Raw genomic sequence first — 120,967 nt, 5'->3', positions numbered from 1 at the left:
GTGTGGGCAGTGCAGCAGATGGATGTAGGTGTGAGTAGCTCAGCACACTGAAAATCATATGAGATTATGCTTTAATATTTTACATTCTCCAGATTTTTCTTAAATGGTCTCTTTGAAGGTACAACAAGCCTGCAACAGGACGATATTATAGTATAAGTAGGAATCGGGCTGATTGACGACGGGCCGTTGAATTATCAGAAAGAAATAGTGCACACCTGAGGTACTAGGCTAATGCATGCAGATGCAGACACGACGCGAAGCGATTTAATGTGTTAAAAACAAAAACATGGAAATTGTTTGTCACTTTTAGCGTTGTTTACGGTATTTATTTCCTTGTGTCGTTGTGTTTTTGGTTATTATTCTGCTTTTGTAATCTGTAAAGAAATTTGAAATAACTGAAATCGTTTGGCGGAATGGAACTAAAATGCGGTCAAAACCTGCCTGGAACTACTTTAGCCGTGCGCGTGTCCCTGAAAATAGTTTCACATCTTATCGTTCTTCAAACAATTCAAGCATTCAACAGCCATCTCCGTTGCCTTTTTAATCCGCTTGTTGCGGAAATTAAATTAATATAACGTTACATCCGTTTAAAAGTAAATTAACGTTCATGCCTGTCTATAAATAACCGAATTGTGTCTAAAAATAAACAAGGTTGGTTATTTTCACATAGGAAAATGGGCCCCATTTGGAGCTATTTTTGTGGCTTAGGCTACAAGGGTAATGTTACACGAGAATCATTTTCCCGTCCACCCCCTCAAATACACATAACAACCAGGCCATTAAAACATATTGTTCTCTGATAGCCATGAATGACTGAAACAACAGATGTAGTGTTGTGAAATTTGAATTACCCCTCTCTCTCTCTCTCTCTCTCTCTCTCTCTCTCTCTCTCTCTCTCTCTCTCTCTCTCTCTCTCTCTCTCTCTCTCTCTCTCTCTCTCTCTTTGGTAATTTGAACATTTCCATCCCACACAAATCATCCTCAATTTTCAAGAAGATGAAAATGTATGCTATCTTCATAATCCAGAAAGAATCAGGCAACTTGACCTTCCAAGTTGCTCTAAAAGCGTGGGCGAGTTTCCATTCTTAGTTTTCTTCACAAAATAGTGGATAAAGAAGCTTGCCGCATTCCCAAAATGTATAAAGTCATTGAAATACACAGTGCAACCTTTTGAACATAGACCATTTCCCTTTATTTTTGGTTTTAGTATAGGCTATGTGGATACATTTGATTTGAATTTATTTCAAATCATTGGGATAGGTTAAATGTTATGACTTTTTCAAGTTGGGATCAAATTGGTGTACTTGAGAAGAACCACCATTTTTTTATCTCTTACAATGCGTAAATTTAGTTACTAAGATACTGCAGCTCCGTTGCCATGGGTGCAGAGGTACAGAGATGGTCAAGTGTCGGCTTCTTGTATAAACCCATAAACAAATAAAAAGAAAAAAGAAGAATGTCTAAAAGACATGGATGCTACAAATGAAACAGATTGGGAATTTTGTCCTGGAAAGCAAGATAATTATCCATGTGTTCTTTCGATTTTTCAAAAAAAAAAAAGGAGCAAAGTTCAATGTAAATTAAAAAAAAAAAAAAAAACATTGTACAAGTGAACAGATTATGAGCATTACACATTTTCTCCAAGAAATCCCATCCCCCATCTTTCGGATTTCAGCAGATGGCCATGCCACCCACGTAATAAACAAAAAAGTCCAGTGGGAGCTCAGAGGTTAGGGTGCCATCTCCATCTCTCTCTCCCAAGGGCCAGGTCCGCATCATCCAGCAAAACTTTTCATCAATATTGATAGCATATGTTCTGACGTCAAATGCTGTGGCTGTCTAACAGTCTGTCCTCTGCTCTTGTCATCCAGCCTACCATTTACACCCATTAGTTCAAAGGCTAAAAGATTTTGTTATTGGATCAGTAATAGCCATAATTGCACAGGTTGGACATAAAAAAGATGAAAAAGACAGTATTGATGCAGATAATGGCAGCCATAAACCTCATAGGATGTATAAGATATTACAAACCGGAACCGTGACTCAGGCTTATTTAACCCCAGGACAAAGGAAAAATCCCCTCTGGAGGAGATGGATGGAAAATATGCTAGACACAAAGCATCCATCCAATACTGCATCACGATATTCTCACTTTTTTGGGCTTTTCACACTGCGATTAACCCAGAGTTATTGTCGTTCTAAAGACCGATTTTAACCGGGTAAAGTAACATTTCACGCTTGTGAGTTAGAAGTGGGGTTAGCGCCGCATGTAAAAACCTATTGCAGTTTTAACCCCGCATTAGGGTGCTAAATGTGTTCAGTATGAAAAGGCTAGAATGTTACACTTCAGCCAGCTCCTTAATTGTTTCCTGTCTGCCATTACTGGACAAACTGATTAATCCAGGTGTGTCTGACCTTAGTCACATCAACAATAATCAGGCACACCTGAATGAACCAAGTTTGTCCAATAATGGCAGACAGGAAACAAGGAGCTATCTGAAGTTCCGCTAGAAAAGTTCAGCTAGAAGAGTGTAGACCAGACCGTTTCATTCATACCTTTTTGGTTCGAAATATCCATTCAGTACGCTATAATAGTAGACTAGTCGGCAATCAGATTAGTCGATGTTAATGATAGTTTTAATGTAAACAGGTCGCGTGCGTGTTTATCCAATCAATGACACCGACTCACCGCAAATATGCAAATAAGAAGGCTAACCCAGTGTTGTAGGCCTACAGTGTGAAACGTGAGTTTCTGAATATTCAGGATTATGCCTAATTATTAACCCCGGGTACATTTTGAGCGGTGTGAGGCAAGATAACCACGGATTTAACTTTAATTAGTTTAAGTGTGAAAACTGAAAAGCCCTAATGTGAACAACATTTACAATAGCATTCTTTAAAAGTTCCAGCAATCCACCGAACACATGAATCTGTCTGTCCTTGAACAATATGTAGAACTAGAAAACTGAAAGGGGTTTCAAACTGTTGCTGGTGTTAAAAATAGCCTGAGCGAATAAGGAAAAAGAAAAAAGCCAGCACATTTACAAGGTTGCAGTTTGAACAGGCTTCATCAACGGGAGAGGGAGGAGGGAGATGTGTAGGCGAGAACATGAGCTGTTCAGTATTTCAAACCTTTGCACACATTGCGTGCATGCAATTTCCTATGTATCTAAAATCTACATAAAGGCTCTTAATTATAGCAAAATGCAGAAGACAATATATAACATGAATCAATTCGGTTGGTCATGATGTCACAGCTGAATATAATCATTTGACCACAGAGAGCTCAGCAGTTATCACAATACAGTATATTGTTTACATGTATGAATCATTACTTGACACACAAGCAACTTTTTACTTATGATATTAGCTATTTTAACAAAGTTTGTTGAGATTGAACTTCAGAAATCATTATCTTGTCCTGATCGGATATTTTAAAAGTAGTTGCCAAGCAACAGATTATCTCTTTTCTTTAAAGTACAAGAGTGAGGACCTTGATTCTTTTGGTTTTAAAATAAACATGAACATAATGGAGAAACTAAAACCAGACAAGTGTCCTTCAAACCATTCATTCATTCTCTCTCTCTCTCTCTCTCTCTCTCTCTCTCTCTCTCTCTCTCTCTCTCTCTCTCTCTCTCTCTCTCTCTCTCTCTCTCTCTCATGAATGTTTACTATGAAAAAGGAGAAAGGAAATAAAATAAAAACACTGAACATCCGTTGTATTGAGTTTTCAAATGTGAAATGATTATCACAAGAGTCTTGAAATACATTGTAGGCTATACAACGTTTTTGATATTTTTTGGTTTGTTATTACTTTTTTGTCAGTAGGCGAAAATCCAAAAATAAACTAGGCTATATATATATATATATATATATATATATATATATATTCCAACAGATAATAAAATCGTATTAATAAATTAGCCTATAATTAGCCTAGCTAATGTTTAATGTCTTACAATAAATTGTTTACTGACAAATAGACTTTTGTATTATCGTGATCCGTTTAACTGTGGAATTGCTGTAAACATTCATTTGAATGGTCATGTTGCGTGTGTATAAAACATGTATTTTCTTTATTGTGGTTATTGTTTGTTTTCTATTTTCATGGCATGGGTGGCATGATGCATTTTTTGATGGAGTTATCTGCCTCCTAGGATAATTGCTTTCACGGAGGAGCAATCACAGTCGCATCTAGTTTTACTTCACTCAAATTTATTTACACACGATATACTAATTTCTACAGCATTTCCCTCAAACCTAAGCACCAAAATTCTGTTACAGCAGCTCGCGCCTATGCACCTGAGCGCGCAACAGGGTGGAGAGTTTGGACCACTGCCTCCGTTTAGATTTGTCCAAATCTGGCTCTGCGCGTTGAAAGGGATCCCATATTTATCCTACGTCACCATTACAGCAGCAAAATGCAGATACTTGGCGATCAGATTCAGATCCATTTATGCACGCCCCCTCCCATCATTGCTTCAGGCGCGCGCTCTATATAAGGGATCTGGAGGCAATGTTTCCATCAGAAGCTTGGAAAGCGAGCGAGCGAGAGAGATCCATAGCACACCAACAGTAAAACTTAAGAAACGATAGAGGATATATGAGGAAACAAAAAATGTTTACTTAGTAGCTTGGTTTATGCTCCAAAACTTAGAAGAAGTGGCGTCTGCCCCGAATGATGGCTGAGTAGCTGTTTTCACCCCAAATATTCGTCCATTCCAACGATTCTTTGGACGAGAGAAAATGTACCGGTCCACTAAAGGAGCGTCAAAGGCTCGGAGGGATCAAATCAACGCAGAAATTCGCAACTTAAAAGATCTTCTGCCCATCTCCGATGCCGACAAAGCTCGTCTTTCCTATCTTCACATCATGTCACTAGCATGCATTTACACAAGAAAGTCCGTCTTTTTCTCTCAAGGTAGGGTCAACTTAAAACTGTTTTTTTTTAAACTTTACAGTAAAGTTCCAGTTTTACATGTTACAATTTTAAGTCTCTTGAAAGCATCGTTAGATGGTTTTCTAAAGAACTAGGTAGCATTTAAAACCTCAATTTGTTGGAGAGAACAGATCTGAGGTTTAGCTGATAACTGAGGAATGTCTGCCCCTGTCCAGAGTTCTGAAAGTAGCTGTTCTCTGTCTGTGGTGCTGATGTTGAACTATTTGTGTCTTTTTAATTGCTTGAGATAATTTTTTTTTCACAATGCGCATATTATAGTATAGATCTTTATGTTTTATCTTCAAAGTTTGTTTTGTCTTTATCAGTGGCAGGAGTTCACGACATGAGCGGAAGCGCCCTGTCTTTGCCGGAACTTTCTGATCTTCTGCACACACTACCTGGCTTTCTCCTAGTGCTGACGAGTGAAGGAAAACTCCTGCATCTGTCGGACAACGTGGCAGAGCACCTCGGTCATTCCATGGTAAGGATTCGGTATATCAATGTACATTTTTTAATCATTATAACAATTTGTTGAACATTTGAACATTTAAAAAGAACTATTTCTGCATTCTTCAGGTGGATCTGGTGGCTCAGGGTGACAGCGTGTATGACATTATAGACCCAGCCGACCACTTCATCATGAAGGGAAACCTTGTGCCGATCACCTCAACTGACACAGGTAATTTACACGGTTGGTTTTGACATCTCATTCAAGAAACTGAAATGAATGTAATTTGTAAAATAATTATAATTTTCACTCTTCTCATGACTCTTTTTGTCCAGACCGGCTCTTTCGCTGCCGTTTCAGCACTTCGAAGTTTGTGAGGAGGCAAGGGTCAGGGAACAAACTGGCGTTGGTTCGGGCACGCTGTCTGCCACCTCCATACCACACGTCGTCCTACTGGACATCCAATCCAGTGTGGGTGTGTTTTTGCTCCCCGCTGGAGTCCAGTGTCCCTCAGGTTTCTTCAGCTAGGAATCCTCTCCCCACCCCTCCTGCTGAGCAGTCGTTCCTCCTGTCCTGTTTCCAGTCTCAGCACAGCCAGGACATGAGAATCCATGCTGCTCAGGACAGGTACAGTGAATGTCCCTGTCGGTACATGATGAATATGCATTTGAGAGTGAGGGAATGATGGCGTTGTATTTCTCTCTCTGACAGTGTAAGCGTGTACCTTGGTTATGACATAGAGACTCTGCGCTCTCGCTCATGGTACAGTCTGATTCATCCTCGTGATCTCTCTCATGCCTCTGCACAACACTGCGCCCTGTGTGAGTACTTAACTTCACCTCTCAATATTTAGAAGTTTATACCATATTTATAAAAGCTGGTCTAGTAAATGTGGTTTATTAATTGGTCGTTGTGTCCTTTTTCAGTACACGAGGGTGGAGAGAGGCAAGTGGAGATGGTGGTCCAGGTAGAGGCAGCAGACCACACTTGGGTCTGGCTTTACATTGTTCTTCAGCTGGAGACTGGAGAATATCCCATCAACAGCCACAACTATGTCATAAGGTATAAAGGCTACCAGCGTTTAAGTGTAATGTACTGTAAAATAAAAAAATAAAAAAAGATATTTATAATTTTAGTTAAGTTATATAATTATCAATAAAAATAATTAATGTTTATATTAGGGCTGTCAAACGATTAATCGCGATTAATCACATCCAAAATAAAAGTTTGTGTTTACATAATATATGTGGGTGCACTGTGTATAATTATTTTGTATATATATATAAACACACACACATGCATGTATATTCAAGAAAAAAATATTATTTATATATAAAATATTTAGAATTTTATATTATATAAATCTATACACATATTAAGAAAATATTTCTTAAATATATACAAGCATGTGTGTATTTATATATAAATAAAATAATTATACACAGTGCACCCACATATATTATGTAAACACAAACTTTTATTTTGCATGCGATTAATCATTTGACAGCCCTAATTTTTATATTATTATATGCATTTTTATGTTTTATTCATTTTAATAATTAAAAAAAAATATTTTACAATTTTTTAAAAATATTTCTTATAACTGATATTATATTAAATATATTAAAACTATAATTTATTATAATAGTAATTTTGATAAATATATAACATTTATCTTAAAACATGCTATGAACATAATAGCATACTATGAATAATCATAACAATCTGTCATTTTCTCTACCCATCCCTCAGTGAGTCTGAAGCCTGGTCAGTGCGTCAGCAGTTGTACTCGGAGCAGAACCAGCTGGCTGTCCTGTACCAGGAGCCACGGCAGATCTCTGACCCTCTGTCCAGCCCAGACCAGGTCTTCACACCCAGCAGCAGTGGCCTGTCCTCCCAGTCCTTCGACTTTAGCTTCACCACATCTGGACGGAGCTCCTCAGAAGAGCTCCCCAGTACCTCTGCCCCATCCAGCATAGCACTGGACCCCCTTCAGGGCTATTCTCAGGACGAAAAGTTGCAGACGAGCCATCTGCAACTGCATGGCGGTGACCAGATGTGGAGATCAGCCACGAGTGTGTCTGCATCCCCTGAACATCTCAGCAACATCAACATCCCAACAATCCCCCATCCCCATGTTGCCCTTCCTCCATTCAAAACTCCACCTAAGCGCCAAAGCTCGGAGGAGTATATTTGCACGCCCCCTTACACCCCAAGACTCAGAGGGGGGACTTTCATGTTTGGTGATGAGACTTTTAAATCAGACCACAACAAAGCAAGTCAAACGAGGCCGTCCATAACCTCAGCCAGCATTGGTCCCGCTCAACACTGCCGAAAACGTCTTTATGAAACGCTGCCTCCCACTCCAGACAGCCCAGGCAGTGATGAATACATTCTCATGGCGCTGCCAGAGATCAGGGGACCTCTTTACGTAGACGTCCCCCATTTCCCATTCAGTGCCCTCCCCGAAGGCCTTTTAACCCCAGAGGCCTCGCCCACCAAAAAGCCCTGTTTGAGTTTCTTCCCTCGGGAAGAGGATACCGAAAGAGAGAGAATGGAGATCTCGCAATTGGCGCAGTATATTAGCACTTTAGCTGAGGGTTTCTGTCACAGCCACTCACAAAGCGCGTCGGCTCCCCCTCATCACTCATCGTTTGAGGGCGCCAACTCCTCACTGGCTCACATTGATGTCTTTATGTTTGAGGAGAAAGCAGTAGATGGCACCCCTCTTCCAAATCTGCCATCCACCTCCCCCACACCTCCCTCACCTTACTCATCGGCGCCGTCCTACGCTCAGCACTCCCCTGTCCACGCGCAGGAGGAGGCTGCGGCTTTGAGCGGCGTACACCACTTCTGTAGCGTCCGGTCGACGCACCATAATTGCATGGACGGGGGTGGGCCGCAGGAAGCAGAGAGACCCGAAAAGGACGTGGAGATGATGTCCACCACAGGTCCAGCCCTTCCTGCCCTCACCCCTGCTCTGCCTTGTGCCCAGTCCCTCTTAGAGGAGCTGGTCGCCATGGAACCTGTGTTTGGGGCAGCCGCCCTGATGACTCCTGCCGAGAGGCAACAAGATGAGTTGTATCAACTCCCTCATCAAGGCGGACAACAGATCTTCTACCAAGGCGAGTAAATGGTGCCGTTTTTGTGATTTCAGCACGAGTGTCTCTAAATGTTGTTTCTAAATTGTTCTTTTTCTGTCTTTTCTTACAGATGGAACCAGTGATCACACGTGTTAACATAAGTCTGTGACTTATTCGATGAAGTATGGCATATTGTCATCTTTTACGAAGCTATTTTTCTGGGATAATGTGTTAGAGTTCGATCAAAATGTGTTGAAAATATTTATTATGTTTATATTTCAATATCATGAAGTCCCATGAACATGCATCCTATTCATATTGGACTGTCACTTTGGGGAAAAGTACTTAAAGTAACAAAGGCAATTGCCACTTTGTATTCACTTATAGTGAAGACTGTGTTTTACTGTTTATGAATCACAATTGTATCTTATAAGTCATCGTAGAGTTCTACGGTCAAGTAGAGGATTGATTCCTAGCTACAGTGCTCTCTTTCTAAATGCTTTTCATTGTGTCAGTGCATGAAAACCATAGAAATGCTTCATAATAAACAGTATTCCTTTATGTTTTGTCCTTTATGAGATTTCCAGACACTCTTGGAAATAAAGGTTCTGTATTGGCATCGGTGGTTCAGTGCAGTACATTGAAACTTTAAATTGCACAATAAACTCTTAGCGTAGTTCATCGGTTTCTTTGGCGAACCCAAAATGATTCAGACCTTTTGGAAGCGTTATTACTTTTAAGAATGGATTTTCTTGTTTCCACAAAGAACATCCTTGAATCCGATGCTCTCTTGTCTTCAAAATATGTATATGAGAGTCAATTAAATGCATCAAAGCGAGGTTCATCTGTGTTCATCATTGTCGCTGCCCCCTCCATTGTTCCCTCCTCTCTCACCCCTTTCATTCACTGCCTTTTTAGTGTGTCGCCATGGTTTCCTAGGACCGACTGACGCAGATGATGAGGTGCTATCTGTTTTTCCTGACGTATGCTCTTGACTCAGAGGCACAGTGGAGACAATCAGCCTCCCACACACACACACATATATGTCCACCGAACACAAGCTGTACAGTGAATAGTCAGCCTACACTTTCCCATTATACCTGGAAGCTCACGATAATACCCTATATGGCCTTTCCTGCCTCTCAATATCTGTTTCCATTTTATCTCTTGTTGCCAGGGGAAGCGATTTCTTCCTTTCACAATCTCCACCTCCGGTGCCCCTAAACCATTGTTTGCTTGTCAATTATCCAGTTATGCACCTTTTGCATTGAGTCCGGCGTCCGGTGCAGCGCTGACCCTCCCACACGGGACCATGGGCCAACTTTACCGCCCCCGTGTCCAGAAATACCCTCAAAAAGAGTTTCATCTGAATGAAATTCTCTCATGTCTTGTCTTCCTGTCCTTGTGAGAATGATGTGCTTTCAGCAAATGAAGAGGAATAAAAATAGCCCCGAACTGAAAATGGGGAGCGCTTGGAAGGTGCACAAGGACTTCTAGGTGCTTATTCACCCTGCTTTCCTCCCACTCCTACAATCAGTCAGCTGGATTTCTTTTCATCCTCCCTCTTTCACACATCTGTGCTTACTCATTCATATCGTCCCATTCATTAGGACCCTCTCTCCTTATGAGTCTCCCATAGCTCTTTAACTCATCTCTCCCTTCTTTGCTCTCCTGCTCTTCACCCGTCCTCCATGTCCACACAAACAGCCCGTGCCCACTTAAATCATAATGGAAATGCAAAAATTAAGACGCTCTCATCTTGTTTTCTGGAAAATACGATGAAAACATCCACCTACATTGTGTGGCCTATACTGTTCAAAGAGGAACAAAACACAAGCTCTAATGCTATGGTGCAACGTCAGAAAGAACAATTTTCTCAACTAAATTGGTAGACATTTAGCAAAGTAAACAAAACAAAAAGCTTTCAAATAAAAATTACATGTTCATAGCCAGCAGCCATATCACCCCCCACTGAAGCTAGTCAGTACCTGGATGAGAGACCTCTTGGGAAAACTAGTGTTACTGGTGCCAGTAGGGGTGACACTATACTGTCAAAAAGCACCGTCCTTTGGATGAGATTAAACCGAGGTCCTGACTCTCTGTGTTCATTAAAAATCCCAGGATGTCCTTCAAAAAAAGAGTAGGAGTGTAACCCCGGCATCCTTGCCAAATTAGCCCATTGGCTTCTGTCCATCATCATGGCCTTCTAATCATCTCTACATACACTTGGCTTCATGGCTCCGTCTCCGCTCCACCAACATGGCTGCTGTCACATCATTCAGGTGGATGGCACATTACATTAACATTTATTCTTTTAGCTGATGCTTTTATCCAAAGTACACACCTCTGGAGAAACTAGGGGTTAAGTGTCTTGCTCAGGGACACATTGGTGTCTCAAAGTGGATTCTAACCTGGGTCTCTCACACCAAAGGCATGTGTCTTATCCACCACGCCATCACCTCCAGGTTGAGGAGATTCATCCCTTCCAAAGCGCCTTGAGTGCCGAGAAATGTAACAAATTCTTATTATTATTTTCAGTTGTCCAACTTTCATGATGGCCTGCATTGCACAAAGAAGTTTTATTGTCTCTCTTTTTTGAATTGTCAGTTTTATCTGCTGTAAAGACTGCTCAATGCTGACGTTCAGTGGTCATTATTGGGAATAGTACAGAATGCTTTAATTATGTCCCTGTTTCTCTCTTCAGCAAATGTAACCTCTCATTAATAACAGACAAATAACCAAATTATTCTTTAAAACTATCTATTTTCTGAAAAATGCTCATTTTGACGAATAAAACAAATATATTTATATTAAACACATAATAGTATAGTTAGCATAATAGTTATGTAATAATACACACACACACAAAAAAAGATTTTAATGTTTTGGTGTCAGTGTGAAAAAGAAGTCACCAACACAGCCAGCATGCAGTTTTAGGCCATTTTCAGTCAATGATTTTATTGACAAGTGCACATTAAATAGCTACAGATAAAAATGCTTATTTTTTCAAAAACAAACATATGCTAATTACAATTGTGATTTTCAGTGATATTTCACATAATTGTGCAGCTGCAGCCAGAATGGACGACTGTCAACAACAAGGTGTTCGTTTGCGGAGGTGAACAGAAGCCTATTAAAGTTGGCTACATTTAGGCTACCTGAGTAGTAGACTACACTTTTTGAGCATCTTTACTTGAGTATTATTTTTTTTTCTGGAAACCTTTTACTTTATCTTCACTAGAATTGAAAGACAAATACTCCCCTATACCTGGAAGGTCCTTGAGTAGAAAGTAGGAACGTCAGTCAGGGGATGATTTTAGTTGCAAGGGTTGCGTTTTTGCTGGAAATGAAAGTTTGACGTTGGATTCTGACATCAACCTGCAACACCACAGACCTTTTTTTTTTTTTTACTTTGAACCCCTCAAATAGTATAAAAATATTCTATTGTTTTAATTAAGCCGTTTTTTATTTATTGCATGATTTGCATCTCTTATGTTTTCTTTTTTTTCTTTTTTTTCTCTTATGTTTTCTAAACAAAAAAAAACTAACAATCGGACATGTAAACTTGAAAACCCATCCACTAGATGGCAGTATTAAGCGGTTCAGTATAGAGCTCGTAACTGGTCTGGGATCGAGGAAGATTCCTCCGTATCGATGACGTATTTTCAACATGGCGACGTGCATGTCGCTAACATAACTGTGTTGGGGTGAAATGATTCGTCCTCTTTCCTCTTCTGACTGAAAACTAAAGTCAGCACTTAAGAAACGTCCGCTACTTTATTTGAACGCAACGTACATACAGGTAAATTAAATATAAAAATAATAATTTTACAATGTGTTTCACTATGTCCCACAGTTAAACTGAGATGATAATACTCATCGTATGATTCGATTTTGCAGTTGTTCAAACAGATGAATTAAGAATGTCTTTTCTTGGAAGTCTGAGACCAATGCTCTCGTCTGTTTTGCAGGGTGAGTCTTTGCAGCATCATTTGATTAACTTTTAAAGTAAATAATTGAAATGGTTTTAAAGTAAGTAATTAAAATGAATGATGCCACCTTCTACTATATTATTTTGTCAGCATCGCAGTCTGTACCTTTCTGGTCTGGACCCATCTTCACCAGAACCATGGCCACTCTCAACCAGATGCACCGTAAGGGCAGACCTCCGCCACCTCGTCCAAAGATCAGTGCCACTTTTGGACATCCCCAGCTCAAAGCTGTAGTTCTGAAGACCATGATCAGGAAACCCAAGAAGCCCAACTCGGCAAACCGCAAGTGTGCACGAGTACGTCTTTCCAATGGTCAAGAGGCTGTTGTGTACATCCCAGGGGAAGGACACAACCTCCAGGAACACAATGTGGTTCTGGTGAAAGGAGGGAGGACACAGGACTTACCAGGGGTCAAACTCAAAGTTGTCAGGGGCAAATATGACTGTGCACATGTCGTAAAGAAGAAACAATAATTACTATTACTGCGTATAACTCGATATATCTTCTTGACTGTAATAACAAATAAACTTGGTTTGAAATGTAAATCATGATGGTCAGGCCTAATTCGTACAGATATTCCTCCCAACAGTGAGCTGATACTACATTATGTAGATCAATACTCTGACAAAAATAAAAGTTGTTGGTCTTTGCTGGTATTTCCTGACGTAAGAAACTATTATTGAAGGATCAAGAATGATTATGAGTTGGTTTATCTACAACCAGTATTATTTTAGTTTCACCTGCAACTCGATTTGCCTGAGCTTTTCGCTATTGGAGAACCACAATCCAGTTTGGCAGGGTCAAACTGGATTGTGGTAATTTTACACTGAATTACAATTATTATAATTTTTTTTCCCCTTATGTTTTTTCCAAACCCGCGTGACTTATGTGGAACACGATAAAAGAAAACTATCTTAAAAATGTCACATTTCAAAATATCTTCATTAACCACAGAAAAAGGAAGACTGGTTTGAACCCTATGGGTTGTATGACATAAAGGTGAGTAAATTCTATTACTTTTTGTGTGTGTGTGTGCGCGAACTATCCCTAAATGTAAAACGTATAAGCATTGTGGACATTTTTAGGCTATTTTAGAGTAAGATATTGTACTATAAAATACATAGTGCCTCCTGGATAAGAATATGATTTTGATTAAAAATCAAGAGCAAGCACCTCTGTATTCCTTTTCAGAGCCATATATGAAGTAGACCTACTCAAATGATTGGATTATCCCATTTGTTGTAATAATCACAAATCCATTCTAATCTTTTATGCAGGTTTCACTTGACTTGACCAAAACCCTGAGGACTACTTTTGCCAGACGGCTCCCCAGAAAATGATCAGAAATTATCAAGCAGAGCTGTCCTTTTGAGTGAGTCCATCAAAAACAGAAACACAGTGCCTTACACGTACATGTGCCCTGATACAATCAGCAACAGTGTCACCATTTGACACATAGCAGTGTAACCCAGTACTAAAATATGATGTTCTAGTATTATGTTCTAGTATTATTTTAACACACAGTCACCTGGTTTCACAGACAAGTGTTTAAACCTAGTCCCTAGACCCATGTTTGAGGTGTTTTTTACTGGAAGCATAACTTAAAATATGTTACTGCCATTGTTTTGTCTCAAGATGCACATAGTGAAGTTTCTTTCTAGGACACAATTATAAAATCTACTTAAATGTGAAACCAGGTATTTATTTTTACTTGTGGATGTTAATATTTAACATTTAAAAGTGAATTTAAAATCATTTTAAAACCTAAATTAGGATGAATATTTGCATGTCATCATACGTAATTACTCATTTGTCTTTGATTTAAAGGGCACCTATTATGCCCCTTTTTACAAGATGTAATATTGGTCTCAGGTGTCCCCAGAATGTATTTGTGAAGTTTCAGCTCAAAATACCCCACAGTTAATTTATTATAACCATTTGAAAATGTCATTTTGGGGCCTGCTTAAAAATGAGCTGTTTCAGGGGGTATTCCACCTTAAATGCAAATGAGCTGCATATCCCCGCCCTGCCTTTGGATGAGGGCGTAACTTGATACCTATGGCAGGCAGTCGGTACTGAGAGAGTGAAGAGACGCGCCGTTTTGAATGTCATTCAGCCGTACGTTTGAATCGGAATATATAAATAGCATGAAGAGACTCCGGCAGAATAAACATATGAGAATGGACCAGTACGTCTCGGTATGGTTATTTGCTACTTTTATGTACTTTAGAGTTGTAATAGCGTCCCATTTGAAATGATGGATGTCCAACACACACACACACACAGACACTAGCGCAAGTTTTTGAAACTACATACACATTCTGTGATAAAGTTTGCTACGTACGAGCGAAATTACATTTATGCAGGGACCTGTGGCATCATGTTTAGCTTGTCATACGGGTGCTTCTGTGGCAAATGTGAGAAGATGGCTAACTTACAGAACACCAACATATGCAGTTTTTAATACAATATCTTTAAAAATATATATATTTATAAACGTGTGGTTACACACTATACAAACAAGGTTTTAAATTATATACACAGACATCCTACGACGGCAATAACTTTAGACGCATTTGTTGTTGAATTGGCTGACATTGACTGAAAAGACTATTTGCTCAAAAATCATAAAATACACTTACTGTTACTGGAGGTGACGGTGGATCGCAAACAGTAGACAAGAATCCACACTTGAGGATTAACTTTTAAGCCACAACAACAGGATTAACCCACGAGTCCACGACAGAACATTAATTTACGTTTCCAAGAGACATTACCGGCTGTCGTCGTTGAAACAATGAAGGATGGTGTGTACAGATCACCGAGGGCGGGGTCTAGGCCACAGCCACACTGTCAATCAACCCCCTGTCTCCCGTTCTACGTCACAAAGACCTGGATCTCAGAACAGCTCGTTCTGAGGCAGTGCAGATGATTTATTGAGATTGTAAAAAAACTACTGGATGGATTTTTATCATTCTAGGGTGGTTTTGCTCACACACTGCCAACACACATTTATGTTCAAACACCATGTAAAAGTGAATTTTCCATAATAGGTGCCCTTTAAAATGATGTTCTTAAACATCTAACATTTAAAATTCAACATTTAAGTTATAAAACTATTTTGATGTATATATTTTTAATTCTTAGAAATTACTTTATATATATATATATAGGCACACAGTAATAGGATGATTTCTACAGCATTTAAATTAGAGTGTGTGTGTGTGTGTGTTTGTATATACATATATACTCTCATTTGTCAATATTGACGTGATTTAAATGCTGTTGAAATCATCCTAGATAGTGTTTTAAAGATGAGAATAACAAATAATTTATTTAAAAAAAAAAAATTTATTTCTTTATCTTTAGTCTTTATTAGGTCTTTATTTTTTATTTTATGGACACATGTACCACAAATGTTTGGTTTTAATATTAAATCATTCGTAACACAATTTAATACAATCCACACTAAATCTTTAACAGCGTCATACAAATAAACAGTATTGAATACAAAAGCTGCAGTAACAATATCCAAATCCAAACTTTCCAAATGAAGTGATTGGACAATTCTTATAGTTGACACACAATTTGTCTTTTACTGATGATGAAAAAACACATCCAAATGCAAGACACTTAATGAAACAGATTATTTTGCTATCACCTCAATCTTTCGTCAAGAGACAAAGCAAAAGCATCACTCTCAGAAGTTCGTTCACACTTTCAGTGCTACAGTTGCGGGTTAAGTTCCTCAATGCACCGCTTAAGGTTTTCAGTTTTTTCCGGGAAGTGGCCTTCTTTGATTTTCTTAGTAATGTATCGTGTCGTCTCCTCGCGTGCAGTCTGGCTGGAACTGGTAGAGATCTGAAGGAGGCTCTTGAGAAGCTCCTGGTTGGCCTCCACAGACAAACCCAGCAGAAAGCGGAGAAAGATATCGAAGTTGCTATTCTTAGAGCTCAATGCTTTGTCAACTGCACTCTTGAGTAAGTCTGTCAAGGAAACCTTTAAGACCTTCAGCTTGTTCTGCTCAAGGATATTCTTCCCATGTTTCTTGAAACAGAAGAAAACATGAAGAGCAGCGAGGTATTCCTGAAAAGTCGGATGAGCAAAGCAGCTCACCTTCTCTGTGTAAATCATGTACTTCTCTCTGTAATACTCGGTGCAGAAACCGGTGCAGGCCATGGCTGGGTACGATTCCGGCAATTCGACCTCGTCCCAATACTCGTTCTCTATCTGAAACTTGTTCTTTTCAAGCATGCTGTAGGACAGCTTTGCAAGCTTAATGAGCAGCTGATCAGCCGTAAGACCATTGGTTTCTTCAGTGGGGTCATTCTGCAGTTTCTGGACGGACATTTGAGTGTGGCGATGGAGCATAATGGTGTACAGATTGGTAAGAGTTTTGGGCACCTGTACTGATGGTGGAAGAGACTGAAACTGTCGCTGCAGCACTTTCGATGCCACCCAGCAGAAATACGGCAAGTGGCACATGATAAACAGCGTCTTGGAAGACTTGATGTGAGCGATCACCCTCTCAGCAAGTTCTTGGTCTGCGATCGTCTTCCTGAAATAGGCCTCTTTCTGGTCGTCGGTAAAGCCACGAACCTCAAGAAGTTGGTGGACATGTTCTGGCGGGATCACATCCAGAGCCCCTGCCCTAGAAATGACCCACACGAAGGCGTTATAGAGCAGGTTCCCCCTGATGAGGTTACTAATCAACACTTGCACACTACTAGGCCTGCGCGCGTCGCACCAATATTGTGTTCGCCGGAAGTTAAAGGGGATTTGAGTGTCATCTAGGCCGTCGAATATGAACATTACTGGGCAGCCCTCAAATTCGAGAGTGTCTATGTCCTTCATCTCTGGGTAGAAGGTGCTGATTAGAGAGAGGAGGGTATGCTCTCCTTCCAGCATCTTGTTCAACTCCTTGAACTGCAGAGGAATGAGAAAGAAAACGCCTTGGTGGACTTTTCCATCCGCCCAGTCGAGAATGAAGCGTTGCACTGCAAATGATTTGCCAATTCCTGGGACTCCTCTGGATAACACCGACCTTATATGCCTTGGCCTCGCAGTCTCAGGGGGAAATAAGTCGTTTCCGGTTAATGGCGTCCTGTTCACTTTGCCGGTCTCTTGGAGCTCTTCTATATTTGATCTGAACTCATGCTCGCTGTTCACTGATGCATTAATGCCATCTGTAATGTAAAGGTCTGTATAGACTGATTCAAAAGGAACTGGCTGTCCTTGTGGACTAAAACCCTCATACACCATCTCATACTTCTTCTTAAGAGCCAATTTCAACTCGTAGCGCACTTCGTCTGTGAAACATCAAAATGAAGACATGAGACAACAGTTTGAAATGCACTGTAATGCTTTGGCGAGGATCAAATAATATGACTTACTTCTTTTGCATAGCCCTAGCATATATTCAGTCAGTTTCTTAAAGTCCATGACATTAAATAGCGCCAGAGTGATCTTCAGAGACACCTCAATATCACAGATCTCCAGCATCTTATCCACCAGATCCACAATATCAAGTCCATCCAGGGGATCCCGGAAGAGCTCTGGATATCGTTCCCACATGATTTTTTTGAAGTGCTTTAGTTCGTCCTGTGTAAGTTTCTTTAGGCACATTGTGAGGGCCTGAGATGTAGAAGAGAATGATATTTTTTTCAACTCATTGTATTAGGGAATGCTAATATTGTAATTGCATTTAATGGATGAAGGCCTACCTCGAAAGCAAATTTTACTGTCATCGCTGGATGCCTTTTCTCATTTGGATCTACTACCAATTCTGGTTTCACAGGAACAGGGACCTTTTGCTGTTTCAGGCCACCTTCCTTCCTGACCTTCTTCCGTGTGCTTATTTTAAAAAGAGTTAGAGAAGTTATATACTAGATATATAACTAAGACATTAGTTATTTACACCAATGCTACAGTTTAAAGATTTGGGGTCTGTAAGATTTTTTTAATGATTTAGAAAGAAACGGTAAGGCTACAGTTATTTATTTACAAGAATACAGTAAAATACAATTTAAAATAACTATTTCCTATTTGAAAATATTTTAAATGTAATTTATTCTATGTGATGGTAAAGCTGAATTTTCAGGATCATTACTCCAGTCTTCACTGACACATGACATGATCCTAGAGAAATCATTCTAATATGTTCATTTGTTGCTCAAAGAACATTTATTTATATTTACTTATTATCAATATTGAAAACAGTTGTGCTGCTTAATGTTTTTTGTGGAACCCATTATACAGTTTTCTTATATGCAGAAAATTTCAGGTTTCTTTAAATATGAAGATAATAAGAACAGTATTTCTTTGAAATCTAAATCTTTTTTTAATATTGTAAATATCTTTTCCTGTCACGTTTGGTAAATTTAATGTATTTCCTAAATAAAAGTGTGTGTGTGTATATATATATATATATATATATATATATATATAATTCGTATTATTATTATTATTTACTGATCCCAAACTTTTGAATGGTACTGTATTTTATAGTTAAAATGCTAAATGTTTATATTATACATAAAAATTACTATATTTTCAGCTAAATGTGTACTTTTCCTCCCACATTAAAATGTATTTTAAAATTAAAATAAGTGTAAATCTGTACAACAAAAATGACTTTTGAAATGTAAGCATTATATAACTAAATATGTAAATAAATTAATCATTTAAATGTATATAGGCCAGGCTGAAATTCATTTAATTCATTTTAATTTTAATTCCTTTTTTAAAAATCTCTCTATACTGACTTCTGAATTGTATACCAATATATGACCAGAATGATACAGAGATACATAATGTGACTTCTCACCTTTCTTCAGCATCACCCTCTGGATTCATGTCCTCATCGCTACTAAAGGATTCATTGCTAGAAGCAGACGAATCCCGTCTGCACAACAGAACCCTGTAGAAAGTTGAAAATCTTAATCAGGGGAACCAGAATTACAAGAATAACAACTTAAGCCACAAGCACAAAGATAGTTCAAAGTCTATTCTCAAAGTCTAAATTCTCTCTTTAAAATGCTTGTATCTTTATGATGCATATTAACTCAAAGAAAGATGACAATATATAAAAGATGGCACCAGCTTAGATCATCTAAAAAAATTGAATTTTTTTTTTTTTTAATTATTCTTCGGTCTGAATGAAAGTGAAGCAAACTTACTGTGTGCAACTTTCTTTACGCTCTTCTCTTGTCTCTGACCAGCTGTCACTTTGCATGGAGGTGTAACTGGGTGCAGGGGACTCCGCTCTCTCCACGTATTGTCTGGTGAGAATCATTGTAAATGTAAACATGATTAAGTCATTCAAATTAAAGCAAATGAGATTAAGTAGCCCTCAAACCATATTCACTTTATAGCCCTTGATCCTGTAATTTCGGACAAATGTGGGCACAGAGGACTCTGATGTGATCCTAATTTTTTATTTATTATAAAAAATTATGTTATCACTGTCTTCGATAAAGTTTTATCTATCCATTTATGGTGTTTTTTTTTTATTTTGGGGGTATTTTTGAATTTATGTACTTGAAAAAGTACCATATACCATATGTATTATTATTATTTTTTTAACTACATAAAATATCCTTATTATAGTTCTTAGAGCTAAAACCTATTCTAACCTTTCTATGGGTGTCCATTTTTGACCCAAATACAAGATTAAGGAGTTTTTTTTCATCCACTTAACATTGTAGAATTGAGTAAAAAAAATGTGTGTGTTCAGGAGGCAAACTTGTACCACTCAGATCAAGGGAAGTATTTTTTTTAACAATAAATCAGTACTATTTTTCCCCCATTTATCCAGAATACCGTTTTAGGGTTAACCAAGCTTAGCAACACTAAGTTTAGTAGGCTACACAAATATGGCGTGTTCCTGGACTTACCAGCAAGCGTCGCACTTACACAACAGACATGCGTGCAATGCACGGATATTCATTTCTGAACCCTGTATATTACATCAATATCAGATTCCCCCCCAAAAAAACATTTTACCCCAAAGGATCGGAGTATCCAAGGGTGAATGGAAGTGTCCTCTGAGGAATGAAGTCGTCCTCTTCATCCCCATTTTCACTCCCGAAGGCAGAAGCACCAATTCCTAATGGCAGACTGTTGTCTGACGCCATGTCTACTCCGTCGTCATCCATCTCGTAGCCTACTTGCAGCGTTTCCCAAGCAGCTAGGTGTTTTTACCCTGTTAAAAGCGATACACATTTTGCCATGTTCATTTGCCTTTCACGTGAATGACCCATAGCTATGTCTTCCTGTGGGAGCGCTCAAATATTGCCTTATCATTGCTAAAACATACGTCTTTGTTACAGTAGTAGCCTAACACGTTTATCCCTTTCTAAACCCTGGTTAAGTAACGTTTAACACTAACTTGCGGCGCCAGTGTGAAACAATGATGCTAGAATACAGAATACCAGCGAGTTGTGTGTTTAGCAACTGACAGCCAATCATAAACTGCCTCTGTGCTTACAATGAAATAATCATAATGTGATTTATGTAGGCTACACGCACATAAACTTTAAAATGCGCTGGTTTACTTTTGGCTTATTTTTCTACGTTTTAGAAGACTTGCCACAGCAAAATCAATTTAACACTGGGGTTTTTGTGCCAAATCTTTAACGTAACGTGGCGTTATTTCTACAGAAGGAACTGTTAGTTCATAAAACAAGTTGCAGCTCGTCCACTCAATGTTTCCGTTGACCTCAAAAATATGTTTATTAATGTAGGCTATGCTAGGCTATAATACGTTAATAATGTTGTAAAAAGAAGCCAATATTTGATCAGCCTGTTTCTGGAAGCTACAATAAAGTTTTGTAGCCTACCTTCACTGTATGAGAAATAAGAGCTTCAGATAAATGAGTTCACCTTTGTTTATTTCAATGCTTGTGGGTCCGCAATCGTCTCGATCCACGTCTCGTTCACATATAATTCCGATGATGAAACGAATAAAACCGGTTTGTTAACTTTAAATTTTATATCCATTCATAAATTATTTTCATCTGGGCACGTATGCCACACCAAGCCCGTATTAAACTTTATCAGCGACAGAGAACAAACCTCTATCAAACGCCCACCTAGTCTGACCATATCACTTTCGGTTTGAAGTTACAGGCCTAACGTTACTTCCTTATGTTCTTAAAGAGACAGAATGTTTAGTGAAGTTGATTTTGTAAGTGTTGTAGAGGCAGTAGACTAATGTTAGTCTTCTGTTAACTGCTATGTTTAGTGTCTCTGGGAACAGTTCAAGCTTTTATTCTGCTATTTTGAGCTGGTTGTGTGTTTAGGAGCATTTTGTTTTGCTTTATAGGTTATAGGCTATTTGTGTTCTTTATTCAGTATGTAGGCCTATATGGTTAGGCTATTTATTGGCTTGTAGTGTATTTACTAGTGTACCTTTTAATATTTTTTAATCTATTTTACCTTTCTATTTTGCTTCCCCATATTTTTTATTTTTTCCTTTTTTTAAATCTACCGATACCAGATGTCTTCGACAGGGGTCTGCCAATTATTTTTCGGAGTATTTTTTGTTGTGTGTATGTTAAAAAAGTTAAACAATAGATATTTTATATTATTTATTTTTAAAAACTATAAAGTTTCCGTGCACTTCCTATGCACCTTGACTTATGCCCTATTTGACACCATTGTGGTGAAGGATCCTGTGTTGCTCCATGTGTTGTTTCTGTATTTAAAAGGCCCGAATTCCCACTGTGAAAGGCACTAGATTTGTTATAGTTTCTTAATGGAGCAGCTCTTGAACCTTGATCTCTTCTCCCTCCCTTGTCCCTTAAAAGCCTCTCCTCAACACCCCTGCCGGCAGTAAGGATTCTCAACATCTGTCAGCAGTGCACACTCCCCTTATGTTCCCAAGAGATGTCAAATCAACATAAAGCACTCTGAAATACATCCCTGTTACTTTGTATTTTGAATATATTATTTAAGAATATTGGTACAAAAATGCACTGTGACATTTCTCAAAATACTTATTTTTTGTTCCACAGAAGAGAGAAAGTATTTTTGAACAACAGGGTAAGTATATCATAGAATTAAAATTTTTAGGAAAACTATGAAATTAACAGGACGTCACATTAACCAAATGGCTCATGCATGTCATGATTTCTTTTCTTTGTTTGGCATGTTTCTTAAAAAGAAAGTGGCTTAATTGGGACAGGCACTAGCATGAATGTCAGCTCATGGCGTTGCATGTTTCCCCTTGAATGATCAAGCACAAAGCCCCGACAATAGGTCCAGTTTTGAGGACAGCAGGCATTTAAAAAGAAAAAAATATTTTTTTTTATGGAATTTGCCATTTTAATCATGCATTCAATTGAATTTATATTCTACCTAAATATTACTGTTCCTTTATATTGTGTGTGTATGTGTGTGTGTGTGTGTGTGTGTGTGTGTGTTTCTTGTATGTGTACGTGTGTGTACACCTTTCCTCTTTCCTCTTTCCTCATCCAAAAATGAAAATTATTATCCATAATTTTCATAATTTAAAATTATAAATCCATAATTTATTCACCTTCGTGTTGTTCCAAACCCTTATGACATTCTCCTGGAACACAAAAGAGGGGTTGGGAGGGACGGAATGTAGGAACTGACGTCGTCACCATTTATTTATATTGCTTATTTCTTTCCTTCAGAAAATTTCTTCATAACAGTAAGAAGTTAAAAAAAAAGGATGATTGTCATTTAAAAGACATACTATTCATCTAAACATATATATATATATATATATATATATATATATATATATATATATATATGTATGTAATATATGTATGTAATATATTTATATATATATAATATATATGTTATATATATATATATATATATATATATATATAAAACTGTCATTAATGGCTTAAAAGTATTAAATGATTCACTTGAATCTGGAAACAATAAGAGTTGAGCAATAGGCCCAATCTTTATGTAAGCGTGTATTTAATCCTATGGTTGGCACACAGCTCAATTATGGAGATGTTTCCGCTGCTTGGCCCTCATGACGGCTCATTTGCCAGAGCCAACGACTGGCAAGAATGGACGAGGCGCGAGTCATACGAGTGTGCGCGAGGGGTGCGCGTGCAGACTACTGTTTACTGGGAACAGCTTGAGTCTCGAGACGAGGCAAACAGCCGCGCAAATTCACCGTTGTTTTTTCTTCTTCGGCTCGATATATGGGATGAGGAATGGAAATATTAAAGGCTTCGCATCGTGAATAAATATGATAGAAATGAGGATAAACACTCGCGCGCGACCAAGATAAAGGCTATTCTGACAGCTCTCTCACAAAGACTAGTGCGAAGGAATGCAGAGCAATGCTTTGAACTTGAAAGACCACCAACGCTTCGTTTTTCAAAAACCAAGGCAGAAATTGCAGGGTAAACATGCAGCGGATGAAAAACAGGCAGAAATCTGCGTGAGTGGATCAGGAGTGTGCTGAAGCGCCTCTTTCGCACCTTTGTTTGGCACCGTCTGCAAAAACTTCCACAATGGCTTTGGTCATGGAACCTGTAAGCAGGTGGTCAACAAGCCAGGTGGTCGACTGGATGAAAGGTATGCATTTTACAGTCGCATGTATTTTGCTGTAGAGGAAAATAGGCTACTGTATATCCAATAATGGATAAGACGCGTCTGTGCTCATTGTTTGTGCTTTATGAAAATGTAAATGTTATTTATTTGTCCATTTTTTTTGTTGCGTGCTTTCAAGATTTAATTTAACTCGTCGTTTTAAAGAAACGTCGCTGTATGTATCAAGGCGCGATTGCGCGCGCGCTCTAGCTGTCACGCAATTGAGATGCATCTTATATTGAGGTATAGCGATGGCTGTTCGTAACATATATTAATGTCTGCAATACACGTAAAAGGATTAAGATATCAGATTGTGTTTAAAGATGGTTTTAATGAATGAAATTGGCTGAAGAGTAGTCACGTCATCTCATCAAGCAGAATGTAAAGTGACGGGTCACGTGGAGGCTGAGTGATCAGCTGGGACCCCTCTGGCATTTAAAGGCTCAATGGCCCCTCCATGGTCACTGAAGTTCATGAAAATGTTTTTTTTTATTAGCAACAAGGGCTAATGAACACACACACACACACACACACACACACACACACACACACACACACACACACACACACACACACACTTTGGCGTTCTTTGTGGGGAGCTCTCCATCGGCGTAATGATTTCTATATTTTATATTCTATATTTCTATATTACTACAGACAGTACTGTATTTTTTTATCCCCTTAACACCCATACCCCTAAACCTACCAATCAAACTCTCAAAACAAAACACTTTACTATAATAATGATCTGTGTTTCTATATATATATATATGTATATATATATATATATATATATATATATATATATATTAAATAGTTTTTTTTTAGCTTTCACTAAAATAATGTGAGTATTTTTATATATACAGAATGTCATGGTAAAATTACAACCTGTTCGGTTTTTACTACTTACTACATACTACTTTTGTCACATACTGTTTTTTTTGTCCTCTATATAGGGAAGTATGTGATTTCGAATGCAACCAGTGTGTCATGGAACATTAGGCCTTGTCACGGTGTGGTGTAGGTAGAAGAAAGGCGAACAGGCAAAAAGCCCCAATATAAACATTTACTAATATCATTCACACAGGTACAGGGATGACGGGCAGAAAGTTTAACACACACACGACACAAAGTAAATATTAACGAGAACGGATCAAGACTGAGTGAACAGAAGAGAACTAAATACAAAAGGTGATGACGAGACAATGACAGACAGCTGTGAGGAACATTAGTGTCCATGGCGAATAATGACATGTAGGTGATAGGTGATCAGGTGGGGGGTGAACATGAGGGATGCTGGGATGTGTAGTCCGCTGAGGTGTGACAGTACCTCCCACAAAGCGTGACCTTGTGCTGAAGATAGACCAACGTCAGATGGAGGACAGAGAGCAGTTGAAAGGTAAACCGAAGGCAGGAGGGACAAGGGCGGAGTAGATGGTGCAGGCGGCCAGGGTGGAAACGACAGAGGGAGGAGGCGGGGCTGAGGACTCCAGGGGGCCGACTGATGGGGGCGGAGCAGATAGGAGAGGAGACCAGGGTGGAGCTGACGAACCTAGGTGATACCGAGGGTCCAGACATGGTGACGCCGCAGGCTCTGGTGACTGAAGTGCAGGCGGGGACACAGAAGGGCACGGTGAAGCCAAGAGTGGGGACCAAAGGGGAACTGAAGGGCGTGAGGAGTCCAACAGAGCTAAGGGGACGAAGGGACGAGGCGTAGCCAGAGAAGAGTAGTCCAGAGGTGAGGGAAGGTCGACAACGACGAATGACCAAAGTGGATCCGGGGGGACAAGGGAGCCTGGTGGAAACTAGGGAACTGAAGGGCCACGGTGGAACTGAGGGAGGTAAGAGCCAAGGTGGAGTAGATGGGACGAAGGGCCGAGGTAGAATCCTGGTTGCGGAGGTTGGAGGTGGAGACCGGGGGATCCTGAGGGGCTGACAGACAGTGGCGGAAGAGTAGAGATGGAAGGAGATGGGAGAGGGAGGCTAGGTGCGTATTTGGAGACAGACTCGGGGATAGAAGATTCAAGCTCGACAGGATTGACGTGAATCTCTGGCTCGGCAGGACTGACGTGCAGCTCGGGCTCGACGGCCATGGCGGGAACAGTCCCTGGCTCAGCGGGCATGACGTGATGCACTGACTCGGTAGGACTGATGTGAAGATCAGGCATGACGTAAAGATTCTCTGGCTTGGAAGACAAGACGGGCAGCTCAGGCTCGGTGTCAAAGTCATTTAAGTCCTCTTAATGACTCTGGACAAAGACAGAAGCATGGCAAAGAAGATGTTGGTGGTGTTGGTGGTTGAGTGGCGATGTCATCATCTAGATACCACTCAACCACAGCACATGATCCAGGTACTGGGCGAGCGTACTTGGGATCGCTGCTGCTGGAGCTTGCTGGTATAGATGATCGTCCAACCCACACCAAAAGACTTTTTGGACATCATCAGCCCAGCTTACCCCATCAGAGAGCTTGTGGAACTCAGCGACATATTCCTCAATGTGGCCTCCTGGAAAAAGGTCAGAAGCCGATTGGTGGAGTTGGAAGGGGTGATGAGAATGGCCATCTTGTCTTGTGGTCCGTTCTTCTGTCATGGTGTGGTGTAGGTAGAATGGTAAATGGACTGCATTTGACCAATATACATATTGCCTCACATTCACCCATTCACTCACTCACCGATGGCAGTGTTAGCCATGCAAGGCGCCATCCGGCTCAGGGTTAGGTGTCTTGCTCATGGACACCTCGACACTTGGTCAGGTGGAACCGGGGATTGAACCACTAACCTTTTGGTTTGTAGACAACCTACATGATCCACTGAGCCACTGCCGCCCCAGAAAGGTAGAAGAATGGAGAACAGGCAAAAAGCTAATAAACATACTAATATCACTTACACAGCTACAGAGATGTCAGGCAGAAGGCTAAACACACACACACAGACAGGTTTATTTGCTCAGGAGAGAAAAGAGAAGATAGTCATTTTAAATTAAAATGAGTAAAGTGTTCCACTTCGCTGAATGTTTTGCCTTAAGTTATGTTTTTGAAAAAGGTTGATCAGCATCTCCATCTCATTCTTCTCCTTGAGGATTCACAAAATAGGAATTTGGTACTCAATGTGTACGCTTGTGTGAGAATAGTTCTGCAGGTGTGCTTTTCAGCAATAACCAGCTTTGTTAAACGTACAACAATGTGCACTTGTATGTCTGCATGTGTGGATGTCTTGGCTTGAGCTTAGTTCAGATGGCGTGTAATGTGTTTGAGTGGGTAAATATGGCGATGGCTCAAATGGACGATAATAAGCTGTGTGATTTAATGTGTTATTCATTTTATTTCTGAACAAAACTGATTTTGAACATGCTTTGTGATTTAGATCACAGTCTATATGCGTGGTGAAGACAATGTAGACAAATATCTAGAGGTTGGAAACTTTTTAAGATGCAAACATCCTATTATTTTGAGCAAATCTAAACTGTTAAGAAAGGATTAGCGAGATGAAAAGGCAGTGTAGGAATCATAAAGAATTATACCGAGGCGGTGTTCCTCCCTAAGGGAATGCCAGAAAGGGTTTCTTATGCTGTTTGCACACTAAAAGCATGCTCACAAGTACACATCGCCGCTCTGTAAGTTAACCCTTCCAGAAGGGCAGAGAGAAATGTAAGAAGCTTCAGACATTGTCTTGATGTTTGCTGTTTAAAAGCTGAAGAATTGAATCGGCGTCTGTCTGTTATGTGCAGAAAAAACTTGCAAGCTGCTGTACCAGCTGCTTAGACAGAAGATAAAGTGTTTATATGCATGTGTATCAGTGTAAGACTGTGTTAAACCCCTATGGGCTGATGGTGTCTGTGAATATCTGTGTGATCATTATAGCCTTCTGATCAGCGGGATGTAATAATGCCTTCAAAGTTTCACTCACAATCACAATCCTTGCACAAAAAAATCTGTCATCATTGCTATATTGCATATAATTTTTTTTTTTGAGCTTGACTGCACTTGGTCGCCATTTGCATTCATTATATTCAAAACAAGAGCAGCGTGAACTTTCTACTAATCTTCTCCTTTTGTGTTCTACGGATGATTTTTTTAACAACATGAGGGTGATGGCAAAATGAGTGAATAAATATCCCAGCATTTATTAAGCTAAAACAGCATTATGCAGCACAAAGTAAGTCTGCGTGGCTATATGCTGCCCACACTGAGCCACACACAATAGCACCAATTTGTCAGCTAGGACTGCAATCATTTTGCTTCTTTAAGTTTTTTTTTTTTTTGGATATCATTAAAGGTGTGTGAAAGATCTGACCAGGAGAAACTGTTAGTGTGATGCACCCTTCCCTGCGCCATGCTGTAACTTTTTATATTATTATGGTAACGTCTAAAATAAATAATTAGTGAAATTAGCGTAAAGCTATGGTTGTCAAAAATGCATGATAAAAAAATACAAATCACAAATGTTTCAGCTGTAATGCCTTTTTTTATCATGGATTTTTGGAGGTAGCTGTATATTTTATGTATCAATAACTATAACGTTAACATACAGTCAGTGGTCTGTAGTACACTGACTATAGTAGTTCTGTATCAACCTACCTGAACTCCTAAAACTGCTTTGTACCTACTGAAAACAATCTTCTTATTGTATTTTAGATCAAATAAGCAGCCTTGTTGAGCTAAGAGATTAAAAAAATCGTACTGACCCGACCCAAACTTTTGCAATCTTGCTAATGTTTAGCACATTAACATATATTTCATATGATGGCACATTCACAGAGAGATTATTTATTCAAAAGACTTATTTATTCATTTTGGACTTCTTTTGGATAGTCCAGTGAGAGGGGTTAGTGGGATGAGGTCATGTTGTGGTTTGGATGCAAATCACACACCACCCTTGTGACTATGAGTGCTTTGTCCCTAATGTGTCAAGAGCAATAAGCGCTACCACTGCACCACGGCTCCGCGAAAGATTTGTTCTGTTGTCACATTTTCTTTGTGAATTCATGGTGTATGCTGTGTTTTTCTTGTTTCTTAGCACACCGATTACCATGTTTCAGCTCTTACATTAGCATACAGTTCAGTGGTGATGACCCTAGGTGATGCCTCTGAGTGCCCGACAGCAGAAGAGCCCTGTGACCTTCCCTCAATGCTCTTTTTTTTCCAACCCCCCTCAGTGCTTCCTGTGACTCACTCTGAACCCCCCCTTGGTGTCATTCTTAGTAGAATAATAGCAGTAAATCCAATAAAACTGCACACAATGGAGCTTAAATATAGCCTTGATTAAATGCATGTTTTAGTAATTTATTTAACTGAGCAGTGCAACAGGATTTCACACGACATTGACCAGACACAGACTGTTGAGCTGTTTGTTGACAGACGCTGTAAAATAACTGTGTGCTGCAGTGTGCAAATAACAAGCAGATCCCTGCATAATAGCACTGAGAAATAACATTATTGGGATAGATCCCCAAAAAAGAAAATTCTTGCATTGTCATGGCACCTTCAGGACTTTCTTTTGGAGAATATTTCAGTTGTAATGGTCAACATGAAAAAAAGAGCGATGTCTAACTTGTGAACAATTTGTTCTTTAGAGATTTATTCTTTACCAGTGAATTGGTAGATCTAGATCACAAAACCAGGCTGAATGATTCATTTAAAATCAGAGTTAGCTATACATTTACATGCAGCCAGATAATCCGTTTGTAATCTGAATGATGGCTCAATCTGAGTTAAAATCCTTCTACACCTCAATCCATTTGATTGAGCTCAATCCCAATTAATTTGGAGTCAGATTGGAAGGGGTGGTGTAAACCTGAAATAATCATTTAAAGGGCTAGTTCACCCAAAAATGAAATTTCTGTCATTAAAGGGATAGTTCAATTTGAAATAAATTTTTGATATGTTTTAGCTTACCTCAAGGGTATCCAAGATCAATTTTCAATTTTGATATTATTTAGGTCAAACCGTTCTTGTCTGTCAGTCATATAATGGAGGTCTATGGGGTCCACCTCAAAAATCATGCACAGAAGTCAAAATTAAACAAGATTTAATGACTCGTAAATGTAAGTACACGTTTTTCGCAACCGCGTGAGAGATCATTTCCGGCGCTTGCCGGCGCTTGCGCAGACTGAAAGCGTCCGTGCTCTCAGATCACTTGGATGTGGCTGTGGTTACAAGAGGTAAAACGATATAAATACTGTTCATTTTCTCACACAAACCGCTCGTTTCGTGTCTTAGGCCATCAATGTGTACTTACATTTACGAGTCATTAAATCATGCTTAACTTGGACTTCTCCGACCATGCTCTTTGAGGTGGTGACCACCATTATATGACTGACAGACAAGAACGGTTTGACCTAAAAATATCAAAATTAAAAAATACTGTGGAAACAAAGACACCTACATAAAAATAAAAATGACAACTATGCTGACAATAGCTCCGGTGACATTATGGCGAATGTGGCGACTGGCACTGCGTATGTGCTGAAGTTTTGTTTGGAATACATGTAATGTACAAGTAAACAAATATATGAATTGTATTGGTATTGATTGGAAATTCTTTCCACCTTTTTAAAGCTTGAAAGCTCCAATCTCAATTCACTGCAATTGCAAGGAAAAGTGGGACCAACACAGTTTATCCATTAGAGGAAGAAAGAAACTGGCTGAGTAAATGATTACATTTTTTTTTTTTTTTGGATGAATCTAGAAAGTGTTCATTTTATCCATCTAACTCTAATCATCCATTGCTTAGATAGTTACGAAACTCCCAATCCCTTTTTCAGTTCTGGGCCGCACTGTTTGCTAAATCATGGATTCAGGACAGTTCAGAGGTTTTCAGGTCATGATTGAATTGGACCAGCTTCTAAGCAACATACTGTAAAGCTACAATCAGATTTTCTTCTTCGGTACAACTTTCTCTCATTACTTACTCACTCCATAACCTATTTACACTCTCACCCTCTTGCTTCATCTTCTTCGGTTCTAACTGTTGGCCAACCACCCGCCTCGCTTGACAGAGATTAATGGTCCCAGATGAACATGCGGCGCTCTTCTTTGTAGTGTTTAGCCACAACGGCTGCAATTAACAGCAGATTAATGTCCTCCTAATCAATGAGTTTACTGTTTGTGTACACTGGCACTGTGTGAGCTGGCCTGTCTCACTCAGCCACAGAAAAGCAACACTCACTACTGGGAATAGGTAAACAAAGCAAAAGACTTTCATGTTGCTATTTCTAATGATTGAAAAAAAAAATGGTTTGTCTTTCCCCACTTGTTTCTGTTATGAATCTGTCATCTATGACACTGGTAGAACCATTTGGAGTCTTAATAATAATATTTCTATAGCATTACAATGCAAACGCTACACAAAAGCGAAAATCTCTGAATAAGTATTAGATGTTTCTTTATTTATTTATGTCTATTCAAACTACTCGCATATAAGCTTCTCATTTCACTTCCAGTTTTGTCTTGGTAATGAGGTCCTACTCAAGCGCTCCTTGCGTCCCTATGCCGTCTCTATAGCAACTTACAGCGACAAACGTGATGATTCCTTCATTTGGAATGGGTTTAGATCAGCCTGGCTAAGAAGCGGATTTGTTAAGCCCTCAAATCGCATGCAAAGCCGTGAAACGCTCGCTTTCAGCAGTTTTGAACCGTGCCGGTGTCTGAACTTTCTCCTCACGGTCCATTAGATGTATGCAACAGAGAGATGAATATCAGGGTTTGATGAAAGGGACATTTTACATGCTCTGCATCCTCGTCTTTTGTTGTGAAATGAGCATACAGATAATGAAACCTCGTGGCGGAGAAGTCTGTGTGGGAATTTATGGGAGGTGGAGAGGAAATGAATAGTGCTGAGGACAGAAGGAGGGAGCTGGAAGTGAACATGGTAATAAATGCTGAGGTAAAGGTGCTGTTTGTTGCAGAGCATCTATGTAAATAATCACATACATACATATGAAGGAGTTACAAAAAGTAAAAACTACACAGTGAGAATAAAAATCTGAAATTAAAGAATTTTTTTAAATGTAGGAGACAAATTACATTTTAGTTCCCAAATTATCAATAATATTTTATTTATTTATTATATGTTTTGCATTTTAAATTACAACTCGGTTCAGTAAGGAAGTCAGTGTGAATCCAGTATGGCTCTGAAGTATTCACTGAGTGAATCTGAATATATTATTGTGAATATATTTTAACTGACTCATTGCGAGTCTTTTTGTGAATCGGACATCAAGGCTCACTCTGTTTGTTTGTTTTTTCTTTAATTTACATGAAATGAAAATTTGCATTTAATTTAATTTACAAAAAAATGCATGTCGATGCTTTTTTTTTCTTTAGCATTTGACATTTTTTTTTGCAGTCCCAACTGAGCTCTGAGAATGGTTTTGTAAAATAGTGTATTTATTTTTAAAAATACCATTTATTAATTTATTATAAGTTTTATATAACAGTTCAGTGTGGAAGTTGGTTGTGAACCCAATACAACTTACTAAACTAATCTGATTTAAACCGCTAACTTGTGAGCAAATTTAAAGCTTTTTCGTGAATCTTTTTGCCAGACTCATTAAAAAAAAAACTGATTCAAAAACTTGTCTTTTGTCCGTGAATCAGACATTGTGTTTGTAATTGTTGAATTGTCAATGCACGCTGATAACAAATGCCAACTCACAAGATGATACGCAAAAATATCATTTTCACAATTATTTGATCTCATTTGAGGCCATTTTATTTGTAGTCTGGAACCCTGAGAATGGTTAGAGAGAGATTGTACAATATATTAGCACAACTACCTCCTTGTACTTGTACTTAAATAATCTCAAAACAACACAATGCTTCTGGTTCAGCTGAACATGTGAAATAATTTCTGTCTCTCTTCTATAAATATATGATGTATTTTGTGTGAATCTGTGGGAGAGGAAAACAATAGTGAAGGATCAGTATAGTTGAAGGGTAGGGGGCACGGGGGAGGCATGTGTTTCCTAGACAACAGCTAGCGCTCGCCAAACAGGTCTTCTCTTATTAGTGACAACAGTGCTTGAAGTCCGCTGACGTCTGTTCATGACAGCAAAGCATTTCAAAGTTGTGTGCCTGGATCGGTCCACAAAATAAAGTCTGTTTAAACAGCTGTGTGCCAAAATGTTCACAATCCCTCACTACTGTCCTATAGAGGATATCTATGTGTGCGGTACACATTGACGGTAACCATGTAAACACGCAATCGGCTCCCACACTCTCCTGCTGGGAGATATATTTGAGACTAGTTGCTTATAATCTCTGTTATAGTCATTTAATCAGGTTATGATTAAACTAAGCAAATTGTACTAAATAGGTCCCTGGATGAATGATGTCTTCATCTTGCTGTTTGTTCCTCTTTTCAAGGCTTGGATGACTGTCTGCAGCAGTACATCAAGAACTTTGAGCAGGAGAAGGTGGGCGGCGAACAGCTGTTGAGAATCACACATCAGGAGCTCGAAGATCTGGGTGTTTCTCGAATCGGCCACCAGGAACTTATTCTGGAGGCTGTGGACCTGCTTTGTGCGCTGGTGAGCACATACGCAAACACACAAACACAGGTGAATTGTGTTGTCAACAAACACAAATTGTGTCTGCTTTACAGAGTAAGTTAGTTTTATTGCATTATGTTTCGCTTTATGCTGGTGTTATAATAACATAACTGAAATGGCATAATAGCAATTACAAGATGTGTAGTTATGGTTTTTTGTGCAGATTGGTGAATACAGTGTTCCAGCTATGTTATATTCCATGATTTAGGGATAGTTACTAAACAGGACAGATTAGGATGAGAGCGTATTTCCAAAAAGCGTCTGGTTTAAGACATGATTTTTTTGGGCTGTAAATAATGGCACACATAAATGGTACAAATACCAGTAAATTGACCAGCGCAAACCGTAGTAAATCACCTTGCATGAATCATTTAAATACTCTCCTTCCATACATTTTGCATCTGAAAAAGAAACTCATACAAATACATATGCAATAAGATCAGCCGCAAAAAATAACCCTATCCGCGCCTTTTCAGTGCTAATTTTTCACTGCTTGTCTAAATCCTGACAGTGGTTTTTTTTAATGCCTAAGGAGGGTTTGCTCTGGCTCAAGCTGTTAGTAAATCTGTTATGTAAGCTGTATTATATACATTTATTACATCCACCCTTCTCAATAGATCAGGAGTTTTGAAAAAAGGACATTTTTTTTAATGTGAAATTTTTAAAATAGATTAAAAAGCGAAAAAAAATGAATAAAAGGTTCAAATATAGAGAATTTCATAGTATTACTTTTTCATTTGGCTTTCTAAAGACTGGTCAGAAATCATGAGAGGAATTTTATTTTCTATTCACAGCCATAGTTTAAAGTTTTTCTTCAGGTTTATACTTCTAAAAGTATCCTGATGGTGGGTAGAAAAAGTAAATATATTTTTCTAAATATTTTTAATATTTACACAGATTAATAATATTTAAATTTTTAACACTATATATTTTTGACATGTCAAAATTAAGACAAATAGCATGTGGATAAGCATAATTAAGCACTACATGTATCAAGAGATACATTTAGCAAGGCACAGAGGATCATCATATTTGGGGGTCCGTGTCATCAAAAAGCTTGAAAAACCCTATTGTAGATATTAACCATTAAAATACCCAAATCACTCAACCACTACATTATTTTTATTCCTGATGCACCTCACCCTGTTTTTCCCATGCTGCCTCTATGTTTATGTTAATTGCATCCTGTGCAATTTATAATAGCCAAGACAAACACTTTAAATCCTTGAAAATCCCTCCATTCCCCACTGTCATCCTTGCACACAATTTCCAGGCTGTTCTGATGGGGTTCAAGAGAAATAAGGACGCTTATTGCAGGAGGAGGGAAAGAGAGGAGGAGCGACTGAAAGATTGTGAGGGCTGAGTGGGTAGAAAACTCTGCAGCATTCGGGTGAGAGAAGGAAAACAAATTAAAACAGGAGAGAAAGGCTCTGGGAGAGAGCGAAGAAAAGTGTGAGAGAAGGAACACAGCAGTCCTGAGCGGATGATGGAAGAGGGCAGAAAAAGGAGGGTGAATGGGGGTATATTAGCCAAACTGGCCCCCTGTATTCTTCTTATTTGTTCCCACCATTTGTTATGTCATGTGCTTAAGCCCAGCTAGTCCCTGAAAGCTTCTTATGTAATGCTTCTCGGGGTTTGTCCAACATGGAGCCCTGCTGCATTAAATATGATTATTCATCTGTCCCTCATGCTGGTTCCATTGCATGACAGATCCCCACTGGCTTTTGTGTGCAGCAAGGCATTCTGGGAGATCCGTTCTACTGTATGTGTTGTCATGGAGTATAGGCCGTAAGGGGGTATCAGGTAGAGGGATTTGGACGCTCACCCTCCCAGTTATAGCTAGAAAAATTTAGCATTTTGATAAAAAAGATGCTCTGTACGACCTCATAACATTTGTAATTAACCTGTCCATCAGATTTCATCTGTTTCTCCACTGATGGAGAAATTCAGCGTTCCAAACAAAACTCTTGACGAGTAAATGTTGATAAAAAATAAATATAAATCAATGGAGACATGCAATGACATATAAACACTACCGTTCAAATGTTTGGGTTCTGTAAGATTTTGAAAGAAATTAGTACTTCTAATCAGTTAGGACACATTTTAATTGATCAAAAGTGACAGTAAAGACATTCATAATGTTACAAAATATTTACATTTCAAATAAATGCTGTTCTTTTGAACTTTGTATTTATAAAAAAAGGAAAAATGCATCACAGTTTCCACCAAAAAATTAAGCAGCACAAAGTTTTATTAATAATAACATTGATAATAAGAATTGTTTTCTTGAGCCGCATATTAGGATGTTTTTTGCGGGATCATGTGACACTGAAGACTGGAGGAAAGATGGTGAAAATTCAGCATTGCCATCACAGGAATAAAGTACTCAAATGCATTTTTATTTTAAATATTAACATAGAATACAGTTATTTCAAATTGTAATTATTTTTCACAATATTACTGTTTCTACTGTATTTTAGGTTGAATGAATTCAATTTTGGTGTGCATAAGAGACTTCTTTCAAAAAGATTTTAAAAAATCGTATTGATCGTATCGTAAATCGATGTATTCAAATATTTTTATATGAATATAAGTTTTATAAGTTTCACTTGAACTATGATGTTAAGTTCACGTTAATGTTGCGTGGGTTGTATACCTTTAAGGGACCCTTTTCTCCTTCTCCATTTGATTTCCTCCATTATTTAAAACCACTCAAGCTACTTTTTTTCCCAGTGAACTTGTACTGCATCACAGAGTGCCCATGACCTTGCCTTTACCTTCCCCCGTTTCATTTACATTTACATCCATATTTAATCGTTTAGCAGATGCTTTTATCCAAAGCAACTTACAAATGTGGAACATCACAAGATATTTGTCACACAAGAGCCAATAATATATACAGTACCACATTGCAGTTTCAAGAGTAAGCTACAGTACAGAAGCTGGAGCATAAGTGAAAATTAAAAAATAGTTTATTTATAGGACATGCCTTTTTTATCGTTGTAGTTTAGCCATGCTCACATAAAGTTTCTTTAGCTCTTTCTTGGAAGTTGTGATCTTATTTCTTTGCTCTTTCTTATTCAGAATTATGGACTAGAGACAGAGAACCTGAAGACTCTGACCCATAAGTTGAACGCATCAGCCAAGAACCTGCAGAACTTCATAACGGGCCGACGGAGGGGCGGTCACTATGACGGCAGAGCCACCCGAAAACTTCCCAATGACTTTCTGACCTCTGTAGTGGACCTCATCGCTGCCGCCAAGAGCCTGCTGGCTTGGTTGGATAGGTTAGTCCTGCAAAGAGGTGCAAACACAGCCCACACTCAACACAGATATGCATAACAGAATTACTAAAATTGAAAAGTGAACATATGGAAATAAAAGCTAAATCAAAATGTTATTAATTATAAATAAAGCTAAAATAACACTGTTGGACACTTTAGTTGACTTAAAAATGTATGGATGTTTTTACAATTTTAAGATGTTTTGGATTTAAAGGTATAGCACAAGCACATCTGTGTGCACATAAAAATACTTTGTTGAGGATAAAACAATAGATATACTGAAATGAAGTTAGTTGGGATAAATTGGTTTGCAATGAAGGCAAATGAATAAATTTAAAGTGTCCAAATGTGTCCAAACTCAAGCAAACTCAAATTCAATGAAAGCAGCCTCAGTAATCCTGCTCTTTCATCTACCATGCGTACGGTCACGTGACACGCTCATCTCGGGTAAAAGGCTTCATTGTTCAAACTCATCAGTGAGGTCATGCGAGAGGCCACAGATGACACGATCGTGCCGATTTCCTTATGTAACACCCATGAGCAATCAGCTGACAAACAAAAGATGAGTAAAAAGCTTACGTAAGTCTCTTCTGTTTTGGAAGAGCTGGCCCTGAAAGTGGCCAGCGTGTCTGCTAAGCACTTCTGTTTGTCTCTCAAGTGTGTGTGTGCACAAGGTCATGTTTTTGTGAGTTTGCATTTATTCCTTCATCAGCTAAAGCTCTCGTTGGCCACGCCTCCTCGTTAGTGCAGTTCGCCAAGTCTCCCGCCTAACCGCACACTCATAATTTGTGAGTGCAATTAATCTGCTGCTGCCTCTCCCTAGATTATTCCTGGCCTCCAGGTCTCCCTCATTTATTCTCCCCAGACAGGATGACAGCAGGAGTGTTGTCCTGGGTGATCATATTCGCATGTTACAGTCTTATTATTCAGTGTAAGATATGAACCCTGGAGTCAGATATGCGGCTCAGTGCACTCATTAAGATAAATGGTGCCCTTGTACTTTCTTCTATAGAGAGGATTTTCTGGGTTAAGGTTTATACCATCTAGTCGACTAGTTGATCGTGTCTTGGGTCTTTCACACTGCAATGCATTGCTGGTATCCGATATATGAAGTGTTCACGTACACGTTTCTTGTGAACGGACCTGGAACGAATAAAGTTGACTGAAACTGTAAGCAGGACATGACTGAAAATGACAAAGATGATAATGTATATGGGTTTTTATGATACAATTCATAAAATTCTCTCTGCTTCATCTTGCTAGTTTACATAGGTTTTATCAAAATGGCTAGTGATGCACGCACCAGTAAGTAGTAAAAATGCATCATGAAGTTGTGCTTTTACGAATTTATAACTAATTTTGTCAATTTAAAACCGTATTTATTTGTTTGTTTTTTTGTATTTTAAAGGCTTTTTTTCTGTAAAGAAAACCAAACATTTCCAAACAAAACCAAACATACACTGTTCACAAGTTTGGGTTTGATAAGATTTTCTTGCACTCACCAAGGCTTCATTTATTTAATCAGTAAAAACTGCAATATTGTGAAATATTTTCAGCATCATTACGCCAGCCTTCAGTCACATGATACTTCAAAAATCATTCTAATATGCTGATTTGATGCTCAAGAAAGATTTATTATTACTATTATTAATGGAAAAAAAACTAATATTTTTGTGGGAAATGTGATCCACGTTTTTCAGTATTCTTTAATGAATGGAAAGTTCAAAAGAACAACATTTATTTGATATAGAAATCCCTTTTAACATGTTCAATGTATTGTCTTTGTTCAATAAATGAATTGAAAAGGATGTAAAACAACTGACCCAAACTTTTGAACAGAAGTGTGTTATTACTAAATATTACTAAAATAGTAAAAAATTGAAAATAAAATGGGGCCCATGAAAATTTTGGCATGGCAAGTAAAAATCTGAACTACTCAGACCAGGGCAGGCCTTATTGTTTCTTACTGTTGATCCTAGTCTATTCTGTAATATAATTATATACATACTGTACCTTTCATATTTAGCAAAAATATGTATGCTGTACTAATATAATATGCTTCTAGCATATTAACAAAATCAAACCGAAATGTATTCATTATGGCCACAGTCACAGAAGAGAGCAGAATGGTCTAAATTAAAGACTCTCATAAGGATTGGAAAGACAGTGATCTTTGCAGTCTGTGTGATGGGGCTGCCTGAGCCTCTGTGAATTAGTGCATTGGAGCGAAAAATCCTCTCTCTCCTCTCGCTTTCAGCGCTGTCTATCTGTCTCTCTCTGTTTTTGTTACTCTTCATCTCCCTGCCTCTCCACATGCTACTTGGTTCACCTCCTTTTAGCTCTCATTCCTCATCATGAATGTCCACCATTGCCTGAATTAGACTCAGTTCGGCTTTGGCAGTGCAGCGACAGTGAGGAAGGTTAGACATAATAAATGGTTGTGATTAGAAGTGATCTAATGGTTAATGGCAGGTGTTATTTCTTCATCAGGTCTCCGTTCGCTGCCGTAGCAGACTACTCCATGACCAGGAATAATGTGATTCAGCTGTGTCTGGAGCTGACCACAATAGTTCAGCAGGTATGGACTGAAACACTCAATTATAACATTAACACATCACCTTCATCTTCTTTTCAGGGATAGTTTTCTCCAAAATGAACATTTTTGTAATTTATTAACTCCCTTCATTCAAAATCCAAAATATTTTTCAAGCTCCAAAAAGCATCATAAAAGCATCATCTAAATGTAGATAAAATAAACAATAGATAAGATTATATATATGTATTCTTTTATAAACAAGTTTACTTTGGCATGTATTTGTGCATTTTTATTTAAATGATGACAGGATATTCTTTTTTGAGTGAACTGTCCCTTTAAATCCTGTATACATGCAAGGTTAAGAAGTCTCTTTTGACCTAGAGTCTATCTTCTGTTTCAACCTCACCAGTGTCACGCCATACTTTAGGACTAAATCTTTTTTTTTCGAGGATGCATGAAAAGCAGGGTGAAGTTTCTAGGGCAGAAGGTTCTTTAGAAGGAGGCCATGGACATTTTTTTCTCCTTCTAAATTTTCTGTCCTGGATTGAAATAGTGCTGCTCTGGCATGGGCCACTGCGGGCGAGCACAGACTGTCCCAGATGGGAGAAAAGCGATGTGTCCCAGAACATGTATGAAGACCTGTAGAATTTACTTTTTATGATATGTCCTGTGAAGGAAAAAATACCACGCTCCAAAGGGCCTTTCATGCATTCAAACTTTATATAAAGTTGTCCTTCTCTCTTAATTATACGCTAATGTGTATTAGCTCAATCTTTATTTACTCTCCTTTGAATCAGGCTGTGATGTGTAGGTTGAGTGTTGAAGGAGATTCCCAATATGTTTAAGATTAATCATGAGTGTGGCCTGTCGAGATCCCCAAGCTCCTTCACCCACGGGCTGGAAATCAGACTACCATTAAGCAGAGCGGAGGAAATGAGCAGATGAGAGGAGGAATAGGAAAAGTGTTGCACCAGGTTCGGTGTGGGAGGATGACTCATCTCCTCCTCAGCTGTCTGCTCAAGACAGAGAACTATTTCAGATAGGTGCAGGTCTCCGTGCCAGCAAGCATCTTTTCTTATTTTGTTTTACAAGCAAAGCTCAGCTCCTCATATGAGACATCCCAAAACTCTGTTTACCCAGAGCAGAAATCAAATGTGTTCGGATCACATAACTGGGAAGCATTTTATAACTTTTGTTGATATGTGATTAGCAAATATTATGTAATACTTCTGATGATTCACCATTGAATATATATTAATCAAAGTTTCATGACATGAATGCACATGCACAACTATAAAGCATTATATAAGCATTTAGCATTATATAACACTACAGAAAAAAGTATATTAGTATCTTTGTTTTCCAGGAAAATATATAAAAAGAAGAAATACGTTAGATTAAGTTTGTTGTTGTGGTTTTTGGTTTTTTAAGCATAAATCAAACTAGATTTTGTGACAATTACGTTTAAAGCAAGTACATTTTGCAGTGGGCAGAGAAAAACAAAACCTAAACTATTATTAATTTATATTCTTAATATTAAATAGTGTAAATATAAAAATATACTATTTTAAAATATAAAATTCTAAGAAAATATAAGAACATAGTATATGCTTAAATCTTTTTTTGCTGGAAAATTAAAATACTTATTATAACATTTTTGTGTTATAAATCAAATGTACTATGCAGTTTCAATCACACACTCTGAAAAATGCTGGGTTGTTTTAACCCAATTTTGGGTAAAATATGGACAAACCCAGCCATTGGGTTACATTTTTTAAATCACATTTTTAACCCAATGGCTGGTTTTGTCCATATTTTACCCAAATTTGGGTTAAAACAACCAAGCATTTTTTAGAGTGATGTAGTACTTCAGTTATGAGGTTGTAAGTGTGATGATATTAGAAAGTAATTTGTTACAATGTATTTTTCTTTTCTTGTGTTTTAGGATGGCACAGTGTATGAGACAGAAAATAAGATACTGCATGTGGTAAGAGTGACATTTATATTCTCACACAACCTCTTGATTAATTTACATAAAGCTCCTTATCTAGCTCCTCCGTTCAAAAATAGAAATCTGTGTCGAAGTGAGAGAAAAAAAAAAGAGCGAGAGTATGTGTGAGGTGAGTGAGAGAGAAATATATTCACATTTGATTCATGCAGTCTAGCCCATGCTGTAGTGTCAGTTAGGGTACAGCTGGCTCTGCTATAAATACCAGGCCAGGCCACATTTCATCTGAGAGTGACAGTGAGAGAAAGAGAGTTTGCGTTTACAACACCAGGAACACCTTTACTGAATAGTCACTAGCAGCAAATTGAGGGAAAATCATGATTGCATGAATCAATTTAAAGAAACCAGCATGATCATGGAGAATTATACTTTTGAGAGCATCCTGGTCACATGATTACTTCATAAATCAGTGCATCTTGGTGACTCTCGATCTCAGTGCAGATGGTGTTTATGTGCAGTGAACATGCAACGAAATGATCAGCATGTTGTAGCCCAGGAGCAGCTTCAGCTAGAATACTTGTTCTGAGCCTCTCTTCGTCAATGATTCTCTCTGTCCTCAGTGTAAGACACTTTCTGGTGTGTGTGACCACATCATCTCCCTCTCTTCGGACCCCATGGTGTCCCAGGCCGCCCATCTGGAAGTGGTGCAGCTGGACAACATAAGATCCACCGAGGGACTGGTGGGTATCTGGATACCTTACTTCTTATTTCGTCTTATGCACAAAATTCAGGAGGTTTCCAACTAGGATGTTTTTTAATAACAGCATTTTCAAATCAAAAGCCCTTTAAATGGTTAATAATAACCAAATATTACAAATTTAATGCATAAATTCAGAACAGTACATTTCAAGTATTCATAACGGATGATCTTTTTACATTATGGATGGATGGACGGACAGAGACGGACGGATGGATGGATGGATGGATGGATAGAACATTAGACGTACATTAGAAAACATTAACGTTAGCTTCTAGCTGTGTTGTACATCATGTCACTTAGCTTCATTAACGTATCTGTAAATAACCGAGATAATAAATGTTAACAATGTTGTGCTGAATGATTCATGTAAATACTGTAGCGCCAAACAATGATGGCAATGATATGCGGTTTATCACATTTACACTGTGACCTGTGCATTTTTGCCTGGAGCTTTTCATCGACCTTCTCAACTGTAAAATTATTAAAGTCCCTATGAAATCAAAATTGACCATACTTACTTATGTTTGCCTAAATTGATCGTTTTGTGGTGAACAATTCATACATGCAAGTCAATCCACACAAAAAAATGTTTTGGCTTCGTAATCTTTAATCAAATTTTGAAAATGCCCCTCCCCTCTGCATTGGAGGACCTTGCCCGATGACGTAGGCTTTACGGTTTGGGTGTCTCCTTAACATCCATAACCGCGCCCCTCCAAATGACAGCTGCTGTGTGTTTGCGAGCGCCGAGCGAGCATTGATTGACAGCATGTGTAAATTTGCGTCATCCTCCATTTCAGAATGAAACACCCAATTTTCTAGATCCAATCAGGTGCTAGTTGGGAAAAAAAGCCACGCCCACTATTTTGCCTCATTTAGTATTCCGTTTTTCTCGGAAATACGTCACAACACTGGAGAAAAGTCGTTTGCAACTTCCGATTCACGGGGACTTTAATATAACCCTCCAATGCATAGTTAAGGCCCTTTAGGTGACTTCAAGATAATATGTAATCTTTCTGTCTCCAAAAATCACCAATTACCTCCTGTGAAATGTCTCCTACTGTGACAGCTGCCATAGCGCCCGTGCCCGAATGTTTGTTCGAGAGATTGGAGGGGGCGTGGCTTAGCCATAGGTCAATTGGTTTATTGCATGTTACACCCAAACCACACCTATGAGTAATATAGCTACTTCAGACCAACCCCTTTTAGATTTGCAAGATCTGCCCACAAAGTTACTTGCGTTTCATACTTGCATTTCAGATCGTTAAAATTGAGTATTTAGCAGCATTTGAAGCCACGTTCACCCCATCCTTCCTTAATGATGGTATACATGTTGGTAGTTGTGTTTGTGTGAGCTTCAGGCAGTAATATTTCACAGATACATATAGACACTTTCAGTATCCGCTCGATAAAGCCTGAATAGAGATAGATAAAAATAAACATTCACACACACCCTCTCTCTCCCACTATATCTCTCCTTTATGAGACTGTGTCAGAGTGGATTTGTGCTTGCATATCATGTCAGCAAGCTACTTTCAGTGTTTTCTCAGTGTGTGTCCGATATTTTCAGGCAATGGCTCTAAAGTGACTTTCTCCTTGCCCTAGGGCATGTACATCAAATCAACCTATGATGGCCTACATGTCATCACAGGCACTACAGAGGGAGTGAGTGGTCATTTTCAATATTTCAGTACAATATTTCATCTCAATATGACATGCTTGGACAATTTGTTGTACATATAATCTTCTAAACTTGTGTTGAATCCAATGGCTTTCGCTCTGTCCCTTTTCCTCTTCCAGTCACCAGCTGACCGCTGTAAAAAAATCCATGCTGGTGATGAGGTCATACAGGTCAATCATCAGACAGTGGTGAGCGTTTCTATTATACACAATCATTTTACCTTTTACCTGCTAACACGACTAGATCGTTCCTTTTCATTACTCTTCCTAATGAAGAATGTTTTTTCTGTAGCCTTCTGTAACTGTAGCCTTATTATTGCACAACAAGATAAAAAAAAAATATTGAATAAATGATATTAGTCATTGCTCATTTAGAACTGAATATAAAAAGTTAAAATTAATATATTTTTTATATGAAACATGCTTTGTTTGAAATGTTTTGAGAAAAATTAAGAAAAACTTAAAAAAAAAATAGTTTCATGTTAAGAAATACACTGCCGTTCAAGGGTCAGGGTCAGTATGTTTTTTTACATAAATTAATACTTTGATTCAACAAGGGCACATTAAATTGATCAAAAGTGACGGTAAAGACATTTATGTTGCAAAAAATACTATTTAAAATAAATGCCGTTTTTTCAACCGCATATTTGAATGATTTCTAAAGGGTCATGTGACACTGAAGACTGGAATAATGACTGCTGAAAATTCAGCGTTGCATCACAGAAATAAGTTACATTATAAAAAATACAATAACATAGCCGTTATTTTAAATTGTTGTAATATTTCACACAGCCTTTGTGAGCATCAGAGACTTTTGAATGGTAGTGTATAGTTTTCCATCTTTAAAAAATGTTTAATTATTTATCCAAAATGACATGAAGAATGACCCCCGTTAACAAGACTACACAAGATGCTTGTGTGCCCTGGAATGTTATCTGACTCTCTTGTGGTGAGGTCAACACGTGTGTTGAACTTGCGTAGGTGGGCTGGCAGCTGAAGAACCTGGTCAACTCTTTACGCTGCAATCCCGCAGGGGTGACCCTCACGCTGAAGAAACGACCTCAGAGCACTCTCACGTCAGCCCCAGCCTTACTCAAGAACATGAGATGGAAGCCCCTCGCCCTGCAGGTACTGACGGGATGTGTGCGGTATGAGGATTAAGTGGTGTGTGTGAATTGATGATATGCTGTGGCATAGTCCCCCAATCTGTGCATGTTCTTTTTTTAGCAGCATTAAGAGCACTCTTCCCCTCCCTTAGGGCTTTGACCAACTAGATTGCGATTGCATGGCAAATCTTCACTCCACTCTACCCCCACCCACCCACTAACCTTCCTTTTTTTTCCCTCTTTCATCTTTTTTCCCTCTAATCTGCTGCTTATCCCTCTTTCCACAATCTCCTCTCCAGCTTCACCGAAGCCCCTGTGCATCAGGATGCTTTACTGTGGCCTGAGAGGAAAATGTGGAATGTCGTTTTTGACGCTTGACTGTGCAGTGTATAAATTGCACGTATTCGTTTTTCTTTGCCGTTCGTTTCTTCGTTTCTTTGCCGTTTCTATTGCACAGCTGACAGTTAACAAGACACACTGATTGTCATGACAACAGTTGAAGACATTGAGACGCCATTTTATTTACACAGCCGCTTTTAAATACATAAACGTTGGAGGAAACAGACACACACTCGACTCAAATGAGATGGATATTACTATTTTTTTTCGCATGTCTTCTTCCACAAAGACACACAGGTCAGGTTATTCTGCCTTTAGGATGAGTGTTTGATGTCTGGTAAAATTATTTATCATTTTTGTTGACTTTTAATTTTATTGCATTTCCTTTAGTAGTTGTCATTTAATTTGTGGTGATGAAAATGTTGTTAAATCAGTAGTTTTTGTATGGTAACCCTTGATATTTTCATGAAATAATAAAATATCACCATTTTTGTAATTTCATAACTGCTGTATCTAAGGACTCACCTGTTGCAGAGATGTAGCTCTGTCAAAATGTATGACCTGGAAAGCTTTACATTCTATTTTGGGCATCATTTTTGTTTACAGAAATCTGATAAAGGGGTTGGATTCATATGCATTCTAAATATTTGTCACAAAAACATGGAAAAGACATCTTGGTGATGATGTACACTAAACGTTTGGGGTCAATGAATACCAGTAAATGATCAAAAGTGATTTATAATGTTACAGAAAGTTTCTATTCCAAATAAATGCTGTTCTTTTGAACTTTTTATTCTTTAAAGTATCCTGAAAAAAGTGTATCAGTTTCTTAAAAGATGATTTCTGATGGATCATGTGACACTGAATAAATTGCATTTTAAAACGTATTACAATAGGAACTAATTATTTTTAAATTGTAATAATATTTGACAATATAGCTGTTTTTGATCAAACATAATGCAGCCTTTCTTTGAAAAACATTATATAATCTTAACAACCCCATAATTTTGAACGGTAGTTCGCATGTGAATAGAGAGGACGTTTGTAGACTTATTTATGATGCGTTTCTTTACCTGCAGTAAAATAACAAGCACTCATTATATCGACAACTGAAAATCTGCTAAAAGTATTTGAACAACTTTACAAAGGGATGTTGTAAATGCTAAAGCTAACGGCACCACTGTTTTTAGCCCATCATCCCCCCGAGCCCCAGCAGCAGTGTGGCCACACCATCCAGCACCATCAGCACCCCATCCAGACGGGACAGCTGCGCTCTACAGGACCTCTACATCCCCCCTCCCCCTGACGAGCCGTATTCACCCAGGTACAGTATCACAGACACAGACACACACACACAGACAAAAATGACAATCTCTACAACAAGAGGACAGACTAGTACACTGATCCAGACTGTAAATATGTATGCATATGTATGAAACACCTCAAACCGTGCACTTTGTTCAAAGAGAGTTCAAAAGTTTTGAGATGGTAATGTTTTAATATTTTTGAAAGACGTCTCTGATGCAGAAAAAAACAGTTCAAACTAAGGCTGTGAAATGATTAATCACGAATAATCACATCCAAAATAAATATTACAATAAAATATACACACACATATATTTAAGAAATATTTTCATGTATATATAATTTATATTATATATAAATATTTTATATATAAATAATATTTTTTTCTTAAATATACATATATGTGTGTGTATTTATATATATATATATACAAAATAATTATACACAGTGCACCCACATATATTATATAAACACAAACTTTTATTTTGGATGTGATTAATCATTTGACAGCCCTAGTTAAAACATAATATTGTGAAATATTATAATTTTAAAACGTATATATTTTAAAATGTAATATATTCCTGTGATGGCAAAGCTGAATTTTTTGCACTCAGTTTTCAAAGATAATTTGCACTGGAAATCATTTTTCTCAAGTTTTTTCTTACCATTGCAGAGATGAAATGGGGAATCTGACCAGTAATTGCCAGCAGGCCGCTAAAGGTTCTAATTCGCCCAATTCCTTCTTGGATCAGGAGTGCCGGAGGCGATTCCCCCTGTTGGATGAGGATGCGGTCCTGTACTGTTACGAGTATGATCAGAATCAGGGCCCTCCACCCGTACGCAGGGACAGCACTCCCACATATGGTACATGCTTTCTTACATGATGGTCTCTTTTTAAGTCAGATTCAAGTTTGTGGTCTTGCTAGGGTGATGAGGGATCAGTCAGTCAGAACTCAGAAGGGATGTTATATCTGCAACACAGAAGTACATTACATTAAAATGGCCATAAATCATTATACTTCAAGTCCTGGCCCAATATGTGTATTGTGCAGTAATTTGATTTCATTTTGATTTCTCTGTGCTTGTGTACTAGGACGGTTGAGGCCTATTTCCATGCCTGTAGAATATAACTGGGTTGGAGACTATGAAGATCCAGCCAAGCTGAAGAAAGAGATCAGAAGAGGTGTGTGTGTGTGTGAGGGGGGTGTGTTTTTTACTTTTATCTCTTTTACTTGGGTAATACTAAACCAAGAATTTCACCACTTTAGATCTGACCTCTCCATTTGAACATTTTAAAATCTTCAGCCATTCCACTCAGATTGTCCTGTTTCCCATTTATGTACCTATTTTTATTCTGGGATCTGTCTGCCAGTATCTTGCTGGCTTTTGCCTTGAGATTTTGGGATTTTTTTGGTTTTGCATTGCCATGGTAACTCCAACATAGAGGTCTTGCCAAGATTCTGGCTTCTCATTGGTTGAGGCCAGGATCTGTTGCTGAAGGAGTAGGAGCAGAGAGAATGCTTTCTTTAGTCATGCTGGCAGAATTTATATTCAATTTGTACATGTTCAACATTGCACCTTTCAGCCCTATTCTTTGATCATGAGACCTCTGAATAATTTGGTTTCAACTCTAAGCATTACATTATTTAAAAGGCAGAATCAAATATGGTCTATTACATTTAAAAAAACACATTGACAGTGCATTGAAAACGTGCTTTGTCCCAATTATTTACTGTGGTTTCATAATCTCATACATGTATTGACAGAAAACTCCCTGCTGCGATATGTGAGTGAGGACAAGGCAGGGACAGAGGAGTACCACACAGGACGTCGAAGCAGTCGGCGTAGTAGAAGAAAGAGTGAGAAAGGTGGAAGCCCCGCCCACTACACTCTAGTTCCCACCCTCCAGATGGACATGCTGCAGCAAGACTCGTTGGCCACACCCACATCTGAAACCTCTTCTGTCTATCTTGTGAGTGTTCTGAAGACAACTTAATGTAATTCAAGATTATAAGGGACACAGCATAAAATGATTTAAATCTTTTATTTATTTACTATCTTTCAGACATTTGATCGATCGTCCATGCTCTCCCGGTCAAAGAAAGTTAAGTTAAGAGGTGAGATGTTAAATTCTACTAGCTCTAAAACCCTGTCATGTAGTTATTGACACATTGCAAAAGTATTTTAATAATTTTAAGCAGACAAAAAAAATGGTCTTGTTTTTCCAGAAATTGATATTTAATCATCCTTCAAATTTTGTGTACAGTATGGTTTAGCTTTCAGATAATCTCGAGAAATCTAAAAGTATTGGGGTGGGAAAAATAAACAATTCATTTTTTTAAATAATTAAATAATAATAATTAAATATTTTACAATTATTAAAATGTATATGAAATGTTAATAATTTGAATACATTTGTTTGTTTTTTTACTATTATCAGTTTATTATTAATATTATTTAATATTTTTTATAGATTATTTTATTAATAATTTAATAATACAATATGTTGATAAAAAAAAATATATATTTTTAAATGTAATTTGTTTTTTCAAGGATGTTTAAATAATTTGACCAGAAACGAAAAACAAAAATACTGATTGAGAAAAGGATTTTTGCATGGCAGTCATTTTTTTTCTACACACATTCATTACACAGTCTCACTCTGTATAATTGTTCTGTCAAGACGTTTCTCTGCCTACATCAAAAATGTCACTGTTTTGATACTATTCATGCCAACCCTTTCATTTATAATGCCCACGTTGATATCTCTGATCTCTCTCACTCTCTCTTTGTCCTTCTCAGCTGGATCCCTGCCCTCCATTAGTAAGCGGCGAATCTCCTGCCGAGACTTGGGTCAGGGTGATTGTGAGGGATGGCTCTGGAAGAAGAAGGATGCAAAGAGCTACTTCTCTCAGAAATGGAAGAAGTACTGGGTTGTGCTGAAAGAAGCCTGCCTATACTGGTACACCAATGAAGATGTGAGGACACAAGGCCATTCATCTGCATAATGCAGTACCACAGAACAAAATGGCCCATTAGACTGTTTAGATAAACAGTTTTTCATTTCATTGTTCTCTGTTCTTTCTCAGGATGAAAAGGCAGAGGGCTTTGTCAGTCTGCCTGAGTTCAACATTGATCAAGCCAACGAATGTCGCAAAAAGTTGTGAGTGGTATTATAAACTAGAGATGACAGTTTATCATACAATACGGCATTGAGTGTTTTTCTAAATGTGGTTTACGTTACTTAAAAAAACATACTCGGTTATTAACGTAACCTCGGTTCTCTCTAGAAGAGAAGTACTGTGTAATATCTTACGGTTGTGGGCACATTCACTACCTTTAAAGTCGATTTTAACCTCTCGTAAGAGAAACACCCCTATTGGAAAAGCAAGCATGTTTTGATTGCATAATTTTCTTACATGTTTTCAGTGCTTTTAAGGCCTGCCATCCTAAAATCAAGAGCTTCTACTTTGCTGCAGAAAACTTGGATGATATGAATAGGTAAGATGAAAACATGTCTATAAGAAACAAAAAAGGCTCATAATGTAATCTGAAACTGTCAATTCCTCATGAATTCTCTTGCACAGGCTCCCGAATCTCATTTTAATGTTCCCTTAGCTGATCAAAGCTATTAATTTTAGTAACATCCCAAAAATACCCTTTCAGCTCTGCATTTAAGAGCTCCCCAGGTAACTATTTTATGTTTGTTCACAGGTGGCTCAGTCGGATGAACATGGCGGCAACAGCTCACACAGAGCAGAAAAGGATCCGACAGGATCATGGTGAGAAGATGCCTTCATGGTCCGCTAAGCCTGTCAGATCAATTATTCTCCCACTCTGACTTTGTGCGGTCTGGACTGCAAGTCCTATAAAGATTTGCATATGAAGTACAACATGTTGGATGCATGTATAGAGCATTTAAATTGAAATGCCATTTTTATTGAAAGTAATTTTTAATCATTCGTCAGAATAAATGTGATTTTATACAATAACACTATAATTTCATGAATAAATGCTACAATGACTAGAAAATGTACGCAAACATCTTTTAAAGTTGTTATGATGTGGATGACGGATGAACCCAGGCGCAGACGGTGTGCAATCACAGATAGTTTATTGTAGACAAAAAGGGGAAAAACAAAGCCCACGAGGGGGCAAAACAAGACTCTGACAAGGTGACTGACTAGACAAGGTTCTACTAGGTAAACGACTGACACGAGCAATGGATAAACAGGACAAATACTCTTGACAGGTACTCACAAACTTGGCATGGATAACATTTGGCAATGAACCGACACAGGACAGCAAACACAAGGGGATTAAATAGGGAACACTAATGACGAGGACAGGTGAGACTGACTAGACAATAATGACGAGATGAGGATAACAAGGGGGCGGAGTAAAGAAACGAGACAACACAAGCACATGGCCCAAACAGGCCATGGGCTTGCACACAAAACATGATTCTGTCATATTCCTGCCTCACGACTAGAGAAAATCAAAGACAAGAAGGCAGAATCATGACGAAAGTCCCCCCACAGTCAGTAATTTTGATTTAATGATCAAAATTACATATTTAAAAAAAAGAAATTCAGTGAAAATAATTTCTTCATGCCTTAAACTAAAGCATGTTGAATGTAACTCTACACCCTTACTTCACTTAGTATACGCATATCCATGAATATTCATATTTGTCCCCACCTCCACTGTAGTAACTGTAGTAAACGCTACACAAGAAGGTAAAACAGTAACTGATTCTGAAGAAGATCATATTTACAGGGTTGACTACAAGTCAATAAATCAGAATGTATTTTATGTATGCTCTCTACAATGTCGGACACATAATGGTAATTGATATCATTAGCATTTGGCTTGACTATGTTATCAAACTGCTAATGTGTTGCTAATGTTACACAAACCATGTTCATGTTAACCATCTCAGAGTCAGACAGCTTCCTTCAAAATGCTTTGTACATCATAGAAAGTCAGTGGAGGCATATAGTTCATCAGAACCTCTTAATAAACATCATATTCATAATTCACCTTCTATGTGTACCAAATTTTTCCTGTTCCTTATTTAAAGGTGTTTTTGTGCTCACTGTATCAAAATGCCCAAAGTGCTTGATAGGAATGATAGCATGTTGACGGGATTGTTTACTTGTTTGTTCATTTTTAGTCTCTCATTGGTACACCGCAGTTTTAAGGATAAAATATTCAGCAATGGTGTTGACTGATGAATTTGTACATGGCTTGTCTGACAGTATATTAAAAACACCAGATAGACATACCTGTATAAACAACATTACAAACTTGCTTTTCACTACAGTGGGGCTTTAAATGAAGATTATTGTCTTCTTTCTGCAGCCTTCACATTTCAGTATTGGCCTTCCCATTTGTTTAATGGAAATTTGCTGTCATTTCCTCAGACTACTGGAGTGAGAGTGACCATGAGGATGCCGATCACATGCCCTCAACACCCAACCAGGACAGCCCTCCACCTCCGTATGACACTTATCCACACCCTACCTCAGTAAGTCATGTCTTTCTTTTTTTTGCTTGGGTTTCTGTGTTTACACTGTGTTTAATTCTTGCTGAAATGCAATTGCATTATGGGCCAATAACATGTTTCTCATGTCACTTATGTTATATATTGAACTGTCCGAAAGCTCCTCACATACACTACTATTCAAAATCTTGGGGTCAGTAAGATTTTTTTTAAAAGGGACCTATTATGCCCCTTTTTACAAGATGTAATTTAAGTCTCAGGTGTCCCCAGAATGTGTCTGTGTAAAGTTTTAGCTCAAAATACCCTGCAGATAATTTAGCATTAGTGCAATTTAGGCAAAATGCTTCCCATTTAATTAAATTAACATTTAATTCTACCGTTTATTACAGTTTATTAGACGAATTAAACTTGCGAGGTAACGCAGCGCTGCTTCACTTGGTCTAACGTTACATTATCACACTAAACAGCATTTAAATGTGTGTTGAACATTATAATGTTATACTACTGTTAGTTTGTTCATTTGCAATACGAAACTAGCAGTAAGCTAGATCAACATTAGAATAACATACTGACCAAATTCTAACATTATATAACATTGATTTGTTTTATGTCCTCATTTTAGTTCTCCTTGTTTGTCCCAAAGTCTGCTTGCCATGGTCTATGCTTGAAAGAAACAAGAACTGCGTACCACTAAACGTTACACACTATGCAGTTGTCCATGTCTGTCGCCATGGTTACGTCATGGCTATGGCAGTATGAACGGAAACCGAGGATAGCGCAGATATTGCGTCATTGACAGGCAACATTTTTTTCCCGGACGGGCCATTTAATTAAAATGGGAATTTCTCTGAAATAAAATATCTTTGGAGACTTTTGGGATATTGTAAGTACACAACTGCAGGAAATATATCACACTGTGCAAGTGATTTTTGGATATTTTACTGTATTACAAAATTGTTACATATTGTACCTTTAAGCGTGTACTTTAAATTGACTTACACTTGCCTTTGCACACAAAACATATGACACCAGCTTCACCCTGCCTTGTTATAATCAGTGTGCTCCTCAATCCGCAGCGGCTCCAAGCAGAGAGCACGTCAGAAAACAGAGGCCTGTGTGTGTGTTCGTGTTCATCTCAGCCTCATTGGTCTGTCACTGCTCATCAATGTCAGAATATTTGAAATGACCAATCAAATCAAAGTAGGCGGACTTTATGTTCACAGAATTTTAGCAGCGTGACTCGACGCTTCATTTTATGGTCAAGTGCAAGATGTAAGTAGCTAACAGCGAAAAAAAAAAAAAAGCTAAACTGTTTTTAAAAAAAAGATATTATTCTATAGTTGCGGGCCAAATGTTGAATGGAATGGATGTATTACTTTATGTATTAAAGCAAGATTCTGAATCCATTTGTCAAGTATTTTTGATCCATTCACCACCCCAACCACGCCTCCACCCTTAACCATGCCTCCCCAAACCACGCCCCCATCCTGTTTTCTGAAAAGTCAAATATGGTCACACTATCTTTGCTGAATAAAAGTATTAATTTCTTACAAAAAAATCGTACCGTCCCCAAACATTTGAACAGCAGTGTACTCCATATACATCGAACTTAGACTGAAGGAAACAAATGAGGTGATGCAATGCAGAAAGACAAGAGAAGGGCAGAGAGGAAGGGAGAGCAGGATGAAGAATGAGGTGTGAAGGGTCGGACATGAAGGACACATTAATTATTTAAACCCCAGGGGTGATTGTGGCCACTGTAAATTCATAGTCAAAGGGCACTTTTTTTAAGGAGGTCCTCTGGCTCCAGCCCTCTGTAATCTTAATGAAGGAGACGCATCAGTCGTTTAATCCTAAACAGGAGAATTGTGTGTGCGTGTGTTTTGCTCTCTCAGAGCGTTCCATCCAGGCAGAGCATAACTAAGGGTGACAGCAGCTTGTAAAAGACGACAACACTGAAAATGGAAAACAGGGATATAAATGCCCCTCTTATTATAGTTGTCCTTCAATTTGGATGTATGCTTCTTGTTCCAATCTCTAATATACCAACTAAAAGCTGCTAGCATGTTGTTTTAACCCACTGTGTTACAGGTGAGTCCATTCCAGGAGTCCCAACACATCCGCCCACCCTCCACAGAGACCATCCAGTCCCGCTCCCCCCTATCCGAGACACATGGGGGTAGCGTAAGCAGCGCTAGCTCTCCGGGCCGAAAGTCTTCCAGCCAGCGGCGTTCATGGCAAGATCTCATCGAGACTCCCCTCACCAGCTCCGGCCTCCATTTCCTGCAGACTCTGCCGTTAGACGACTCCGTCTTCGTCGATTCCAGCCGAATCGTGCCCGTCGAGCTCCGCCGCCAGTCGACGCTCCCCGCCCATCACGGGCTGCCGCCAGAACACTACGCCCCGCCCATTACGCCCACCCAACCCAGCCAAAAGTCCTTCACAGCTGTAGGAAGAGGAGAAGAAGGAGGTGGAGTAGGAAGCAAGCACCGCAGTTTTACTTTGCCCCGTGACAGTGGTCTTCATGCTATCCTGGCTGCCAGCAGTGCAGCTGAACTCGCAGATGTACAGCGATACCACCTGGGCCGGGCCCCTGCCAGGGATTCAGGTCAGGAAACTGAGAGACGGTTTTGTTCCTAACTTGCCTTTGACTACATATATATGCAGAGGGAAGTTAATGGGCGAGTTAGCATGTCTAGGCAGAGGCAAGTAAGTGGTTACTGGATTTAGTGGTCTGGTTTTCCTGTACCAGACGTACTAGGGGCTTTCGCACCGGAGGAACCTACCCGGAAGTGGAAGTACCCGGATTTTGGCGTGTTCGCACCACAGGAACTAGGAAATATTTTAGTTCTAGGAACTCTTTTTGGAGGAATTAATTTAACTCCTACTTCAGAGTAGGGTAGGGTCTAAACCAGCATTATAGGAACTATCAGTGACGAAGGTGTACACTGATTTGCTGAACGCAAGCGAAACACCAGCAACCCCCATTTTTAAAAAGGCTGTGTAAACATACAGATTGTAGCCTACACTGAAAAAAAATATTGTTGGATTAACTTAAAAAAAATAAGTAACCTGGTTGCCTTCAAATTTTTAAGTTGATTGAACAGGAAAAAGTGAGTTAATACGAAGATTGAAATGAAGGAGATTGATTTAATCATCAGAAACTCAAAATAATAAGTTATCTGAACTAAATAAATTATTTGAGTTGATTTGACAAAAGAAAAACATTTTGTGATAACAAATCTTGAAAATATGTTTTTTACAGTGTATATTTTTACCAAAAAAACTTTACCATTAGTTCTTTCGGGGAACCATATGGTGGATAGTTCCTAGAACTATCCAGTATGAAAGCCCCTATTATGTCCTTATTAGGGTGTGCCTGTTTGTCATGATATTATTGATTTTCTTTGAGTTTCATACATATTTTTAATGGTGGTCAACCGATATGTATTGTTAATAATTTTTATTAATATAATAATAATAATGATTATTAAAATAATATCATAATTATTATTCATTATATGATATACATTGTTGTTCGTTATTATCATGTTAATATTCATAACATTTATTCATATTAATAATGATAATAACAACCATGAAATAGTTTTTTTCTGACATTTTAATAGCGATCAACAAATAAGAATATTTGAATAAATATGATGAATATTTTGAAAATCATGATATTATTATGATGATTATAAATAATGAATAATTATTAATAATACTGCTTATTTTTGTTAAACAAATATGCTGAATTGATTTTAATTGTTTTATAAATATTTTATGAATAAATAATAATAATAGTATGTTATTATTAGGTCTGTCATACGATTAATCGCGATTAATCGCATCCAAAATAAAAGTTTGTGTTTACATAATATATGTGGGTGTACTGTGTATAATTACTTTGTATATATATATATATATATATATATATATATAAATACACATACATGCATTTAGGAAAAAAAAGTTATTTATATACAAAATATTTATATATTATATCTAAATATTATATATAATTTATATATTATATATTTATTTTATATAAATGTATATACAGTATACATGACAATATTTCTTAAATATATACAAGCATGTGTGTGTGTATTTATAGAAATAAAATAATTATACACAGTGCACCCACATATATTATGTAAACACAAACTTTTATTTTGGATGCGATTAATCGCGATTACTCATTTGACAGCCCTAGTTATTAATAATAATATGTTTATATATAAATAATATATATTATTATTTTTATATCATAGAATTATTGTTATTTTTGGCATTTTATTTATGCATGTGTGTGTGTGTGTGTGTGTGTGTGTGTGTGTGTGTGTGTGTGCGAAAAATGATTTACATCTCTGTTTTGAGCTGTCTTATTATTAAGCTTCACAGTTTGTTTAGAATTTTATTTAGAACTAATAATTTTGATTGTCATTAACTAGAAGGCATTACAATCACAATAAGAATCACAATCTTGCACTTCTGTAGTTTTGAGAATGGCTTGATAGCAAGCTGACAATAACTGTATTCACCGTTACATTGTTGTTTTATTAGGTGGGTATCATGATGGAATTTATTTTTTTTGCAAAATGTCATTGAGGGGATGCTGCAATTTGCTTCAACGCTCCAGTTCTTTGCATTGTAGCCTGTAATGATAAACATATTGCTGCTTGATTCAGATGCACTGTAGCTGCAAATCTCAGCTGAATACACATCTCCCTTAAGACCTCCAATAGCCTCATATTAGGTGCAGTCGTACTAATACAACGTGACAGCTCTCATCCCTGTCTATCCTTTTTCATCCCTCCTTTCTGTTCCACACATTCATGGTTTTTCAGAACTATACTGTGCCTCACAGCACATGAGGAGGTGTCCCTTCAGTCCGTGTTAATGTCTTCTCAGAATGGAAGCAGAGGAATATGGCTTGCCTTCAGGGCCATTTGCTCTCTCTTTCTTCCACCCTGAGATCCCTGATAGACAGTGAATAACAGCTAATGTGATCATTACATTAAACAAACCACATCTAATTCTATTGTTTTGTACTATAACAGAGGAGTTCAGCCTTAGATGAAGAGATAGAGCTGAGAATCCCTAATCCTGCCCTATACTAACATGCATGTAGTTCATCTATTTAAATGCTTTATGATGATTGTTAAAATAACCATTACTGATATACAAAACTATATACTTGTGCATTACATTTGAATTTGAATACATTGCAGTTGTCATTGCTGTCAAGTAACTCTTCACTGCCCTCTGTAGGTTCAGATCGGGAGCGCAGGCACCAGGCTGACTCATTGGGGGATTTGTACAGGGCTCTTGAGAGGACTAGTCTATCGCCTGTCAATGAGCACAGGTCTTCTTCTCGATTAGAGTACAAGCGATCATTCGTCCGTCGCTGCAATGATCCGTTACTCAATGAGAAGCTGCACCGCCTGCGGATCCTTCAAAACTCATTCAAGGTACAGCTTTCAGGGGACACCGGTTGTGGTCCTGCTTTCCCTGAGCAACATGTGCACAAAAAAACAACAACACTTTTTTAGTGTAAGATGTGGGGACACCGTTTTTAAATCCCGAATTCAAGTTACAACCTTACATATATATATACCATGCAAAATGTTTTGGGACAGTAATTAAAAAAAAAAATGTTTTTAACATTTTTCAAAGTCTCCTATGCACACTAAAGCTGCATTTACATGATTAATAATACTGTAAAAACAGAAATATTGTGAAATATTATTAGAATTTAAAATGACTGTTTTCTGTGTTAATATATTTTAAAATCTAATTTATTTATGTGATGCAAAGCTGATTTTTCAGCATCATTGTATTCAGTGTCACATGATCCTTCAGAAATTATTCTAATAATTATGCTGATTTGCTGTTCAAGAAACATGTCTTACTTTTATGTTGAAGCAGCTGTGCGGCTTAATATGTTTATGAAAAAGATGTATTTTTTCAGGATTCTTTGATGAATAGAAAGTTAAAAATCTTTTTTAACACTATGTGTCTTTACTATCACTTTTGAGCAATTTAATGCATGCTTGCCGAATAAATATCTCAGTCTCTTTGAACAGAAATCTTACTGACCCCACACTTTTGAACAGTAGTGTGAATCTGAACTCGACTAAACATTTTTGGGGACAAAAATAATTTTACACTGGAAAAAAAAATTGTTTTATTTTTCGAGTGGCATGTGCATTGGTAGATGATTACATAATAGTAAGTTTAAATCAAGTGATCTTCAGTGGGTAAAATACAATTAAACTGATCAAAGACTTTTTTTGTATTAAAGTTAATTTCTTTTTATTTTCACCAGGGTTATTTATACTTCAAAACTTTTGAATATTTGCACATCAAATGTCTTTGTGCTTTCAGCTTTAAAAAAAGACGTTGTTTTATGTCTTGTGATCTTAGACGTGGTGTGTTGCATAATTAAGCACTGTGTCTTGTTTTGACAGGACATCCCTCTTCAAGAGGCAGAAACTAAGATCATCCATCGAGATGTGTAGCTGGAGAACGCAGCACCAGTCATTCCAGCCATATCTGCTAAAAAAAGATCTTTCCCCGGAGGGTTCATCTTAGTCGCTTTTATCAAACATCTACATATTTCTTAAGAAATATTTTTCATTCTTTTACTCTGTTACAGTGTTCATGAATTTCCTCTCATTGCACTCACGTTTTTGCTCTTGCACATGCTAATATTGGCATTATTTTGTATGTACAGTTATTTTTCTTTTTGAATTATTTGTGTTTGTAATGATGACTTTGGCCTCCATTTGGGGTTGGATAACTGCACTTCCAATGAACTCTACCCTATAGTCTCTCCTGACTGAAAGAAAAAAAAAAACACAGGGAATGAATAAAACTACTGATATAGAAATTATTTTGTTCTAAATCTGATTTGCATGGCCATTGTCTGGTTAATAGATTTAATGTCTGTGACGTGTCTTACCCGAGAGTGTTAATTCCAGCTAACATTTTTCAATGGTAAATGTTACTGTGACTGTAAGAGAAGAATTGACAGGATGTAACGATTGCGTGTCTGTGTGCGGGTGTGTGTTGAAAGCCTAGGTTCGTTTTAAATAATGTATGTTGTAATATTCTGACAGTTTGCACCCTAGCAGCAAGATTCTTGCAATAATGTTGAACTAAACCGATTAATTAGTTTGACACTGTCTATTTTTGTAAGCATGATATTTATTGAGATGTTTGTACATTGTTTTGTATGCTGAACTATGTGTTATCTGAAGATAACGGCAAGTGTAAATCCCTTTTAATGTGTTCCTGAAATATCTTTAACAAAATGAAACTTTCATGTGAAAGCACCAGTGTTCCAGTATCTCCAAAAAAGTAATTTTATCAATAAATTGTTTGATGTTTTGACATTAGTTTGAGTTCTAATGAGACTTGTTTGGCATCTCATTTGTGATTTTATTTTGTATGGTTATATATTTGGAGGGTTGGGCCATCAGAACAGTTTTTAAAATATTTGGTAATATTTGGGATTTGTGTAATATCACTGCTGATGAAAGCTGTGCTTTACTTATAGATTAACCTATATTTAGGCACTGCCTATAGGCATTTAATCCACGTGCTCACAAACGTGCCGCTCGGTTTGGTTCAGTTGGCAATTAAATGCTTGGAATAAAGCCAACATTATGAGGGAGATGGTGTAAGGACTCAAATTAGGGCACCCTTATCGAAAGTGTGGTTAGAGAGGCTTTCATTAAAAACTGAGCACTGTCTGCCTTTGGATGACACAAACAGAAAACCAGAGCTAAACGTATCTGTAGTGAAAGGAGTGCAGTTTCATGCCCTAGCAGAATTACCATGGTGCCAGTGTTGGGGAAAGTTACTTTTAAAAGTAGAATGTGACCCTGGACCACAAAACCTGTCACATGTCGCACGGGTATATGTGGCGATAACAATTCTTTTATGCCAAAAATCATTAGGAAATTAAGTAAAGAACATGTTCCATGAAGATATACCTACCGTAAACATATAAAAATATATGTTTGTTGATGGATGCAGCAAAATCGCTAACATAAATGGACAAGTTTCTCAAAGGCGATTTTCTCAATTTTTAGATTTTAGATTTATTTTCAAATAGTTGTATCTTGGCTGATTATTGTCCTTTCCTTACAAACTATACATCAATGGACAGCTTATTTATTCAGCCTTCATGTGATGTATAAAAAATGTAAAAAAATCTGACTGTTTTGTGGTCCAGTGTCACAAATGTTACAATATTGCGTTACTCCCTAAAAAAGTAACTAATTGCGTTAGTTACTTTTTATGAAAATTAATGTGTTGCACTACTTTTGTATTACTTTATTCACCTTTTTTTTTAAGAACAAAAAAAAAGCCATAAGTTCTATTTTTGATAAATGTAATGGCCCTTTCACAACAAAAGTGAAATGAATAAGCCGTAGCCTGAAGGAAATGCCTGTGCAGAGGGTGCAGCTCAAACACACCTTTCATCTTTGCTGACATTCTGGATTCCGGGAGAATCAGATGAATCAGGTCTATGGTCACCACCTCAAAGAGCATGCACAGAGAAGTCCAAATTAGACATGATTTAATGACTCGTAAATGTAAGTACACATTGATGGCCTAAGATACGAAACGAGCAGTTTGTGTGAGAAAACGAACAGTATATTGTTTTCACCTCTTGTTACCACAGCCACAAAGCGCCTGCGCCCTCAGATCACTTGGACGTGGCTGTGGTTACAAGAGGTAAAAATGATATAAATAGCCTACTGTTCATTTTCTCACACAAATGCTCGTTTCGTGTCTTAGGCCATCAATGTGTGTACTTACATTTACGAGTCATTAAATCATGTCTAATTTGGACTTCTCTGTGCAAGTATTTCTGTTTATCATAAACATTTCAAGTTCATACTGAACGTGTGAACATGCTATTGCTTAAAATTGTATGGGGAGTCACTTGATACGTCTACTATTAGCCTACATCTATCACTAGCAAAACTAAAAAAAGTCTTACAGTCGAATTAAAAGCTGCACCCTGGAGAATACAATTTGATGTGCAGCGAGTAAGTCCACGCCCTACACGTGTAAAATGGAGTTTGGGTTTGATCATGCCTCGGGGTCTTCCACGAATCGATGTTATTGAACAAATCTTTTAACTAAACGAATTATGTCCGTTCCCTTCCATGCACGGATTCAAATGTTCGTTCAGACTGTTCATTTTCAGTTATTAATGCAATATGATAAATAGGCCTAATTGTACGCTACATTTGCCCACAAAAACTGGGGCGTTAATGATGTCATACTTTGCCAGCAGTTGACAAAATACATAGATAATCTGCAGAAAGGGCCACAGAACGAATAAATTAGTTTAAGAATTTGGAAAATATCACTTACATTAATTAAAATGTATCTTAATGGCATATTTTGTTCGATATAGTTCTTATCGAACATTCTTAAAATATAACAATTGGGACCTAAGTGAACTGCGTTTGCTGTGTATGTTTAGTAACCGTTTAAACCTGTAAAACTAGTGAACAAATCTCTAGGAAACTGAAAAAGAAGATGTTATCAAACAAACCACTGCGCTACGAACCACCCACTTCCGAGCTCGACTGAGAGAGAGAGAGAGAGAGAGAGAGAGAGAGAGAGAGAGAGAGAGAGAGAGAGAGAGAGAGAGAGAGAGAGAGAGAGAGAGAGAGAGAGAGAGAGAGAGAGAGAGAGAGAGAGAGAGAGAGAGAGAGAAGTGCACACACCACACAACACACACCCCCTCCTCCCGGCGTGCTCGTTCTCCTTCTGTCACCACAGACTCTCCACCGATTCACCACCGGCTGCCTCATCCAGGCATGGCAGACGGCTTTACCCCATCATGGCAGTGCTACATTACACCCTTGACTTCAAGCTCCGTGCGCCAGGTAAGTTAAATGTCAGTTAAATGAATGAAAGGGGGCGAGTGGAAGAGAAGAAGGGGCTCGTGTTGCACTGCAGACAAACGGGCCTCTTCGCAACTGCCCTGTAAGCGATTTTAGTGTCTTCAGAATGCAGCGAGGCTGCAGTCCCACTTCTGCATTGCCAAGACGACCGCGGGATGCATGTCATTGCTGTTGAGGGAAAACTTATATTGTTGTACATATCCTAGTGACGGTTGCTCGGATAAATGACCTTCTAGGGGGGTAGCATAGCAGCGTTAGCAGAGGCTAATGTCGGTTTTCCTCCGAAGCTTGCGTTTGAATAGAGCTCATATGTGCACATGCACATATAAATATGCACTAGCAGGCGAGCTAACCGCAGTGCATACTAAAACACATATTTCCAATTATATATTACCAGTTATTATGTATGTAACGTTACAGCGTTTAAATCCTATATAGGTAACTTAGTCTCGTGCATCTGACATGTTTTTTGAACGATTCATTTTTGTGTGTATGTTGACAAGCTCTGAAAGTCTTTCGTCTATATGGCATTTCCTCTATCTGACTGGCTAATAATATCGCAAGCCGATAAGATGAGTTTTCCATTCTTGCATACAGCGGTCTCGATATTGCACACAAACACGCCGTATCTCTTTTGAGCAGTGTGACAGGTGCAAGAGTATCATGTATTATTGTTTTAGATTTATTTACATTAGATAAAATTACTCAATCATTCAGCTTTATAAACTGTAGAATGGATATGAATAAATATTTTGCATAACTAGGTTAAAAATTATTCAAGAGAAATTTGAATCCCTGAATTAAATGAATTCTGTGTAATGGACAGATGCAGACCCTAGTTTGAGACTGGGATACCTGCAGGTCAAATTAACGGGTGTGGTCAAAGGTGATCGCCTACAATAAAATTTAACCCCTAACCGTACCCCACACCAGTTAGTCAGCTTTCGTGATCAATAATGATGACCTTTCTCCACGCCCGATTCCTTTACGCCCATTACTCCAACCTGCAGATAATATCCACTAATGATATCACTATTGACTTCTATTGGATGTAAAAAAAAGACATTTGAGACATTTCTCAAAATAACGTATTTTTGGTTCCACCAATAAAAAAACGGCCATGCAGGTTTAAATGATTTTCGGGTGAACTATCCCTTTAAGTAGTTTTAAAAACACTATTAAATGCGCAAATGAGTTGAGACGTGTGCTGCAAAATTGGCTTTAGGTCAGTCATCTTCAGTAAGAAGATTTTCTTTAGGGGCTTTTGAGGCGGAGGATCAAGTAATCGTTGGTTTTCCCTCTGTCTGTTTAGCTGATGTCTCTGCGACTGTGCGTGGCCTGCAGTCTATATTTCAAGAGCAGGAAATGACAGAAAATGTCCACGACTCGGAGGGCCAAGGATATCTGGCAACCTTCGTCGGCAAGAATGGCAGGTGAGCGTCTAAAGTTGCCTCAAACGTTTTTTGGAAGAACTAGGGATGGGTATTGTTAAGGTTTTAACAGTATTACTACTCTTTAGTGTTGTCACGGTACCAAAATTTCAGTATTCGGTACCAATACCAGTAAAAATTCACGGTTCTCGGTACCAATTTCGGTACCAAAGCTTAGTTTAAATTTACATATATTTAAGTGTTTATCACGGTTACAAGTATGGAAACTGTACATTTGTATTATAAACACTTTAGAAAAGGATTAGATAAAATGACCTAAAATAAACAATAGTATACACTAACACATTTTTAAAGTTGTTTGTAAAGTTTTAATCCATTATTTATTTAATGCACAATGAATTAAGTGAACAAACATGAACAATCAGGTGTTTGTAATAAATAACATTTTCAAAGATTAATTAATGTTGTAAAAATATATTGTTCACTCAATGTGTTGATAACTAAGTAATGTTGATGAATGGTATCTTTGTAGCATTACCATAAAACATGTTTTATTTGACTTGACTGTCCTTTTATTTCATCTAAAACTGCATTCATATTTAATTTTAAAAAGGCTTTTTAAAAGCTTTTTAAACCTGCTGAGTTATAAAGGCAAGAATACACCAACTGGCATTGACATTAAATGACAATACTAATACCAGTAGCCTACTCTGGTGTCGGGTGGATACTACTGTGCTCATGTACTCGTCAAACTACCCCGAAAGCACTTTAGAGGCCGTTCACATGTCGCGCGTGTTTTTTAATTATATGTTTGCGCGTGCTTATTCTTTCCAAAGCGCTTGCTCTCACGCGGCGTCTGTCGTTGCTATGCAACGCCAACGAGTTTTTATTATGAGCGCGCTTGAATCGCGCCTATTTGAAATTGCGAATTTGCATGTAATCGGCCTCTTATGGCAACGTGACATTAGCCTAATCCAAAATATTTCCATATGTGGCTCTTTCCTCCTTTCGTGTCAACAAGTGGATTCAGAGAGAGAGAGCCATATCAGCGTTATAAAGAGGACGCAACTGTGCACGTTTCAGACAGCGCGTCTAGAACTGAACTGGATTAACCTGGTACTCGGTACCTAGAAAAGCTGGTACCGTAACATTTTTTTTTTTAGTACCGACTTGGTACCGAAGTACCGAGTTTTTTGACAACACTACTACTCTTACCATTTACTTATCGATTTGGTACTTTGACTGTATTGTTAGCAGTTCTTTTTGTTATATTTTTATATTAAAAACAAATTAGGAACATAATTAACATCGCAACACTGTTCAAATCTGTATTGACATAACACTGTTCACGGAGTAAATGAAATATAGATTCAGAAGTGTTTTTAGCTGTTTGATTAACATTAATGACATAGACAGCAGAGAGTATTTATAGGCTGCTGTCACTTTAAGACCTAATCAACTGATCCAATATAATGACACACATCCGATTTCTCTCTCAACTGTTCACTATGTTCACTTAAGACATAACCGACTGCGTTTATGAAAATACTTGCCGAGATGGGTATTCCAACTTATGTGTCCATTCAAGCACAAAGAGACGCGAAAAAGGAATCAATTCGGTCAGATAACAGCACGCAAACAAGATCTCTTTGGCCCCATCTTGCGCTTGAATGGTTTAAAACCGCTTGAATGTGCAAATTGTCAAGATTAAACATGAGCAAATGATAAACTTTCGCTCTATTATGGTTAAATTTTAAACTTTATGGCAATTAATCTGCGAATCACATGCAGAATCACATGCAGTATCACATGCGAATCACACATCCGTGTGGCCTGGTTGGTACAGGTCATGGATCAACTGGGATCTGTTGCACTCCTAATGAATGGGCCAGTGGAGGCATTTCATCACATAAGATGAGACAAAATAAGAACAAGAACAGAGAAACAAAGTACAAACAAATAGTTAAATAAATATACAACAAAACAAAGATACAAAGTTACTGTTCAGGTAATTAATGTGACCTAGCCTAGTGTTTAAATTGATAGATTCATGTTTATTAAAGCTAAAGTTATTCATTCAAAAGCTGTGAGTTATTTTCTCTTTGTCTTTTGTTGTTTGATTCACATTAATGCCGCAATCGTCCGCAGGTTTATTAGACTGCTGCCGTATTAAGACCGAATGCACATCTAATAATACACATCATATTTTCTCCCAATTATTTGCACCTATTTAAGACGTCCAAGCTGGTCATTTTTTCGTTTTTGTGTATTTTATTGTTTAGATATGACCTAAAGTATAATTTGCTTGTCTAGGTTTGGAGCTTATCGATACCGTGGCATTTCGTAATTCAGCTCCGGGGCCGTTTAACATCTGGTTTCGATACCCATCCCCATTTACAAATATGCAAAAACTCTTCAACTGGTTTTGTTAAGCTGAAGGGACGGACCGGACTTTGAAGAATGGATGATGATGTAATCACCCTCTCATTATGGCGAACTTGCTGCTGGGAAAAAGAGACGAGTGTCCCTTTCCAAAGGGCCGTTTCATGGAGCGTTTTTGCTCGTAAACACCTAAGCATAATGTTGAACCTAACTGACAATAATGATAACTGAAAACACAAACGGCCCACTGAAAACACCAGGTGTGCTCCAATGTTCAGACACTATATAGGATGACCATTGATTGGTCAGTTAAGTGCATCCTCTGTGCAACAAAGGACCGCATTTAGTAGAGCGCTGGGTCATTTTAGTGGCTTTGTGAGTCTGATCTAAAGGCTTTGGCACTCACTTCCTGTTTTGTGTGTGGCTTGCAGTAAACACAGCTGTTGGGGCTTTGTTCAGGCTTAAGCTGGGATGAATCTGGCCTGAGCACCACAAGTTTTTTTAATATAGTTTTTGACTGCAGTTTTGAGGTTTTAATTGTGCTTCTGTATTTTCTTTGTATCAGGTTTGCCATCTTACGAATGCACTCCCATGGTCTGGTGACCTTCGACCTGCAGTGTCTTGAAGGGGATGATGTAGTGCAAGTGGACAATGTGAGTTAACAGAATGTAGGTCATAGTGATACTAGTACAAGAGGACAACCGATGGATCAGTTTTGCTAATTAATCACCACAGATTAATGATCGCTGGAACAATCAATTATTCGCAAAAATCCATACCGATAGTTTTTCCAGGTTGCGTCTGTTGCTGGAGCGGCTGAGAAGGGTCATTATACAGGACAAGAGTGTCCTCTAAAGGCGAAATAAAAACTCTGATGTCTCGTGGAGTTTGTTTTGACACATTTATTTGAGAAAAAAATATATTTTGTAACATTATAAATGTCTTAACTGTCACTTTTGATCATTTTTTTATTAGGGCTGTGCAAAAATTAATTGTGATTAATCGCTTCCAAAATAAAAGTCTGTGTTTACATAATATATTTGTGTGTGCTGTATATAATTATTTTGTATATATAAATACCTATGCATGCATGTATATATTTAAGAATTATTTGTGCTTAAATTCTATATATATATATATATATATATAAATACATAATCTATATTATATAAATATAAATATTTTATATATGAATAACACATTTTCTTAAATATATACATGCATGTGTGTGTATTTATATATACAAAATAATTATATACAGCACGCACAAATATATTATGTAAACACAGACTTTTATTTTGGATGCGATTAATCGCAATTAATTTTTGCACAGTCCTAATTTTAATGCATACCTGCTGAACATGAGTATTAATCTCTATTAAAAACAAAACTTCCGAACAGTACGGCATGCTGACCACATTAGGCGAGGGTGATTCAACCATTCTAGAATATGTTTACTTCCCTGATTCAGAAGGTCATAATTAAAACAATGTTTTCTCTGTAGCTACTGAATGCACTGGAGAAGAAATTAAAGGCTCTCCTGGATGGAAATATCCAAAGGATCAAGAGGTGAAACTAGCATTATTTTCATCCAGAATCAATTGCCATAAACCCTCATGTTATGAGCTGTTTAACTGAATGTGTCCTGTCAGACTCCCTGCGCTGATTCGAGGCAGTGATGTGGACCGATACTGGCCCACGGCTGACGGCAGGCTGATGGAGTACGACATTGATGAAGTTGTGTACGAGAAGGAATCCGCCTACCAGAACATCAAAATCCTGCATTCGCAGCAGTTCGGCAATATGCTTATTCTTAACGGAGATGTCAGTAAGTTAAAAGGGGATCGTTTATCTGCTAGTTTCAAATACATGAGATGTTTTGGGGGTATTGTATTGTGTGATTCTGTGGTAATTAAGTGTGATCAAATGTCAGATCTGGCAGAAAGTGATCTGCCCTACACTCAGGCCATTATGGGCAGCGGCAAAGAGCACTATGCTGGAAAGGAGGTGCTTATTCTGGGAGGAGGAGATGGTGGAATTCTCCATGAGGCGGTGAAGCTCAAACCAAAGATGATCACCATGGTTGAGATATCCTTTATGCTAACACTTGACTGCAGTTAAATGGAAAACTACTCAGTATTTTGTAGCTCTGTAACTGATTTTAGATGTGTACTTTCCTTAATTAATTATTTACATTGATGAGCTGGTGATTGATGGATGCCGTAAACACATGAGGAAGACGTGTGGGAATGTTTTAGATAACTTGAAGGGTGATTGTTATGAGGTAAGGATTGACTTTGTAACATTTTATCAGCTCTTGTCCCTGTTCCTAAACATACCAGTCAAGCTTCAGTTTATAAGGAAGTTGAGAATGGCTGGATCACACTAAAAGATTAGACCACAACCAACATAGATTTAAAGGTATAGTTCATTTTGATATTTTTAGGTCAAACCGTTCTTGTCTGTCAGTCATATAATGGAGGTCTATGGAGCCCACCTCAAAGAGCATGCACAGAGAAGTCCAAATTAAACGTGATTTAATGACTCGTAAATGTAAGTACACATTGATGGCCTAAGACACGAAACGAGCGTTTGTGAGAAAACTAACTGTATTTATATCATTTTTCTTCTTCACAGTAATGTTTAGATATTTAAATGGAATAAAACACCAATAACAAAGTGAACTGGGTAGGTTAGCTTACCCTGATTACCTTAAAAATCCATAGATATCGTCAGTTCTTATGGCCGTTAACACTTTCTCTGACAAGCGGATGCGATGAGACATGTTTTCCGGTTTGGTCACGTGACACTCGGCATTCACTTGAGGAAACAAAATCTACTCTGTTTTTCTGAATTAACAAATTAATTATCTCAGAATTACAAGATCATTTTTCATGGAAAAAGTTTTCACTCTGTTTTTATGAATTAATGAGTTTTTGAGATAATCATTCATTTATGTTTTACCATTACTGTTTTACCATCTACCAAGATTTTAACATTCACTTAGATAATGCAGAAAAGAATATGGCAAAACTTTTGATCTGACTTGATTGTTATTAAGGATCTAGCACTGTCTCATCATTTCTGTATTTTCTTTGATATATTGATCTCATCATAATTATTTTCATTATTATAATAATTTTAATGTTGAAAACCGCTGTGCTGCTTGAAAGTTTTATGCAAGCCGTCAAATATTTTTGGCAGAATTTTTTGATGAATAGAAAACTCAAGAGAACAGCATTTATTTAAAATAGAAATCTTTTGTTGTCACATTATAAATGTCTCTACTGTCACTTGTTTTGTCCCTGCTGAATAAAAGTATTAAGTTCTTTTTGAAACTCTTGAATGGTAGAGTCTATATTAGACTGTCTTACACATTCTCGTTCGTTTGTTCTGTTTTGTCTCTTTCTCCGAACCGTTTATCGGTTGCTAAACATATTGTTGTGTGAAACATAAGTTACAAAGAGGCCCCTTTCCTGCTTTTGAAACGAGTGCAATGTAGTCAAAGGAAATTTCCCAAACCTTGGGCAACTGGATAACAATGAATGTATTTTTTTTTCTTTTTTTTTTTTCTTTTTTTTTCAGATTTTGGTTCAAGACTGTGTTCCCGTACTTAAAAAGTTTGCAGAGCAAGGGAGGACGTTTGATTACGTCATTAATGATTTGACAGCTGTTCCTATTTCCACTGCACCGGAGGAGGGTTAGTATACAGTATATGCGGCTACACTTCTGTCCGGGTCTTACATTTTTTACAAATATTAAATCAATTTGTATTGTATTGTTCTATAGATTCGACCTGGGAATTTCTAAGACTCATCCTTGACCTCTCTATTAGAGTTTTGCGGCCTAGTGGAAAATATTTCACGCAGGTGAGGGGGGGCATGCAGTTAAAATTGCTGTGACTTTTTGCTGTCTTTTAATCCTTTAATGTTGTTATTTTCTGCCTGCAGGGTAATTGTGCGAATCTGACTGATGCACTCAGTGAATATGAAAAGCTTTTGGGGAGACTTTCGTGCAAAGTGGACTTTTCCAAAGAGGTGGTGTGTGTTCCCTCATATATGGAGCTGTATCCTTTTTAAATAACCTGGTCAGTCCCTCGGGCTAAAATACGTTAATAATGTGTGGGAAATATGTCTGTGAAATGTCTCATCTGAAATGTAAAATATATATATATATACAAACACACATAGATATGTTCACTTAAGACAGAACCATGTTTTCTAGGATATAAACCAAACGTATCCAAAATCTTTTTTACCATTTTAAATGTAAAATAGATTTAAAATAGATTGTGATTAAATATAGATTATATATATATATAGACACACAATCTATTTTAAATCTATTTTACATTTACAATGGTGCAACTGACAAAATCGCACAAAAAATATGTCAACATGCCCAGTTTGGTGTATATCCTAGAAAACGTGGTTAGGTCTTAAGTGAACATAAACAGTGTGTGTGTATGTATGTATTAGGGGTGTTTAAATTAATTGTTTCCACAATGTGGACCCAAACAAAAGTTTTTTGTTTTTTTTTAAACCACGGTTTTAATATTTACAGCATGTGTTAGTGTGTGTGAGAGAGTCATTGCAACTTAAAGAACACTACTTGACCGTTTTATGTGCTTTTAGTATTTTCTAGTGTTTATAAAATGCTCCTGTTGTGTGCTATGTTCAGAGTTCATATATGTGACTGCTTCTATTCATTGACGAAAATGTAGCCATGTGTAATATTGTAAATTGAGGTAGCAACACATCATGATGCATCATGCATATTGAATCAAATCGTTGACGTTTGTGAGACTAGTTAAGATTCACACCCTTTGAACATTTGTTTGTGTGTGTATTAATAATATATAACCTTTTAACCACAAAGTAATATATAACCTTTTAACCATACTTTTCTGTTGTCCACTGAAATTTGGCATTATTGTCAAGAAAACACAGCTTTTGTCACATGAACGGTCAGTTCCTTAACAAGCTAACTCAGATGGGTGTTTTACACCATCTGGAAGAAGTAATGTCTCTTCCTCCTCCACACTCTCTCCTCGAAAGTCCTGCCGGAATGTGAAGACTTCTCCCTCACCTCTGATGCACTGAGGAGAGACGTGCACAAATCTCTCCAAGCACTGTTTCTGTTTCTACTCTCCCCTCACGTCCAAAAATGAACCGCCTTCCTCTTTTTTTTTCTTTTTTTTTTTGACATTGGTATTTGCATTTTTCTGTTTAAAATTTGACTGGGATGGTTGTTATTGTTTGTTTGATGTTGTTTGCGTGGGGCCCTCCAGGGTGCGCTGTGGTGTGTGAGTGACACTGCTGATGATACTGAAGCCTGGAGGGTGGCGAAGCATCTAGACACATTTCTGACTCCTGCCTTTGAGGATTTACTCTTATGATTCAGATTTGACAATGCTCTTTGTGTTTTACTGTAGCTCCATATTTTTTTCTTTTTGTTGACCTCTGTGTTTGAATTTTTTGCATCCTTTTTTAACTGGTGGCTTGAGTGTGATTTTCAATTAAGATTCCTCAAAGGGAGTTTATTGGCAGAGATTTCACCAAATAGTCTATTGAAGCCCCTAAATATGTCTTAAAAGGGAAAAAAAAGTCCTTGCTGTGGCGATTTTCATTTTTTCTGAACTGTGAATGTTTAATTTTTTATAATTAGCACAAACTAGGTCCAAAGTAGGTTTCCCTGCTTAGTGTTTTTGCATTTCTTAAGAAGTTTTTACTGAATGTAGGCCACTTAGATTCATGCCTTTTATCCATATTATGGTGCTTCGTTGATATTATTTATTTTATTTTATTTCACCATGTACCAGTGATCCTGCCCTGAAAAGAAACTTCTGTTAATGAGAGTGATAATCATCTATTAAAGCAATTAAGGAGAAAAATATCAAATCTCTTTTTTTTTGTCTTCTCTCTTATGCACTCCAATGAAAACATTTAAAGGGACACTCCACCCTGAAATGAAAATTCTGTCATCATTTACTCACCCTCAAGTTGTTGCAAACCTGAATGAGTTTTTTTCTTCTGCTGAACACAAAGGGAGATATTTTGAAGAATGTTTGGAACCAAGCAGTTGTTTGGCACCATTGACTTCCTTTGCATTTTCTTTTTCTACTATGCAAGTCAATGGTAAGTTTTCATTATCCTTGGTCCAAATCATTTTTTACATTTACATTGCATTTGAATTTGCATTTTCTTTCCATATATTACAAAACAATCATTACAAAATGGATGCAATATTCAACAAATGCATGTACAATCCAGTGCTTTAAGTGTAGGATTAAAGTCCCTGTAAAGGCAATTAAAAAAAATAAAAATAAATTCTAAATGCATTATAAATGTTAGAAATATATTTCAAGATTTTGATAGCTTATTTTATCTACTTCTTGCTGGCTTTTTTATTATTCAAATTTGGCAGGGTGGCTAATAGCACATGTGACAAACTCACAACACATACTTAATTGTGATTTTACAGGAACAACAAAAAATGAACAATAATACATTAAACTTATGATTAAAATTTTATAAATTTTTATTATAAAATATATAAATTCTACTACACATTGAGAGAGTGAGAGAGACATAGCTAACAAGAAATAATAATAATAAATAAAAAACATTTTATCTGTTCATTTATATAAGTTTAGGGTAAATACAGGGGTAAAAAAAAATATTATTTCAGTAAAAATAATGGCTACAACAGAAAGCAGATGAGTCGAGGCTTTACAGAAACTTACAAACTTGACTGTTTTCTAAATATTGATTTTATATTTGTATTTTATATTACTTAAATATTTACTAAACCAAATGATGGGGGAATCCATCATCCTTTGTATTGCATTACGTCATATTTTTCCAGGGTGGTTTACGTGCAAAGGAACCAAAACTGGTGTTCTGTTAGTTGTAGTTCTTTCCATGGGCCTTGACGTCAGAGCTGGTGTTTAGAACCAATAGCATGACTACATTTCCCATAATGCCCTCGGGGCAAAAATACTGGTGGGCGGAGATTACTTGTGTGAACATAGATTTCTTTACCTGTCTGCTGAACTAGTCTGATTTATCGTGAATGTGTAAATTGTACAACTGTAACGTTACTGTTTATTGAAGAGGATCGTATGGTGCAAAGGGGGCTAGACGCTTTACGTGCTCAAAGGGTTTTGTTTTCCTCGCACCATGGAGAAACAGTTGCAATTGAATTTGCTAGCCTCCAAACCCCCAATGGCAGGTTTGCAGTCTGGGTCTAAAATAAGAATGGGGTGAGTTTACACACTTCATCATATCATTCATTGAATCATATGCACATCGGTAAGTTACATAACGTGCAAGGTGTTTTAACAACACTATCGTTGATAGCTGATAGCTGTCACGACGAGTCATAACTGTCTAATATGTGTTTAACTGTTTCAATATTTGTCGCACGTAATAATAAACAAGTCTAAAAATCCATTCAACATTAGATTTTGCTTCTCTGTTCAGCTGTCTGCGGTCCCTCGCGTTCTGTGTCTCATCTAACTGTTAGCTACCGTGATCACGACTTAATCGTTACCGATGACTGAATCTTTCAATAAAGCTATTGAACGAGATTTAATAGGCTCAAGCGGTTCTCAAATCAACAACAACGCAACAACCGTCTGTTTCTGACCGTTTCAAATGAGAGAGCGATAAGAAAGTTTCTTCAGATGATACAAAATAAAATGAATTAAGACATGTATTTACTATTTGATTGTACACTCCTCGTTAAAAAAAACAAAAAAAAAAACAGGCCCAGACAAAAATGGCAACATCTTTATTGAACTTTTAATGGTCTGAACCATATTACTCACTAATCACTGCTCTGGAAATTAGCAAGAATTGCGCAAGATACTGTAGACCATAGTGTTTAATGACTCCTAGCAGTTCACGAGTTGTTGAAAAATGTATCCCAGTTCATTTGTGTTTAAAGTGAGACCAAATATTCTCTGTAGCGTTCAAAATCTGACTCTGATCAGGGCCAAAACATGACCCTGATGGACTTGTTCTCAAGCCACTTCTTGGTTGTCTTTGCAGTTTGGGCAGGTGCATTGTCATGTTGAGAAAAAAAAAACATCTGATAATTCCTCTTTAGATAACATCTTTTCATTTGTGGGAAGCAAACCTTTCTGCAATATTCACCTGTACGACATTTGGTTACTTTTTACAGTAATGTAGCTCACACACATAACAGCAACAAGTAAAAAGGCTCTCCACACTATGAAACTCCTCCTCCATGCTCCACTCTGCTACAAATGCACTTATTATTATATTTCTCAGCAGATTTTAGAAGAGCATCATCGTGCAAATCTTGTTACATTGTGATTCATCACTCCACACACAACTTCAAATATTCTCCCAAAGCTTCATTCTGTCTTTAATGTTTTTCTTACACAGCAATGTTTTTGTGTGTGTGTGTGTGTGTGCATTTGGTTAAATTTATCTAATTTCCTAACCAATAATCCATTTTTTGCCCAGGAGTGTATGATCCTTTTTCAAACCACTTACAAAACAGAGTTGGTCACCATGAAATCAAAATTGACATTTCCTATTTTTTTTTTTTTTGTATGGAATATTGCAGTATTTATTCTAAATGATTTATCAGTGCACGTCAGATTTTTTTCTTTTTATTGAATTGCCCTTGTAATCTTTAATCAAAATAACTTCCCCTTCCTCTTGCAACGTCATATCTTCTCTTCTTTGATGATGTGTTTACTGCCGTGAGTCAACCCGTCACTCGCATGACATCACAGCAATAGCAAACCACAAAGATCCAATCAATTCCCGAGGGACAAAATGAAGTCTCGCCAGTCGCCATACATTTTTTCTAGTTCGAAAAGCCATTTCACATGGATATACAATCAAATCAATTAAATCTTCTGTTTTATGATGACTTTAAATGGCAGCTTATCATTATGTAATGGTGCGAAAGAGTTCGAAAGAACCGATTTGCTTAAATGAGACTGAATTCCCATCACTATCTGGTGTGTCTTCTGATTCATGTTCATCCTCTCTCCTTGACATCTATATCCATTTGGTCAGTCATTTAACCTGTTTCTTTGACCCCACAAGGATATAAGAAATGACTTTATTTTGTTCTCCCTCTCTCTATGCAGACCGGGAAGAAAACGAGATTTTACTCCTCTGCCCTGGAGTCAGTACTTCGAAACCATGGAGGATGTGGAGGTGGAAAATGACAACAGCAAAGACATATCCTTTGCTTAATTGTTGAGGAGACTCTTGGAAAATGTTAAAATATTGCCCTTTATGTACCTCATGTAATATAATACATTCTATTGAGTAAAACATTCCTTGACTCCTTTGTACACATTCAGAATTTACAGCAGTGGCTCTGATGGTCCTGTCCTGTTGCTCCTTCATGGAGGAGGTCACTCTGCACTGTCCTGGGCTGTGTTCACTGTGAGTGTCTTAAAGCCGTACCTCACTATGTCACTATGTTTTAGGTCTGTGTTTTTATGATACATCATGTACATCATAAAGAGACAGATGTTGAAAAAAGGTCCTCTGTTTTGTCCTCTAATAATAAACGGCACGTGTAACAGTATGTGTAGTAAATATATGTATATTTATTTACTTATAAATATACATAGGCCAACATGAACAATTAGGCCTGTTGGTACCTTGTTCAATACTATATTGTTACAAAACAAAAAATAATCCTGGATTTTTTTTTAGCACATTACACAAAAATATGAAGCAAAAATATTTAATTCAAATATTTGCTAATATTATAAATGATATTATTTGATGTTTGTATTTACAGTCTGTTATATGCAGTAGGATTAACTGCAGGGTTGCAGCTATGGACCTCAGAGGACATGGTAATGGATTTCAAACTCTTATTTTAGAAAACGTACTTTATTTAGTTAATTAGCTGATAACAAACCATTGATTTTAAAATGACGTAGGTCAATAACAATACATTTAATTAACACAAATATATGATTTAATCCACCTGTTTTCAAATGTCACAATTTCTCATCAAATTTAGGTGATTCTAAAGTAAAGAACCCTGATGACCTCTCTGCTGAAACAATGGCCAAGTGAGTACGTGTTCATTTCTCTTATTTCAATGTCTGTACAGGGGCCGCTTATATTGCCTTAAAACGGAAAAAAATTGTATGTTCATTTCATTTACATGACAACGGTGTTTTGGGGGCCTGAAAACGCAAACACAAAACAGGTTTCAAAGAAGTTTTTTCAACAAAAACCACAAAAATGCAAATTTGTGGAAACGGTGACATCATGCTAACGTGTATTGCATGTTCAGTCTATAGGTGCGGAAGGGACCTAAAAAACCTTTCTGTTTTTAGTACATCGTTGTCGTGTAAACATACTCTTTAGAAATGTTTCTTCAAATTTTGAAATGTTGCTTTCTCTCAGGGATATTGGAAAAGTGGTGGAGGCACTTTATGGTGAAAACCCTCCTCCGATCATGATTATTGGTCACAGCATGGGCGGAGCAATAGCAGTTCACACGGCTGCATCCAATCATGTCCCATCACTGCTTGGCCTTTGTGTTATTGATGTTGTGGAAGGTAAGTTTTCACCCCTCATTCCTATTTTACCTTTTTTCATAATTTACACAAGCAAAAACAGTTCATGACAAGAGAAAAATTAAAATATTTATTTACAAGTGCATACTCTCAGAGTTGCAGTTATTGATGTATTTACAAAAATCATTATGGAACCACTGTAAATTTTGTCATCGATTTCAATACAGTTTGATTATTGGTGACTTTGTGTTATGAATGCATTAATGCTAGTTTGTTCATTCTTCAGGTACAGCAATGGATGCCTTGAACAGCATGCAAAACTTTCTGAGAGGACGACCAAAAACGTTTAAATCTGTGGAGAACGCAATCGAATGGAGGTATATAGTTTTGAGTATATTGTGGAAAATAATATCTAGTGCTGGAATATATATAAAAATCGATCAATTAATGGCACAGATTTCTGTTATTAATCGCACCAAACATTAAAAATTTGTCATTTTCACAAGGAATCTCCAAGTTAGTTTGAAAACAACATAAAAACAGTGTTTTGAATATTTTATATTTTAATTATTTGTTTAAAGGATTTTTTTAAATAAGTACAATGATTGAAGGTCTCTGATATTGATGCCTCTATTACATGGAATTTTTTGGGGGGGATAAAATAAGTTATTAAGCCATTCAACATTACAGCATAATTGAAAGCCAGGGCTAAACTGTAAATTATCTGATCCGCATTTTCCAAAAACATTGCCACCAATGGTCTCTACTATGATCTACTTGGCTAATAAGGATTTTGAGAAATGCACCCCAGATTGTTTATCTAGTTTATTTAGAATACAGTTATTTTAGTTTGCTAAACATTATAGAGGTCAGTGCCTCATGTATCCCAACTGGGAACCTTTTTTTTTCTTAACAGTGTGAAAAGCGGTCAGATCAGAAATATTGAGTCTGCACGAGTGTCAATGGTTGGACAGGTGAAAAAGTAAGTTTTCCCTAATATGGCTCCTTTAAAAATGTAAATTCTGTCATCATCTTCTATCTCTTAAGTTACCAACATTCTTTAAAATATCTTATTTTGTGTTCAGCAGAAGAAAGAAACTCATACAGGTTTGGAAAAACTTGAGTGTGAGTAAATGATGGCAGAATTTACATGTTTGTGTGAATTGTCCCTTTAACTAGCTCCAGGAATTGTACATTTGTTGGCATATTTAGCTATTGAATATATTGTTGTGATCAGATGTGTTTGGATGTTTAGATGTGAGGAGCCATTGAGTAGTCCAGGGGTTTCCAAGAGCATCAGTGAAGGTATTATTGAAGAAGAAGAGGAAGACGAAGAAGGAGGAGAATCCAACCATAAAAGGAAGAAGGAGGATGACCAAGAGGTAGTAAATGTTTCAATTCTGATCTTATCACCCTTTCAGGGCTTATTTTGCAACAGGAACTCACAGACTTTCAACTACAGTTCAAAAGTTATGGGTCATTAGATGTTTTTTTTTTTTAAGAAATTAATACTTTTTTTTAGCAAGCATGCATTAAATTAATCAAAATTATATAAGGATGATTTCTAAAGAATCATGTGATGCTAAAGACTGGAGTAATGATGATGAAAATTCAGCTCTACCTACAGGAATAAATTACAATTTAAAATATATTAAAATATGAATATAAAATATTTCACAATATTACTGTTTTACTGTATTTCTGATCAAATAAATGCAGTTTTGGTGTGTATAAGAAACATAAAGTATAGAGAACTCAACATACATACTCAAATAAACTTGAATACCCAAAACCTTTGAATGGCAGTGTACATTATCCCTTATTTACGTCTCACAATGAACATCAAACATCACATTATTTTATGTGCAAATGATTGATTGATGATGTTTCCATTTGGCAGATAAAGAAAGAATGTCTGTACACATGGCGTGTTGAACTCTCAAAGACAGAGAAGTACTGGGAAGGCTGGTTTAAAGGATTGTCTTCTCTCTTTCTCAGCTGCTCTGTGCCAAAACTCCTCCTGCTGGCTGGTAAGGCTTAGACATGTATTTTAAAACTCTTAAAGGGATAGTTCACTTTGAAATTAATTTTTGATATGTTTTAGCTTACCTCAAGGGCATCAAATATGTAGGTGTCTTTGTATCCACTGTATTTTCAATTTTGATATTTTTAGGTCAAACTGTTCTTGTCTGTCAGTCATATAATGGAGGTCCACCTCAAAGAGCATGCACAGAGAAGTCCAAATTAAACATGATTTAATGACTCGTAAATATAAGTACACATTGATGGCCTAAGACACGAAACGAGCAGTTTGTGTGAGAAAACGTATATCGTTTTTACCTCTTGTAATCACAGTCACGTCCAAGTACTCTGAGGGCGAGGGCGCTTCTGTCTGCGCAAGCATGCAGGAAAGCGGCGGAAGTGATCTCCCGCGGGTGTACGTCACTCATACTTTACACAGAGATTTTGGAACTTTGACCTTTCACTGTGAAGATCTAAATATATTTAGATATACAGGAAATCGCAATAGAAGACAATTTCGATATATCAACAGACTACGTTGATTTTTTTTCGCAACCACGCGAGAGATCACTTCTGGCGCTTTCCGGGGCTTGCGCAGAACGAAGCGCCTGTGCCTTCAGATCACTTGGACGATGTAAATACTGTTCGTTTTCTCACACAAATGCTCGTTTCGTGTCTTAGGCCATCAATGTGTACTTACATTTATGAGTCATTAAATCATGTTTAATTTTCACTTCTCTGTGCATGCTCTTTGAGGTGGACCCCATAGACCTGCATTATATGACTGACTGACAAGAACGGTTTGACCTAAAAATATCAAAATTGTGGAAACAAAGACACCTACAGCTTAGATGCCCTTGAGGTAAGCTAAAACATATCAAAAATTAATTTCAAAGTGAACTATCCCTTTAAAGTCGTCATGAAAAAGAAGTCGCGATAGTCTTTTCTTCTCCATTGTGACGTATATCCTGGTAAAACGGCATCTTGAACAAGAAAAAATTGTATGGCGGGACTTGGTTTTGTTTATTGGGAATTGATTGGGTCGTTGGCTATTGCTGTGGTGTCATGTGAGTGGCAGGTTGCCTCACCCTTATTCCAGTAAACACGTCATCAGAGAAGGGAGGGGGAGTTGTTTTCATTAAAGGTTAGGGGGGCACGTGAAATAAAAAAATAATATACATAGATAAATCATTTTATTAAAAAAATACTGCAATATTCTATAAAAAAAATTACAATGACATGTTGACTTTAATGGGTAATAATGTGTTTCCTACAGGTGTTGACAGGCTTGATAAAGATCTTACCATTGGGCAAATGCAAGGTAAGGCATTGATATTTCTGTTCATCAGGCATGTTGCTGTGGCCAGAAGGTCCTTCATCTCTTCTTTAATTATTATCACAGGAAAGTTTCAGATGCAGGTTCTACCACAATGTGGCCATGCTGTTCATGAAGATGCCCCGGAAAAAGTACGTCTGTTTGTATCATAGGGTCACAGTCCTTGGACATATTAGTTCCAGCTGTAGTGTTTTACTGATTTGGTTTCTTCTGAACTATAATATGCCTTTTTGCAGGTAGCTGATGCTCTAGCCACATTCATGGTCCGTAACAAGTTCACTGAATTCAAAGAGGATTTCCCCTGGTAAGAAGTCAAAAGTTGAGTGAATCGTATAATTCATATATTTAATTTGGTTTCTAATCTTGCTCTTTTTCGGCTTCCGTGTGTGGTGTTTGCTTTAACAGACGATGTGTAACCTCCACTCGTAGTCTTCATCCAGCGCTGTCATCCCTCTCTGCTCTCATTGGGGATTAAAATACAACCAAAATCATGATGACTCATTTACTGCGAACTCATTCTTAAATTATATTCAGTTTTGTATGACTTTATGTATGTTTGCTGTAGTCATTAAAGTTCTCATGGCTACATTGGCAGGAAATAATAATACAATAATACTTTAATTTAAAATCGTTATGTATATTTACATTTTTATTTGCCCCTTAACTGATTTCTTTTGCATTTCCTCTGATGCCTTGCTTGTTTATTGTTGTAATTAGGATGATTGCATCATACTGTGGTGAAAGTGTTGGTCGGTTGCCGATTTCAAGGAAAAAATAAAAAGAGATTTCCGCAGTCTGCTCATTCATTCAAGGGCTTGGAATAAATATTGATTTTCACAGGGTGTAAAAATCAACCTTTTATTCTATGCCTTTTGTCACTGAATGTAATTTCTTTTTAGTGAATTAAATGGGTTCCTGATTCCCAGAAAAAAAAGGTATGAGACAATTCTTTTAATGAGTAGTTTAGCTTATTGAGTTACAAATTCTGCCATTAATATTTTGCAGTATTAGTTTCATATGTAAGCAAAATTAAACAGCCATAATCAAATTCATAAGTTTATTGATAGAATCAATATAAGCTTATACTAAAGATAAACTCATATTGTGGTAAGACAAACTACAATATACTGTTAATAATTTAATACATTGCTTTATTTCACACACATTGAACAGTCCAAAGTGTATGTGCATAATACAAGCTGTCTGCATATATGACGAAAGATTCTTTTAAGAGCTTGATAACAATTGACAGAGAATGCTTTGTTTAAGCAGTAAGATGTAAATTCCACTTAAAATCATCTTCTATATTAGAATAGAATTTTTTTTGTAATTTAATGTAAAAGTATATGGTTCCCTTGACCTTCTCAGACAAAACATTTTTAAATATGGCATTTATCATAATTAAACATTTACTTGAAAGCCGAAATTATTATTGCACGTTAACTTTTTTTCAAATTATCTTTTGTAACATACAATTAATGTACATTAACAGAGGGCCTAACTTTTCCTGAACGATAGCAGAAATAATATTTGAACAAGGGCCACACTGCTTCATCTCTCATCCCATAGATCAGAGGACTCAGGCAACGAGGCAGCATAAGAACAATAAGAAAATTTATATATCTGAGATTTATGAAGAGAGAAGGGCTGTCAGTCACCGTGTTCAGTGCTTTGTTTATCGTGGCATAGAGGAAAGAGGTGAGACACAGACCCAGCTGAATCAAGTGCAACAGCACCGTTCTGAGGGCTTTTTTAGCTGAATCTTTATCAGAGGAAACAGACCGAGCAGTGATCATAATGCTAATGTATGTGAAAATGATGATCACTGCAACAGACACAAAATAAAGAACATCAAACCCTTGAGTTTTATCCAGCTGCCATTTGAATAGAAACAATTTCTCTTGTGTGCAAAATAAAACATCTAGAAATAAACTGGGACTGACAATTAAAACAAAAATAATGTCTGTTATAATATTTATAGAACTAAGGAACCAGATGATTCCTATGGCGATTCCAGTCCTTTTTGGTGTGGCGATGTTGCAGTGTCTCAGAGGGAAGCAGATCGCCACGTACCGCTCCAGAGACATCAGTGCGAGAGTCAGAGGAGCGTTACGGAAAGAGCAGTAGGAGATAAACACTAACAGAGTGCAGACGATTCTAGTTACTTGAAGGTAAAATGATCCCATTGTGTACATGGTAGTTGTGAGCAGCAAAAGCACAGAGTCATTCATAAGCATGTGGCCAAAAAGTATATAGCGCGGCGTCTCATGGAACACACGCTTGCTTCCTAGAGCAAAGAGCATCACACAGTTTACAAAAAAGAAGAACACGGATATGAACAAAATCACTGAAATTTTAGTACTGGGCCCAGCATCCAAGTCTACCTTGAAGATTTGCTGATAAATGAATGAAACATCTCCTGTGCCATTGGACGCCGCCATAATAGCTTAAAGACAACAACAACAACAAAAAGAACAATTAGATTCATTAGAGCAAGTTTACAGTGTAAATCATGCAATTACATTAATAGCTATTTACTTAAAGTCGCATCTTTAAAAAGTGAAATTTTAAAAAGTTTGCAACATACTACCTTAGACACAGACGTGTTGCCTTTCAGTGAGGCGTCATCCTTTCATCTGCTAAAGCTGCAGATTCCACAAACAATTATGTCCATCATTTTATAGATGTTGAAGCATCGCAGATTGAACCACATGGGTATGCATGCATGGGTATGGTGTCTTGGGAGGGGGGAGGGGGGGGTAGCCTTTGTGTAGCATTCAAAGATGGATAAAAGAAAGCCTTTGAATATGTAAAATTTACTGTGCAATATATTTTTTTAAACGCATGTGAAGTAGCCTATACTGGCTGTGAATTAGTGCTAACACAGATGGTGTTTTAGTGTAAAGTGTACATCTTAGTGTAAACTTCTAAAGTAGTAGGCTACTTTCAACTTTTTATTGCCTAAGCATTTCATGTTGAAACCTAACAGAAAAAAATATCAGTGGCATAAGACTAAGATAGCCTATTAGATGATGTGAGAAGATTCTTTAAATTCTAGATATGTATAGTTGGGCCAGATCTGGCCCACATTTGGGCAAAATCCACATCATGGAATCCAGAGCGGGCCCAGTTCTGGTCCAGATGAGGAAAAAAGGGAGCCGTGTCGGTATTGGCCCGTTGTGCCAAAAGACACCGGCCCAGGTCCGTTGTGCGGATCTGGCCGAGAACTTACGGCATGTTAGTACTCGAGACTCGGACTCGTCTCGGACTCGGTCTCGAGACCATATTTTAATGGTCTTGGTCTTGTCGGACTCGTGTCCATTTGGACTCGGAATTGACTCGTACTCGAACATTTTTTTTTTTAGGACTCGGAATTATTCCCGAGTCCACTCCAGTTCAATTAAAAATATTTTTTTATGATTATTAATGTATGTTAAAATATTTCTTCAAATTGATTGACACGCAGTGATTGGTGATTTTCTAGTGCGCAACTGCGCATGACAAATTGTAATAAAATTACTTAACACCACCTACTATGTGGCCTTTTTACCCTAAACTGATCATATTTTTTAAACTCTAAGTAAATTCAGTGAAAAAAAAGTATTTCTCTAAGTAAATAAAAGTAAATTAGGTAATCAACCCTCACTGGTCTCGGTCTCGACTCGGACTCGACCGTCTCTGGTCTCGGACTCGACTCGGACTCGACTCTCTGGACTCGGTCTTGACTCAGACTCGACTCTCTCTGGTCTCGGTGTCGACTCGGACTCGAGTGAGGTGGTCTCGACTACAACACTGGTATTTTATAATGTTAACTTCAAATAATAGTTTAAAGATGTGATACAGAAATGGATCTGTACGGGAAGGATAACTCCGGGAGGTGGAAGGGGTGTGTCGCAATTCTGCCTTCTCACGCTGAGTATCGCGATTTCGCTTTTATATTGTATCGTTACAGCCCTATTTTGGTGTGATTGTTCTTCAAATTTTATGAATTTAAAGTGTAAATTGCAGGTTACCACAACCAATTCATGTGTAAATTAAAGTGCCCAATATAAAAAATTCTATCTTAAAATGCATTAAAATAGCATTTATTTGAGGTTTCTTCAAGGTATAGCATGTTTTTTTTACAGTAACTGGGAGATATTTTTCTTACACTAAATCATCTTTTCGCTTCAGAAGGCCTTTATTAACCTCTTCAAAACATAAAATGGCTATTCCCCGTTTAAAAATAGAAGCTCACTGAAGCCTTTAATTTTGAGGCTGCACAAATGTTGTACTAAGTTATTTATCTATACGTATCTTAAAAAATTATACTTACTATGTAGGCTATTATTCCGTCATAAAATGTTTTTGTTTATTTAAACACCCAATTATGCCAGAATACATGAAAATTCAGATTTAAAATGAGTGAGACTGGGGATGTATGGTCCATCTCTGTTTACAGTCCCTAAATCAATGCAAGACCTTCTCTGCTGTAATGCCGTCATCCCTTCTTGTCTGGTAGGAGCATTCTGTCTCTTAGTCGTATGTACATATAATTAGATCATAAATGTGAGATATAATAGAAATAAAAAACATTATAAAGAGAAATAAATTGACATTATACAGGTTTGTTCATAGAGTATATTGTGAGCAAGCAAACAAATTAATGCTGAACTATTTCTATATTCACTGTATCTATTAATAAATGAATAAACTATTTATTACACAATCTCACATACAGTAAGGGTGGTTTATTTACATGCATAATGAGCTATACATAAATGTTGTTTGTAGATACAAAAAGCCTTGAAAAGACTTTCTATAACAGTCCAAAAGTGTACAAATGCATTATACAGGCTAGCTGTCTGCATAATTAATTATAATTATATGGAAACGCACATAGAATTCTTGGTGAGGTTTTAACAGTTTTTATCTTATGTTTATACGTTTGTCCTGGTTAGGTTAGGAGACATTATTATTTTCCCAAAATTAATTTTATATAATTATTTTTATACAAGTGTAATTTCAGAACCCAGGTAGAAACTTGTGAATAATAGCTTCTATATTATAATATAAATAAAATGAAAAGGATACTAATTTATATATAGTATGAATACAGATTATGTTAAAATATGCACAGAGACAGCCTATTACTCCCCCAGATAACAGTCTTAAATATATTTTGGCAGATAATTTCATCTGAGAGTTTGATGAACAAGTTTAGGTTTTTGCAACACGTGAGCCACAATATCTTTTGGGATATAACCATTTGTCAAAAAAAACACATTAATGTACATTAACAGAGGGCTTTACTTTTCCTGAACGATAGCAGAAAAAATATTTGAACAAGGGCCACACTGCTTCATCTCTCATACCATAGATCAGAGGACTCAGGCAACGTGGTAGAATGAGAATAATAAGAAAATTGAGATATCTGAGATTTATGAAGAGAGAAGAGTTGGTTCCAGTCATTATGTACAGTGTTCTTTCTATTGTAATATACAGGAAAGAGGTGAGACACAGTCCCAGCTGAATCAAGTGCAACAGCACCGTTCTGAGGGCTTTTTTAGCTGAATCTTTATCAGAGGAGACAGACCGAGCAGTGATCATAATGCTAATGTATGTGAAAATGATGATCACTGCAACCGACACAAAATAAAGAACATCAAACGCTTGATATTTATCCAGCTGCCATTTGAATAGAAACAATTTTTCTAATGTACAAAATAAAATACCGACTAAATGACTGGGGTTGACAGTTAAAACAAAAATAATGTCAGTTATAATATTTATAGAACTAAGGAACCAGATGATTCCTATGGCGATTCCAGTCCTTTTTGGTGTGGCGATGTTGCAGTGTCTCAGAGGGAAGCAGATCGCCACGTACCGCTCCAGAGACATCAGTGCGAGAGTCAGAGGAGCGTTACGGAAAGTGCAGTGGGAGATAAACACTAACAGAGTGCATATGGATTTCGGTATTGGAAGGAAACACTGAGCCAGTGTATACAATAAGATTGAGACCAGCAAAAGCACAGAGTCATTCATAAGCATGTGGCCAAAAAGTATATAGCGTGCCGTCTCATGGAACACGCGCTTGCTTCCTAGAGCAAAGAGCATCACACAGTTTACAAAAATGAAGAACAGAGATGTTAACACAGCCACTGCAGTTTTAGTACTGAGCCCAGCATCCATGTCTTGATTAAAGATCTGCTGATAAGTGAAAGACACATCCCCAGCTGTGCCATTGGACGCCGCCATAAGCTGAAATACAAGAAGCATTGAAACAAGACTTATTTCAATATAGCCTACTAAAGATCAATGCAGTTTGATGCAATCTTTTTCCATCTGTTGATGACGAATATTTTCAAAAGTTTGCAGGACACAACAGACCTCTTACACAAACGTGTTGTCTTTCTACTGTGAATATCGACCTTGCATCTGCTCCAGCTGCAGATTCCACACACACTGCTCCTGAACTTATATAGATGTTAAACAGAGGCAGACAGAACCACATGGGTATCCTACATGCCATTGGCTGGGAGGAATGGCATGTTGGATGTGGCATGTAGGATACCATTTTTTTCAATAAATTAGTCATTTTGTAAAATGAGTGAAAAGTTTAATAGGAATAAAGTAGAACCCATGCAGCTTCCATTTTACAAAACCCTGCTTTCTGGTCACTTTTTTTCTGAGAAAGCGCTTCATGTGATCATGCAGTTAAGCAGCATTCTTGCACATTTTAAAAGAGTGCACGTGTGTGTGATGGGAATGGGATTAAAGTAACAGGAGATGAGGAGAAAGGCCCGTACTGACCACACTGCGTGGTCCATGTAAATGTGAATGCCTCTTTCTTGTCTATTAGCTTGCTTGCAGTACGCTGTAAAAATTTAATAGACTATTTGTTGTTGAAATGATGAAACTCTCTGATGCATTCAGATTTAAATGAGTGGGCTAGCTGGGCCAACATTTGTAGAATCCATAACCAAACTAACCAAACCAAGCAACAGAAATGTAAGACCATCTTTGCGGCTATAATGTTGTCATCCCTCTTAGATTAAATAAAATACATTACAAATAGCAGCTATTGGACATTATACAGGTTTGTTAGGATAATATATTGTGAGCAAGCTCAAAGACAGAAAATTAAATATTCAACAAATCAATGCTGAACTATTTTAGGATTACTATAGACCATTTCACAAGATGTAAACAACACTGGTCCAGAGGCACTTCCTGTTTCAGTTTTTTAACACTACATAAAAGCTGGGATAAAATACAACCAACAGAACATTTAAAACTGAATCAAAAAGTTAAACAAACATCTTTAAGATGTTTTCTTTACATGTGAAATAAAGAAAACAGTTACAAACTGAAACAGGAAGTGTTTCTGGACCAGTGTTGTTTACATCTTGTGAAATGGTCTATAGGCTATATGTTTTGTTAGTTACAAAAAACGAAGTCTTTCTTTAACAGTACAACGTGTAAAAGTGCAAAATACAGGCTGTCTGCAAATATTATACATATTTTATAATGAATTAAATTAAACCAGAAAATGATATTGAAAATTGAAATTATACATGTGTGTATATTACTGGCCCTTTTAGTCTTCAACATATTTTTGCTAGAGAATAGATTGATCTGATTTGCTAATTACTCGGGGGCATTAAAAGGTTTAATTACATTTAACAATCATTTAGTCAAACCTGAAAAACAGTTGTAAAATTTATGAACTTCAGAGAACTCAAAACCTGTTTATTACAACTCGCCATGTTTTAGAGTGAGCAGAATGTATTTGTACTGAAAAAAATAAAAATAAATTGTGATCAATTTTTTTATCAAATGTTCAACACTTTTATATTGCATATCGTTACAGCCCTATTTTGGTGTGATTGTTCTTTGTGAATTTAAAGTGTAAATTGCAGGTTAACCACCACAAACAATTCATGTGTAAATTAAAGTGCCCAATATGTATATATTTAAAAATGTCTATCTTAAAATGCATTAAAATAACATTTATTTGAGGTTTCTTCAAAGGTAGCATGTTTTTACTGCAACTGGGTGATATTTTTCTGACAATAAATCATCTTTTCGCTTCAGAAGGCCTTTATTAACCTCTTCAAAACATGAAATGGCCATTCACTGGTATTATAAAGAACATTTAATATTACTCCAATTGCCTTTAAGCACAGCTTCACTACTTCCTGAATTTCAGCCAGGTCCTTGTTTCCTGTCTGCCGTTATTGGACACATTGATTAATTCAGGTGTGCTTGACCTCAGTAGTCATGGCAACAATAATCAGACACACCTGAATTAATCAATTTTGCCCAATAATGGAAGACAGGAAACAAGGAGCTGGCTGAAGTTCAGGAAGTAGTGCAGCTGTGCATAAAGCCTATTGTATTTGTCTGAAAGGAGAATACACCTGGATGGCTTGAGGGTGAGTAAATGGGGTAATTTTTATTTTTGGTTGAACTATCCCTTTAGGTAGGGCTAAATGCTTCCCTCTAGACAGGTACTTCCTTAATGTTGATGGAGGGTAAACAAAATTATGGTCAGCACTAAGCAGTCCGCAAGCATCCCTCTACTCAAGCATTATGTGTATCCCCCTTACAGCTCTGCTCTTAACGCTCTACTGAGGCCTGTCCCGCAGAGACGGAGTAAGGTTTTGTACATTTGTGTGTTTACACATGCTCCAGACATGGTCACACTGATGGCATCTCCCATAGCAAAAACACCAAGAAGCAGAACGTCCTTCCCCGTTTAAAAATAGAAGCTCACTGAAGCCTTTCACTTTAATTTTGAGGCTTTGATTGCACAAATGTTGTACTAAAAAGTTATCTATAAGTATCTTTAAAAAAATACTTATATGTATTACCATCATACAATGTTTTTATTTATTTGAACACCCAATTATGCCAGAATACATGAAAATTGGAATTTTTTTAAAACTGGATTCAGATTTAAAATGAGTGAGGCTGGGGATAGGGTCCATCTCTGTTAACAGTCCCTACAACCAAACAAAAGCAATGCAAGATCTTCTCTGCGAGAATGCCATCATCCCTTCTTGTCTGGTAGGAGCATTCTGTCTCTTAGTCGTTTGTACATATAATTAGATCATAAATGTGAGATATAATAGAAGAAAAATAGATTATAAAAAGCAATAAATGGACATTATACAGGTTTGTTTATAGAGTATATTTTGAGCAAGCAAACAAATGCTGAACTATTTCTATGATCACTGTATCTGTTAATAATTGAATAAACTATTTATTATTCAATCTCACATACAGTAAGGGTGGTTTATTTACATGCATAATGAGCTATACATAAATGTTGTTTGTAGATACAAAAAGCCTTGAAAAGACTTTCCATATGGAGCCCAAAAGTGTACAAATGCATTATACAGGCTAGCTGTCTGCATAATTAATAATAATTATATGGAAATGTACATAGAATTCTTGGTGAGGTTTTAACAGTTTTTATCTTATGTTTATACTTTTGTCCCTGTTTAGGAGACATTATTATTTTCCCAAAATTATTTTATATAAGTGTTTTTATACAAGTGTAATTTCAGCACCCAGGTAGAAACTTCAAAAATCAATAATAGGTTCTGTATTATAATATAAATAAAATGAAAGCATTAAAAATGAAAAGAATACATATATGCATATATATATATATGAATAAATATTATGTTAAAATATGCACAGATATAGCCTATTACTCACCCAGATAACAGTCAGGTAATTTCATCTGAGAGTTTGATGAACAAGTTTAAACATTGCAATTATTATATTTAAGGTGTTTGCAACTTGTGCGCCACAATATTGGATATAACCATTTGTCAAAAAAAACAAAACATTAATGTACATTAACAGAGGGCTTTACTTTTCCTGAACGATAGCAGAAAAAATATTTGAACAAGGGCCACACTGCTTCATCTCTCATACCGTAGATCAGAGGACTCAGGCAACGTGGTAGAATGAGAATAATAAGAAAATTGAGATATCTGAGATTTCTGAAGAGAGAAGAGTTGGTTCCAGTCATTATGTACAGTGTTCTTTCTATTGTAACATACAAGAAAGAGGTGAGACACAGTCCCAGCTGAATCAAGTGCAACAGCACCGTTCTGAGGGCTTTTTTAGCTGAATCTTTATCAGAGGAGACAGACCGAGCAGTGATCATAATGCTAATGTATGTGAAAATGATGATCACTGCAACAGACACAAAATAAAGAACATCAAACGCTTGATATTTATCCAGCTGCCATTTGAATAGAAACAATGTTTCTGATGAGCATAATATAATACCAACTAAATAACTGGGGTTGACAGTTAAAACAAATATAATGTCAGTTATAATATTTATAGAACTAAGCAACCAGATGATTCCTATGGCGATTCCAGTCCTTTTTGGTGTGGCGATGTTGCAGTGTCTCAGAGGGAAGCAGATCGCCACGTACCGCTCCAGAGACATCAGTGCGAGAGTCAGAGGAGCGTTACGGAAAGTGCAGTGGGAGATCAACACTAACAGAGTGCATATGGATTTGGGTATTGGAAGGAAACGCTGAGCCAGTGCATGCAATGAGATTGAGACCAGCAAAAGCACAGAGTCATTCATAAGCATGTGGCTAAAAAGTATATAGCGCGGCGTCTCATGGAACACGCGCTTGCTTCCTAGAGCAAAGAGCATCACACCGTTTACAAAAATGAAGAACAGAGATGTTAACACAGACACTGCAGTTTTAGTACTGAGCCCAGCATCCATGTCTTGAGCAAAGATTAGCTGATAAGTCACAGACACATCCCCAGCTGTGCCATTGGACGCTGCCATAAGCTGAAATACAAGAAACAGTGAACCAAGACATATTTCAATATACAGTACTAAAGATCAATGCAGTTTGATGCAATCTTTCTGCATCTGTTGATGATGAATATTTTCAAAAGTTTGCATAGGACACAACAGACCTCTTACACAAACGTGTTGTCTTTCTGTGAATATCAACCTTCCATCTGCTCCAGCTGCAGATTCCACACACACTGCTCCTGAACTTATATAGATGTTAAACAGAGGCAGACAGAACCACATGGGTATCCTACATGCCATTGGGTGGGAGGGATGGCATGTTGGATGTGGCATGTAGGATACCATTTTTTATTCAATAAATTAGTCATTTTGTATAACCAGTAAAATGAGTGAAAAGTTTAATAGGAATAAAATAGAACCCATGCAGCTTCCATTTTACAAAACCCTGCTTTCTGGTCACTTTTTTTTCTGAGAAAGCGCTTCATGTGATCATGCAGTTAAGCAGCATTCTTGCACATTTTAAAACAGTGCACGTGTGTGTGATGGGAATGGGATAACAGGAGATGAGGAGAAAGGCCCGTACTGACCACACTGCGTGGTCCATGTGAATGTGAACGCCACTTTCTTGCAATACGCTGTAAAATGTTTATTGACTATAGGTTTGTAATTGACATGATGAAAATCTCTGATGCGTTCAGATTTAAATGAGTGGGCAGAAATGTAAGACCCTCTCTGCTACTATATTGTCATCCCTCTTAGATTAAATAAAATACATTAAAAATAGCAGCTAATGGACATTATACAGGTTTGTTTGGACTGGAGAATATATTGTGAGCAAGCTCAAAGACAGAATCAACAAATCAATGCTGAACTATTTTAGGATCACTGTAAAACTATAGGCTATGTGTTTATTTTCACAATATTATTTTTATTTTTTTATCTGTCTTTTTCCCCCTTGTGCAAATGACAATGTGTAGTTTCAGAAGGCATGCAGAAACTTGACAATAACCATTGTTTAGAACATGAATATAAAAGTAATTAAAAAAAGCATGACAATTAAATCGGAAAATGATATTGAAATTTGAAATACATGTGTGTTTTTTTTACTGACCCTTTTAGTCCTCAACATATTTTTGCCAAAGGTTGATCTGATATTTGCTATACTTGAGGGCATTAAAAGGTTTAAGACACAACAATCATAGTCAAACCTGGAAAACAGTTGTAAAATGTATGAAGTCGAAACCTTTTTATTACAACATGTCATGTATAGAGTAAGCAGAATGCATTAGTACTGGAACATTTTAAAAACTGAATGACCAATCCCACATGTATTTTTTTCAAAATACAAAATACTGTATTTGTATTTATTTCCACACAGTATTTTGTATTTTTTTATTTTAAAAACATTTCTACAAATCTCTGCTCTTAAGAAACAATACAGTGCTTGCTCATTTAGCCCGGCTTCACGAAATCGTCCCCTTGGAATTATAAGGTTCTATCTGCGTTCTGAACAGTTTTGAGATATTGAGCTTCAAAGTTTTTGCATTCCATATAGGAAAATGTGTATGGGGAACAAGTTTCTTTCAAACATAAAAATAACAGGGACCCTAAATGTACAAAACACATCACATAATGTAAATAAATTGTCACAGAATAAGAATATGTGAATAACTCAATTTTGACAAAAATGTCAGATAGAACCTTATAATTCCAAGGGGACAAAATGTCGACTCGTTTTGTGTTTAAGAAAGGTTGTATTCGTTTTTCTGGTTACAGGTTATGGGCATTATTGAAGACTGACTCTGAGTTGTTGTTCTAGACAGGCTGGCGCACGTATACAGCAACCCAAATCTGCAACCTGGAAGGTCGCAATGTGCCTAACTTCAGAGTCCCAACGCATTCTCACCCCAAGGCGTCACCTTTGACCATGCTTCAATATTTGACGTTTTAGGCGCCCTTTAGCGTCACTTACATGACGCGATCCTACGGCGTCATCTAACTGACGCTAAAAGAAAGCGTCAGTTAGAGGACGCGGTTAGGTTTAGGTGTGGGGTGGGGGTAGGGTACACGCGATCCTAGGGCATCATCTAACTGACGCTAAAGGGCGCCTAAAGCGTCAGATATTGAAGCATGTCCAAATGCTTCCCAAGGCGTCAGTTAAGTGACGCCTTGGGGGTGAGAATGGGCTGAGAGTCCGAGTGTCAGCTGCATAATCAACGCATTCTCACCCCAAGGCGTCACCTTTGACCATGCTTCAATATTTGACGTTTTAGGCGCCCTTTAGCGTCACTTAAATGACGCGATCCTACGGCGTCATCTAACTGACGCTAAAGGAAAGCGTCAGTTAGAGGACGCGGTTAGGTTTAGGTCTGGGGTGGGGGTAGGGTACACGCGATCCTAGGGCGTCATCTAAGGGCGCCTAAAGCGTCAGATATTGAAGCATGGTCAGTTAGGTGACGCCTTGGGGGTGAGAATGGGCTGGCATAATCGATGGAGATATGCTCCAGTCTTTTGTTTATGTGTGGAACTGTTTATGTGTGGAAAATTGCTTTTTGTCTATTTTCTTAGCCAATCAGAATCATTCAACCTGAAGCAAGGACGTAGTTTAGATCTTGGTGCGAGTATAAGTGCTGTAATCTTTGTAACTGAAGTGGGGTGGCCTACAAATTCCTTGTGCAGGTCTTGAAGCTGACTTTGCTGAGGAAACTGCAAACTATCTTCAGTTAAACCTTTCTTTAATTTATTATGATTCTGGCTCGGGTCTTCATTCATCATATCTGGTTCTGTAAATCGCCTCACAAAACTGTAAGACAAGAAACTAAGAATTTAAAGCACATTTTTAGCAGGCCAATTTATTATTTATACATTTAATGAAAAGTTACAAATATTTTCTAATTTAGAAGGTTGTTCAACACACTAGAGCTACATGCAGACAATAAATGCTGCCAAATTAATATTAGGAGACATCCAGATATCCAGATATTTTGGATTTATAAATAAATACATATAAAATAAATGCTACAAAATGGCATGACTGAGAACATTGACTCATCTTTTGGTAAAGTTATATGGGAAACATTGTTTTGCTTTTACATCAGCTATACTAAATACTAAATAGTACATTTATATAACAGTATAACATTATATACTTTGGGCCTATACTGATAGAAGCACAGAAAGCATGAGCACAGTTAATCCAGTCTGCCCTAAATTGCTCCCTGAACTCCTCATTATGACATGTATTAATAATTTATGATTCTTCTGTCTATCAAGTGTGTTGTTTTTGTGAAAACATGGCTTCCTTGGGGAAGAACAGTCTTCGAGTGTGAGCGCATCAAAACAAAGACACACAAAATAAAGATTGACAATGTATAAACAACCCGTCGCCAGTGGTTTGTACACATTTACCCATAATCTGTTGCTCAGGGGTCTTCAACCTTTTTCAGGCCAAGAAACCCTGGAGGGATAGATATCCACAACGCATTCTCACCCCAAGGCGTCACCTTTGACCATGCTTCAATATTTGATCCCCCTATTTTAATATTGAGCAAAGAAACATCGAATAACACTTAATTTTAACACTTGCCTTCCTTTAACAGTCAGAAGCAAAGCATGTTGGGAACTAGAAATCCGTTGTATATGTACACATATAATATGTACACAATAAAGGATAAACCTTTGTGAATATTACATGTAAAGCTATTTTTGTCTTCATTTATGAATAGGCCTATATAAATAGCCCTACATGGTCATTGATATTGAAAAATATAAGCACTATTTTCCCATTTGGAAATTATGTAATATATTCGATTATTTTATATTCCCATATTTTTTTTTCCGTAAGGGACTACCATTTAAAAAGATACTAACATATACCATTTAGGTAATATCCACTTTATATGCACCCAGGAGTAAGGTACAAAAAGATTCCTTATTATGAGACTTGTGTACAGAGAGTGTACAGTACAATAACGTATAATGATCAATATGACTTGTAACAATATTTATTCATCTTTGTTCACGTTAGTTAATAAAAATACAATTGTTCATTGTTCAGTGTTCCAGTTTATCCTCAACAACACTGATTATCAAGGGATAACATGACGAAAGAGAAGCCTTGTTTTCCCCCATAATGATGGCAAGTGCCAGAGGTCTAAAATGGCGAAGATTTAAATAATTAATGAGCTTTAATGAGAAGGTTTTAATGTTGATCTTTTGGGTGTTCCTGCTGCTGTCTTGTGTCTCTTTACTTACACTCACCTAAAGCTTTGCTCATTAACTGCGAGATGCTATCCTATCCATATCCTATCAATATCCTATCAGCACCTTGTTGAATCAATGCCACGTAGAATTAAGGCAGTTCTGAAGGCGAAAGGGGGTCAAACACAGTATTAGTATGGTGTTCCTAATAATCCTTTAGGTGTATGTTTATAAAGTATAAAGTCTGTCCATCACCATCATCATTTCACTGTGATAATTAACTTTTCAGACGTATTGAACTTGAAAATCTCATTCCATTTTTTGTCGTTTTAAACCAATTGTTGTGTTGACTGCATTTGTTAGCCCTAGTAATAATTATAATAATAATTTTAAAGATGAACAAACAAATAGGCCTACTTAAATTTATGGGAGACCAACTGTTGCACGAATTTAGACAAAATATCAATATAGTCGTATAATAATAATAATTCAGGCTACATTTGCAACCCTGACATTCATTCAGGCATATTTTATTTTATTTTATTACCAACATTTTCTGAAGGTTAAACACCTTTGCAACATTATTTTTAAGAGTTTATAATACATGCGTTAGTAGATTGATAGCAAATAAGACACAAATGATTTGTTTTTGTTTTTTTTAATCATGTTTACTGCTTTATTTATAGAGATACTGGTTTTCCCACGTCACACCTATGTATCGTGTCTACAGGAAGTAACGTACAGGGTGGTTGCTTGCGAGAGACTTACCTGCAGCTCGAAACTGGGTGGGAAGTGACACTTTACGATTTAAAATAAATATCAATAAATATTGTTTTTCAGATTTAAAACCTACATTAATAATACAATCAACCGGGTTATACCGTCTCGAATCTAAAAAATCATGCAAAAAAGAGCTGGATGGAGGGCTAGTTTCTTGTGGTCGATCGAGCAGACACCTGCGCGCGTGTGTCAGCGAGTTTCGCTATAGGTGACGACAAAGGGCCGCCTGCGTGACACTTGAACGGCAACACAGTGGGCTGACAGCGGCCAATTTGACAAATACGTCGAATGATATGGACCCGCTCAAATCTGGGAAAAAATTACCGGTATGTTTTAAACTGAGTATCTTTATTACTATTCGTTTTTCTTGTTGTCAGTTGTTTCAGGCGTTATTAGCTCTTTGTACAGTGCTGTTTGTGTTTGGCAATTTACATAAGTAACAGCCTCATTTGTTCGGTATTTATATAAAGATATAGGCAATTTTAGTTTGGATATTAACTATAGGCTATACATATACTATAACTATGTCATATTTATAGCCTATATATGGTTAAATATTTAAAAAATTGAAATAATTATTAATTATAGCTGTAATTGTATTATATATTAAATGTATTTGCCTGTGCCTGTCTAATTTGATTTGCTTCACTGTTTTAAATAGCTTAAACCAATGATTTTACCCACAAATATTGCAGTTTCAGTCTCGAGTTTACATTGTGCTTGAACTTGAAAAAAATATTTAGTATCCTCCACCAATATTTAAAAAATTATCTACAGTAAATATGTATTTAAAGATATTTAATCAAAAGACTGTCATTAAAAGAACCAGTTTTGCATCAATTAAGAAAAACTGCCACTTCAGTCATGTGACACACACACACACTCCTGCCAATGCATACTTGGTTGGGGTGGATTGTTGACGCTGATGAGAAAGGTGTTGGTTCAGAATTTAGAAAACTGTTGCAACCATGTTCAACTTGCCTACTCATACCAGCAGTGAGATTTGACTGCTTAAGAGGAATAGCCTGTTTTCACATGGGTGGTTCAAAATTGCATTTTAGTCATCATGTACAGTACAGTGTGTCTGTGTCCTCAGGGTAGGTACAGAGAGTAACTCATTCTATGCGTAACAGTCACATAACAAACTCAAAAAGCACAAGTGTATTTTATTGTGTTTTACATTTCTCCGTAGGACAGCGGCTTGGACCAGACAGAGCAGTTTCTTCCTGCATCGGATATAAAAAAGTTACAGAAGAGCAGGATATCGGGCAGGGTGATTGTGGCAATAGGTCTCACGGCATTTGCCATAATTGCATTAGTAACTGGACTGCTAGTGTGGCATTTCCATTGTGAGTTATTTAACATGTAAACTAACACACTGCTAGTATCACCATTAACCGCAAATCTGAATGATTTTGATAAAACAATAACTCTAACATGTTCATTCTTATAGTCAGGCCAATTGGAAAGGTCAAGAAGTTGTTCAGTGGATATTTGACCATCTCCAGTCAGACGTTCTCAGATGCTTATGAAAACTCTAACAGCACTGAATATAAAGAACTCGCTTCAAAGGTCTCAACGCAGGTGAGGTGGACGTGTTTCTTTGGAAGTTTTTTTCATGTTTTTATTTGCCTACTTCATTAATGGCTATTTCCAGGAGGTGATATATTGAGTTCATAAGAGTAATTTTGACATCTTAATACTTAACAGAATTCTATCTTGTCTTTCAGCTCAAAACCATATACGGTCAAGTACAGTTGCTATCCAGGTACCATGTGGTATCCAGTGTGCAAGGTTTCAGGTAATTAAATAATTCTACCACTCATGATAGAGAATGATGGCTAGTTGACATGAAAGGTCAATCGGAAATTTAACTCGGACAGAAAGTATGGAATTTGTTCTTTAAAGGCCAACTCAGACAGCACAGAAAAACACCAACAAACAAGTCTGCCATTGGTTTTAGACTTTTATGAGATCTTACTGTCATATTCACACTGCCCCTAAAGACACGGCAAACGCTGATTCAAAACGTCCAGTCGGGTGAAAAAAACCCTGTCCAACACCAACAGACGCCGACAGGAGTAACACTGATCCAACAAAACCCACAAACGTACTGTATTTGTTAGTATTTGTCTGTGCGGTGTAAATTGGCCTTAATGAGTTTGTCACACTGCAGGACTATTTAAGCGTGACCAATCACAGCACCCCTTACATTCAAATTCAAGTCAAGCTTATTGACAATGGACAAGTTAATGAACAAGTTATTTGTCAGCCAACCTTGAATATTCCACCCCAAAATCTCTTTTTAAACAAAGCTATAAATCTATTACGACATCACAGAATATGCCGGACTCATTTCATACTATGAATCTCATTCATGTTTATTTGTATTGATTTGTATTGTAAGTGTAATAAAATGTTCTTCCCCTATAGTGAGGGCAGTAATAACGGTATCATCGCATATTACCTGTCTGAGTTTAATGTGCGGGCATCCAAATTATCTGCTGTGGAGGAGGCCATTGCATCCATAGATGGAGTGGAAAATGTACGGAAAAGCCGGAGTGGTCTTGGGCGCAAGACTGACAATAGCCTCACCATTGATGGCATGACGACAGGAGGTAAATCAACTGAAAGAGCGTTTCATATTACCCACATAGTTTCATGCTGTCACCTCTTTACAGAAAATAGGAATATGGGTCTCATTTTAGTCCAGCACTATTGGGTCTTAATTGTTTACAGTCAAAATTCATATGTATTTTGGTGTGTATTACAGCTGTGGATGCTCGTTTCGCTAGCAAAAACCTCAAACGTGAGTAAAAGATACGCTCCTTGTATTTATCTATTTATGTGTTCATATCTCAGACTGGTATTGAACTTGTCCTGTCTTTTAGGGTCCACTAAGAAGTCTCATCATGCCCATGAGAACCAGACAGACATTATCCGGTCTCCAGGTTTTCCTGATGCCCCCTACTCTCCAAACCTCTACAGCGAGTGGCAGATTCGGGCCGACCCAGAGCACAGGATCAGACTAGAGTTTGACGTCCTAGAACTGGAGAAAGACTGTCGTAATGATTTCATCAAAGTTTATGACTCATTAGCACCATCAGAGAAGCAAGTCATAACGGAGTAAGTGTTCGTATGTTTTCAGTCATCCTCCGCGTGACACAGTACCGCATGTGTGAGTGTCACATAACACGTGCCTGTTTGTTTTCATTGTCTTTGTGATATGGAATCTAACAACCATGTTCATGCAGGAAATGTGGATATCGCTTACCACATGAGAAGCTCATTTTCATCTCCTCTGGGAATGTCATGCTGGTTACACTGGTTACAAATGAAGAGAAAAACTTCCCTGGTTTTAGGGCATTTTACTCCCAGATCCCAGCCAAAATTCAAGGTAGAGTTTAATGATATACATATAAACTCCCGTGTAGGTTCCAGATTTCCATTTTTTGACACATTTGCCAATGGCAAATTTACTGGATATAAATATTTCTTGTCTGCCATGAAACAAGAAATGCATTATTTTCAGTCATCATTATGAGAATAGTATAATTCAGATCATTGTCACTGTCATGTGTCAGTAAAACTCCTAATATACTGCTAATATAATATACTCCTAGTATATTGTTCCTAATATACCGGTATTCATTTTGGTGGTTTAATTTGAGTAACATTACATACACTATTGTTCAAAGATTACAAAAGATTACAAGTGTTCCAAAGAAGAAAGAAAGTCATACAGCTTTGGAACGACATGATAGTGTGTAAATGACAGAGGTTTCATTTGTGGGTGAACTATCCCTTTAGTTCTGGATCCTATGCTTATGTGTTAAATCAAGCAAATCTAAGGCCAATATTTGTGTGAAATAAATGACTTGTCGCATTCTTTAGACTGCGGAGGGAAACTAACTGGGCTTCGGGGTACCTTCACATCACCTGGCTATCCCTCCCATTACCCACCTCAGATTGACTGTGTCTGGAACATTGAGGTAAAATAGATTGTTCTCAATGTCACTTACATTTTCCGTCATCTTTGGTCCGTTTCTTACATTAATTAGTTCCTCACAATATTGCAAGTTCTTAAATGTTCTTCTGTCTCACAGGTTCCACCAGGAAAGCATATCAAGATAAAGTTTGACAAGTTATCTATACATAGCACTGAAAAGGACACCATCAGCTGTCGCACAGACTACTTGGAGTTAAATTACAGGTAAGACAAAAGTCATCATTGGAAAAGCATTATTTATACAGATCTGTTGCTTCAAAATAATCATGATTTACCTGATTAGATGTTACTAACTATAAAATATATAGAAGTAGATCATTTATGCACTACTACTCAAAAATTTGGGCTCATTACAATTTCTTTTTAAATAAGTGAATACTTTCATTCAGCATTAATACATCAAATTGATCAAAAGTGACAGGAAGGACATTTATAATGTAACAGATTTCTATTTCTATTATATTATATAAATGCAGTTATTTTTTACTTTTTATTAATCAAATCATTCTGAAAAAAAAAAAAAATTATCATGGTTTTCATATATTTACTAAGCAGCACAACTGTTTTCAACATTAATACTAAGAAATGTTAGCCTGGATGCCAGCCCGAACCCCACCCACAACATTTTTTTTGAGTGCAGAGTTGTTGTTTTTTCCTGGTTCGGTTTAGACACACCTCATAATCCAAGACATATGGATCAGTATTCTGACTGGAATATGAAATGATGAAGTCAGACTAAAGAAATGTTTCTTGAGCAGCAAATCAGCATATTAGAATGATTTCTGAAGGATCATGTGACAGGAGACTAGAGTAATGATGCTGAAAATTCAGCGTTGTCATCACAGGAATGAATTACATTTTAAAATATATTTAATTATTTTAAATTGTAATGATACTCCACATTATTACATTTTTACTGTATTTTTGATCAAATAAATGAAGTCTTGCTGGTTATAATAAGAGCCTTCTTTCAAAAATAATTACAAATCTTACCAAGCCTAAAATTTGAAATGTTAATGCAAACTCTATTTTTTTCCATTTTTATAAGAATATGTGGAGAGAAGCCACCTAAAACAGTGTACACTATCAAATCAAACCAAGCAACAGTCAAATTTCATTCTGACCTGTCCTACGTGAGCGAGGGCTTTTCTGCAGAGTTTGAGGCCTTTGAACCCACTAATCGTGAGTAAAATCATATTGTTTTCGGCTGATTTTAAAGCGCAATGTTCTAACCCAGTCCATCATGACAAAAATATCTCAATCACCTTTCCACAGCCTGTCCTGGGAGGTTCCAGTGTGACAATGATCTGTGTGTGTCTACTAGCCTACAGTGTGATGGCTACAATGACTGTGGAGATATGAGTGATGAGAGGGGCTGCAGTAAGTTTATTCCACTTGTACTCAGTCTTTCTATAGTTGTTTTCACAAAGAGAAGCTCTTGAAATACTATAATAATGTGTCATTTGGGATTTTACATTACTTTCTTTACCCCATGCATGCAGACTGTAATGTGACTCAAATCAAATGCAAGAACAGCTTCTGCAAACCCATTTTCTGGCTCTGTGATGGGGTGAATGATTGCGGAGATAACACTGATGAGGAAAACTGTGGTAAGGATGAAACCAGCTCTCAAAGTCATGAATTACGGAGCAAGAGTAATGGAGATGATTTCAGGTTGTTTTTTTGATTTTGTCTGCAGGGAATTGTAAAGCTCAAGAGTTCAAATGTCGAAATGGCCTCTGTATTTCAAATTATAAGGAGTGTAATGGCTACAACGACTGTGGGGATGGCTCAGATGAATCTCAGTGTGAGAAATGTAAGAACTTTCATTCAATAATGCCAATGTCTTTGCCTAAGAAAGATGGATGACGTGTCTCCACTACCTTGCACTGTAGAGAAATGAAGCCACTGTAGTCGAAGAAATAGTCGTTGACATGTTACGCTGATTATGTCATTCATCAGTCTGCGCAGTATCGCGGTAGGTCCCGCTCATAATCCCGTTCCAGCAGACTCAACCGCAAAGGCAGCTGTCAATCATGATGTTAGACTAAAATATTATAACTTAATAACTAAAACCAATTTTTTTGTAAAGCAAACACTTGTGCATACATCAGTGTGATAAGACCTACTTAAAATGACAGAAACCATCTTGGTGAAAACATTTTTTTGAAATATAATTGTAAAAGATTTTTTTCGATTCCATGCTTTGTGAAAGCAAAATGCTTTGGCTTCAGTTTTCAGGATGTTTGCGGCACACTTGCCCTGTCTTCTTTTCTGTTTTTGGCCTGTTTAGGTCTGTCTTACCTGTTTATTTCTATATTAAAAAGTGCATATATTAATGATATTATTGTGTATGTATACCTCTATTGCTTACGTATGATTTCACAATTAGTTTGCTGTCAACATAAGCAGTCTCACAGTATTGGATTTGATTATTTCTCTTTTAAATCTAGCCATAGCTATTCGCTGCTCTGATCACTCTTATAAGTGCAATAATAACCAATGCATCAGCAAGCTGAACCCTATGTGTGATGGAGAAATTGACTGTCCGGATGGTTCGGATGAAGCAGAGTGTAGTAAGTTCAAAATTTTTCTTTCTTTCCTCTGAGAAATCATTTGTTGTTCAAAAAAGTGACACTGAAGACTTTTATAATGTTATAAAAGATTTTTGTTCATCAAAGAATCCTGAAAAAAAGGATCCGTTTCCACAAAAATACTGTATGAAGCCGCACAACAATTTTCAACTCTGACATGTTTATTATATTTAATATTTACTATATTTTGGGTAAAATGAATTGAATATCAATTCAAAAGATTGATGTCAAAATTGACTATTTTAATTGTTGGAAGGTTAAGACCTCTTTTATGTATTTCTGAGACTGTTTAAAACCATCACCACCATTTTTCATGCAATGATATTTATGATAGATAATAGTTATGAATAATAATAGTAACAATGTTAGTGGTTATTAATATTCCTTACAACAAAAATAACCGTGCCATTAATATTATGTGTATTTACATCTTTTCAATTTGCTGATTCACTGTAGAATGCGGGACAAAGCCCTACAAGTCAAGTCGTATTGTGGGTGGAAAGGACTCGAATGAAGGAGAATGGCCCTGGCAGGTCAGCCTTCACATGAAGAGACAAGGACATGTGTGCGGGGCATCTGTTATCAGTAACCGCTGGCTTGTCACTGCTGCTCACTGTGTGCAGGACAATGAAAAGTTCATGTGAGTTCTCATCTTGTTTGGTCCTCTCCATCTCTCCTACACCGATCCTGACTTATTGTTTGTTCTTTTGCTAGGTATTCCCAGCCTGACCAGTGGGAAGTCTATCTAGGCCTACTTAAACAGGGTGAGACTAATAAGTCAACCCTAAAAAGTTTGAAGCGCATAATTTCTCACCCTCAGTATGATCCCATGAGCTACGACAATGACATCGCTCTAATGGAGTTGGACAGCCCTGTGACTCTAAGCCAGAATATCTGGCCTGTCTGCTTACCTGAAACCACACATGACTTCCCAGCAGGCAAATCTGTATGGATCACTGGCTGGGGCAAGACAAGAGAGGACGTTGGTAAGTCGTTCAACAACCTATAATCTGTTCAAAAGTTTGAGTCATTAATATTTTTTTATGTTTTTGAAAGAAGTCTCATATGCTCACCAAGGCTGGACTTATTTGATCAAATATACAGTATTACAATTTAAAATTGTTACATTTTAAAATAACAGTTCCCTTTTGTAGTCATTTCGAGTTGCATCGAATGACGACGAAATGGGGGTTTCGCTATCCTATCACCTTTGAGTATTAAAAACAAGCCACATATATATGTGTGTGTGTGTGTGTATATGTAATATTTGCAAAATTTTATAATAATAGGGCAAACTATTAGTCTAATAGCTATTTGTATTACATTGTAGCTACTTGTACAACTACTTGTGATCTGGACTATTATCAAAAATGTTATCACTAGTAGTAGTTTCACTAGTAGAGTGACTAGGTTACACTTGAGTTATTACTGATGCATCACAGTTGAAGGACTCAGATGTTAATGTTTTGATTGGTAATTCACTGGTAATTCTTTATAATCTGTCATAGGTAATGGTTTTTAATGAGGCTAAACTCCTTCAGTAATTATTGATTATCTAAAACTTTCTCAGTCCTAAATTTGCTATTACTATTACTTAGTGTTAGTGTGGTACTACTCATTTGTCATGCATTACTTCGCACTTAGTTATCTGTTTATGACAAACCATTTTTCTAAAGTGTGAAAGTATACATTTTTTCCAGGACAGTTACAGTAATGTCATGCTTGATTCTGTCCTGCTATTTTTCATTGAAGTTCTGTTGAATTGTAGTTTTGGCAAAAATGGTTTTATTTTACAGAGCAAATAAGTGAATCACTGCTGAACCCTAGAAGTGCAATTGAATCAAATTCAGTAGTCTGACACAACTGCCAGACTGGACGTTTTGTTGTTTGTTTTTGCACATTTATCTATTGCCTAACACAAATTTAGTCAAGTGTGTCTAAACTCTAAAACAAAACTGGTAAAACTGGTAGTGTTGCTATATATTTGTCCAAACCACATAATGAGGGAACGTACTTACAGTACCTACTGAATGTCATTGAGTACAAATTATGATGTCATAAGAGTTATGTAAAAATTAGTTAGTAAGCTAAGAAAATGTCTTCTCCCTGCTCTAGATGATGTTGCATCAGTGTTGCAGAAGGCAGAGGTGCGCATTATTAACAGCACTGTGTGCAGCAAGCTGATGGATGACGGGATAACACCACGCATGATCTGTGCAGGAGTATTGAGTGGAGGTGTAGATGCCTGTCAGGTAAAATTACCGTTTTTTGATTGTTGTTTTTTTCCCCATTCAGATGCATGTCATAAACGTGTTTCTCAATATTGTACAAAATATTTCTATTTCCCCTGCCAGGGTGACTCAGGTGGGCCAATGACTTCCACTGAGAGCAATGGGCGCATGTTCCTTGCTGGAGTGGTGAGTTGGGGAGACGGCTGTGGTCGCAGGAACAGGCCTGGTGTCTACACACGGGTCACAGAATACCGCAGCTGGATTAAGCAGATGACAGGGGTTTAGTGTCACAACGGTGACACGAAATGGACTTAAGCCTAACAACCTGTATTGAAAGTTATTGAGGAAAAATTAAGGCATTTATATTCGTCAAGTCATGTTTCGGAGCAATAAAGATTCTTATAATCAGCCCACATGATGTGCACAGCAAAGTTTTCTTTGATGAAGATCTGTTTTTGTTTTTGTTTTTTCATAATAAGGAGCTCTCATAGTCACAAATTTGTCTTTGTGTTTCTGTATGTGTTTACACTCTTAATAGATTTTGTCTATGCTGTTTTTTTTTTTTTAGCTCAAATGAACTGTTTCTCTTTTTGTGGAGGAAAAGTATTCTTGCTGCCTTGCTAAATCTTTCAAATTTGAGTGCTTCTCAGGGATTTTTGTAATATAATTGATGGCGTAACGTCAATGGACTGTGCTTTGTTTTTATTTGTATTACATTGTAGCTTTATAATCTCCTTTCATACCTTTCATGTCTTCATAATCAGATCTGTGCACAAATGTTTTTTATGGCTAAATAATAGGAAACAATTTTAGAGTATTCATTTATTCTAGAGAGTTAATGTACTTGAATGTTTTTTTTTAATTTGTTAATTGTGTGTTGTGTGTGTGTGTTCAATTTCAAACAATTGTTTTTAAAAAAATGTTATTTACTTAATTACCTTTGTTTTACTGTTGTGAGTTTCTGTAATATTTTGTTATAATGTCATATTTTTATTTTTGTTAATGCCCCCCTTGGGGGATTGGCGTTCCCATAATGTGCCTTGATGCTTTAGTTCTTTGATAAAAATTAAAAGTGAAATTCTAATCTGCTTATTTGTCATGTTGTAAATTCAGGATTTGGTGTTACATTTAAAGAAAGACGTTTAGAAAAATATTAAAATTGCATCAAATACGTTTTAAACGTAAATTATCATATGCCTATATAGGTTAACAAAAAATAAAGACAGAAGAAAAGGTTATAATGATCAGTGAATACCTTATCTTATTTATTTGGTTACATATTGTGAAATTATATGTAATGATGAATGAATCCAATGCAAAGAATGTGTATGGTTGAACAAGTGCTTAATCTATGACGTTTTTTCATCTCAATTTTTGAAATCTTCAGACAGCTGTCAAAAGTTGAGCTTTGTCCACTTGTTTACCCAATATATTTTATTAGATCTATTATATTTATTACATTTTAAATGGGAAGACATTTGGCTGAAAATGTTTGTTAGTAGCCTACGTGATGCTGCATATTTGCCGCTAGGTGCAGTTAGGGTGCAGTCAGTGCAACAAATGAGGATATACAAAATAAAAGTCTTAATTTTGCATTTCCTTTAACATCCTCGAATTGCGTACATGCATATTTAATTGTTTACATTTTATTCATGCAGAAATATGTGGATTTTTTTTCCGTGAGTGTGTGTGTGTGTGTGTGTTTTCCACCCATAGACAGTAAAATTCATATTTAAAAACCTTTTAGCAGATGAACGGAACTTTGGACAATAAACCGGAAATGTGCACCAATGTTATTATTCCCACCGTACTTGTGAAGAGCAAGCTAACATATACATTCCTAATTTCCACCAACACCCATGGTAAGATGCTTTAAACATTTCCCTGATATACATAAATAGGTCAAATAAAACGATACGTTTTGTTTATTTCATCATAATAGATGTAAAGCCTGACAAGGGCTAGTATTAGCTTGTTGTATTAGCTAGTAGCAGAATTAGCAACATCAAGATAGTGTAACTTAATGATTAACTTACATGTGTCATACTCATAGATACATACGTACAAGTTGTCAATAAACCTTTACGGGAAATTATGGTTTTATAATACACAAGCTAACATTATAAAGTACCTTGACAGTGTGGAGGGTGATCAGTATGATTTTGTTGTCATTTATCTCATTACCACAAATTGTATATAACGTACAGTCATGTGAAGTGTATACATATTATTAGGATAAATAAAATGTTGAGTTAATTAACAAATAAAAAAAAAATATTGCATTTCAGGTGTCTGCAGGTAGAGTTTGCAGGTATTTAGACTGTTTCCTTTGTTCGTCATATCTAATTTTGTAAACCTACAGATACCGTTTTTGCTGCTGTGAAGGGTTAGGTAAAGATGGATGCATTGGATCACATGTTAACAGACCCACTGGAGTCTGGAATGGACCAGGATGGTCGTGTGATGGAAGAGTGCATGTTGGGAAACTGTAGAGTTCGGGTTCCTGAAGATTTGCTGGAGGATGTGAGTTATCAGCCAACGTTTCAGTGATAGTTCCACCATTTTCATGCAATTTTGAAAACATGAGAGTAAAAACTGAACCATCTCTTTATCTCGTGGGCATGTGTGTCTGTGTGAGAGCAGCCAGAGATTTTCTTTTCAGTGATGAGTGAGAGCACATGGACAGATGTTCTCTCAGATGCTCAACGGACACATCTTCGTCAACTCCTGCCTCAGTTCTCCGAGAATAACAACTCCGAACAGAACAGCATCATCAGCGATCTTTTCAACGACCAGAATTTCTTCTTCGGAAACCCCTTACACATTGCCCAGAAGCTTTTTAGAGGTTATTGTCCTTCCCTTTATTTTCAATCCTACTATTTTCATTTATAAAATAAAACTTCACGCATATTAGTTTGTTTATCTCTCTATCTCTCCGTAGATGGTTACTTTAACCCAGAGGTTGTCAAGTACAGACAACTTTGTGCCAAACCACAGAAAAAAAGGCACATCTACTCTCTTCAACAGTACTACCACAAATTACTCAAGCAGATCCTGGTCTCCAGAAAGGTACAGTCACAGAAGAGCTAATTTAGTGTCTGTTACATGATCAATGTTTATCTCACCACCATATACACTGCCATTCAAAAGTTTGAAGTCAGTTATTTTTTAAAGTAAATTAATACTTTTATTTAACAGGGATGCATAAAATTGATCAAAAGTGCCAGTAAAGACATTCATAATGTTACAAAAGATTTCTATTTCAAATACATGCCGTTGGACGTTTTTCCTCTATATAATAAGCAGCACAACTGTTTTCAACATTGTTATTCATCTGAAATGTTTCTTGAGCATCAAATCAGAATATTAGAATGATTTCTGAAGGATCATGTGACACTAAAAACTGTAGTAATGACTGCTTAATAAATCAGCTTTTCTTTGAGAGAAATACATTATATTTTAAACTGTATTACTATTTCACAATATTGCTGTTCTACTGTATTTTTGATCAAATAAAATAGTTGAATAGTTGGTGCAACCTCTGCTGTAACTCCATGGATGTACTAATGTGTTTTTCTCTTGTAACGTAGGATTTGCTGGATTTGGCTGTCCGTAGTGGACCCGAGCTTGCGGTAAAACGGCGGTACCCTGTCCCTTCTCATAAGGAGATGCTGGAGCAGAGGGTGAGACGTCGAGTGGCTCACATACTGAAGGATGTGAAAACAGAGTGTGGGGACAGTAATGTGTCATCTGATGAAGATGGTGGGTGTGATGCAGTGTGTGAACTTTTTCAGCACCATGGTGTGTTCATGTAATGATGATTTAATATGATGGTTTTATGGTCATGTAAACAGATACAGCCTCTTGGTTGCCTGTTCCTCCGTCGCCCTCCTCCCCAACTGCAACCGTCTCTCTCAGGGTCCTACCCAGCCTTTCTACTCAGGACATGAAAACCAGAGGTCAGTTAAAGCTGTTTTAAAGCTCCCCAGAAATGAAGTTATAAGAAACTAAAGCTGATTTTCCTTGTAGACAAGCCTGAGCTGGGTGAGAAGGAACTAAGAACCTTGTTACAGAGACACAGAGAAAAAAGAAAACGTCAGCCAGTAAGTTGCCTCAAGGGGTCATTAATTATTTTAATTGTCCCTCTTTTGAGGTCCAGGTATAATGTTACTAATGTTTTGTTTCTTATAATATTTTATTGTAACCTTTTCCATCATATCTCTGGCTCAAAATGGTTAAATAATTTCCTCTGCTTTACCTAAGAAACTTGTGAAGTCACCAAGTTTCAAAAGTGTAGAACAAGCCATTTCTGTAGCTAAGTAAAGTAAAGAGTCATTTTTAAATGTGACGATTTAAAGATACAGAGATGGTTTTTATATCTATGGATTAAAGTTCTCCATCGCTGCAGCGGATTTCTGTTAATTACAGCGTGTGTACGACGGATTTCCGTCAATTGCAGGGTTTCCGCCTGTCCTCATAATTTTAAGGCCTTAATATGCTTACATATTAATGTCTTAATTTCAGTTTGAATAGGTCTTAAATTAAGGATAGAAATCTGCGTTCTTTCAAATGGTGAGAGAAGACTGAATTCTTTTATATGACCTTTTTTCAAGCATATGTGAAGTTACGTTGCGAAAAAGTTTAAATCATTTAAATAATGAAATTGAGATTTAAATTAACTAACTACATAAATAAATAAAATAAAAAAGTTATACATTAGTAAAACACTATACTAAGAAGAAAAAAATAATAATGATTTTACATATAAAATAATTTCCACATTTTACATCATACATTTTTCACAGCATAAGTTGGGTCATAACTGCCTTTTCAGTTTTAGACCTGCATGAGGATCATCATATATTATGGGTCCGGAACATCTAAAAGATTGAAAGCCAGATTGATATGAGTAATGATTTTATTTATTGATGTCATTTTTAGGATCACCCTGACCTTATGATCTCCGACCTCCATCTTGGTGATATCATGTCACGAGTAAACATCGGCAGGAAAGGATCCGTTACAAGTGAGAATAATAGGCTCAGTTTACTCTCTTCAATATAAAATGCATGAATGATTGCAGCGGGTGGGAATCTATGTGTGTTTTGGCCTGTAGCCGTCTTTGACCTGGCCCTACCTAAGAAGAAGATAAAGGAGGAGAGGAAGAAGAAAAAGATGCGCCCTATTAAAATGGAATCGGAGGAGGTCTGTGATGTTCCGATGTCGGCAGCTTCCATGAACTCCGGCCTTAATGATACCCCGACAGTTCCAACACAATCCGTTAAAGAAGAGTAAGTCTTTGTTCTGTACATAAAATACTTTGTCCAAAACGACCAGCATTTTAAATACCTTGCTGATCTGGGACCTAATCTGTTTCGTTTGTACCAAAGGCCCATAGACGAGTCCCAGGCAAGCCCTGACAGAGTGGAAGAGATAGCAATGAGCTTTTTTCATTTGCTTGAAGACATCCTCAGACTGGAAAGTCTAGCAACATCCTCTGCGGTACATACAGCACCTATAAATACATACAGTATTGCTCAAAAGTTCAGACACATGTGAGGTGCATCCTGGGAAGCTCTCAAACAGTATTGAAGGTCTTTCCATGTGTGTTGGACAGTTTTTGGCCTCTTGTTCATAACTACCATCCATTTAAAAATCTTTAATAGCTGAAGGGCTGAAGGGTGTTTAATGGTATTTCACTGTCTTCCTCTTATGGTTGCTCTTAGTTGGAGGAGAGAGTCCAACAGTGGCAGTCATCTCCAGCCAGCGCACTCAACCCCTGGTTCTCCATGGCCCCCTGCTGGTCAGAGTTGGTTGTACCTGCTCTACAGTTTCTCACTGGAGAGAGCAAAGGTATGCCTGAATCAGATTTTTTTTTAAAAATTTCATGAAAAATTCATGCAGCTATAAATTCATGATTTATACATTCAGAAATGCATATTGATATTTGGGTTTATGCTTCATATCTCTGTTTCCAGCTGGTGTGATGGTTCTGCCTACTGGTTTCATACCATTTGTGGAATTCAAGGAACTCTCCCAGCAATGGAAATGGATATGTATGATGACATTTTCCTCTACTTCCTCTACTACTAAATATATGCTCTTTAATTATTAAAGATTATATATAATGTTAGGGTTTGTAAGGTAAAAAATGTCACATGATCCTTCAGGGATCGTTTTAAAATGATGATTCCATGCTCAAGAAACATTTCCTCCTTAATACTCCTTAATATTTTTGTGGAAATTAGTTTTTCAAGATTCTTTGATGAGTAGAGATTTCAAGCCAACAGCTATTTTGTTTTTAAATAGATTTTTTGCAACACTTTTTGATTAATGAGACTTTATGCTTGTTGTTTAAAGTTTACCCAAACTAAAAGGTTGGAGGGCTCAGTAAGATTTGTTTTAAGCCATTATTACTTTTATTAAAGGGATAGTTCACCCAAAAATGTAAATTTTGTCATCAATCATTCACCCTCATGTTGTTCCAAACCTATATTCAATTTAATTTAATTCAATTCAAATTTATTTGTATAGCGCTTTTCACAATACATATTGTTTCAAAGCAGCTTCACAGAAAATGCATTTCAGAAATGTATAGAAAAAATACAGTTTGTTAATCATGTATTAATTTAGAGCATGACATATCGCCGGCGTTGGGTCGTATCTTCTCAGGCGTTTAGTCATTTCATCTCAGGTGTTGAGGCATCTGAAGTCTCCGTGAGAGGCTGGATACAAACTGGAACTCACGAACGCCGTTTACCTCGGGACATATGAGTTTCCTCCTTCTGTAGAACACAAAAAAAGATATTTTGGAGAATGTTGTGAACCAGGCAGTTGACGGTAGCCATTGACTTCCATAATATAATAAAAAAGTATTATAGAAGTCAATGGGTTACATCAACTGTCAACAAATCTTACTGAGCCCTCCAAACTTTTAAATGATAGTGTATTCTACAATTCTCTTAAAAAAAATTATTCGAATATTAGTTTTGTAAAGACCTCCAGTCAAGCCGCCAGTTGTGTGCATTTCTTCACACTGATCTGTGCAGGTCCGAGTCAGGATGGAGACAAAGATCTGAGTGCCCTGTGCCAGTTGTGGCTGGAATCAAAGGATCATGTTATTGTCAAGGTAGTAAACGACTTAAATGCTTTTCCATGATGATGTAAGGGCACACTCTCTGATTCCTGGTTCCATGTTTGTTTTAACAGCTGGAGGGTGAGGAAAGCGCAGAACTCACTCCTCCAACACCCAGAGTGTGAGTTTGACAGTGCATTGCAGTGTGTTTACTTAACATAAGCATTCTTTGTCTTTTTAGCTGAGACCTATGCAAACATGCTTGTCATTTCATGCATTTTTTTTTCTCTTTTTATTAGGTGGACTGACTATGTGGTGAGGCCTAGTACAGGAGAGGAAAGGCATGTTTTTCAAGAGCAGGTTAGTGCCTGGGTCACACCTACCCCGAGGAGGCGTCCTGCCAACGCATAATACATAGTCTGTTTTTTTTTTCCTTTTGTCATTGAAATATTTTTCTGTATTAGGAGCAGCAACGTTATGATCAGCCACATAAAGCCTTTACTTACCGAATGCATGGCTTTGAATCTGTGGTGGGACCAGTCAAGGGAGTTTTTGACAAGGAGACCTCGCTCAATAAAGCGCGAGAGCATTCTTTGCTGCGCTCCGACCGACCGGCCTATGTCACCATACTATCTCTTGGTAACCACTGGTTGCTCTTTCATTTGCAGTTCTGTTAGGGATGTTACATAGTTTAGTAAATGAGAGCCTGGTTTTCTTCACCATTTCTGGTGTCAGTTCACCCCAAAACAGAATTTGGATAATTTGAGATTCTTTCATTCAGTCAGTAAATAGAATTTAAAATAGGTTTGAATTGGCATGAAATTGACTATCCCTATTCCCTTAATTATTCTCAGAAAGCAATATCAGTTTTCAATTGAGGTCAAACAAAGAAAATGTTTCCTGTTTTCATCCACACAGTGAGAGATGCTGCTGCCAGGCTTCCTAACGGAGAAGGTACCAGAGCTGAGATTTGTGAGTTACTGAAGGACTCCCAGTTCCTAGCCCCAGATGTCACCAGTGCACAGGTGAGACACGTGTTTCATGCTGTCGTGTTTATCCTTACAACACATTAGTCACTGTTACACTCACACATTTTGTCCATTTTTAGGTGAACACTGTGGTGAGTGGTGCCCTCGACCGCCTGCACTATGAGAAAGACCCTTGTGTGAAATACGACATCGGCCGCAAGCTGTGGATCTACCTCCACAGGGACCGGAGCCAGGAGGAGTTTGGTAAGCGACCATCATGTGACCCTTGCAGTGATGCATGTGCATTACATAAAAAAGCCATAAGGTTTCATTGCCACAGGCAAAATGTGGTACAGAATGTGAACATACTTATGAATGGCAGACAAGTAGAACAGGTTTAGTACTGAGAGAATAGCAGGCGGTGTCAGGTTTCCATATTCTGCTATTTGCAAATATGAACCTGCAAATTCAGATAAAAGCAAAACAGTGTAATATCAGTATTAAAAATATACTATTGTTTTTTTTATATTTAAAATGACAATTATATTTCATCTTAGTTCAATTACCAAAAAAGTTTATATATATACATTTATGTTTTAGTTTACAAATCATACACATCTACAAAGAACACTGCATCAAATAATGTTTTCATACAGTTGGCCATTTCTCTCTTAACAGTCCCCAGCGGAGATGCATAACCCTGCGCACCAGATGCTTCCAGACCTTTTCTAGATTTCCAAATAACTATGCAAATAAAGCTTATGAGTGAAAAGCTGGCATGCTGGCTTTAATAATTAAAAAATACTAATAAACAGATCCAGACACTAACTGTAATCATCTTTCTTGAATCAGAGCGAATACACCAGGCCCAGGCCGCAGCTGCTAAAGCCAAGAAAGCCCTGCAGCAGAAACCCAAACCAGCACCAAAACCTGTAAGTGCTTCCACACTCACTCGTGTCATTGTTGTCGCACTAATTTGAAATGTAAAGCGTCAATGATGGTCCATACTGATTTTTGCATAGGCTGTTGCATACGTTTATGTTTTTGTGTGTATGTTTGTGTGTACTGTAGAAGGCAGGTGGTAAGGAGCCAGGCAGTAAGAATGGTGCTGCAGAGGCTGGCCAGAGCTCAGGCAGTGAAGGAGTAGCCATTTCATCCACCAGCTTGTCTCAAACTCCTTCCACCCCCACACAGAGCACCCCTGGAACCCCTAAATCGCCCCTCCATCCCACAGCAGCTACTCTAACCAAAGTATGCGCCCCAGAACCCGTCAAAACCAATCCCAGGTCAGTGGTTGGTAAACAGAATTATTTTATGTGTAGTTCAGTTAGATCATCACTGTATGTCTTTGCGGAACCCGTAAGACTGACTTTCTTGCGTGGAAGAAAATTCCAAAGAATGTTTTTGACACTGAGATTCTTGAGGAAAACATGACGTTGAGGAAATGATAGAACTGTCAGTTTTGGTTGAAGTATTTAACTAAATAAGTGGCTCAGCTGTGCTTCGGGTGAACTGATTTCGAGTCCTGGCTCGTGATCTCTTTCCTCCAATCACTTTTTCTCCTCATTTGAACTATCCAATAAAGGCAAAAAGGACTAAAATATAATGTTCTTTTAGCATTGTTTTGCAAGTTTTTGTGTGCAAAATCCTGATTTTCCCATGCAGATTTTGCAACAGGTTCAGTTGGACCATCACACTGACCAATAGAAAGCTGCCTGGTTTGAAAGTGACTTCTCTGTGAGCTGTGCTTTATGCATTGCTTCACTATTTGTATTTATTTATTTCTTCGGTCATTTTTAACAATTAAATCTTAGGTCATATGTAATTCAAAAATCCTTTACATAATACAATGAAAGAAAAACATAAAACGATGAAAAAAATAGAAAAGGAAAAGATGATTTAATAATAAATACATTTGAAAAATAAATACAAAATAAGTACATTAGGATTTTAGATGCAAATAAATACCTGACTGAAGGGGAAATAAGACTTATTTTGCCTAACCCCTTTTACAACAAAAACACTATGTCCAAAGATGACACAATTATACCAAAAATGATAACATGTAACCACAAAACTTTAACTTCAACGATCAAAATTATATTATACGTCCACTTTTGCTTACTTTTCTAATGTTCTTCATTCAAGTGTTCTATACTTTTCCATAATGTTTAACTTATATCTTTTCTTAAATGCATTAATATTTCTAGAGCTCTTAAGTTGAATAAGAAGACTGTTCCATAAACCAACTCCTTTAACTGATAAACACCTTCTCTTAGTATTACTCTTTGCCATGTAATGGGTTTTTGTAACAAATCAATTCCTCTAAAGCTATATCTAGATTCTCTGATTCGAAACATCTCTTGTAACAGCAGAATATCAGCATTGTTTGCATTATTTCACCTTTTTAATCAGTGAAATTCGGCTGGATTTTGCTAATGTGATCGTACCTCAATGCGTACCTTATTTCATAGTCACAATTTCACTTTTTTCCCCGCAGTGTCCTGTTGGTGTCTCCTCCCTCCATGTCTCAGTTAGGAACGTTGCTGTCTTCGAGTCAGCCAGGTCCACAGGTTTCCCAGCAGGCCTCTGCACAGCCCGCGACTCGGGTAGTGGCACACTCGGCTGCCACTGGCTCTCTGCCTCAGGTGCGAGTGGTCACTACACAGCCTGGTCTTCCGACGTCCTCTGCCAGCCAGGCGGCCACATTAGTGCACCAGAGCCCTCACCACATCAGAGTGCCGGTCACTGTGGCGCATGGAAAGAACATCACGCAGGTGCACTACAGATCCCTAGCAATAATGTTTGTGTTCAGTGTATGACAATGGGTCCAACACTGTCCAGTCAAATGCATGGGTCACATTCTTGTTTGTCTTTCTTTGAACAGGCAGTGGTGACTCTACCACTAAGAAACCAGTCTGCAGGAAGTCCCATTCAGGTGCAGGCTTCACGGGGTCAGGCCAGTCTTACTGTTTCAGGTCTTGCATCTGGTGTCACAGTAACCAAACCTCAGACGAGCTCCCCCTCCAGCCCAGCACACAAACCAACATCGACTACTGTATTGCAGGGTGTCACCAGCCAGAATATCATCAAACAGGTACAAACTGTAAAGGTACATGTACAAAAGGTACATGTTTCAGTTAATATATTATAGGGGTATAAAATGCTTTAGTGAAAGTTTTGTTTTATGATTGTAGTTAGGTAGATAGATTGATGTTTGTTGTCTATGCGAGGACTGAATGTGGTTGCTGCTATTGTAACAAATCTAATTTCCTGAGAAGGATTTATGAAGTATCTATCTAAACTGAGTATGCACAATATATCAGTTTATTGTTTATTGGACGTTGAAAATTGTTTTTTATATATATAAATATCTTATCAGATGTTGGATATCTACATCATAATTTCCCTTATTTTAACAGTTAGATTACATTTGCTGTCCTTTAATGTTCATTTAAAGTTAATCATTAAAAACACTAATATCTCAAAATAAATACTTTACATTATAATGTTATGATGCATAAATTCACTTTGAATGCACTCAGCATTTAAAATGTAAAATTTGATTTAGTAAAAATACTACAGATTTCAATATTATTAATTTACAGGATTGGTGGTTTGCTTAAAAAAAGAAAAACATGTTCTGGACCTGGAAATACCAATACATGTTTGGTACCAATTTTGTAACCAAAATAATATTCATGTTTTTATTTTATTGTAGAAATATATCTTGGTCAATGTACATTTTCCTTGTATAATGAAAAAAACAAAACAAATTAAAAATATATATATCTTAGCCATTTATCAGTTATTGGCATATCAAAAATAATTATTATTTATATTATTAGCTAGAATGTATCAGTGCATCCCTAATTAAAACACAGTATATAACCGAGTATATTGTCTCTTCTATTTCCCTGTCAAATCTCTCTCACTTTTGTTTTAACCAGGTTGCGATCACTGGTCAGTTAGGTGTAAAGACCCAGAGTGGGGCCGGGATTCCTCTCACCGCCACTAACCTACGCATTCAGGGGAAGGATGTGCTCCGCTTGCCCCCCTCCTCAATTACGACTGACGCCAAAGGTCAGACGGTACTTCGCATCACTCCGGACATGATGGCAACCCTTACTAAATCTCCAATGGCCACGGTCAAACTCACCCCAGAAATGCTGAGCAGTGCCACAAGCTCAGGCAGCAAGAGCATCTCTGCCACGCTACATGTGTCTCCATCCCAGCCTTCACCCCCTACCTCGATCACCACTGCGTCCACAACAACTGAGAACCTGTCTGCCAAAGTGCCTACCACAGGCACCGCTACCCTAGTTAAAGTTCACCCTGAGCTGAAGGCCGCCTGTGACACGGCCATCCGCCTCATGCCGGCCCTGGCCGTCACTATGACTGACCCCAAGGCCCGTACATTCTCAACCGTCACATCGTCTGACTCTAAAGCAGCAACCACTATTCGAATAGTGCCAAACCTTGGTGTGATTCCTCAAAAACACAGTCAGGCTGTCTCAATTAGCACAACCACCACAAGTACAAAGCCTGTCACGGTATCATCGGGGGCAGCAACTGTTGCCATAGCCACCAGTGGAGTGGGAGGGGCCAAAAGTGTGACACTGGGCCCTGCAACCACAGGCTCTACGCTTTCTTTGGGCACTGCTGCGGCCACAGTCAGACAGGTGCCAGTGAGTGCTACCGTAGTAGCCACACAAGCTGTAAGTGTATCTTTTAGTGTTGAACAAGATTCTGTTCATCAGCACCTTTCAAAACCAGTGATAACTAAACAAAATAGCATGTAACTTACTAAGGGTTCTGACAAAATGTTAATTGCTGCAGTTTATATTAAAAATACCTAATTCATTTGAATTTATTTTTTAAATCAGGTTGAATGAATGATTCAATGATTCACACATAATACTTGACTAGTTTCATTACTGGATGAATCCGCGTTTTTGAACAAATTTCTTAAATTAATAATTCAATGGCAAATATAAGCGTTTTATGTCACTTGTCGCCACCTACTTGCGTAATGATGTAATTGTAATCGCTGAAGTAAATGACAGGCCACAAACTTTTGAACAGTAGTGTGCATTGCATACTAAACCAAAACCTAGAACCTACTTACAGCATCATTGGTGCATTCTTGATGTATCCTTTCCTTTCTAGAAAATGCAATCCCATTAGTGCATTGCGACAAGCTTAGTGGATAAAAATCGTCAGAAAAAAGTCAGACCCAAGTCTCATTGAGACGTGGTCTGGGAACCACATGTTCATTTTCTCGTATTTGAGGCGTGGTTTACGAATGCCCAGAGCTGTTTATTGGGTGCTACGAATGTCTATCAAATGCGCCTGTACGTAGCTCATAGCCAATCATTTCAATTATACCAGATGACGTATGTAGAGCGACAGAAATTAGACGAGGAAGAAGACGATGTCTCAGAGATTCAGAGAACAATATCTAAGGCTGCATCGAAAGGTAACTTTGCGTCTGCTGCCATGTTTGATCCATAGGTATAAACAAACTGCTTCGGTGTGTCGAATAGACATCGTCATCGTCTTGCTGCTCCCTCCCCGTTCAGTGATTGGTCCCCTCGCTGAGGCGAGAATCTGGTTCATGGCTAGTTACATCTAATAAAGGGTACAAATATGTAAGGCTTATTAGAGTAGCACATCATAAGTGTTAGGATGCGTCCTATCAATGCAGTAGACTTTGGAGCAGAGCCACTGTTTGTTATGCATAATTGCCTGTTATGATGACGTTTGAAACTAATCTTTGCCCTTTTCAGGGGAAGCTTCCCACGAGGATCACGGTCCCTCTATCTGTCCTTAGCCAACCTTTGAAAAATAAGAGTGTGGTCACTACCCCCATACTTAAAGGGAACATAAGTACCAAGTGAGCATTCTGTTTCATCATCTAATATTGCTATAGTAAACAAACAGGCTGGACAAAGTCTAGTTCCCTATCAGGTTTTTAAGGTCCCAATCATTTGAAATCTTGATTTTCTTCTGTTTTTAGTATCAGCAATCTGGGGAGGAACATTATCTTGACTACCATGCCGGCAGGCACCAAGTTGATTGCCGGGAACAAGCCAGTCAGCTTTGTGACTGCTCAACAACTGCAACAGCTACAGCAGCAGGGACAGGCCACACAGGTTGACTCATCTGACTCCCAAACAATCTAAAACTGGTTTTACAAGCCAAACCACACATGTGTGTTAACTCTAACCGAGTATGTTTCTTTACCCAAGGTTCGAATCCAGACCGTACCGGCTCAGCAGCTACAGCGCACAGCCGCCAGCTCTCCGAAATCCACAGTGTCAACAGTGGTGGTCTCTACTGCACCGTCGCCAAAAACAAACCCAGACCCTCAATGAGACACACCACAGCTCTAGCCTCTAAGAGAAAACATCATAAAGATTCATAGACCTCGAAAGAAAAAGCTTTCCCATGAAAGTTGCATATGGGCAAAGCGGTGTCGGATTCTAAGGACTGGTCTTGTCCTGACTCAGCTTTTTCTGTCATTTTGTTTAGATTTTTGCAGGTATGATTTGGATGCGGAAATAATATTGGTGTGAACCTGAAATTGGTTCAAGTGAATGGCCTTTCTCTAGATGATGTTGAAATGTACACAGAGGCAACTTTGTTTATTTGTGCTTTTTATATCTTAAGTTCTCCGAATGAAATGTAATTTAACAAGTACTGTTGATATTCAGTAGCCACTGTTTGTATTGTAATAAATAAATAAATGATTGTGCTAAAATATCAAACCTAAACAGATGGCACCTTCATTTCACACCAGACGCCGTTGTCTACTGCAGTCTAGGGATGAATCTTGAAATTGAATTGTGTATATGTAAAACAAATAATTTGCCTGCTTTTTACCGCTTCATTTCCATGATGTGGCAAACATGAGTCAAGCTGAATCAGAATCCAGAGTTTCAAGAAGATTGGAGAAATTTATTTTTTCACACAAAAAAAACAAAACAAAAAAAAGAAGAAAGGGGTACCACTGTCGTTTTTTTTGTGTGTGAAAAAATAAGTTTCTCCAATCTTCTTGAAACTCTGGATTCTGATAGAGGTCCATGGGACTTAGACCTGAGTGCCAAAATGGAGGCTCTAGACCCTTCCAGAGCTGAGATATTAAGAAATTTATAATGGCATAAATGCTACGTGGGATCTCAATATCTCAGCTCTGGAAGGGTCTAGAGCCTCCATTTTTGCACTCAGGTCTAAGTCCCATGGACCTTTATCAGAATCCAGAGTTTAAAGAAGATTGGAGAAACTTATTTTTTCGCACAAAAAAAAAAAAACGAAAGGGGTACCACTGTCGTTTTTTGGGGGGGTCGAACTTTTTAGTTGCTCTGATCTTCTTGAAATTCTGGATTCTGATAGAGGGCCATGGGACTAAGACCTGAGTGCAAAAATGGAGGCTCTAGACCCTTCCAGAGCTCAGATATTGAGAAATTTAAAATGGCATAAATGCTACGTGGGATCTCAATATCTCAGCTCTGGAAGGGGCTAGAGCCTCCATTTTTGCACTCAGGTCTAAGTCTCATGGCCCTCTATCAGAATCCAGAGTTTTGAGAGGATTGGAGAAACTTAATTTTTCGCCCGAAAAAAAAAAAAACGTAAGGGGTACCACTGTCGTTTTTTTTTCGGGACGAATTTTTGAGTTTTTATATCTCAGCTCTGGAAGGGGCTAGAGCCTCCATTTTTGCACTCAGGTCTAAGTCTCATGGCCCTCTATCAGAATCCAGACTTTTGAGAAGATTGGAGAAACTTAATTTTTCGCCCGAAAAAAAAAAACGTAAGGGGTACCACTGTCTGTTTTTTTTTGGGGCCGAATTTTTGAGTTTCGATATCTCAGCTCTGGAAGGGGCTAGAGCCTCCATTTTTGCACTCAGGTCTAAGTCTCATGGCCCTCTATCAGAATCCAGAGTTTTGAGAAGATTGGAGAAACTTAATATTTCGCCCGAAAAAAAAACGTAAGGGGTACCACTGTCGTTTTTTTTTGGGCCGAATTTTTGAGTTTCGATATCTCAGCTCTGGAAGGGGCTAGAGCCTCCATTTTTGCACTCAGGTCTAAGTCTCATGGCCCTCTATCAGAATCCAGAGTTTTGGGAAAATTGGAGAAACTTAATTTTTCGCCCGAAAAAAATAAAAAACGTAAGGGGTACCACTGTCGTTTTTTTCTTTCTGGCAGAATTTTTGACTTTCGATATCTCAGCTCTGGAAGGGGCTAGAGCCTCCATTTTTGCACTCAGGTCTAAGTCTCATGGCCCTCTATCAGAATCCAGAGTTTTGGGAAGATTGGAGAAACTTAATTTTTCGCCCGGAAAAAAAAACGTAAGGGGTACCACTGTCGTTTTTTTTTTCGGGCCGAATTTTTGAGTTTCGATATCTCAGCTCTGGAAGGGGCTAGAGCCTCCATTTTTGCACTCAGGTCTAAGTCTCATGGCCCTCTATCAGAATCCAGACTTTTGAGAAGATTGGAGAAACTTAATTTTTCACCCGAAAAAAAAAACGTAAGGAATACCACTGTCGGTTTTTTTTTCGGGCCGAATTTTTGAGTTTCGATATCTCAGCTCTGGAAGGGGCTAGAGCCTCCATTTTGCACTCAGGTCTAAGTCTCATGGCCCTCTATCAGAATCC

The 120,967-nt window shown here is 37.4% G+C and overlaps 11 protein-coding genes across 14 annotated transcripts; 7 read left to right on the top strand and 4 right to left on the bottom strand.

Moving 5' to 3' along the window:
- The first annotated feature begins 4,514 nt into the window (after window positions 1-4,514).
- npas4b (neuronal PAS domain protein 4b) lies at window positions 4,515-9,089 on the top strand. The gene is made up of 8 exons (XM_039693645.2): window positions 4,515-4,921; window positions 5,266-5,420; window positions 5,516-5,618; window positions 5,723-6,014; window positions 6,099-6,208; window positions 6,314-6,449; window positions 7,140-8,512; window positions 8,601-9,089. The coding sequence occupies exons 1-8, from the start codon at window positions 4,747-4,749 to the stop codon at window positions 8,624-8,626; spliced, it is 2,370 nt and encodes a 789-aa protein (XP_039549579.2). The 5' UTR covers window positions 4,515-4,746; the 3' UTR covers window positions 8,627-9,089.
- Window positions 9,090-12,112: 3,023 nt separating this feature from the next.
- Window positions 12,113-13,118, top strand: mrps12 (mitochondrial ribosomal protein S12). Its single transcript, XM_039693918.2, has 3 exons — window positions 12,113-12,272; window positions 12,371-12,442; window positions 12,553-13,118. Exons 2-3 carry the CDS (start codon window positions 12,394-12,396, stop codon window positions 12,933-12,935), a joined length of 432 nt encoding a protein of 143 aa, XP_039549852.2. The 5' UTR covers window positions 12,113-12,272; window positions 12,371-12,393; the 3' UTR covers window positions 12,936-13,118.
- A 2,679-nt stretch (window positions 13,119-15,797) lies between these two features.
- On the bottom strand, window positions 15,798-21,511 carry nlrc3l1 (NLR family, CARD domain containing 3-like 1). Its single transcript, XM_039693920.2, has 7 exons — window positions 21,346-21,511; window positions 20,467-20,665; window positions 19,641-19,742; window positions 19,289-19,381; window positions 18,186-18,315; window positions 17,856-18,096; window positions 15,798-17,771 (listed from the first exon to the last, which is right to left on the bottom strand). Exons 2-7 carry the CDS (start codon window positions 20,616-20,618, stop codon window positions 16,189-16,191), a joined length of 2,301 nt encoding a protein of 766 aa, XP_039549854.1. The 5' UTR covers window positions 20,619-20,665; window positions 21,346-21,511; the 3' UTR covers window positions 15,798-16,188.
- A 2,013-nt stretch (window positions 21,512-23,524) lies between these two features.
- On the top strand, window positions 23,525-59,145 carry cnksr2b (connector enhancer of kinase suppressor of Ras 2b). 2 transcript variants are annotated; one of them, XM_039694029.2, is made up of 22 exons: window positions 23,525-24,036; window positions 33,418-33,581; window positions 36,687-36,889; window positions 39,377-39,464; window positions 41,368-41,409; window positions 41,991-42,110; window positions 43,733-43,792; window positions 43,928-43,996; window positions 44,789-44,935; window positions 46,443-46,576; window positions 47,231-47,421; window positions 47,651-47,740; window positions 48,324-48,529; window positions 48,623-48,674; window positions 49,360-49,535; window positions 49,647-49,720; window positions 49,987-50,058; window positions 50,272-50,339; window positions 51,984-52,087; window positions 54,155-54,671; window positions 57,341-57,540; window positions 58,540-59,145. In XM_039694029.2, exons 1-22 carry the CDS (start codon window positions 23,973-23,975, stop codon window positions 58,588-58,590), a joined length of 2,892 nt encoding a protein of 963 aa, XP_039549963.2. In that variant the 5' UTR covers window positions 23,525-23,972; the 3' UTR covers window positions 58,591-59,145. The 2 variants fall into 2 exon arrangements, with proteins under 2 accessions (XP_039549963.2, XP_039549961.2); XM_039694027.2 differs by having other exon boundaries at window positions 39,359-39,464.
- A 2,673-nt stretch (window positions 59,146-61,818) lies between these two features.
- On the top strand, window positions 61,819-71,677 carry sms (spermine synthase). Its single transcript, XM_089123657.1, has 11 exons — window positions 61,819-61,986; window positions 63,317-63,437; window positions 66,343-66,430; window positions 67,282-67,346; window positions 67,430-67,605; window positions 67,711-67,867; window positions 67,974-68,061; window positions 69,363-69,477; window positions 69,567-69,646; window positions 69,728-69,843; window positions 70,770-71,677. Exons 1-11 carry the CDS (start codon window positions 61,941-61,943, stop codon window positions 70,798-70,800), a joined length of 1,083 nt encoding a protein of 360 aa, XP_088979783.1. The 5' UTR covers window positions 61,819-61,940; the 3' UTR covers window positions 70,801-71,677.
- A 1,091-nt stretch (window positions 71,678-72,768) lies between these two features.
- On the top strand, window positions 72,769-80,462 carry ppme1 (protein phosphatase methylesterase 1). Of its 2 annotated transcripts, none has more exons than XM_089123703.1 (14): window positions 72,769-73,041; window positions 74,911-75,005; window positions 75,123-75,214; window positions 75,579-75,636; window positions 75,807-75,858; window positions 76,199-76,353; window positions 76,598-76,688; window positions 77,228-77,293; window positions 77,567-77,693; window positions 78,212-78,341; window positions 79,610-79,654; window positions 79,736-79,800; window positions 79,906-79,973; window positions 80,075-80,462. In XM_089123703.1, coding segments are annotated over exons 1-14 (1,128 nt in total). In that variant the 5' UTR covers window positions 72,769-72,958; the 3' UTR covers window positions 80,076-80,462. The 2 variants fall into 2 exon arrangements, with proteins under 2 accessions (XP_088979829.1, XP_088979828.1); XM_089123702.1 differs by having other exon boundaries at window positions 77,549-77,693.
- A 682-nt stretch (window positions 80,463-81,144) lies between these two features.
- Window positions 81,145-82,268, bottom strand: LOC120494744 (odorant receptor 131-2-like). The gene has a single exon (XM_089123704.1). The coding sequence runs from the start codon at window positions 82,108-82,110 to the stop codon at window positions 81,145-81,147; it is 966 nt and encodes a 321-aa protein (XP_088979830.1). The 5' UTR covers window positions 82,111-82,268.
- A 2,477-nt stretch (window positions 82,269-84,745) lies between these two features.
- LOC120494502 (odorant receptor 131-2-like) lies at window positions 84,746-85,906 on the bottom strand. The gene has a single exon (XM_039693680.2). The coding sequence runs from the start codon at window positions 85,904-85,906 to the stop codon at window positions 84,935-84,937; it is 972 nt and encodes a 323-aa protein (XP_039549614.2). The 3' UTR covers window positions 84,746-84,934.
- Window positions 85,907-89,510: 3,604 nt separating this feature from the next.
- LOC120494501 (odorant receptor 131-2-like) lies at window positions 89,511-90,482 on the bottom strand. The gene has a single exon (XM_039693679.2). The coding sequence runs from the start codon at window positions 90,480-90,482 to the stop codon at window positions 89,511-89,513; it is 972 nt and encodes a 323-aa protein (XP_039549613.2).
- A 4,910-nt stretch (window positions 90,483-95,392) lies between these two features.
- Window positions 95,393-105,357, top strand: st14b (ST14 transmembrane serine protease matriptase b). Its single transcript, XM_039694032.2, has 19 exons — window positions 95,393-95,761; window positions 96,628-96,784; window positions 96,889-97,019; window positions 97,166-97,236; window positions 97,869-98,053; window positions 98,209-98,244; window positions 98,327-98,561; window positions 98,690-98,832; window positions 99,330-99,427; window positions 99,542-99,648; window positions 100,493-100,626; window positions 100,720-100,824; window positions 100,947-101,054; window positions 101,144-101,260; window positions 101,898-102,020; window positions 102,495-102,678; window positions 102,753-103,024; window positions 104,154-104,290; window positions 104,393-105,357. The coding sequence occupies exons 1-19, from the start codon at window positions 95,729-95,731 to the stop codon at window positions 104,552-104,554; spliced, it is 2,538 nt and encodes an 845-aa protein (XP_039549966.2). The 5' UTR covers window positions 95,393-95,728; the 3' UTR covers window positions 104,555-105,357.
- A 644-nt stretch (window positions 105,358-106,001) lies between these two features.
- nfrkb (nuclear factor related to kappaB binding protein) lies at window positions 106,002-119,088 on the top strand. 2 transcript variants are annotated; one of them, XM_039693929.2, is made up of 26 exons: window positions 106,002-106,131; window positions 106,632-106,792; window positions 106,913-107,114; window positions 107,211-107,338; window positions 107,860-108,031; window positions 108,124-108,228; window positions 108,299-108,372; window positions 109,211-109,295; window positions 109,386-109,560; window positions 109,660-109,771; window positions 109,996-110,122; window positions 110,248-110,325; window positions 111,319-111,398; window positions 111,479-111,525; window positions 111,644-111,704; window positions 111,809-111,983; window positions 112,263-112,369; window positions 112,453-112,576; window positions 113,165-113,244; window positions 113,384-113,598; window positions 114,813-115,089; window positions 115,200-115,409; window positions 116,263-117,030; window positions 118,102-118,208; window positions 118,332-118,467; window positions 118,564-119,088. In XM_039693929.2, the coding sequence occupies exons 2-26, from the start codon at window positions 106,667-106,669 to the stop codon at window positions 118,687-118,689; spliced, it is 3,897 nt and encodes a 1,298-aa protein (XP_039549863.2). In that variant the 5' UTR covers window positions 106,002-106,131; window positions 106,632-106,666; the 3' UTR covers window positions 118,690-119,088. The 2 variants fall into 2 exon arrangements, with proteins under 2 accessions (XP_039549863.2, XP_039549864.2); XM_039693930.2 differs by having other exon boundaries at window positions 106,041-106,131; window positions 106,655-106,792.
- The last annotated feature ends 1,879 nt before the right edge of the window (window positions 119,089-120,967 follow it).

This window comes from Pimephales promelas, chromosome 19, assembly GCF_988280905.1.
Source record: "Pimephales promelas chromosome 19, fPimPro1.hap1.1, whole genome shotgun sequence".
Taxonomy (NCBI): Eukaryota; Metazoa; Chordata; class Actinopteri; order Cypriniformes; family Leuciscidae; genus Pimephales; species Pimephales promelas.
This window is presented reverse-complemented; position numbering and strand designations above follow the sequence as displayed.

Excerpts from the sequence above, each read along its gene's own strand:
- nfrkb (XM_039693929.2), top strand. The coding sequence starts at position 106,667 with ATGGATGCATTGGATCACATGTTAACAGACCCACTGGAGTCTGGAATG. Across the intron at positions 108,032-108,123 it reads TGTGTCATCTGATGAAGATG|ATACAGCCTCTTGGTTGCCT; the intron begins GTGGGTGTGATG and ends TCATGTAAACAG. Across the intron at positions 111,526-111,643 it reads ACTCCTCCAACACCCAGAGT|GTGGACTGACTATGTGGTGA; the intron begins GTGAGTTTGACA and ends TCTTTTTATTAG.
- npas4b (XM_039693645.2), top strand. The coding sequence starts at position 4,747 with ATGTACCGGTCCACTAAAGGAGCGTCAAAGGCTCGGAGGGATCAAATC. Across the intron at positions 4,922-5,265 it reads GTCCGTCTTTTTCTCTCAAG|TGGCAGGAGTTCACGACATG; the intron begins GTAGGGTCAACT and ends TGTCTTTATCAG. Across the intron at positions 5,421-5,515 it reads AGCACCTCGGTCATTCCATG|GTGGATCTGGTGGCTCAGGG; the intron begins GTAAGGATTCGG and ends TGCATTCTTCAG.
- nlrc3l1 (XM_039693920.2), bottom strand. The coding sequence starts at position 20,618 with ATGGATGACGACGGAGTAGACATGGCGTCAGACAACAGTCTGCCATTA. Across the intron at positions 18,316-19,288 it reads GAGGGTGATGCTGAAGAAAG|CACACGGAAGAAGGTCAGGA; the intron begins GTGAGAAGTCAC and ends TTTTAAAATAAG. Across the intron at positions 18,097-18,185 it reads CAGTAAAATTTGCTTTCGAG|GCCCTCACAATGTGCCTAAA; the intron begins GTAGGCCTTCAT and ends TCTACATCTCAG.
- sms (XM_089123657.1), top strand. The coding sequence starts at position 61,941 with ATGGCAGTGCTACATTACACCCTTGACTTCAAGCTCCGTGCGCCAG. Across the intron at positions 67,347-67,429 it reads AATATCCAAAGGATCAAGAG|ACTCCCTGCGCTGATTCGAG; the intron begins GTGAAACTAGCA and ends GTGTCCTGTCAG. Across the intron at positions 67,606-67,710 it reads TATTCTTAACGGAGATGTCA|ATCTGGCAGAAAGTGATCTG; the intron begins GTAAGTTAAAAG and ends ATCAAATGTCAG.
- ppme1 (XM_089123702.1), top strand. The coding sequence starts at position 72,959 with ATGGAGAAACAGTTGCAATTGAATTTGCTAGCCTCCAAACCCCCAATG. Across the intron at positions 75,215-75,578 it reads TGTCCTGGGCTGTGTTCACT|TCTGTTATATGCAGTAGGAT; the intron begins GTGAGTGTCTTA and ends TTGTATTTACAG. Across the intron at positions 79,801-79,905 it reads ATGAAGATGCCCCGGAAAAA|GTAGCTGATGCTCTAGCCAC; the intron begins GTACGTCTGTTT and ends GCCTTTTTGCAG.
- mrps12 (XM_039693918.2), top strand. The coding sequence starts at position 12,394 with ATGTCTTTTCTTGGAAGTCTGAGACCAATGCTCTCGTCTGTTTTGCAG. Across the intron at positions 12,443-12,552 it reads GCTCTCGTCTGTTTTGCAGG|CATCGCAGTCTGTACCTTTC; the intron begins GTGAGTCTTTGC and ends TTATTTTGTCAG.
- LOC120494744 (XM_089123704.1), bottom strand. The coding sequence starts at position 82,110 with ATGGCGGCGTCCAATGGCACAGGAGATGTTTCATTCATTTATCAGCAA.
- st14b (XM_039694032.2), top strand. The coding sequence starts at position 95,729 with ATGGACCCGCTCAAATCTGGGAAAAAATTACCG. Across the intron at positions 101,055-101,143 it reads CACTGATGAGGAAAACTGTG|GGAATTGTAAAGCTCAAGAG; the intron begins GTAAGGATGAAA and ends TTTTGTCTGCAG. Across the intron at positions 104,291-104,392 it reads GAGGTGTAGATGCCTGTCAG|GGTGACTCAGGTGGGCCAAT; the intron begins GTAAAATTACCG and ends TTCCCCTGCCAG.
- cnksr2b (XM_039694027.2), top strand. The coding sequence starts at position 23,973 with ATGGCTTTGGTCATGGAACCTGTAAGCAGGTGGTCAACAAGCCAGGTG. Across the intron at positions 24,037-33,417 it reads GGTGGTCGACTGGATGAAAG|GCTTGGATGACTGTCTGCAG; the intron begins GTATGCATTTTA and ends CCTCTTTTCAAG. Across the intron at positions 42,111-43,732 it reads TAAGATCCACCGAGGGACTG|GGCATGTACATCAAATCAAC; the intron begins GTGGGTATCTGG and ends TCCTTGCCCTAG.
- LOC120494501 (XM_039693679.2), bottom strand. The coding sequence starts at position 90,482 with ATGGCAGCGTCCAATGGCACAGCTGGGGATGTGTCTGTGACTTATCAG.
- LOC120494502 (XM_039693680.2), bottom strand. The coding sequence starts at position 85,906 with ATGGCGGCGTCCAATGGCACAGCTGGGGATGTGTCTTTCACTTATCAG.